This window comes from Anolis sagrei, chromosome 6, assembly GCF_037176765.1.
Source record: "Anolis sagrei isolate rAnoSag1 chromosome 6, rAnoSag1.mat, whole genome shotgun sequence".
Classification (NCBI taxonomy): Eukaryota; Metazoa; Chordata; class Lepidosauria; order Squamata; family Dactyloidae; genus Anolis; species Anolis sagrei.
The window spans coordinates 77,966,910-78,088,805 of record NC_090026.1 but is presented as its reverse complement, the minus strand read 5'-3'; the positions used below and the strand labels follow the sequence as shown (position 1 = coordinate 78,088,805).

The following is a 121,896-nucleotide window of genomic DNA, read 5'->3' as shown; positions in this document are numbered from 1 at the left end:
CCACCGAGAAGGCCCTATCTCTCGTCCCCGCCAGCCGTGCTTGTGAAGCAGGCGGGATCGAGAGCAGGGCCTCCCCGGAAGATCTCAAAGTCCTGGTGGGCTCGTAGGTCGAGATGCGGTCGGAAGATATTTAGCCAGCTGTGCTCCTTCTATTTTTTATCAGTTTTATACTATTTTATGCAATGCTTTTGATTTGAAATAAATTTATTTATTTATTTTTTACTCTTCTCTGAAAGGTCATGCTTTTCTAAAAGGCATGATCTCCAAAAGGTTATGGATTCCGTTTTCCAAAAGGGTTAAGGCTTCTCCCGAGGGATCACGGGAGTCGTAGGCCTCAGAGGATCATGGGAGTTGTAGGCGGACGCCCAGGAGGCTCTCCCCGCGCCATGGCTGCCTGCTTTCCGCTGAGGTAAGGCACCTCGTTCTCCGGCCCTCTCTCTTCCCCTTCCCCTGGAGGCGAGGCGAGGAGAGCTGGGTCCCCCGGGGCTGGCCGGGGAAGAGGCCGGAGGGGCGCCTCGGAAACAGGAGGAAAGCCCACGCCAGAAACTTCCCACTTGTTGCTGCCTCCGCTCCCTGCCTCTCCCTGCCATTCCCCGTCTTCCCCTCTCAGGCAGAGCGGGCCAGACTCCTCCAAACACCCCTCGTTGTGCAGGAAAGGCGTTGCTGGGTCTTCGAGGCGCGTGCCCCCTACAATTGGTGTTTTGGACTCCGTTTCCCAGAATCCCCCGCTGTCCGCCAAACAAGCCGGGGCTTCTGGGAGTTGGAGTCCAAAGCAGCTCGAGGGTCGAAGGAAGCCGTTTCCTCGCCATTTCTCCCCCTGGGATCCCCTCCCTCCTGTGTCTCGGAGTGAAACCTTTCCGAAGTGGATCGGATCTGGTGCGGGTTACTTTTGTTGTTGTTGTGCTCGTGTAAAAACTACAGAGAGGGCGGGGAGGCTTCCTGTCTGGAGCAACCTGTTAGAGGACTTCAGTAAACAACAAGAAAGGGTGGCAGGGCAAGGCAAGGCAAGGCTTTCCCTTGTATGGGCCAAGCAGCCGGTTGGGAGGAAAGATCAAAGCAGATCACCCACAATATCTGATCTGAACGGGATGGTCTACATATAATATAATGATATAGTACATTACATACAATATCGTGGTATAGTACAATATAGTAATATATAATACTGATATTGTAAGGTAGGTAAAAGGTAGTCCCCTGACATTAAGTCCAGTCATGTCTGACTCTGGGGTGTGGTGCTCATCTCCATTTCTAAGCCAAAGAGCCAGCGTTGTCCGTAGACACCTCCAAGGTCATGTGGCCAGCATGACTGCATGGAGCGCCATTACCTTCCCGCCAGAGCAGTACCTATTGATCTACTCACATTTGCATGTTTTCGAACTGCTAGGTTGGCAGAAGCTAGGACTGACAGCGGAAGCTCATGCCGCTCCCCGGAATCAAACCTGCGACCTTTCGATCAACAAGCTCAGCAACTCAGTGCTTTTAACCACTGCGCCACCGGGGGCTCCCACTGATATTGTACTATGCTAATAATATAATATATCTATATAAATAAAAATGTAATGTTCGTTTGTGGGATTAACAGAACTCAAAAACCACTGGACAAATTGACACCAAATTTGACCACAAGACATCTAACAACCCAATGTAGGTCCTTCACTCAAAAAATTGATTTTGTCATTTGGGAGTTGTAGTTGCTGGGATTTATAGTTCACCTACAATCAAAGAGCATTCTGAACTCCGCCAAAGATGGAATTGAACCAATCTTGGGACACAGAACTCCCATGATCAACAGAAAATATTAGAAGAATTTGGTGGGCATTAATCTTGAGTTTGGGAGTTGTAGTTCACCTACATCCAGAGAGCACTTTGGACTCAAACAATGATGGATCTGGACCAAACTTGGCACGAATACTCCATATGCCGAAATGTGCACACAAATGGAGTTTGGGGCAAATAGGCCTTGACATTTGGGAGTTGTAGTTACTGGGATTTATAGTTCACGTACAATCAAAGAGGTTTCTGAGTCCCACCAATGACAGAATTGGGGAAAACTTCCCACACAGAACCCCCATGACCAACAGAAAATACTTAAGGCCATCCAGTCCAACTCCCTTCACCAGGACAAGAAAACATAATCAAAGCCCTCCTGACAAAGAGCCATCTAGTCATAGATATAGATCGATATATATGATTCACACACAGAGAGATATAGTCTCATAGATTTGAAAGGGGCTCCTAAAGAAGGACAATTATATGTTGAATGTTCCAGAGTAGGCAAACCAGACAATCTCCACATCAACACTGACAAAGAAACAGCAAGAAAAACTGCCTACCCACAAGCAGAAAGAAAGTACATACATTAGAAACCAACACTTTCACATTACTTTATTTTCCAGATCACCAGACTGGGCCACAACAACGCATGGCAGGGGACGGCTAGTTGTATGTATATATATCTTGTAAGCCACTCTGAGTCCCCTTTGGGGTGAGAAGGGCGGCATATAAATGTTGTAAGTAAGTAAGTAAGTAAGTAAGTAAATACATAAATAAATAAATAAATATCTAAGGCCCCTTCCACGCTGCTGTATAAAATCCACATTGAACTGGATTATATGGCAGTGTGGGCTCAGATATCCCAGTTTAACACAGATATTGTGGATCATCTGCCTTGATATTCTGGGTTATATGACTATGTGGAAGGGCCCCGAGTCCACACTGCCATATAATCCGGTACAATGTGTGTGTGTGTGTGTGGGGGGGGGGGGTTTATAACTGTGTCGAAGGGGCCTTTGCCTTCTGTAGTTGCAGGAAAACGTTGCCTGCCAGTAGCTCCACTGGGATAAAATGTTCAAGGTCAGGTCTTAATCCCTTTCACTATCAGGGATCAGCCTCTGCAGCCCAATCCCTCTGCTTCTGTAATCGGGAGGAAGGCAGTCTGGGTTCAGTGCGAATCACACTCCCTTGTCAACTGGCCTGGCCTTATGCTGCCTTTGGCCCCTTTCAGTGCAGTTCAAGCCAGCAACTCCCACAAGAGTATGCGAAAGAAAGCTCTAAATGTGCATCAGTACTCTCTAGTTTGTGCCATCCCCACCCAGGCCTCAAGCTGGTTCCAGGATTTCGTATGGAATCATCCTACAAGGGCAACGTCCACAGGGCAACGTCCTTGCAGACGCCCAATTCTCTCACACCAGAAGCAACTTGCAGTTTCTCATGTTGCCCTTGGCACAAAAACTGCTTTGAAACTGGATGTTTTTAAGCAGAGGCTAGATGAACATCTGTTGGGAGTGCTTTGATTGTGTGTTTTTACCCAGCAGGGGGTTGAACTGGATGGCTCTTGGGGTCACTTCCAAATCTAGGATTCAATGATTCTGTAAATCAGACCTGCACAAGCTGCAACCTTCCAAGTGTTTTAGACTTCAGTTCCCAGAATTCCTGACCATCGGACAAGATGGCTATGGCTTCTGCTAGTTGGAAGTCCTCAACAGTTGACTTACTTACTTAGGCTATCCCTCGTTGTCCAAGTAGGATTGTCTTCCAAGATCAGTGTACTGGCGGTGGGTCTGTAGGAGACTGTGGAACCCTATTCTTGATCTGCATGTTCTCCTGCAGTGAGGACATTGGTTTCCAGGTGAAAGGCGATCCTGGTCAGGGTTGGCATGACGCGCCTTTCTCTTGGCACATTTCTCTTTCGCCCTCCATTCATGCCTCTTCAAATTTTATAGCAATATTATATTATATTACAATATAATGGTATAGTGCAATATAGTAATATATAATACTGATATTGTACTATGCTAATAATATAATATATTGTATGAAAATATATATTGTAAGCTGCTCTGAGTCCCCTTCGGGGTGAGAAGGGTGGCATATAAATGCCGTAAATAAATAAATAAATAAATAAGTTTGGTCCAGATCCATCATTGTTTGAGTCCACAGTGCTCTCTGAATGTAGTTGAACTACAACTCCAAAACTCAAGGTCAATGCCCACCAAACCTTTCTAATGTTTTTTGTTGGTAATGGGAGTCCTGTATGCCACGTTCGGTTCAATGCCCTAATTGGTGGAGTTCAGAATGCTCGTTGATTACAGGTGAACTATAAATCCCAAGAACTACAACTCCCAAATGACAAAATCAAAATTTTTTGAGTGAAGGACATACATTGGATTGTTAGGTGTATGCTCTCCAAATTTGGTGTCAATTGGCCCACTGGTTTTTGAGTTATGTTAATCCCACAAATGAACATTACATTTTTATTTATATAGATGCCCAATTTTCTCCTTCCATACTGTTTGTGTTTATTTGTTCTTTTCTCCAATGAGCCCACATCAGAGGCCATATCCCATTCTCCCATTTCATCCTCCCAGTAGCCCTGTAAGCGATTTCATAACTTAAAATGCTAAGTACACCATCTTTTCTACTGTCATTTTGTCCCCGACAACAAATTCATTCCAATGAATTTTCCACTTCAAGATATATTAGAGTTCACCTTCTCTCACCCTTGATCAGGGCTTGTCCAGTTTAAACAGATCTAGAGAGCATTTTACTCTTTTTTTGTCCCGCCTTTCCCCAAATATAGGAACTCAAAGCTACTAACTTTGTTGTTGATATATTATTTACACTTCAGAATAGAATAAGGCAAGTTGGATCTAGATTTTAAGTACCTATAACGCTGTTCCTTTTTGCCAACTTTGTCTTTAGCAGTCATTTTGTTGCGAATAAACTGCTGGTGAATCTAAATGGGTGTTTCAGCCCTTCCACATCACTTGATTTTTTAAAAATTGCTGACAAATAAACATTTCTCACTCTCTTAATCCTACAGGCCTAGTTTAGTACAGAGTAGAGGGTGGAGTTTGCCACTGCTAAAGCCAAATGAGATTGTTGTATATTGTTGTATATGAGAATATAGCTATCCTTGTCCCTGCAGCTGCTTTATGTCTCATGTCTGATATCCAGATGTAAGAACAGCAATTTTGGTGGATGGAAATCACTTGTTTGGCATATAGTTTGATGTAAAAAAACAGCAGCCAAATTTAAGCTAGCACATTTGTGTATGTAGTTAAATTGATTTCATATTTAAAAGTTGCAGAAAAAAAATCCTCTTTATGCTTAGTGTTGCCTCCGCTTTGTTCCAAAACCTTTTTTTTTTGCCCTTATAAAATTTCACATATTTGATGGTTGCAGATGATATATCAAATGTTCTAGGCTCGGAACCCACCAGTGAATTTAATAGTTTACAGAGAAGGTATTCCATTATTTATTGGAGGGCATTTTTAAATACCATTACTAGATATTTCAAAAAATATTTTTTGTTCAGTCAAAATCTACATGTTAAGGTAAAGGTTTCCCCTTGACATTCAGTCTAGTTGTGTCTGACTCTGGGGGGTGGTGCTCATCTCCATTGCTAAGCCAAAGAGCCAGCATTGTCCGTAGACACTTCCTAGGTCATGTGACCAGCATTACTGCATGGAGCACCGTTTACATTCCCGACGGAATCTACTCAACATTTGCATGTTTTTGAACTGGTAGGTTGGTAGAAGCTGGCCTAACAACGGGAGCTCACCCCACTCCCTGGATTTGAACTGCCAACCTTTCAGTCAGCAAGTTCTGCAGCTCTAGCGGTTTAACCTGCTGTGCCACCGGGGGTCCTGTAAATCTGCATGTTACTCCAATGTAAATATGACACATTGTTTAAACTGTAGTTAAGAAGAGAAAAGAAATACATATTGTTTCATATTATTACGTTTAGATGTTCATTGCTATAATTACAGTGTTCCAGGTTTAATTTTGTTCTGTAACTGTTATCATGGCCAAAAATGCATACATAAGAATTTCAGTAATATAATATAGTTAGCTAAAACAAAATTGTAGTGAACTATGGCAAATATTCAAAAATGTACTATTGACTCCTGTATTTTAAAATGTACCGTATTTTTAAAATGTATGCTCTCAATTAGGACAGGGTTTTTTGGGGGGGGGGGGGGTTCGTGTCTGGAGTGACTTGAGAAACTGCAAGTCACTTTCGGTGGGAGAGAATTAGCCGTCTGCAAGGACATGCCCCAGGGGATGCCCAGATGTTTTGATATTTAACCATCCTTTTGGGAGGCTTCTCTCATGTCCCCACATGGGGAAATGGAGCTAATAGAGGGAGCTCATCCACACTCTCCCCGGATTCGAACCTTGGACCTGTCGGTCTTCAGTCCTGTTGGCACAGGGGTTTAACCCATTGTGCCACCGGGGGCTCCACTGGGTGATTTGTGACCTGCATAAATTCCACAGTGTAGATACAGTCTAAGAATACGAACTTGGCAAGAGTCTTGTGACATCTATTATCCAGATTTTTTTTAATCGTGTCAGGAGCGACTTGAGAAACTGCAAGTCGCTTCTGGTATGAGAGAATTGGCCGTCTGCAAGGACATTGCCCAGGGGACGCCCGGATGATTTGATGTTTTTATCATCCTTGTGGGAGGCTTCTCTCATGTCCCCGCATGAGAAGCTGGAGCTGATAGAGGGAGCTCATCCGCCTCTTCCCGGATTCGAACATGCGACCTGTTGGTCTTCAGTCCTGCCGGCACAGGGGTTTAACCCACTGCGTCACCGGGGGCTCCCGGATAAATTTTGGTAATAATTTGTCTTACATTGTATTGTTTATATGTCAACTTTGAGGGCAAATTTGGGAGCCAAAGTTAATGGATTTTGCTTTGACCTTCCTCTCATATTACAAAATACATAAAGGAACATACTTAGGAAGAACTAAAAGAGAAGATATGGATCTATTTATTTGAAAGGTTACAATGGAGGGAGAGAGCTATCCATTGCTTTGCTGATCTTACAGCAAAAGGGATATAAACGAAGGAAAAGAATGAGATGCAAAAGAAAAGGCAATTAAAGCAACCTGTTTGGGACCCAGTAGGAAGGCAGGGAGAAAAAGCAGAAAAAAGGATTCTATCACCATTACATTTTAATTACCCAAACAGGAGAAAGAAAGGTAGCTCTTTCTCCTTCTTTATCTTTTTTTTTTAATTTGGCCTTAGTGCTATTTATGTGACACCCATGAAGATAAGATCAAGTGTAAAGATATATAAGTTGCATGGCAAACAACTATCAAATTAATGTTTTTCAAGTAACCTCTGTGAACCTTTTTGGCTGAAGGGATGAAGTATAAATAGTCTAAATCAGAGCTTTCCATCCTGTGTGTCGTGACATGTTGGCTGCAGTGCGTAGGTGTGTCACGCAAACGTAATGAGAAATCTCTGAGTGTGTGAAGTAAGCAATAAATTGTATATTTTAAATGTATATAAATGAAAGCTTTCATGAGATATGTTGTGTCCCCATTACAGTTTATATATGTGTCCGTATCTCTTATAAGTGGTTGATTTAACAAGCTCTACTCTAAATAAATTAGTGCAAATAATTTTGGAGGCTCTGGTTGGTGGGTTTTGTTCAGGCCAAGGTCCTTTTTTCATAGTCAGCAAACCATCAACGATTTATGCGCATTATGAATCCATTCAGCAAAATGAAAGCATACTCTTACAATGTGACTTCTGAGTAGAAGAGTGACTATATCATATCATTTAACGGGAATGGAGAAATAAGGGATAGAAACCATCAGATAGAAAAATGGGAAGTTTTTAGATCTGTTTTTGTATGTTGGTTTTTGTTTCTGTGAGTAGATGAGTGTTTCGTTTTTGTTTTTCTGTTTTGTTGTTTTTAATTGTTGCCATATTTGATACAGTGTCTTGTGTAGTTTTGAGTTTTACAATATAGCCAATCCTCCACATTCGCTGAGATTTGGGGCATAGAATCCCTGTGAAAATAGTAAAGGTAAAAGTTTCCCCTGATATTAAGTCTAGTCGTGTCCAACACTGGGGGGTGGTGCTCATCTCCATTTCTAAGCTGAAGAGCCGGCATTGTCCATAGACACTTCCAAGATCATGTGACCAGCATAACTGCATAGAGCGCCGTTACATTCCCATAGAAGTGGTACCTATTGATCTAACTCACATTTGCATGTTTTCGAACTGCTAGGTTGGTAGAAGCTGGGTCTAATAGCAGGAGCTCACCCCACTCCCCGGATTTGAACCGCCAACCTTTTGTTTAGCAAGTTCAGTGGCTCAGCGGTTTAACCTGCTGTGCCACCGGGGGTCCTGTGAAAATGAAAAACTGCAAATAAAGGAATGGTGGACTTAGGGCAGTGATTCTCAATCTGTGGGTCCCCAGATGTTTTGGCCTTCAACTCCCAGAAATCCTAACAGCTGGTAAACTGGCTGGGATTTCTGGGAGTTGTAGGGCAAAACACCGGGGACCCACAAGTTGAGAACATTTTAATCCATAAAAAATCAAATCTGCAAAAGTCAATATTGCAAATGTGGAGGGACCACTGTATATCTAAAAAAAAGTGCTTGTGTGTTTTATTTTGGTGTTCTTTTTTAACAAAAATTACTTAAAAATAAAAAGAATATAACTTTTGGAAAAAGATGTTAATATTGGCACAAACATTTTACTTTCAGGTCATGCTTTTGTTGTCTCCCTTCAAAAACTGGGGGCGAACTTTGGTTCGTATGAATAGGTCAGATTTATATCAAGAAAAGAAGGTGAGGTCATGTTTTGTTGGTAATTTTGAAGGTGTAAAAGGGAAAAAACAAGTGGTTTTGAGTTTAATATATCAGGTTTTTTTTTCCTGAGGAGAGTGATGAGCAAGATAAAAACTTCTCATCACTGTGCCAGATAAGATGGATAAGCTATCAGAGGAGTTACAATTCAAGTTCAAGTTAACATTTGATATGAGCACCATGTTTCGAAACATTTGTGCAGACCTTGAAAAATAGTGTTTAGGAGATTCTGGGAGTTATAGACCAATAAAAAAAATTCTAAGTGGGTTGTTGTAGATTTTTTGGGCAGTATGGCCATGTTCTAGAAGCATTCTCTCCTGACGTTTCGCCTGCATCTATGGCAGGCATTCCTCTGTTGGAAACTAGGAAAATTGGGTTTATATATCTGTGGAAAGTCCAGGCTGGGAGAAAGAACTCTTGTCTGTTGGAGTTTGGTGTGAATGTTTCAATTGGCCACCTTGATTAGCATTTGATGGCCTGACAGTTTTCGGTTTGGCTTGTTACTGCCTGGGGGAATCCTTTGTTGAGAGGTGATTAGCTGTTCCTCATTGTTTCTTGCCTGGACATCCCCTGTATTTGAGTTTTGTTCTTTATTTACTGTTATAATTTTAGAGTTTTTTAAAATATTGATAGCCAGATTTTGTTCATTTTCATGTTTTCTTCTTTTCTGTTGAAATTGTCCACATACTTGTGGATTTCAGTGGCATCTCTGTGTGTCCAGACGTGGTGGTTGTTAGAATGGTCCAGCATTTCTGTGTTCTCAGATAATATGCTATGTCCAGGTTGGTTCAGCAGGTGCTCTGCTATGGCTGACTTCTTTGGTTGAATTAGTATGCACTGCCTTTCATGTTCCTTAATTTGTGTTTGGGCACCATGTTTTCCCAAGTAGTTATGCTCTGTTAATTGAAAGTGCATCTACAAAGTGGTATTTCCTGCAATCTGACACCACTTTAACTGCCATGGCTCAATGCTATGGAATCGTGTGAGTTGTAGTTTCGTGAATCACCAGCACGCTTTGACAAAGATGGCTTAAAACCTTGTGAAACTGCAATTCCCAGGATTCCATAACATTTTTTTCTGGTCAGGAGTGGCTTGAGAAACTGCATTCCATAATAACAAGTCATGACAGTTGAAGTGGTGTCAAACTGCATTAATTCTACCATGTAGACATGCATTCATACTCAATTGATTTTTTTTAACTTTGGAGGAACCTTTGAAATAGTTTTCCAGTCTCGAGGGACCCCTGCATTTAAAAAGCATGTTTATTAATAAATATATTTAAAAAAACAAATCACAATATTTTGTGCAAATCTAGGTTTTAAGGGAGCCTTACTGAGAAACCCTAGGCTAGAAGGCTAGCAATGATGACACGTTGCCTAGCTGTGAGCTTTTCTATTATGGCATGATGTTTTTTCACTTTTTGGGCACATTTTCTCTATGAGGTGTCATATTCGTATTCATGCTTTTAGATTGGCATTTACAAATGATCCTGCCAGACCAATGCAGTCCGGTATTGTGACTGGATGACTTTCCCTGATTCTATTCAGGATTCTTGGAGATTTCTGGTGGTCTTCCTGGTCCCAACCAGTCTGAATCCCCCCTTGCTTCTGAAATTGGAGGTTTATATAGAGGAGCATGGTGGTATTTTGTCCCTATTCCATTATGTCTTATTTCATGCCAGTGCTGTGTGACCTACGTGCGAGACATTCCTTGTTTACATGCTTCTCAGCAGTCACATGTCGTCAAGTTGTGATTCTGCAAACAATCCAGCCATGAATAGTTTCACTTCTGACTTTTCTGTGGTTGCTGAGCATAGGCTGCAGATAAACTGAAGGAAGGGATAGACTGACTGAGCCTGACAGAATGAAAATCATATTTATGAGATGACATTGTTATGGTTCTTATTGCCAGTGTCTGGAAACACCTATATGCTGTTGACCTGTTTGGGAAAAATCACTGAGTTATAAAACAGAGACCCAGAATCAAATTGTCATCCAGGCTTTACTATTAGTGATCATAGCATGTATGAGTTCCTGAGCAGTTATGCTTATATACCGCAGGATAATGTTTCAAAAGAGTTACATTCTTTTTTGTGGGAGCTTCTCTTTTGTTGCAGTTTGACAGTAGAACCATACATGGTTGTCTTAGGCTGCGTCTACACATAGAATTAATGTAGTTTGACACCGCTACTATGGTGAATGCTATGGAATCCTGTTATTTATGGTTTGGAGAGACACCAGCACTTTTTGACAGAGAAGGCTAAATATTGTTGTTAATCCATTCAGTGATTTCTGACTCTTCCAGACCTCATTGATCAGTCCATGCCAGAGCTCCCTGTCAGCTGTTGCTACCCCCAGCTCTTTGAAGATCAAGCCAGTCACCTCAAGGATAACATCCATCCATCTTGCCCTTGGTTGGCCCCTGTTCCTTTTTTGCCCAGCATCATTATCTTCTCCAAGCTATCCTGTCTTCTCATTATGTGGCCAAAGTATTTCATCTTTGCATCTAGTTGAGTCGCCTGTGGGCTGAGAAAGGCAGTATACAAATACAGTAACTAAGTAAATAAATAAATGAATAAGTATCTTTCCCTCCAGTGAGCAGTCGGGCATTATGTCCTGGAGTATGGATTGATCTTCTTGCGGTCCAAGGCATTCTCAGAATTTTCCTCCAACACCACAGTTCAAAAGTGTCTATCTTCCTTCACTCAGCCTTCCTTATGGTCCAGCTCTTGCATCTATAGTTTACTATGGAAATACCACTGTTTTACGTATGCGGCACTTCGTTACCAGTGTGATGTCTCTACTCTTTACTATTTTATCAAGATTGGTTATTGCTGTCCTCCCAAGAAGTAAGCGTCTTCTGATTTCCTGGCTGCAGCCTGTGTCTGTAGTAATCTTCGCGCCTAGAAATACGAAGTCAGTTACTGCCTCCGCATTTTCTCCCTCTATTTGCCAGTTATCAATCAGTCTGGTTGCCATCATCTTTTTTTTAATGTTAAATTGCAACCGAACTTTTGCACTTTTCTCGTTCACCTTGGTTACAAGGCTCCTCAGCTCCTCCTTGCTTTATTTATTTATTTATCTATCATATTTCTATCCTGCTTTTCTTGAACCTGAAGGTGACTCAAGGCGGCTTAAAGCCAGGCAGCCATTTGATGCCTTAACAATATACACTTAAAACCACATTTAAAACAGAATTAAAAAGTACATCAATAAGACTTAACAAATTTCAGCTGTCAAAGTGGTATCATCTGCATATCTATGGTTGTTAATTATTCTTCCAGCAATTTTAACTCCTGCCTTGAATTCGTCAAGCTCCGCTCGTCACATTATGTGTTCTGTGTACAAATTGAATAGGTCGGGTGAGAGTATACAGCTTTTCTGTACTCCTTTCCCAATCTTGAACCCGTCTGTTTTTCCATGGTCCGTTCTTACTGTTTCTACTTGGTCATTATACAGATTCCTCAGGAGATAGAAGGTTAAATACCTTTTAAAAATACACCTCTCAGAATTCCATAGCATTGGGTTGTGCCATTTAACTGGTGTCAAATTGCATTAATTCTGCAGTGTAGGTGTACCCTAAGAAGTGTGTTTTTCTTCTGTGTAAGTGAACAAATGATGGCAGTCTGAGCCTGAGTCTGAGCTAATGGAGGGCAGCTTGGCAAGAGGCCTCTACCCCATTCATTATCATTGTTATTGTCATTTATGATTGGCAGCCAGTTCGTCCTTAATTGCACTAAACAATTTGTTACGTTTGCAGACAATGTTTAGTTTTGAATTCATGTAAAATATACACGAATAAGCGAACCAAGAAATGGGCAACATGCTCAGCTGTTTTGTTTTGTGAAGTTAAGCGCTACTTTATTTAAGCTAATTTTATTCCACTGCTCAGCTGAAAAGAGTCCTAGCTTACAAACATCAGAAGTAAGCAACAGATATGAATTTTATTTGTGTTGTCTGACACTATAGAAAAATGTATCATTGCATGTACATTTTATAATCTGGTTTTTAAAACACTGTAGTTTAAAAGGAAATTGAAAGTTAATGGGAACATTCAGCCTCATAAAATTGAAGCGGTGACCTTTTGGATTTATACAACAATGCCTTTATTATAAAAGAAATGTGTGCCAATCGTATCTTCTTTCAGTATCGTGCCTTCAATCTAGGACCATGTACAGGCGTCATCCACTGATCCATATGGGTGACCTTACATTTGCACTACACCTACTAATTACCCAAATCCTATAATTGGCTTAGAGACTGTACTGTAATGATAAAGTGTTGCGTTTCTGTATGTATGAACGTTAAAAAAAAAGCTGCAAGGAAAAATACAGTTTCATTTTCCTTTTGCATTTCAAAACTCCCAATTTTTTGCATTTCAAAAGGAGACAATCCAATTTTAAAGTGGTTTGAGGGATCAAAAATGCCCCGAAACACTAAAACTCTCCAAATACCACTTACCTGCCAAAGACTTGGAATTACTGTCCAAAAATAGTACCTTTTCTGCCTCCTGCATTTCCCAAAGTAATGAGTACTCAGTCTCACCAGTCCTGCTCCAAAATATCAATGTTATTATTACGATCCCAAGTAATGTCTACTCCAGAGTTAAATGGTCACTTTAGTAATGTGCCATTGGAAAACAGAATATGTACAAGGTGAGGCAGCATAACTTCCTTTTTTAAAAATGTGTGCCATTCAGTCGGATGAAAACGTAGCTTTTTGAGCGGATTTGAGTGGCCGGCCCGTTCTCCAGATTTGGCCTCTTGTGATTTTTTTCTATGTGGTTTTTTGAAATCCCGTGTTTCTGCGAACTGTCCAAGCACCCTACAAGATTTGAAGACCAACATCCAGGAAGAAATTGCCAACATAATGCCTGCTATGCTGGCAAGAGTCATGACAAATGCCAGAAATCGGTTTACTCAGTGTATGGAGAATGGGAGACATCACCTACCTAATTTGATCTTCAAAACTACGTAAAACAAAACTTTAGGTATGCGCCTACATTATTAAAAAAATTAAAAAAATCTGATTCATACAATGGGTTTTATTAAGTTTTGAAAAAAGGAAGTTATGCTGCCTCACCCTGTATTTGTAGTGAATATCGGGTGGAAGACATTGTGCCTTATATGTAAAATTGTCCTCTGTATAGTGACTTCAGAGAAAGATTTCTGTAGCCCTTGCTGACAAATGAAAATGGGAACTCTGTTGTAGAATCAGTTCCGTTTTTGTTGAGTGACACCAATGAATATCTCACACATGAAGTGGCCCTTTTTGCTTTGGCTGCAAAAAAAGATTACAAAGAGAGAGCGAGAAAAAATTGCCTTGGAAACTCAAAATACTAATTTGATTTTTAGCAAAATGTGTTTGGAATTATCTGTAATTTACAATGTTTTAATACTTTGTGTGAGTTTAATCATAACCTTGGTTTAGTGTCTTCTGTTCCATATTTACTCTGAACACTGTTCTGGACATTTTACTCCTTTTTTGGCACGTACATGGGCTAGTACAATAAACATATTGATTGATATGATTTACTCTTCTCTGCATCCCAAGAACATTGTTGCTGGACACCATACAACTTGGAGATGGAGACTGCTGAAATGTAAATATTTTCCTCCACTTGGTATATGCCAGGCATGGGCAAACTTTGGCCCTCCAGGTGTTTTGGACTTCAACCCCCACCATTCCTAATAGCCTCAAGCCTTTCCTTTTCCCCCTCAGCTGCTTAAGCTGAATTGTGGGAGTTGACATCCAAAACACCTTGAGAACCCATGCCTGGTATATACCGAGTCACATCTGTGGGACATCTCTGACTGGTCCCACTGTGCCTGGCCATACCTTTTGCTAGAACACCCATAATGGGGTTTGGCAAAGATCCTCAGGATCTCAACAGGGAGAACTTTCCCATCTTGGTTCTCTGAGTGTTCTTGAGTAACCTTTGGATGCTTTAAACTGTGGAACATGTATGAAAATCTAGAAAACAAATTAATTTGTAAATATAAACTCCTTTCTTTTCTGTAGATTTCCAGATGCTGCAAAATACCTGGTCGCCACTGCTAACCAAATGATCACCTACAACATGAACATTATCTTTCAAAGAAGTTGAACAGCACAGACCCTCATTGGCACTTTTATTTGTTGACAATGGCAGGAAATAGTGGAGAAAGTCAGCTGCAGAGGATTATCCGAGATTTACAGGGTAAAAAGACTGCTTAACTCATTCTTGGTGTCCTGATGCGTTCTTCATGCTTTTATCAATTACATTATTCACATTGTTCCTCTTTTAGCCTTTCACAAACAGTACTTTGTATTCTTTTTTTCAAAGATGCCGTCACAGAATTGAACAAAGAATTTACAGAAGCTGGGGAACCAATCACAGATGACTGTGTCAGTTTGCACAAATTTTCCTACAAGCTTGAATATCTTTTGCAGGTAATCAAAAACTAGTATTTACAATTGAATTATGTTTCTTGAGCCTGGTTATCTTTACTGCTTGACATAACTAAAGGTAAAGGTCTTCCCCTAACATTAAATCTAGTTGTGTCCGTCTCTCATCTCCATTTCTAAGCCAAAGAGCCGGCGTTGTCTATAGATGCCTCCAAGGTCCTGTGGCCAGCATGAAAGCATGGAGCGCCGGAGTACAGCATATACAAGGCAAACATTCAATGCCGGGCCACAGATTCACATACAATACATAAACATTTATCAGAATATTAAAATACACCATTTAAAACTGTCCTAGTCATTTCCTATTGCTGCTTTATTGCCCTGTCCTGAAAGCTTGGTCCTGCAGCCAAGTTTTTACCATCCTTCTGAAGGACAGAGAGAGGGGGCCGATCTGATCTCACCAGGAAGGGAGTTCCATAGCTGGGGAGCAATCACCGAGAAGGCCCTGTCTCCCGTTCCCACTAATCGTGCCTGTGACAATGATGGGACGGAAAGCAGGTCCTCCACGGAGGATCTTAATCTCCATGATGGTTCATAGGGGGAGATGCGTTCGGACAGGTAATTTGGGCCAGGGCCGTTTAGGGCTTTATAGGCCAAAGCCAGCACTTTGAATTGTGCCCTGTAGCAAACTGGCAAACAGTGGAGCTGACGTAACATGGGAGTTGTATGCTTCCTGTATGCCGCCCCAGTTATTAACCTGGCTGCCTCTCGTTGGACTATTTGAAGCTTCCGAGCAATCTTCAAAGGCAACCCCCCCGTAGAGAGCGTTGCAGTAGTCTATCGTAGATGTAACGAGAGCGTGGACCATGTTGTTAATATATATTATTAATAACAATGATAATTTTATATAATAATATCTAATAATTTTAATATATTATATTAATAATTAATTCTATTAATTAATTATTAAAGTTCTTTTAAAATGCTGTCACAGCCAAAGAACATTTTATTGAAATAGGAATATTGTGTAGCTTGAATGTGAAAGTGGATCATTTTTATCATAGACATATAGTAAATGCTGTAGCAGATTTCTAAAAACAAACAATTTACAGGGATTCGTCCCCATTCTGCCTTTTTGCTTTGTATTGTGATGAAGAGATTGAAATGGAAATGGTACAGATTCAGATCTCAAGGACTCTCAACAAGTATTGTGTAATACACCAAATGTTTAGGTTTGTACAGGGTGGGTCAATGTTCGTAAAGGGGTTTCAATACTTAGTAATTTGTTTATTTTTTTGTTTTTAATTTACAATACACCATATATAGGAAATAAAATTATATTACATGACATATAAAACTTTTTCAAAACCCATTTTTGTCAGAAAGTTATTAAAACATCAGACTTCTTTGTGACATCAGACCCCCACCCCGTACAGGTAAAACCAGTCTGTAGAATGGAGTGCTGTTCAAGTCAAGTGAATGAAATGGACTTTAGGCCAAATACTTTGTTTTATTTGCTCTGCAGATCATTTTTAGGCCTTTGCTTGGTTGTATACTGGTGGCAATAAAGTCATCTAATAATCGCTTCTCGGCCTTTTGGCTAAGATCAAGTGTAATAATTTGTAGTCTTATCAGTGCAATAATCCTCATTGCTTTGGGACGATGTCACTCTCTTCTTTCATGTTTTTGGTTGCTGGCTTCAGGTTAACACTCTTTCCTTTTCTATTCCTCAGTTTGACCAGAAGGAAAAGTCCAGTTTACTGGGTAACCGGAAAGACTACTGGGATTACTTCTGCGATTGTCTGTCTAAGGTTAAAGGGGCAAATGATGGAATTCGCTTTGTGAAGTCTATTTCAGAAGTAAGTGAAAGCACATCTCTTTGCTATTTCAGTCATGTGCTATAACATTCTGATAGTCTGGATTCAGGATGTCAGTGATAATAGTACAGAAGTCTCATGCACCAAAAACCGTGTTAGTTGGACTGTGTTGCTGTCCCTACTATTAGGTGGAATTAGATGGTTGCCTCAGACATCAACTGCTGAGAGGGTGTAACAAGTTGTTGGAGCAAGAGCTCTGCACTCTGTAAGTTAACATACTTCATTCACATGTGATACAGAAAGTTCTACCATTGCCAGTGTTGAAACAATATGAATTTGCAATTCCACCAGCTTTTCTTTGTGAGTTGAATCAGGCTCCATCTTGATCTTTGGTTTAGAAAAATGTTTTGTACTGACTCTACTCCTTCCTTATGTGAATCCCTCAATTTCTACCAAAAAAAAATCAACTCCCATCATTATGTTGTCAAAGTCTTTCATGGCGAGAATCACTGGGTTGCTGTGAGTTTTCCAGGCTGTATGGCCATATTCTAGAAGCATTCTATTCTGACATTTCACCCACATCTACAACAGGCATCCTCAGAGGTTGTGAGGTCTGTTGGAACATCATTACATCAGATGTGGGGTGCCCAGGTAACTACGTCTTTGATAGTTAATGAACAAAGCATATCACTACCTCTGAAGATGCTTGCCATAGATGCAGACAAAACGTCAGGAGGGAATGCCTCTAGACCAGTGGTTCTCAACCTGGGGTCCCCAGATGTTTTTGGCCTTCAACTCCCAGAAATCCTAACAGCTGGTAAACTGGCTAGGATTTCTGGGAGTTGTAGACCAAAACACCTGGGGACCCACAGGTTGAGAACCACTGTTCTAGACCATGGCCATATAGCCTGAAAAAACCTACAACAACCCAAAGCATATGAGGTTACAAGTTTTGAGTAAAGACAAATTGTATATCCAGGTATGTATCAGCTTGGATATTTAAATATCAATCCAGCCAGTGTTTTGATGCTATAGTACAAAAATATCATTAAAAATGGAAATTGTACCTTTTTTCACCTTTTTTCTGAAAAATGAGAATTGGTTTATACAACACTGCAAAATAATTTTCATTCTGCACTAGTTATAGTAGCCTCAATGACTTGGAAGATTTGTTAATTACTGTTAACGATCGTTTAGTTTCAGTTTCGCTGGCGGATGTCTGCCTGTTTTTGTGTGTGCTTCAGAATTCCTTGAAAATTAGTCTCAGTTGACCTTGAAAAGCCTCTTCCAGTTAGTAGCCAAATAACTACTCTGGATGAATAAAAAAACAATGAGAGGCGTTGATTTTGTATCTTATCTGTCACATAAGACTATCTGAAATGTATCCAACAACTTTGATAGAAAATCCATGCAAGTGGGTTGCTGTGAGTTTTCCAGATTGTATGTCCATGTTCCAGAAGCATTATCTTCTGACTGTTCATCCACATCTATGGCAGGCATCCTCAGAGGTTGAGAGGTAGGTTGGAAACCAGGCAAGTGAGCTTTATATATCTGTGGAATGTCCAGGGTGGGAGCAAGAACTTTTGTCTGCTTGAGGCAAGTGTGAATGTTGCTGTTGGCCGCCTTGTTTAGCATTTAATGGCCTTGCAGCTTCAAAGACTGTCTGGTTGCTGCCTGGGGGAATCAAGGTGGCCAATTGCAACATTCATCCTTGCCTCAAGTAGACAAGAGTTCTTTCTTTCACCCTGGACATTACACAGATATGTAAACCTCACTGGCCAAGTTTCCAATAGATCTCACAACTTCTGAGGATGCCTGCCATTGATGTGGGTGAAATGTCAGGAGAGGATGCTTCTGGAACATGGCCACACATCCTGGAAAACTCACAGTAATGCAGTGAATGATTCCAGCCATGAAAGCCTTCGACAACACATTAATCCATGCAAGCATTTGTGCATGATAATGTGACAAACAAGCAGACAGAAAGTTTATTTTATTTACATAGTTTTGACAGAACTTCCAGAAGTAATGTTTGAACTCCGTTTGTTGAAATCTTTTAAATTATATATCAAACTTACAGAGTACATTGTAAGTTTGAAACAAAAAAGCTGGATGCTGCTCCTAATGGATTACACATAATGTATCTTTTAAGTCAGATCTTTTCAAACTCACCTTCCAAAATTGATGAAAATCCATTGAAAAAAATAGGTGGGGTGCTTCTCTATCTTCCCTAAAGTGAATTTGTTTATACTAGAGATATTATATATTAGGACATGCTAAACATACCCTTCAAATTTTCTTGCAACGTCATAACAAAATCCACTTTCTGTTTATGTAAAGAAAACCAACAAGTCACAGGTTCAGCTGGAAATCAGTAGTTTCTGTGATCACCTGGATGATATTATCTTTCAGTCACTCATAGGAGAATCCCCTTGTCATGTGTGTTGTCAGAAATTCATATATTACAGGTATCCATTGAAGCGTGTGACCAAAGACAGCTGAACTGCTATTATGTAGAAAAAATAATGGTCACGGTTCCATACACCTTTAGTGCAAGGTAAATACATAATGGGATAGTTAAACTGAATCCCATAGTTATATAAGCAGTTTTGCACTGGCCACTGAAGCTTTGAGGTTGTCTTTGGCATAACAGTAGACGAATTCCCGAGCCTTCAAAGCAAAAGAGAGACGTCTGTGTGTGATAAGCTACATTAGGAATGATTTCTACACGGTACCTAAAAAAGCACAACAACTTGCACAAAGCCTTCTACAATGCATAGCTTGCACAATGATTTTCCACTAGTGTAGTGGCCCAATAGGATTTTGGCCTTAAAAAATAAACAATATTACCATCTGCCTTATCTTTCTGTTCTGCTGCTCGTTTTGAACATATGCTCTGCACTGGAGACTTTTACCACTTTCACTCATAATAAACTTCCTTAAGTCATGAGTAATATGGTTAGAACCTCTTTCTCCTTTGAAACACAATTAAAACAAAATAAAGGAAGTTCTTCCAGAAAAGCACATGGTCTTGAAAGTTAGCTGCATTGAGTTTTTGTCAAAATGAATTGTTGCATTGTTGGCAAGGAGTGGGCTAATTACGAATGCCAATGCGCAAGGCAGAGGATCGGTGTTTCTCCATGGGCCTTTTCACACTTCACAGTTATATCACCATGATTCCGTTTTAATTGCCATGGTTCCATACTATGGAACCCTGAGATTTGTAGTTTCTCTGAAGCTTATGGTTTCCTATTATGGTTTCTGTTCTTAAACCGCTTTGAGTCCCGCCAGGGGTGAAAAAGATGGTATATAAATACTGTAAATAAATAAATTATAGGATCCTTCCACACAGTCATATAATCCAGAATATCAAGACAGATTAATCCTCAATATCTGCTTTGAACTGGATTATCTGAGTCCACACTGCCATATAATCCAGTTCAATGTGGATTTTATACAGCTGCGTGGAAGGGGCCATATATAGCTTAACTGTTTTCCAGTGATAGACCAGTTCTCCATGTATTAGCCTACTCTTCTTTTAAAATAAGGTGAAGGTAAAGGTAGTCAATTCGGACTGGGGGGTGGTGCTCATCTCCATTTCTAAGCTGAAGAGCCAGCGTTGTCCGTAGATGCCTCCTAGATCATGTGGCCGGTATGACTGCATGGAGTGTAGTTTTAAAATATTATTAAAATATTTCTTATCTAATAACTGTTTAACATCAGACACAATTAGTTCTGTGTTGCACAGAGTTGGGTGTTCGTAATTCTAAGGAGGCTGTCGAAGTTCTGATCCGGTGTCTGGCCGCTGTGATGATCTGGATGAGGATGAGCAAATTGAAGTTGAATCCAGACAAGACAGAGGTCCTCCTGGTCAGTTGCAAGGCTGAACAGTTTATAGAGTTACAGTCTGTGCTGGATGGGATTACACTCCCCTTGAAGGCACAGGTTCACAGCTTGGGAGTCCTCCTGGATTCATCGCTGAGCCTGGAATCTCAGGTTGCAGTAGTGGCTAGGGGGGCTTTTGCACAATTAAAACTTGTGCACCAGTTTTGCCCATACCTTGAGAATTCAGACTTGGCCATGGTGGTCCATGCTCTCATCACATATAGGTTAGATTACTGCAACACGCTCTTTGTGGGGCTGCCTTTGAAGACTGCTCGGAAGCTTCAAATAGTCTAGCGAGAGGCAGCCAGGTTAAATAACTGGAGTGGCATATAGCGAGCACACAACTCCCATGTTAGGCCAGTTCCACTGGCTCCCAGTTTGCTACCAAGCACAGTTCAAAGTGCTGGCTTTGGCCTATAAAGTCCTAAATGGAGCCGGCCCAATTTACCTGTCTGAACGCATCTCCCCCTATGAATCACCACAGGCCCTGCTCTCGGTCCACCCCCATCACAGGATCGTTTGGGGGGGGGGACAAGAGACAGGGCCTTCTCAGTGATTGCCCCTTGGCTATGGAACTCCCTTCCTAATGAGATCAGGTCAGCCCCCTCCCTCTTGTCCTTCAGAAGGATGATAAAAACTGGGTGTGGGACCGAGCCTTTGGGACTGTGTAATGAGGTGGCGATAGGAACTCTTAGTATGCCAACCAAATTCGATATGGTTGTTGAGACAGTTTTAACTAGAGGATTTTAACATCAAGATAAGTGATTTTAATGTTTCTGTATGTGTATGGTCTAGTATGTTTCGGCATTAAATGTTTGCCATTTATATATTGTGCTCTGCCCTGAGTCCCCTTTGGGGTGAGAAGGGCGGAATATAAATGTTTTAAATAATAAATACTGCCAATAAATACTTGCATATACTGCCAATTTACTTTATTGGATGGTCCCATATTGCAGCAAGAACTGGCACAATGTAGTGATTTGAGTGACTAGGATTTTGGAAGATCCTGTTTAATCACCGGTGACCCTGAGCAAATTAATATCTCACAGTTTTATTAAAAGGCAATGACAAACTTCCTCTGAATAGATCTTGCCAAGAAAACCCTATCATGGGATTTTCAAGTCAAAGGGACATCACAACCCTGACCCCGCAGTGGAACAATGGCCTTCTGTCTATTCTGGTTCACATGGAAAAATCTTCTCCTTTGCCTAATGCTCTTATCATTTCTTCTCAATGACTTCACCCATCTTCATTCACACAAATCTTTCCAATGTGTAGACTCAGTGATGGGCCTGCAGATGGCAGAATATACAAAACTAGAAATCGTTTATTCATTTATTACACTATGCAACAAAATTGAGAAAATGTTCTTTTCCTGGTTTGAAAGTGTTATTTCCTGTGTAATTGTGCGGTACTTACTTTGAAAGTAGCTGTTATACTCCAGAAACCTTGTTATACTCCAGAAACTAGGTTGAACTGGTTGAAACTCATTGAAAAACTATAGCAACATGTGCTGCAGGATGTCCCGCAAAAACAATTTTTTTGCAGTTTAATAAACTTTTCCCATGTTTTTATGATAGAATTAATTAGCAAATGACATTTATAACCCAGGAACAAAATTGTGTTATGAAGTGCTTGTACCTTACTATTTAGACAAAAAGTCTGTCAGGGTTTACTAAAGAATCATTGGCTGTTAGAATTGGAAACAAATTTTGAAATTTATCTAATCTAGCACCTTTAAATTGCAATATTTGTGTCAGCTTCTGCTCATTGTGTCCTCAAGCAAGTGTAAGAGATGAACAGACTATTTACCTTTAGGAAGGTTTTCCTAACATTTATCCAAGATCAGCTTACCTTTCATTTCAGTCCATTGATTCTTGTCTTAGAACAAAAGAAAACACATCTAACTTGTTCTTTTTGCATTGCAACCCTTCTGATACTTTAAGACATTTCCCATGGCTTCCTTAAACTTCTTTTCTGCAGAATGAAAATATTCCGCTCTTTCAGCTGTTCCTCACTGGTTTCTAAGCCTCTCCCTTTCTGGCCACCTTCATCTAGATGAAATTTAGTTTGTCACTATTTTTAAAGTGTAGCACCTGTAACTGGATGAAATATTTCAGCAACTTGTCTTCTGATTTGTTCCTGAAATAGTTCTCTTTCTCAATCTTTTGAATTCCAAAATAGGAAAATAAAGCACAATTCCTTGAAGATTCCTTATCGGCCCTTGCTGTTAATCAGTTGATTTGATTACTTAACGGGATGCTTCAAAGAAGTTAAGAGAGTTGTTTGCAAAGAGTTAAACCTTGTGCACACAAACAGGGGTTATGTTATCATGGTGATACCAGCTTAGGAGAGGATAAGCACTAAGAGCTAGAGCAGTATCGTCGCTCGGAAAATGAGCTAACAAAACGCAAATCCCTCTTTGAGATGTTAGCTCCAGATGAATTAATATCTTAGATGTGTTATCATTGCTCAGTTGTCACGTTTGTAGTAGGGGAATATAGGTTGTGATTTATGGTCACGGAAGAAATCTACAAATACAAGTGTGTTGTGCAATGTTATTGTTAATTTATGAGGTTAATTTTGGCAACCTGATAAAATGCATTCTTCATACAAACTGTTCAGAGTTTGGATAATTGATTTTTGGACAACAGATCGCAGAACCCTACAGTGTGATTATGGTCCATGGTGACTTTGGGAATGTGTCAGATATAGTTACAAGATAACTTTTCTAAGCTATGGTATTATTTCAGATTCTGACTGGTTTGAGATGACAAAGTAGGGACCCCGACTTAATTAAAAAAAATGTAAAGGAGGGGTATGGTGATACTTGAAGTTCATTTGCTCTCTCTTTCACAGAAACAAATGTAAATAGGAAGTGATCGCTCCTCTAATGTGTCATATTTGAACATATTGCCCAAGGGCCTATGTGCCCACATTCAATTCCGCATTCTCCCATCACCCAGCAGCTTACAAATCTGTGAGAGGCACTTCCTACTGTCACATACCAAGAGGAAAGAATAATAATAATAATAATAATAATAATCACACAGTCCTAGACACTTGGGAGGTGTCCGACATGTAATCCAATACAACAGCCAGCAGAGTGTCTGCTGTGGACTCATCTTGTTGTGTTTCAAATAATAATAATAACAATAATAATAATAATAATAACTTTATTTGTAGATCACCCTATCTCCTGGAAGGGACTCAAGGCGGTTTCCAGCATATATGACAAAAATTCAGTGCCAACAAATTACAGTAGAGTCTCGCTTATCCAACATAAATGGGCTGGTAAGATGTTGCATAAGTGAAAATGTTGGATAATAAGGAGGGATTAAGGAAAAATCTATTAAACGTCAAATTACGTTATGCTTATACAAATTAAGCACCAAAACATCAAGTTTTACAACAAATTGACAGAAAAAGCAGTTCAATGCATGGCAACGTTATGTAGTAATTACTGTATTTACAAATTTAGCAGCAAAACATCGCAAAGTATTGAAACAGCTGTGGATCTGGGCGGGAAGCAGACTGCCTTGGATAATACAGAACGTTGGATGAGTGAAATTTGGATAAGAGAGACTCTACATCAAAACAGATCACATCAAACAATATATAAGCGACCTAAATTTAAACCTAATAAACAGAAATAATCAAAGATAGAAACTTAAAATAACCCATACAGACATGAACGCATTATATAAATATAACACTGGGTAAAACATCTAAAAACGAGTAACTCTTTCAGAAAACAACAGGCTGAAATCAATTCCAGTATTTAGACAGGATTTAATATATTTAGGCGAGGGTGTAAGTCGAGATCTGTTAGTCTTCCTCCTCTCCATACGCCAGACAACATAGATGGGTTTTTAGTAACTTTTTGAAGGTGAGGAAAGAGGGAATGGTTTTTAGTTCTTTTGGGGGGGAGTTCCAGAGGCAGGGAGCAATCACAGTGAAGGTCCCTTCTCTAGTTCCCACCAGCCGTGCTTGAGATGGGGAACCAAGAGCAGGGCCTCCTTGCAGATTGCAATGCTCCAGCCAGTTTGTATGGGAACTAATTCAGGCCATAGAGTAACACTAGAGCCCCTTCCACAACTGAATAAAATCCTACATTATCTGCTTTGAACTGAAATATATGGCAGTGTAGATTCAGATAACTCAGTTCAAAGCAAATATTGTGAGATTTTCTGCCTTGATATTCTGGGTTATATGGCTGTGTAAACAAGTCCTAGCTCTCCGCCTGATCAGAAGAGAGAAGTGATAGTACACAAATAAAGTGCTCTTCCTTCACCCCTCCCCCCCCCCCCCCCCCCACCGTGAAATCAGGCAAGCCAGATCTTTATGGTATAAATATTTTCCCCTCTTCACCAGCACATGATAACAGATGGGCTTTGAGAATTTCTCATAGTAGTTTTGGAACAGAGCAGGAGGCTAATTGAATAACCATCTGCATCATGTTCAAAATCAGATTTAGGTATGTTTGTGCTGCACTTATGTATATTTAACTCACTAATCAAATGGCGTGATTATGTCTAGACCCAGGATTATGATTAAACATGCCCAACAAACCAATATTTCTAAGCAACCTTTTAAAGCTCTAGTCTGCAATCAGAGAGAATGAATGCTTTGGCAATTCATGGGATTCCCAAACATAACCAGTATTTCCTTGAAACCATGTCCAGTTTCACCAGAGCAAAGGAGAAAACTGCATGTAGAGTAAGGTGGAGACAGGAATACAAAGGTGCTAACATGTGGTAAATGCATTTATTTGCAGATAACATTATATAACAAAATATGAAAAAATCAGGAGATAATGCTTCTAGAAAATGGCCATATAGTCCGAAAAAGCGACAACAACCCCTCCAAAAAATCTGTTCCTGGTTTGAAAGTGTTATTTCCTATTTAATAGTGAAGTCCTTACTTTGAAACTCCAGAAACTTTGTTTTGTGGCTGCCACAAACTATGTTGAATTGGTTGAGACTCTATGAGTTATTCCTTGAAAAACTATAGCAAAATGTCCTGCTGGATGTCCTGCAAAAACAAAGTTTTTACAGTTTTCCATGTTTTCATAATAGAACCAATTAAGATATTACATTTATAACCCAGGAATAAAAATTGTGTTACATAGTGTAATCCTCTTTCCCTCCATCCTCTCCATAGTATGTCAAAACCTTTTAAGTCTGCTGAAAGGGCTACACCGAATGAGCATCTCCCAATTCCTTACCACCTTATTTTGTCATTTAGCAGGCATTGTTTGTAAATGTTGATTGTTTCTGTTTCATGTATGAATCCCAGCGCAGTCTTTTTAAAATGGCCTGGTGTGAGTGCGGTATAACAGCTGGCCTGATCTATATAACACCAGAAAAGACCGCATCTTGGAAAACTCTGCAAGCCAGGGGATTCTGGGAGTGATGGTGCAAAAAAAAAATACTACCACATTCTGGGGAAAATTATTCGTTTGTCTGTTGATTATTGAGTCATGTGCACAGCCATTAAACTGTACTTTGTGTTTGTTTTTGATTGTTCTCTTTCTCTAGCTCAGAACTTCCCTTGGCAAAGGAAGGGCATTTCTCCGTTACTCCTTAGTGCACCAAAGACTTGCAGATACTTTGCAACAGTGTTTTATGAATACCAAAGTTACAAGGTACTTTTCCTTTATTATTTGTGTGTTTGTTTTCTGCCGTTTGTTAAATTTAAAATGTCATTGTTTTGCTACAGAGTTCTACCAACAAGACTATTCAAAGCAGTCTGTTTTGCTGTGGTGGGTTTCATTAAAACCGCATAACATTTCTAAAATAGACCAGAAAACCATGGTGTAATAGTTCTTTTGCTACCATGCATCATGTTTTGAACCATAAATATGAGCTGCTTTTAATTTCCTTTTTGCATCCCTTTTTTCTTTAGTGACTGGTACTATGCAAGAAGTCCTTTCCTCAACCCCAAAATGAGTTCTGATATCATTGGTCACCTTTACGAATTAACTGAGGTTCAATTTGATTTGGCGTCTAGAGGCTATGACTTAGATTCAGCATGGCCCACATTTGCCAGGTAATACAAGCCGGATAGTGCTGCGACATTAGAAAACTTTCCGTAACCTGTATTGTTATTTATAACATCTTTACTGTGTGTGAGTCAGTGGCTAGATAGGATTTTATTATGAACAGCGTATTGAATTTCAGCATCCTTTCAGTGCACAGTCAGATCAAATCACATTTATTTATTTATTTACTATATTTATATACCGTCCCTCTCAGCCCGCAGGCAACTCGGGGCGGTTCACAGTTGGTACCAAGACCATAAAATACAATTAAAAACATTAAAATATTATAAAACCATAACAAAATTAATAAACATCTTTGAGCCTAAATTACCAATGAATGAAGCTGTCCCAGCTTGCTTCCCTTTTAACTGTCATGGCTTTATCTCTTGTTTAATGAGTGTTTAGAATTCTGCGCAAGAAAACTCTAGCACACTTCCTTAAATTATAATTTCCAGTGTGTACCTTGATCTAATCTTCAGTCTATCTTCTCACAGGACATTGAAAACTATAGAATAGGAAAATGCACTGGAACACATTTACAAAAATTCTAAGTATTTGGCAAACTGCAAATTCAAGAATTTCTTAGGATGTAGTCACGACAATTAAAACTGGTCCATTTTCTGGGTGGAGGCCAAAAGAGGGTGCTAGAAAAAGAGGGATAGTCCATTTTATGTTGGGTGGAGAAGGGTTTGAAGGAGTAAAACTATTGTCCTCTGTTGTCCTGTTATTCCACCCATGTCACCATCATGGAAACAACCCTTGTTTATGAAATGGAAAGTGGGGAGGGGGATTAACCAGTGAAAAAGGGGGAAATTGTTTTCCTCCTTCAACTCCCCCCCCCTGTAAAATGGACTCTCCTCTGTCTAGCACCTCTTTTTGGTCTTCCCCTGGATAATAGAACAGTACGCTGAAAGTAAATACAGGGCGTGTATATGTGTGTGTGTCTAGATAGATAGATAGATAGATAGATAGATAGATAGGTAGGTAGATATAACAGAGTATCATGGATTAAAGTGGAAATATGTCATTCTTCACTGTGATGTTATTTTCTATATATGCCATCTGATTCATTACTGTATACCAAGTTGCTTATTTGTAGCCGTAGGCCTTTAAGTTATCATACATAAATTCACAGAAATGGGTTTGTTCCCATTTGTATGAGTCACAGAGACTGCAAAGAGTAATATGTGATGATTGAAATATAAACAAGTTGCCCATGGAAACTGTCGATGTTTCAGTCACCATATATCTGTATTTCAGTCAACACAAATGACCAAAAAGCATCATTTTAAATATAAAATGAAGCTATAGCACACAATTTCAGCGAGTTCAATTTTCTATTTTATTAATAGTGAACAGATATGCTTTTTAGTACACACATGCTTTACAATTAATGCAGATATAGATTCATTTTGCAACAAGATAGTTATTATGAATTCCTTTTTTTATTGTTAGGAGAACATTATCTTCTCTTGGCTCCTCAGCTTACTTGTGGAAACCACCAAGCCGCACTTCGAGTATGAGCAGCTTAGTGAGCAACTATCTGCAGGTAATTGTGTTAACAAAGCAGTGTGTTTCCTCATAAGCAAAAGCATGGGTTCTCTTCAAAGTCCTCATTGTTATGAACCATAACAATTAGGTTTTTTTTCATGTCAGGAGCGACTTGAGGGTAGAATTGCAGTAGAACTCACAGTCTGTTCTTTATCTGGATTGTCACCTGAGCATTTGATTATCTGAACTTATTGCGTGTTTCCTGTTTTCTTAGCACTATAATCTTAAACAAACAACTGTCTTGTTTGTCTGGTTTATCCAGATGTTGTAAGAGTTTTCTAGTGGCTTATATATAATACAAGTTTCTCTTGTACAATAATCTGAGATAGAGACAAAAAAGGAGGCAGCAATTTTACTAATTTTGCTTTCATTTTTCTCTTGTTCTTTCTAGGCACAAGAGATTCCTTCTAGTCCCAATGGGAACAATTTTTTAAATATTGAACCCCTTGAGGGCCTAGATGAGTTGCACACAGAGCTTGACCAGGCAGAGCTGCGGCAAAAGGAACTGCAGGATCGGATCCATCATCTGGAAAAGGAGAACCAGACACTTCAGGCAGCTGTCAGCTTTGAGCAACAGCAAGCACAGGCCGAAAGGGAGAACAGTGGCCGGATCAAAGAGGAGAACATCAGGCTCACAAAAATGCTTGAAGAGCTGGAGAAACAACGAGAGATCTCCTACTGTACTCAGGGTACTGTGCAGGACCTGCAGAAATGTTTGCAGGTGTTAGAACTGAATGCTGCTGAGAAGCAAAGAGAATACTCTGCAAAGCTTGAGGAACTGGAGGCCAGCAAAAGGGACTCTGACTCTAAGCTACTTCTCTTGAATCAAGAACTGGAAAGCAGCAGATCTTTAGTAGCCATGAAGGATGTCTGCATTAGTGAACTCATGGCCAATCTGAAATCAGAAGAGCAGAAGAACGAGGAGCTCATAGCCAAGACCCTCCTGAATGAAAAGGGACAACAAGCCAATCAGTATGAATCTGCACTGAAGTTTGAGGAGTTGCGGAAGAAGGTCCATACAGTAGAACAGGAGAAGGTTGATGCCTGGAAGCTAAATGACAAACATCTTTCTCTGCTTAAAGTTACAGAAGAGGAACTGCATCTGAAAGAAGATGCTCAGAAGGAGCTTGAACTGAAGTTGGAAAACCTCACCATCAGCTGTAAAGAAGAATCTGAAAAACTGAGTCTTAAACTGGAAACCATGGCAACTGAAAGAGCTGTTCTTGAGAAAGAGCTAGTAGCAAAAGGCAAGGAGGCAGCTGATCTTCAAATCCAATTGAAAGATTCTTTGGAATGTGTAAAATCATTGGGGGGAAAACTTGAGGAGGAAAGGGAAGAGAAGGTGGAACTTGAGAGGTCATTCAGCCATAAAAAAACAATAATGGAACAAGAAGTTAAAAACACAATGGATCAGCTTGTGTTGCTGGAAATTAAATTATCAGAACTAAGTCAGAGAGTTAAAAGCTTAGAGGAACAAAAAACAGAACTTGTTTCTGAAAGAGACTCTCTCAGAAAAAAATTAGAAAGAATGGAGCAACAGGCAGTCGAGCAGAGCTCTTCATTGAGAAATACCACTGAAAGATATGAGAAGCTCAAGTCCCAGAATGCAAAGCTGCAACAAACCAATCAGAAATTAGAAGAAAAGTGGAGAGCACTGGAAGCGTCTAAATCTTGTTTAGAAGCTGAGGTTGCCAAGTTGAGAGCTTCCGAGAAACAACTCCAAAATCAAATAGATGATGCTGTAGTGTCTGTGGATGAAAAGGAGAAGAAGCTCCGAGAAGAAAACAAGCTTCTGGATGAAAACCTGCAGAATGCCACAAGGCAAAACCAAGTTCTGGAAGAGAAGATGAATACTTTGCAGGTTGACTATCAAGAATTGAAACAGAGTGAAGACACCATGAAGGAGTCCTTAAGTGTACTTGAAACCAAGCTCCAGAGCACCAAAGAGCATTGCTTGCAAATGGAAAATAATGTGTCTTCTTTGAGGAAGAATGAAGAATCTTTGAAGGCACTGCTTGGAGAGAAAGATGAGGCATTGCAGTGCCTGGAGAGTCAGTGCAGGCAGCTTCAAGGAGAAGTTGAGAGGTGCAGAAAAGAAGTGAAAACTCTAGAAGCAGAAAAAGCAGATATTGAAAAAACGTGTCTCCATCAAACGAAGGTGATTGAATCCATTAGTTCTGAAAAGACATCTGTAGAGAAAGCCCAGTTGGAACAGGCAGCCTGTCAAGAGAGAAAAGAAAAAGATCTGGCTTCCAGATTGGCTCTTTCTGAAGAACAGCTGCATATCAACCAGGCAGAGGTTGCTAGGCTTCAAGAGCAAATGATGGACCTTCAGGCTAAGTTTCAACAAACTGTTGCAGAGAAGGAGAAACTGCAAGGCAAGCTGGATATCCATAAGACAGTCCTAAATGAGCATAAGTCCCTGGCCCAGCAGCTGAAGGAGCAGAATGAAGCCCTCAACAGGAACCATGTGCAGGAACTGCTTCAGTGTCAGGAGCAGGAGGAAGGGCTGAAAAAAGAGAGAGATCAGAAAGTCCACCAGAAGGCTGAAATGGAAAAGAGTGTTCTGTGCCTCACAGATGAATTGTCCAGGGTCAAGCAGTGTTTGGAGATGGTTAACATGGAAAATATGGAAATCAAGGATCTTCTCCATAGGACCAACACTGAAATGGCTGAGCTTGGCATTCAGATTTGCACTCTGACATCTGAGAAGGCAGAAGCAGAAGAAAAGCTGTCCCAGCTCATGGAAGAACTGAGTGCTACCAAAGAAAAGGCAGCTAAAGATCAAGAAGAGCTTCAGAATGCGCTCTCAAGGCTCACTCAGGAAAAAGAAGGCCTGCAAGAGAAACTGGAGGATTCTGAGATTTGCGCTTCCACTGTACCTGACCTGCGGACTCAGCTAGAGACAGCAGAGCGACAGGCACAGAGTCTGCAAGAGTTCAGCAAAGAGGAGCTATCTGCAGTCAAGTTTCAGCTGAGTACAGAAATTATAAACTATCAAACCAAATTTAAGGTAATGTGAACAACAGGTGATGTTGAAATAAGACCGGGATTCTGTACACCAGGGATAGTCAACCCCCAAATTGCACATTTGCCATCACAGCTTGAAACGTCACTTTTTGAGATTATAATTCCCAGAATTTTCTAGTCAACCTGACCAGACTATTCTTGACATTTGCTTGACATTACTCTGGGAACTGAAAGTACATTTTTTCTCTAGATATGTTGGACCTTTGTGTTGAGCATGAATTAGACATGGCTCTTCAGCTGATTGGGGCTCCAACTCCCAGAATTCCTGACCATTGAACAAGATGGCTTCTGGAAGTTGGAGGCCCAAACAGCTGAAAGGCTGCAGTTTGAGGATGCCTGTGATCTATTCATATTCCTGCCTTCTCTCTCTGCTAAAATGGATTTATAGACACTTAGCTTTGCTTCATTAATTCTTGGATTCCCATCTGGACTTCTGATAGTAATACAGATATCACAAAGAGCTAGTTGGCTGTATCACACCCTTTGTTTTCACCCCTTGTCCCACTGTGCACTATTTACAGCAATACTAAACTTAGCTTTTTTCTCAGTTTTCCTATGTCCTTTCTTTTCCCAATCTTAATAGTGTGTTTGTTGTTGTTACCTGATGTCAGCAAATGAATCATGTAATGAATAGTGTCTCTTTTTCAACAATACCAATGTGTGTTTGATATCTCCTGCCAGGCTGTCAGTGAAGAATGTGAACACTTACAACGGGAGCTTGAAAAGAGGAAGCAGCAAGTATATATTGCAGAAGAAGCACTCAAAGACATGCAGGTAGGTTGTATATATGGTTGGGACAAACCACTCTTTTTTTTTTTTTTTTAATATTTTTTATTGAATTTTCACCATTATTAACATAAAAAGAAAGAATAATAACGTGATCATACACTAATAACCCACCACCACACATATAAAACCCCAGAACACCCAAAACACAAAAGAAGAAAAATTAAAAAAAAAACAATGAACATCCTACTCTACACCCTAGTGTGACTTCCTTTCTTCTTACTTTCCTCTAATATATTTTCCATTTCCTCCTTTTCTTCTTTTCTTTATTTCCAATATCACTGGTTAATATACTAACAAGGAGGATTTTATACATTTCTTTCCCACTCTCTCATTTAAGTTGCTTTTAACCATTCTCTCTTTTCAATATATTCTTCAACAGGGTTCCAGTCTGTTTGTTTCATCCCTTGTCCATTACATTGTCTTAGCCAATATGTTAATTCGTCCATATCTTTAATATCCATGATTTTTTTAATCCAGTCCGTTTTTTGAGGGATTTTCTCCTGTTTCCACACTTTGGCTAATACCATTCTCGCTGCTGTAATTAAAAAGGTAAATAGCTTTTCAATATTCTTATCATTGAATATGTCCGAATCAAACATACCCAGTAGATACATTTCTGGCCTAAACGGAAATTCCTTTTTTAATATTATTTTACATTCTTTATGTATCATTTTCCAATATTCATTGATTTTTCCACATGACCACCAAAGGTGGTAGAATGTGCCTTCTTGGCTTTTACATTTCCAACACTTATTGTCAATCTGTTTATTCATAATATTCAATTTTTGAGGAGTCATGTACCACCTATGTAGCATCTTCAACCAGTTTTCCTGGAGGTCCGATGCATAGGTGTATTTCAGCCTCTTTGTCCATATAACTTCCCATTCTTCAAGTCGGATTACCCTTCCAATGTTTTTGGCCCATCGTATCATAGAGTCTTTTATAACTTCTCTTTCTGTTGCCCATTCTAGCAACTTTTTATAAATTTTTGTAATTATCTTTTTTCCCCCTTTCTGTATTTTATCCCAAAAGTCTTCTTTAGTTCCGAATCCCTTTTCTTTATCTTGTTTGAATACTTCCTGCACTTGTCTATAATGCAGCCATGAAACATTTTTAAATTTACTTCTGATTTCTTCCTGTGGTTTCAACACATACATGTCTCCTCTTTTAATTAACAAATCACTATAAGTCGGCCAATGTGTCCAACCTAGAAGTCGTCTTTGATTTGCTTCTAGGGGCGAAACCCATTGAGGAGTTTTCTCAAAAAGATAGCTTTTATAATGCTCCCAAGTTTTCAGCAATGATGACCTAATGAAATGATTCCCAAAGTTCTTTTCTTTGTGCTTTCCTTCATACCAAATGTATGAATGCCACCCTTTTCTTAGATCGAAACCTTCTAACGTTAAAATTTTTATATTAACCAATTTACTCCATTCTAGGATCCACATTAGAGCGGCTGCTTCATAGTATAATTTCAAGTTGGGTAAACCAAATCCTCCCTTTTCCTTCGCCGTATTCATAATTGTTGCATTGATTCTAGGTTTTTTGTTTTTCCAAACAAATTTCGTGATATTACTATTCCATTCTTTAAAATAGTTATTATTCCTTATAATTGGCAAATTTTGAAAAAGATATAACATTCTAGGCAGAATATTCATTTTGACCGCTGCAATTCTCCCCAGCATTGATAGGTTCAGTTTTTCCCAATTTAACATTTCTTTTTTAATCTCTTTCCATTTACTTATATAATTATTTTCAAATAGTTGGAGATTTCTAGCTGTTACCCATATCCCTAGGTATTTGATTTTGGGTACTACCTTTATTCCCGCTATTTCTTCTAAAAATTTTTGATTTGCCCGTGTAATATTCTTCGTGAGTAGCATTGTTTTTGATTTATTTATTTTTAGGCCTGCTACTTCTCCGTATTCTTCCAATTTATTTATCCACTTTGTAACACTTTCTCTCGGGTTTTCAATTATCCCTATGAGGTCGTCGGCAAACGCCCTGATCTTATATTCTTGTTTGTCCAGTTTTATACCGTTCAAAGTATCATCCTTTCTAATATCCTTTAATAAGATTTCCAAAGTAAATATAAATATCAGGGGTGACAGGGGGCATCCCTGTCTTGTCCCTTTTTCAATTTTTATGTCTTCTGTCAAAGTTCCATTAATTAACAATTTTGCGTTTTGACCCTCATAAATTGCTTCAATAGCATTCTGGAAATGGAAACCAATGTCTATCTCCCGGCATAAGAGTTTGAAAAAGTCCCAGTTCATATTATCGAACGCTTTCTCAGCGTCGACAGTTAATAATGCCATTTTCTTTTGGTGATGCGTTTCATAATATTCTAAGGCATCTATAACAGTTCTGACATTATCCTTTATGTTCCTATTCGGAAGGAAACCACTTTGCTCCTCTCCAATCCAGTCTTTTAAGAAGTCTTTAAATCTATTGGCTAGTATACTTGTGAAAATTTTATAATCTGAGTTCAATAATGAAATGGGCCTATAATTTTTCATTTCCTCCTTTGCGGTTCCCTCCTTATGAATCAAGATGATGTCTGCCTCCTTCCATGAGTTTGGGATCTCCTGATTTTCCAAGGCATTATTTAGTACTTTTTGTAGAGGTATTAAGATTTCTTCTTGCATTGTCTTGTAGAAACAAGCGGAATATCCGTCAGGTCCCGGAGCTTTATTGTTTTTTAAATTTTGAATAGCTTTCTTAATTTCGTCCAATGTGATTGGTTTATTCAATTTTTCCCTTTGTTCTTCTGAGATACGATCTAGTTTTTGTTTATTCAAATATTGCATAATTTTCTCCTTATCTATGTCCCCCTTGGTGTAGAGGTCTTGATAAAATTTACTAAATTCTCTCAATATCTCTTTTTCATTAGTTAATGCCTTTTCACCTAATCTTATTCTATTTATTATTTGAGTTTGTTTCTTTTTTCTTAGTTTTCTTGCCAGCCACCTCCCTACCTTGTTTGCATTTTCAAAAGAAGTTTGTTTAATAAACTTCAGTTGCTTTGCCAATTCTTCTATCTCTAAATTATATTTCTTTTTCTTGAGTACTTCCAACTCTTTATTAATTTCTTTATTCTCTGGATCATTTTTTAACTCCCTTTCTTTTCTACTAATTTCTTCTTTCAATTCATTCATTTTCGAGTTTTTAATTCTGTTTCTTATCGTATTATGCTGAATGAGGTGCCCCCTCATAACCGCTTTATAAGCGTCCCAAACTGTTGTTATCTTAGTATCTTCATTGTCATTTATTTCGAAATATTCTCTCGATTTCTCCTTGTATTTATCTATATCTCCTTGTGCTTTTAGTAGGTTTTCGTTAAGCTTCCATCTTCTACTTGGTTTCCTATAATTAATGTTCATTATGATCGGGGGACAAACCACTCTTTGAAGTATTGGAGTCAACATGTATTTGCATTCTGGTCGATCTGACACATGGGCTGAATATCTACTAGCTCTTTTTGTGTGGCTTAAGATACATTCTGTGTCTCTGCAACATAAAGTTGTAGGCTATGTACATGTTGCATATATGTGTGAGCTTGGGTTTTTTAAACTCTCCGTTATGAGTTGCTGTCATTCTCCTTCTCTCTCCATGAATCCTTTTCTCTCCATGGTGCCATTAAATTGACAAGCTGTAGTTTGAGCCATCCCCAATGATAGGATATTATCTGTGTGCTGTCATTTAATCCCACAGATTAATTAGACTCACCAAAGTGACTTACCCCTAAGGGCCCTTCTAGGCCCTATATCCCAGGATCTGATCCAAGGTTTTTTGCTTATCCCAATTTATCTGGCAGTGCAGACTCATATAATCCAGGTTAAAACAGAAAACCTGGAATCAGATCCTGGGACATAGGGCCTGTCTGGAAGGGGCCCAAGTTGCAAAAAAACATGTAAAAACATGTTATTAAATATTTTAAATACATAAACACACACACAAATGAAATATAGAAGATATCTCTCAACAACACAAAGCATGGCAAGACATAGGTAAAAGTAAAGGCTTCACCTGACATTAAGTCTAGTCATGTCTGACACTGGGGGTTGGTGCGCATCTCTATTTCTAAGCCAAAGAGCTGGTGTTGTCCGTAGACACCTCCAAGATCATGTGGACAGCACGACTGCAAGGAGCGCCATTACCTTCCCGCTGGAGGGGTAACTATTGATCTACTCATATTTGCATGCTTTCGAACTGCTAGGTTAGCACAAGCTAGGGCAAACAGCGAGAGCTTCCCGGATTTGAACCACAACCTTTTGGTTAGCAAATTCTGCAGCTCCACAGTTTAACCCACTGTGCCACCAGGGAGCCCTACAGCAAGATATTAAAAATAATAAATAAATAAATACTAGCAATGCTGTCTAACATAAACCTAACCTGATCTACCCACTACTAGGCAAATCCACCTGTACTCACCCTCAGCCCATCCCCACTTACATACCTTACTCAGATTTGTCAAGAAAACAGCATATAGCGAGTTGACATGCTCCAGATTGCATGTTTTTGAATGTTGCGATGCTTGGAAGCCATTCCAGGAAGCATACAATACATGAATGCAAAGTCTAATATAAAATGTATTCATTCATACATATTTTTTTTCAAGAAAACGTGGTTTAAAATAACAACAAATCTTAGTATCATTGTTTTTTAATGATAAAAGGCAACAGTTTCCTTGTAATAATTAGAATGAAAGAAAAATAGCCTTAATAATAATAATAATAATAATAATATACAAAATAAAATACTATTTGTCCCAGTAAAAACTCAATTGTAATTCATGCAATAACTTCACAGTGGTCTTCAAATTAGTGGACTTTTTAGCCTTAGTTGAGTCATCTATATATATAAAATCTGAAGTGGCGTCGTATGAGGAAGCAAAACTCAAAAAACCCCCAACAGAAATTAACCAAAATTCCCATGCACATACCTCAACCCACTAGGTACAAACAAACCCAATCAAAATCAAAAACAACACAACACCACACTCACAAAACGGCAAAACAACTGAGCATGCGCATTGGCACCCAGCCGCAAGTTCCCTGGCACGCGCAAATGGCCTGGCGGCCAACGTTCCCTCTGCGCAAGCCACGCCCCCATCCTCACGCCGCGCCGCTTCCCGCCCTGTCCAAACCATCGCAACTCACCCTCCTTACCCTGCTCACGCCGCCACACACTCACGCCGGTAAGACACGCCCCCTCCCTCCCTCCCTGTCTCACTCTTTCCCTCCTCCCACCCTCCGCCGGTAAGACATGCCCCCTCCCTTCGCCGCGGCGGGCCCAAGCACACTCACGCCGGTAAGACACGCCCCCTTCCTTTCCCCCCACCCCTTCCCTCCCTGACTCACTCCTCCCCGTCGCAAACACACACACACACACAACGCTCCTTCACTCCTCCCCCCGCCGCCCACACACACCTTCCGCCACACACACACACATTCACGCCAGTAAGACATGCCCCCTTCCTTCCGGCACACACGCACACACCCTCATCCCCCCCCGCGCGGCACACACACACACAGGCTCCCTCCCAACCTGTTGGGAAAGCAGCAGCAATGGCAGCAGCAACGGAGCATCCACGCAAGGAAGAAGGGGAGGGGGAGGAGGAAGGTCCACGGTGCTTGAATGAAGGACCTTCCTTCTCTCCCTCCCTTCCCTTCTTTCCTCCCTTTCTTTCCTTTTCTTCCTTCCTTCTTCCTTTCCTTCTTTCCCTCCTTCCCTTTCTTCCTGTCCATCCTTCCTTTCCTTCTTTTCCTCCCTCCCTCCCTTTCCTCCTTCTTTCTCTTGCTTCATTTCCTTCCCTCCCTCCTTTCTTCCCCTCCTTCCTTCCTTCTCCTCCTTCCCTCCCTCCCCTTTTCCTTTCTTCCTGTCCCTCCTTCCTTCTTCCTTTCCTTCTTTTCCTCCCTCCTTTCCCTTTCTTCATTTCCTTCCCCTTCATTTCCATCCCTCCCTCCTTTCTTCCCCTCCTTCCTAACTCCTTCCTTAGATCTCCTCCCTCCCCTTTTCCTTTCTTCCTGTCCCTCCTTCCTTCTTCCTTTCCTTCTTTTCCTCCCTCCTTTCCCTTTCTTCATTTCCTTCCCCTTCATTTCCATCCCTCCCTCCTTTCTTCCCCTCCTTCCTAACTCCTTCCTTAGATCTCCTCCCTCCCCTTTTCCTTTCTTCCTGTCCCTCCTTCCTTCTTCCTTTCCTTCTTTTCCTCCCTCCTTTCCCTTTCTTCATTTCCTTCCCCTTCATTTCCATCCCTCCCTCCTTTCTTCCCCTCCTTCCTAACTCCTGCCTTAGATCTCCTCCCTCCCCTTTTCCTTTCTGCCTGTCCCTCCTTCCTTCTTCCTTTCCTTCTTTTCCTCCCTCCTTTTCCTCCTTTCCCTTTCTTCATTTCCTTCCCCTTCATTTCCTTCCCTCCCTCCTTTCTTCACCCCCCTCCTTTCTTTCCCTCCTTCTTCCCTCCCTTCCTGTCCCTCCTTTTTCCCTTCCTTCCCTTCTTTCCCTCCCTCGCTTTTTCCTTCCTTCCTGTCCCTCCTTCCTTCTTCATTTCCTTCTTTTCCTCCCTCCCTTTCCTCCTTCTTTCCCTTTCATTTCCTTCCACCCTTATTTCCTTCCCTCCCTCCTTTCTTCATCCCCCTCCTTCCTTCCACCTTCCTTCTCCTCCCTCCCTTCATGTCCCTCCTTTTTTCCCCTTCCTTCCCTTCTTTTCCCCCTCCTTTTTTCCTTCCTTCCTGTCCCTCCTTCCTTTCCTCCTTCTTTCCCATTCTTCATTTCCTTCCCCTTCATTTCCTTATTAAATGGAAGGGACAGTCAAGAAGTAATGAGAGGAGGGAAAAAGGGAAGGAAGAAAGGAGAGAAGCAGGGAGGAAAGAAAGAGGTAGAGATGGAAGAAAGATGAGACATAGGGAAAGAAAAAGAAGAAAGGAAGGAAAGAGAGAAAGAAGGAGAGAAAGAGGGAGGGAAGGTTGGCCACAGCAACGCGTGGCCGGGCACAGCTAGTTGTATATACATTTGTTAGATCTTTCTTGCCACCTTGTGTCCGGAATGGTGAATTGCATGGTTTGATTTAGCAATTTAAAAAGTGAAAAGATAATAATAATAATAGTAATAAAAAGAAAACATCATATAATTTATCCTGTGGTCTATTTTAAATCATGTCGAATGTCAGGCGGTGTTTGCACTTTAGTCATTTAACTATCTAGGATATATTTTTTGTGCAGTTATGTTTTATTGATGCAATTATGCTGTCTTTAAGTATCTGTATTTTTATAACTTTAATTTTCTTTACTAATAAGTTTATTAATGTCTATTTTACATTCTTGATGTTATGTGATTTTAATTATGGCACTGAATGTTTGCCTTTTTGTATATATATAAACTGCCCTGAGTCCCTTCAGGGAGAGAGGGCGGTCTAGAAATAAAGTATTATTATTATTATTATTATTATACTTGTTAATTCTGGCAGCCATTTATGGGAGATCTGGAAAAGCGTTTTGGAAATATCTACAGCTACAAATACACTTTTATGTAACACTGCAGGACCTCACTTGGGATTTTCTTTAATATCATCCAAAAAAGCTCCAAAACTCTAAATTGTCCCCGTGACCACATTTCTTCCAAAATTGTATATAAAACCTTTGTTTGTAGTTCTTTTCTTATATTCTCTCTCTCTTTTAAAAACTTTTGTTAGGCCGCTAAAAGAGACCTGTCCACAAAACTGGATCTTGCCACTGATTCGATAACTGAGTGCAAAGCAGCCCTGCAAAAAAAAGATGAAGAGTTAGCTCAACTTCAAGAAGATCTGAAAAGGTTAGAATTTTGCTTACATTGGCTTTTCCATATTAATATTTGTCTTTTGAACCTGTAAGGAAGCCTAACATAGTTAGCTTTAATCACGACTTTGATCCAGTACGGCTTTATTTACATCTCTATTCTGCAATTACACTTTGGAAGTGAATAATGAGTCATTGATTGTGGTGTGCCTTCAAGTCATTTCTGACTTATAAAGACCCTATCATGTAGTTTTCTTGGCAAGATTCCTTCAAAAGAGATTTGCCATTGCCTTCCTCTGAAGCTGAGAAAAAAGCGGATTTCCTTGGCTGAGCAGGGATTTGAATCTCAGCTCCAGAGTCATACTCCAATGTTTTCAACCACTACACCATGCTGGCTCTCCTTGTTGGCCGTAGATTGCAGCAAACCAGAAAATGAGCATAAGCTTCAAATTAATGTTAAAAAGTGAGAGAAGAGGTTAAATTTAGCCTTCCTTTAGGAGCCAGAAAAGAGAGTACCGTTTATGCTCAAATTTAAGCTGACCCAAATATAAGCCGAGACACCTAATTTTACCACAAAAAGTGGGAAAATGCATTGACTCAAGTATTAGCTGAGGGTGGGAAATGCAACAGCTACTGGTAAATTTCAAAATAAAAATAGATACCAATACAATTACATTAATGGAGGCAGGTTAAATGTTTTTGAATATTTACATAAAACTGTAATTTAGGATAAGACTGTCCAGCTCTGATTAAACCATATAGTAAAATAATAAATGTAATAATAATAAATAGAGGAAAATAATAAATGTAATAATAATAAATAGAATAAAATAGGGAACCACTGACCGCATAGGGAAGCTGATGCGGAAACAACATACAAACTATCTACAGTCCCACCAAGAAAATCCAACAAATGATGCGTTCAGTAAAGGACAAGAGGGATCCTCTCACATCTGCAGGAGTCTACCGTATACCATGCAGCTGTGGACAAGTCTACATAGGGACCACCAAACGCAGCATTGCCCAAACACGAATCAAGGAACATGAAAGGCACTGCAGACTAATTCAAGCAGAGAAGTCAGCCATAGCAGAGCACCTGATGACCCAACCTGGACACAGCATTTTATTTGAGAACACAGAAATGCTGCAGCATTCAACCACCATGTCAGACTACACAGAGAAGCCATTGAAATCCACAAGCATGTGGACAATTTCAACAGAAAGGAAGAAACCATGAAAATGAACAAAATCTGGCTACCAGTTTTAAAAAACTTTAAAATTACAACAGCAAAACAACAGAGGAAACAAACAAGGACATGTAATCACCACTCAACAAAAGATTGCCCCAGGCACTGCCAGGCCATCAAATGCTAATCAAGGTGGTCAGTTGAAACATTCACACCTAGCTCCAACAGACAAGAGTCCTTTGTCCCACCCTGGTCATTCCACAGATATATAAACCCTTTTTCCTAGTTCCAACAGACCTCACTACCTCTGAGGATGCCTGTCATAGATGCAGGCGAAACATCAGGAGAGAATGCCTCTAGAACATGGCCATATAGCCCGAAAAAACCTACAGCAACCAAATAAAATAAATGTAATATAATAATAATAGAGTAAAATAATGTAAATGTTATGATAATAAATAGAGTAAAATAATAAATGTAATAAAAATAATAATAACAAGAGTAAAATAATAAATAACTTTGACTCAAGTATAAGCTGAGGGGGGCTTTTCAGCCTTAAAAGGGGCTGAAAACCCCGGCTTATACTTGAGTATATATGGTAGCATCTGCAACCACTCACAGATCCCTATCTTCTATTTGGTAGTCCAATTTCCATAAAGTTCTCTGTTTTACATTTATCAGCAATTTAAAAACAGTGGGATGTTGTGTGGTTTCCGGGCTATATGGCCGTGTTCTCGCAACATTTTCTTTTGATGTTTCGCCTTCATCTGTGGGTGGCATCTTCAGAAGATCTTCTGAAGATGCCAGCCACAGATGCAGGCAAAATGTTAGAAAATGCTGCTAGAACATGGCCATAAAGCCCAGAAAGCACACAACACCCCAGTCATTCCAGCTGTGAAAGCGTTGGACAATAAATGGAAAAAAATAATCTGTATGACATTTAAAAAAAGAGAAGTCAGCAATTAAGTGGTGGTTTGACCCCATTGTTTAACAAAAAATAAAATTCCATCTGTCTTGAAAATTGGGAACTAGAATCGGTTTTGTAGTATAGCTGTGCTGTGCAGGAAAAATGTTATAAATAGGACTAATTGAGATAAACTTGGATGTCCAAAAAGATAAGAGGCTTCTAATATGTCTTTCAACAGGGCACAGCAGGATGTCTGCAGAGCAAATGAGCAAATTCAGTACTGTAGCGATAACCTCAACAAGATGAAATCAGACCGTGACAGCAATGAGAAGAAGTTACTAGCTGAAATAGATGACCTCACAAGAACAAAGCAGTTCCTGGAAGAACGGTTGATTGAGCTTCTTAGGTTGGTTTCATATATGTTCTGTCATAAAATGGGAACTGTATTTTTATCTCTGGAATCGCCTATTGAATAACTTAAATCTGTGTTTCAGGACAAGCTTAAGCTCTTTGTTGGGTTTACTCTCTAATACATCTGTTTATATTTACCCTTCAAATGGTTAATTTTGTGAAATTCACTGAGATGTTTCACCTAATGCAAGGGTGGTCTTCTTCTTTTGTTGTGGGGACAAATTTGGTCATTTTCCCCAACGGGCCAGGGGAAAATGTATGATATTTTATTTTTAAAAAAACAACAGAAGCAACTGGAAGTTCAGTTCTAGTTTTGTGGGGAAAAACACACACCAAACCAAAAACACGTGTTTGCATACACATATTTATTTATTTATTTACTATCTTTATACCCTGCCCTTCTCAACCCCAAAGGGGACTGAAGGCAGCTCTATTCAGTGCCTTAAAACAACATACAATTAAAATAAACATTTAAATTAAAACGAATACACATTAAAACATTTAAAAAAATACATTCACTGTTAAAACCACGCCATCCACAATCGTAATCTGTGGCCATTCCAGTAGTCATTGCACATATTCCATATCCATCTATGGCACTACAATTCTCTGAAAGCTTGATCCCAAAGCTACGTTTTCACTTTGCTTCTGAAGGCCAGGAGGGAAGGGGCTAATCTAAAATCACTGAGGAGGGAGCTCCACAGCCAAGGGTCCACCACTAAGAAGGCCCTGTCTCGTCTCCACCAATCGTGCCTGTGAAGGAGACGGGATCAAGAGCAGGACCTCCCTAGAAAATCTTAATCTCCGAGATGGAGATGGAGATATGTATACTTGTAAGGAAGGCTCTGGTCTTTGCTATAAAGAAAAATAAACACTCTTGAAAGTTTTTAGGAACTTTAGTACTTCTTTTTGGAATCAAATTATTTGGTAGGGCAGAGAGATCCTGGGTGCCACTGCAGGTTGCCTGTCTCTGCTTTAATGCCACTCAGGAAGTGAGATGTTGTTCAGGGATGGTGTGTGCCTCCTTCAACTCACAGTGGTCTAATCTCATATCCAATGCATTCCCTTGCATACTGGACTATAGCAAGATCAGGCAAGATAGGAGACAACAATGATCTTCTTACACTGGGAGTGAGATGTCCACGGAGGCAGCCTGTGCTGCTCTTGCTAAGATGGTAGCAAAAGTTTTAAAAAAGTTTTGCATAAACACTAAAGTTACTTTCATGCTGCCATCATGCTGACATTGGACTTGACCCCTATTCTAATGGTGGCGTGTAACCAAAACAGGCCTATTCTACATCTTTATACAAACCAATTGGATTGGATTGCAACCTCTGCACAGCTCTAATATTAGGCTATCACCAAACTTGTAAACTTTATTTCTCTTTCTTGCTGAAACGTTTTGTTTTTTTTAAAAAAAATCTGCAAACCCGGGGCCTCTTTGTTTTAACGTGTTCTGAAACCACAAAGGATTCTCTGCATTGTCACCTATTTCTTTGCAGCGGTGTCGCAGCACGCTTGTTAACTAAACAACTTTGCCACATATTGACAGCTTGAAGTGCACTTGTTAGGACTTGTGGTTTGTGGGCCACATTTGACATTTAAAATTGTAAATAGTTTTTTTCTGTAATCATGTTGACCTAGCACAAAATATATCTGTCCATGCATTTATAAATAATTCTTCCATCTGTACATATGAGTGTATTGCTCATTGGCTGTACTTGCTGGAAGAGCCTCATAGTTGGTAGTCTGAACTGTTTTTCCCTGAGTTCTTTTTGTACCTTACTCTTCGCTTGCAAAAATTTGCATGTCAGCACAAGCAAGGCAGCCCTTCTCCCTTTAGCTCAGAATCAAAACATGCTTGGATTGTGTGTCTAGCAAACGTTTCCCAGTACCCATATGAATACAAAGATATATAATTGCATGTGACAATTATGAACTGTTTGGATCTAAATTCCAATTGTTCACCTTGATTTTCATAGTGATTTTTTCAAACTTGAAGGGTTCCCTGCTTATTTAATTGTGTAAGGTAAAGGTAAAGGTTTCCCCTTGACATTTGGTCTAGTCGAGTCCAACTCTGGAGGGTGGTGCTCATCTCAGTTTCTATGCTGAAGAGATGGCATTGTTTGTAGACAACTCTAAGGTCATGTGGCCAACTTGACTGCATGGAGTACTGTTACCTATTGATCTACTCATATTTGCGTGTTTTCGAACTGCTAGTCAGCAAATTCTGCAGTTTAGTGATTCAACCCGCTGTGCCACTGTGGCCCCCACTGGGTATTGCTAATTGGGTATAGCATTATTTATTGCATGCTGAATCAGGACACAAGCACTACGATAGGTTTATAAGCACTAGCGTGATCAGAATGGGCATAAGATTATGGGAGATGTAGTCCCCAAATGTAACTTTTCAAATTCCTGCCTGCATGTGTCCCTGAATCCATATAATGGAGGGATGGAAAAAGGCTGGATCAATGGGCTACATGAAACTTCATGACCGTTTTGCAGCCCCTGAAGATGCAACAAAAATCAGGAAATAATTGGTTGGAAAGAGAAGAAAATCACGGAAACCACCGCAAAAAATTCACCTCTTTGCCTCCCACTGCCCTTAGCCCACCTCATCTCCTACAAGCTGGGGGGAAATCTGAACTTTGGTCAAATTCCAGAACTGGAGGGAATGTGGCTTATATTCTGTTTGTTTTGGGAGTGCTGATGAGCCTTCAAGAGAGGCATATGGTGAAAAATGCACCCTTTTCATAATTACCAGTCCCATTTGGAAGACAATCATACTCGGCCACGAGTGATGGCCTATGATGATGGCCCATCCCACTACAATGTGTGTTAGTCTATGTCCTGCCCATTGTAATGGAACTTAAAAATCTCAAGTAGACAAGATGTAGATGGATCTATGAACAGAATGTTTTATCAGGTCCATGTGTGTATTTTTAGCTGTGAAAACAATTGTTGAACTGGGTTTTGAAAAAATACCACTGGAAGAATCATAGAGATGGAGAAGACTACAAGGGCCATCCTTTCCATCTCCGTCCCAGGCAGGAAAACACAATAAAAGCACTTGTAACAGATGGCGATCCACCCACTATTTAAAAACCTCCAGAGACAGACACTCCACCACATGGTTAGCATGGCATGGTTATCATGGCATGTCTTAACCTTCTCCATGCTAAACATACTCTTCATAGAGCTTGGTTTCCAGGCCTTTTGCCATTTTAGTGGCACTCCTTTGGACATATTTCAAGTTGTTTATATTCTTTTTGAATTGTGACACCCAGAACTGTATCCAGTATTCAAGATTATACCTGACCAAAGCAGAATAGGGTGACACTATTATTTCTATATATATACTCCAGGCCTGCACTTCCTGTGGCCCTCCAGGTGTTTGGAATTCAGACTCCCAGAAGCCATAGTCAACTTGTCCAATGGTCAGGAATTCTGGGAGCTGAAGTCCAAAACACACGGAGAGCTGCAGGTTATACAGGCTTGATATAGACACTGTATGTGTATTGATGCAACCTAGAATTGCATTGACTTTTTAAAACTTTTCTTCCCCTTTTTACTTTATTTCTTCATTTCTTTACGACATTTATATGCCGCCCTTGTCACCCCGAAGGGGACTCGGAGCGGCTTCCAAGGTATATATTACATACAATATATTATATTATTAGCATAGTACAATATCAGCATTAAACATTACTATATTGCACCATACCACTATATCGTAATATTATTAGTAATATTATGTGTAATATAAATATACAATTATAATATCATATTATTATTATTATTATATTGCATTACATTATAATATTATGAATTATAATCACTCATAAAGCTTACTCATAAAGCTCCAGGTACTGGAGTTGCAGCTGCTATCTTCTCTTCCAACAAAGTCTGACTCACATCCTCTCAATAGTTGTCCTGTTCCCACTCCAGACCATTTCTCTCCCACCCCCAATTCATTTTTCGCCCCATTTCCTGAAGCTCTTTGCACCACAGGGAGAAATATAGAAGCAAATATATGTGTGCACATATTTTTTGTTCTCTAGGACAAACGGCCTACCTCTAGTGTGGGAATTAGACTTGGAAAATGACACTGATGGAAAGAGTTATATGACAGTGACATTAACACAGGGGGGACCCCTGCAAACTCACCTTTTATAATATCAATTCAAAGACATCAAGTTGTTCCTTATCATTGCATTTGAAAGGGACAAAGATGCCCTGTGGCAGAAGTCAGATGCTCTGGAATTCCAGCAAAAACTCACTGCAGAACAAAGATGGCTTGGTGATGCAGAAGTAAGCAGCTGCCTAGACTGCCAAAAAGAATTTGGCTGGATGAATCGTCGACACCATTGCAGGTCAGTCCGACTTGAGAAAGGTTTGCGAGCAGTAATGTTTGGTGAAACAATGCAGCAAGCAAGATGTTAGGTATTACAATTTCCCTAGAGGCATTTGTAAATAGTGTTGATATATAGCTCTAAAATGTCCTATCAAACTTCTAAAACATCTAATATAGCCACAGCAACAGTCTATGTTATAGCCTAGAAAGGGCTTAGAGGTAAGAGATGCTTCCTTGCCATTGCCTGTCCTCAAAGGGAAAGAAGAAGAGGCAGTATCTGTTGGACAAAGGCCAGGAAACTGTTTTGTTATTCTTTTACATGGAAAGTGATATGTACATTGATGGTGCTATAGATAATGCTGTCGATCATATGACCTGAAGGTTGGCCACGAGGTGTGATTTGGCAGCTGCAGCAGCAATAATAATAATAATAATAATAATAATACTTTATTTATACTCCGCCACCATCTCCCCAAGGGACTCGGAGCGGCTTACATGAGGCCAAGCCCAACAACAACATATCAATAAAAACAACAGGGAATAAGCAAAATAAACAATACAATTAATATAACTAACACATAGACAGTAACACACAAGGATTTAAAAACTTATGGCCAGGCCAGATGTAATAGTTAAAACTTTAAAATAAATGCTGGACATGAACAGAGGGTGTATCTAGTAGGAAAGTTTTAAACAAAATGTAAAGAACACCCCAATTGGTAATTAAAGTGCTTCTCAGGATATTTGCAGGGAATTATTTCCTTTATTCAGGGAAGGCACAGTGGAACAGCCACGTTTTCAGGCTCCTCCTAAAGACTGCCAATGTGGGGGCTTGTCTGATGTCCTTAGGGAGTGAGTTCCAGAGTCTGGGGGTCACCATAGAGAAGGCCCTCTCCCTTGTCCCCACCAATCGCACCTGCGAAGGAGGTGGAAGCGAGAGCAGGGCCTCTCCAGATGATTGAAGAGATCGCGTGGGTTCGTATACAGAAATGTGGTCACGCAGGTAGGCAGGTCCCAAACCGTTCAGGGCTTTGTAGGTAAGAACCTGCACCTTGATTTGGGATCGGAAAATGAACGGCAGCCAATGAAGCTCCTTAAACAGGAGGGTTGACCTCTCATGCACATAATTGTTGTGGTATGTGTCAGAGCAGGGACCAGCCATGTTGATGAATCCAGAAATCTTCAAGGTACTACAGGTTAGCTCATAGCATACTATTAGTTTACATTCTCAGTCTAAAGTATTTTAAGAACTTGTCTTGTATTGGGTTTTATACTTCAACCCTGACTCTCACCCTATTCAATCCATAGGCGCCTATAGCTTCTATGCCATTTATAAGCAACTGTGGCCACCCGTAGTTCTTGTGGCTTCTGTGCCACCCATAAGCACAGGAAATGAAATTGAGAACATGAAAAGTTGAGGAAAAGGACAGAAAGGCAATTTGGATGGTCTGATTTTTTAAGACATCTGTGTAAATGGTCAGAATGGCAAAATATGTCACTAGCACGTAGATAAGAAAACGAGGTTAGGTCACACATCTTTTAAGGGGTATTTATTAACACACATTAGGAACTTGTGGTGTTACTCAGATTCCTGGATGTTTGAATGACCTCTGCACTAGCACATCCCAACTTTCTTACTATTTTTTCCAATAAGTGTTTATTTTGTAATTATGGTGAGCATGCAATACCATCATAAAATACCTTGTGTTGAGATGATGAAACCTTCAGATTATTTAATTAATTGAATAAAAGGTTCAAGTCAAAGGCCTTAATTAACTAAAAAGGCTTTAACTGATTCACAGACTTAAGTACGGTAAAGCTTTGTACAGTTTGTATCACCAAGCATTAGCCTGATCATAGATCCCAGTAGAATTTTTTTCAGTGGTATCAATTTGGAAGTGTGTGTGTGTTGGGCTTGCTTTATGAGTGCTATTGTGTGGAAAACAAAATAAATTATTAGTCTTTTAAAAATGTTTACATTTAATGTGAGTGCTTCTAGAGAATATATAATCTTGTAGTGATCTTACCTTATTGATGGGAGGGAAGTTTCAGATGCAGTTTCAGATGCGGTCATCTTGATCAGAGAAACAGTTTGGTTTAGTGGTTTGAGTGCTGACCTAGGACAGGAAACCAGGATTCAAATCTCTACCAAGACATGGAAACCCATTGGTTGTCTTTGTCCCTTCTGAATAACACTATGTAACATGATTCTTGTTCCTGGATTATAAATGTCATTTCCTAATGGGTTTTATGATTTAAAAAAACATGGAAAAAGTTTATTAAACTGCAAAAAACTTTGTTTTGTGGTCTACACAAAAGATTAAAAATGGTATATGAAAGGTTAAAATATCACATTGAAAGGTTAAGCATGTGATCTGCAAAAATGAAGTTTCTGGAGTATAACAACTACTTTTAAAGTAAGTACCATATATACTCGAGTATAAGAAGACCCAAATATAACCCGAGAAATGTAATTTTACTACAAAAAACTGGTAAAACTTATTGACTCAAGTATAAGCCAAGGGTGGGAAATGCAGCAATTACTGATAAGTTTCAAAAATAAAAAATAGATACCAATAAAATTACATTAATTGAGGTATCAGTAGGTTAAATGTATTCGAATATTTACCATATTTCAAAACAACAACAACAACAACAACAACAACAACAACAGTAAACTAATTCTGTAAGTGAAAAAGGAGGGTAAAAGAAAACAATATAGTATCAACAATAACTTAATAATAGTAATAATAATAATAATAATTATTATTATTATTATTATTATTATTATTATTATTATTTATGTGTACCCCACCCTATCTCCCCAGGTTTCACAGGCCTGCCTGAAATGAAGGTACTCATTTTTAGAGCCTTTATCCACGCATATTTATTGCTACTTTGAGCAGAATTTTTGTAAAACCAATAGGCTGTAATTGCCCATTCAAAGCCAGATTACTCTGAAATATTTTGTATTTCAACATAAATAACTCACAACCAAACATTCATTGCATTTCCTTGGCTACTGTGAGGAATTCAGGTGAAATCAGAGGGATAAAAAGACCGAAAGAGGGTGGCAGATGATGTTATTGCCCCTGTTAATCCAATGATCCAAACACTTTAAACTTGATAGTCTTGTTTCCACTGGAATACTTGTAGCACAAAAGAAACCACCTCTGGAAACAACTGTAGTTTAATGTGTTTTCCCCCTGCTTATCAGAATGGGAAACTAGATCTGTACATTGCCCCTGTCAAGTGAGTCTTTCTGCATGTTGAATATAATGCTTTCAAATGCTTTCATTTTCAAATTTCATAGGGAACTGTTTCTTCCATTTTTATATATGAATTTTCTAGATTGTGTGGACGCATCTTCTGCTACTACTGTTGCAACAACTATGCTATGTCAAAACAGACAGGCAAGAAAGAACGCTGCTGCCGATCTTGCTTTAAAAAAGCAAGTGACTCTGGATCAAATGTTACCCAAGAAGAACCAACATCAAGTTTGCTGGCTTCACCATTGTCCTTGGTCCATAGAGTTATAGGTAGGCCCTTTCAATACATAAACAAAATACATTTATCCTGGAAATGTCCAATGGGCTTTGGAAAACCTTCTCTTAAATGCCACCTTTGCATCTGCTCACATTGCTCAATATAGTAGGACTTCTTAGTTCACCCTGGAAGAAATACAAAATAACATTGGACGTATGCTGTGGCGACTGCTGTATGATGGGTTGCTTTTTTCATGTCAGGAGTGTCTTGAAGAACTGTAAGCTCTGGTGTGAGAGAATTGGCTGTCTGCAAGGACATTGCTCAGGGGATGCCCAGATGTTTTACCATCCTATGGGAGGCTTCTCTCATGTACCCGCATGAGAAGCTGGAGCTGACAAACAGGAAGTCACTTTGCTCCCCGGATTCGAACCCAACCTTTTGGTCAGCAGTCCTGCTGGCACAAGGGTTTTAACCCATTACGCCACTGGGGACTCCTTGTATGATGGTGACTTCCCAAAAGAACTGCCTTTATACTGCTCCTTGAAGTTATTTTTAAAATTCTTATTCAAATTATGTAATGCAATAGGCTCAATAATACGCGGACCACCAGTGGAGGCAGCTTATGCAACATACTCCATTATTATTATTATTATTATTATTATTATTATTAATAATAATAATAATAATAAATTTTATTTCTACCCTGCCATTGTCTTCCCTGAAGGGACTTGGGTGGCTAACAAAATAAACAATACATAAATCTAAAACGATAAAACCATAAAATTACAATCATGCACATACATAATTACAATACAAAACATTAAAAAAATTATAAAACACAGTCATAGCTGCGAATAATAACAGGTTGTTTCTAATTGACACATACCCAGTGCTGAAATGATGCCAACAGTAAGCCCTCAGACTAACCCTTAAAAATGTACATAAGATCAAAGGCTTATGTAAAAAGCCATGTTTTTAAACTATTTCCCAAGTATTACTATCATTCTTCCTCAAATTTCCCAGGCTCTCCTATCATTTCCGGTAGGGATGTGTGCTCTCAGATTCTTGACTGCCCAACTTGTTTAGCAAGTTGTCAGAAAACTGGTGGTGCCAGAAAGGAATGCACCTGTTACAATAACCTGTGTTTTAAAATGTGATTTTACACAGTTTTCTAATCTAATTTTAAATAACTGCTTCATTGGGAAGTTGTCCTTCCTCTCCCAGGGCTCTTGTGCCCCACTTTGTGCTGGTAATAAAGTTTTGTATTGTATTATTGTATTGAGTGCACATGTGCAGAATAATCCTTAAAATTGTTTCCTGTCCCAGCAAGGTAAATAGGGAAATGGAGTTAGATCCTCTCCTTTCCCCCTAGCAATATAGATCAGGCATGTGGGCGCTTTAGCCTCACTTTCATCCCAGAAAATCTGCTCAAGATCACTGGATTCTTACTTAAGTGTAAAGCTGCCTTGAAATCCCATTCCTGGGAGAAACGCAGAATATATATTGGATAGGTGAATGAATAATTGTCATGTTCCAGGGCTCTCCTGATATCAAGGGCTGAGGTTTATCAAACAAACACAAAATGGGCCAAGACCACATTTCCTTGAATGGAAAACTAAAAGCCTTAAGTCTTTCAAAGATCAAGATGCAGAGAATACTACAGAGCCAGGTCAGGAGCAATAAATAAACAGTAACCAAGTTTGGACTCCAGTAGTCAGGTGCCAGGAATTTACTTATCAGATTTCATAAAATAAGTCCAAGGGTACACACCGAAATTCAAGTCCATGAATCAAGTCAGGAGGTCAGGCCAGAAATTAGAGACCAGAACAGGATTACAAGGCTCAAGGACAGAGTCCAGGATTCAGGATCCAACAAGAACAAGGTCAGGGCCCTAAATTCTAACCCGGGGCAGTACAGCCAAGATCCAAGACATGATTATGAAGGTACAACATTATCTGCTACCCAAGAGCTATCTCTTCCAGACCCCTTTTATCCAGAAATCTTAGCTACTGTTCATTTGAGCAAGCCTTTACAGATCATCACAGAAGCCTGTGAGGCTTTCCTTGGAGAAGAGATCAGATCCACCGTTTCCTAGCCCCAGTAACAGCCGAACCATACCACGCAACTATTGTCCATGACACCAATCCATAAATCCCTTCTCACAGCCGCGGTAAAATCCAGAGAAGTAGTGTGCTGCAGCCAAAAAAAAAAAGGGGGGGGGGGCGAGGAAGAAACTTCTGGTAGCTTGCGGACTGACTGATTTGTTTTGATAGTTGTGAACCATGAGTGCAGAGGTTGCATGGAGATAAGGTGCCCTCTTTGGGAAAGTCCCAGTTAGATTCATGAGTGTGTGGAAACTGATGCTTGATAATGTGTCGTTTTTTATGTAGGATAGATTCTGGTTCATCAACATTCAGGTCATATTACATCTGATATTCTTTAAAGTGTCAGAAGAGAGCCAGAATAATGTAGTGGTTTGAGGGTTGCACTATAACTCTGAAGACCAAGAATTAAATCCCTGCTCACCCATGAAAACCCACAAGGTGATCTTCGACAGGTCACACTCTCTCAGCCTAAGAGAAAAGCAAAGGCAACCCCCCTCTGAACAATTCTTGCCAAGAAAACCCCATTATAGGTTTGCCCTTAAGGTCACTGTAAGTCATAAATGACTTGAAGGCACATAACAAACAAACAAAAGTAAAACAAGGCAACTTTCTTGCTTAAATGCAGTCCACTAAAGTGTTCCATACCTGTACGTTCCATAGATGTGAACCAAGGGTGACTCTCTAAATGTTCTTTGTTTAACACTCCCAACATTTTCCCTTTTGATATGCTGGCTAGGAATAAATGGGAGGTACAGTCTGAAAAAATCTGGAGTCTTGCATTTTGTCAATTCCTGTGGAAAACCTATGTGGTTTTGTACATTCGGGTCCCTTCCCTTTCCTTTGAGACTTTAGTGATGTAGCTTGTATATAGTTGATCTTCATGTGCATAAAAACTTTTAGAATCTCTAAATTCTCATTCATATGTATGCTTCATTCAAAGACAGGCTGTATCGCAGGAATTGTAGAAATAAGTAGAGGGCAGAGGGAGACAGTTGGAAGCTAGAAATAAAGTATATAATCTTCCAGTTCCCAAAAGGATTTCTGCCTCATGGAATGATGTAATGTTTCCTAAATGCTTTGTGATGGTATAACAAATGCTTAATTTTTTAAAAAGTTATTCCTTTTGTGCACCTGATGGCAAACCTTTGGAATACCCAAAGATTAGTATAAGAGGAATCTGTCTGAGTTCAGGCCACACTATGTATGTTCAGTGGAAAGATCCTTTGTCTTGTATACACTATTATAACTTCATTTTGCATCTTCTTTTTTTCTGGCACAGTTACAAGTGAAGCCTCTAAACCCACAGACGATGCAGTGTTTGATATAATCACAGATGAGGAAGTGGGCCAAATACAGGAGAGCGACAACAAAAGCCAAACTGAAGAAGCATCTCTGGACCGTAGCATTACTGATCTGTGAGTACATTGTTCACAGATAGAATTAGAATCACAAATCTTTCACACACTAATTTCTCTGGTGTCAAACTTATGTACAGTTAACCCACTGCATTGGCTGGATTTTTAGGCGCAGGACACCTGTGAATGTGAAAAACTGCAAATAAAAAATCACCCGAGAAAACATTTCTCTAGAAGTCTCCTGGACCTCCAGCACAACTCTATGGTCCACTTTGGCTAAAGGTTGACCATAGAATTGCTCTACTCTGCTTAGAGATTTCTCAAGATATCTTCTCTGTAGGAATCTCTAGGTCCTCTAGTACAGCTCTGTGGTCAAATTTTGCCAGAAATTGGCCAAAGAATCACACTTGTGGACCTAGAGATTCCTAGAAATAATATTTTAATCAAATCCGTGGATAATCAAATCCACAAAAGTAAGCCCTGCAAACGTGAAAGGTCAACTCTATAGTTGTAGCAGATGCTTCCTTCTCTAACCTGGTGCCTTCTAGGCATGTGGATTGGCATCTCCCGTAATCCCTAATCATCATAGTCATGGGATCCCTGTGTACCAGGCTAGAGAGAACTATTCTAAAAGAACATCAGGATATTGAAACATTATGAGGCTCACAGTAGGATCTCTTATTTTGCCCACACGTTGATTCTTTGTTGTTGTTGTTGTTGTTGTTGTGAAGGGTCATTCCCCACGCACACCTTCCTGCCACCAGCCAGATTGAAAATGGGAAGTGAAACAAAGTAACTGCTTTAAAGTGGAGGAATGGGAGATATTTTTAGGAAAGAATTGGGGGTGGAGGAATTTATGTTCCCATTCCACCTCCCAGTCTATTTATGTACATTCTGCCCCCTACATTTTCTGTTATGCTAATAGGCTCCGGCAGCAGGAATTTGTTGGAGTGAATATAATTTTTTTAAATAAGAATTTGAATGAGAAAAAAAAGAAAGGAAATCAAGTTTTTTTCCTGGCCATTTGGGATGAAATAGATATGTATGCATACTGTCCTCAAAAAAAGTTAGGGCAGTGCTACTTCTTTCTTTTAATTGTTAATTCATTGATTCTCTTCATCAAAGAATATAGAAGTCAACACATGGAACAATTCATTTTGTCCATCGCCATTTGGATTAAAATGATCAACACATTTGGTGCCTCAAATGTTCAGCCTGTTTCTCTGTATATTTGACCCGCTGATTCCAAAAATGGTACTAGTTTTGCCCCAACGGCTCTAGTTTTTGAGATACAGAACATACGCAATATGCTAGCCTTTATCTGCTTGCCCATAAAAAATCATGATAACCATATCTAAAAATCTAGAGCTTATGCGGTCTATGCAGAGCAATTTTTTGAATCATCCTGGAATAACCACAGCAACAGGTCTAAAAACCAAAACAGCAAGAATTTTCTTTTGGTTGGGCTGTGTCATGAAACAAAGGAAGAGACTCTTTGTTTGGTTTTGACTCAGTCTTTTGAAGCTAGGATGCCTGTCTTCAGGCATCTCCTTCTTTACCTTAAGATAGCTATCAGCTAGCCTTGTGCAAGTGCCCCACCAACTGAGATGCGGTCATCTTAATTATAAAATGCTCTCTTGGAAAGTATAACCAAGTCCCTATGCTGTCCTCTTTCTCCAGACAAAAATAATTATGTTTTTCTAAGGCTTAGGGTGTTTTTCTACATTGTTGTGCTGGCTATGATTCATTGCTTTTTTAATGAAAGGTGGTTTGAAAACCAAATTGTATTCCTCCTTCTCAATTTTACTGTAAACTTTCCTGGAAATTTGTATCTATATTGTGTGTTTGTGTGTGTGCCAACGTATGTATGTATATTTGTACTACAAAGTTTCCCATATGGCTTGATGGAACTGGACCAAACTTGGCACATATAGTTTTTATTATCCAACCTAAAATAATTTGGTGTTTGAATAAAAAAAATCCTGTTTTGGGGAGAGCCCCCCCCCCCCAAATAAAAATAAAATGTATATAGCACTCAGATTCAACCACTAGGGGGAAGTGTATAGATAGAAAGGATTAGCCACTTGCAGACAAAATGCAGTATAAGGTCTCCCATGAGACAGCCCTGACAGCCACAGTCGAGACATGTACCCCATAAGGAAGTAAGCAATTTAATAAAGATTTGTGTTTTGAAAGGGTTGTGTGTGTGTGTGTGTGTGTGCCTGCGCCTTGCTCCGAGGCTGACAGACTATGACTCCTAGGCAGACTGTTCAGCCAACTGCCTGCCTGACTGCTGTGGTAACCATGCTGAACGTGGTTGAAAGCTGAAGTCTACTTTAGTTTGTGGAGACAGGAAAACATCACCTTGAAGCATTTTTCAGGCAGAAATTAATAGAAAATTTATGGGTAGGCCTTAATAGTTTGGCCATATGTAGTGATTATCAAATATTGTTCTTCTTTGACTTCTTTATTGGAGTATCTGATGAGCCAACGCTTCATACTTGAAATAGAAGACATAAGGCAGGATGCAACACTGGACTTCTGCTACCAGACCAACAGAATCCTCTCCCCATCTACTCAAAGTCTGGGGAACCCTCTGAAGCCATTTTCCTGGCAGTTGTGTAGGCTTTGGGTAGAAGGGGAAGGGAGCAAAATTCTGTTACAGCTCATGTTGGCTTTAGATCCCTGTCAATATGTTTTCACATCCACTCCTACTTATGGTGATGTCTTGGGAAGATTTATTCAAAGGAGGCTTGTCATTGCTTCATCTAAGGCTAAGAGTTTTTGACTTGCCTAATGTTGGTTAGTGGGTTTAGGCGGCTGAGCTGTTATCTAAACCTTGGTCTCCTGGTTATAGTAGTATCTAGTTAGATCACAACTCCATGTCAGTCTATTCAGGTCCATAGGTATATATGATAATCATGTATGACATAAACATCCCTTTGCCCTAGATTTCTGAAAGTTATTGCTAACTTTCAGAGTGCTGGTTTTAATCTATAAATCCCTATACGGTTCCAGCCCAGTTTACCTGTCCGAATGTATTCTCCCGTATGAACCATCAAGGACATTAAGATCTTCAGGAGAGGCCCTGGTCTTGGTCCCACCACCTTCGCAAGTGTGTTTGGTGGGAACGAGAGACAGGGCCTTCTTTGTGGTGGCCCCTCAACTATGGAACTCTCTCCCGAGCGAGATTAGATCTGCCCCTCCCTCTTGTCCTTCAGGAGGCTAGTGAAATCCTGGTTATGGAATGAAGCATTCCGAGAATAATGGCTGAGACTGGTTACAGACCAAAGTGAGTGACCACATATGCAAACTGAGTTGAACATGATTTTACCTTGGCGATTTGGTATATATGTATTTCACCTATATGTATTTTAATCTTGTATTGTTGTATGATGTTTTAACTTGTGTTAATAGCACTGAATCCTTGCTGTAAGCCGGTCTGAGTCCCTCTATGGAGGTGAGAAGATCGGAATAGAAAAGTTTTAAATAAATAAATAAACAATAAACTGAACTAGAAAACATTGCAGCAATAGTATAAATATTAGTCAGAGTAAGGCAGCATTGCATGTTTTCTTGGAAGAATGAACTTAGATATATAAACAAGAGGATCATGAACTTAGCTGAATGAATGAGAGAGAAATGATTTGCTTTTTTTGTGCCTGAATATTCAAAGTTTAATGTCTTTTTTAATTATACTGCTATAAAAGGCAAGTTAAAACATTTTTGCAAACTCTTTATCTATAAAGAGTTATAGATAGTCCTCCCTTGGAAGGTTATTTGTACCATCTCCATTCTGAGAATACATGTCCATGAACTGCCAGGCCTGAACTCTGTAACACTGCTGTATAAGTGAGTGGAAATCAGTCTTTTCTCAGACTTCTATAGCATTAGACATAGCCTACAATAAAGTTTTGTAGAAATTCCTTGCAGAGAAGGAACTTCTATCATTCTTATAAACTAAAGATATCTTGAGAAGATGCAAACACATGTCTTCAAATTACCTTCTACAAGCACATGGCATTTACTTTCGAGAGCAATCAGGGTGCCTAGAAATAAACAGTGCTGAAGACATTGACGAATACTGTCCAAGATGCTCTTACAATTGATACATGCTTGTTTCCTCCATGTTATGTGTGTCAGTACAGGTTTTTGAGATATCCTCTTCAGTTGTTTGTCCTTGCTTTGTGATCTGTTGTTTAATGCATCCAAATTTTTTAAGAATTTTTGCCAAGTTCTTCCGAAACTTCACACCAATAAAGAAATAGAGAATAGGATTAAGACAACCGTGGAAATAGGCAATTGCTTCGGTTATGACCAAGCCGTAGTCAAAACTGAAATCCATAGCAACACGCTGGTCCACAACACGGATGATTTTCAAAATGTTGTAGGGGGTCTGCGTCAGAATGAATGTCACCACAATCGCAAATATTATTTGCAAGGATTTGTGTTTGTGGAAGCCCCTTGCTTTGAATAAAGTGTTCGCAATGATAGAGTAGAAAACAACCATGACCACTATGGGAAGGAAGAATCCAAGAGCCATCTGTATTATTTCTGTGAACTTGTGTGTGTCTTCTGAAGGATAACTTGAGTGACATACCTTTTTGCCATAAGAGGCTTCAGTACTAAATATAAATTGCGGCATAGCAAATGCCAGAGAAATCACCCAAACTAAAATGCAGGCTGTAGTACCCCAGATTCTTCTTTTGGCTTGGCTGACATGAGCTTTAGTAGCTTGGACAACCGCAAAATACCTGTCAATCGTTATGCAAGTAAGGGTGAGCATGGACCCATACAGATTCATTGCGTACAGGCCTCTGATGAGTTTACATGGTAAAGTGTGAAAGATCCATTCGTCAGCTGCCATATAAGCCCAGAATGGCAGTGTACAAAGAAAGCACAGGTCAGCAATAGCCAAGCTCACTAAAAAGATGTCACTTAGCACCTTCACTTTCTCATAGAAAATCAGAACTATAAGAACCAAAGAGTTCCCTGATATCCCAATGATACATGTAACTGAATACATGCAAACTAAGAAGATTTTGTTAAACTGTAGGAACATTTCACGTTTGTTCTTGTCCTGCTCAGCTGTCATGCTGAGATATTCATAATAATCCTCATCCTCGGTCTCCATGAGCTTCCTTTCTTCAATACCTGCAATCACATACATTTGAAAATTACCTTACATTTGTTAAGTTTCTCATATAGTTGTAAATCAAATTCTAGCAATCCCCACTTGGTGTCACCTTCTTGCCATTATGGGGTAGGTGCCAAACAATGTTGTGAAATATTCTCACATTGGACTTTATTGGGTTTTTATTTTGCCCCAAACCATAGTTCCTTTCAATCCCTTTTAAGGACAAAAGTAATAAAAAGTCACTTTTTCTGTTTCTGAATCATATCACTGGATATTAAACATGATAACAGTCAACAAACCTTTGAGAGTATTGCGCCTTGAAAAATGGGAGCTGTACTTCACGAGCTAACTCCACAGTCCTTTAGATTTTTCAAGAGTTGATGTCTTCTGGACCCTGAAAGAAAGTAGTGCCTTTCAAACTGGGGCCCCTTCCACACAGCTGTATAAAATCCACATTGAACTGAATTGTATGACAGTGTGGACTCAGATAATCCAGTTCAAAGCAGATATTGTGGAGTATCTGTCTTGATATTCTGGGGCAGCAGCCAAAGTTATATGGTTGTGTGGAAGGGCCCTGAGTTGCAATCTGAAGTCTTAGGCTCCTTCTACACTGTCATATAAAATCCAGATTATCTGCTTTGGCACTGTAGACTTACATAATCCAATTCAAAGCAGATAAAGTGGATTATCTGATTTGATAATCTGGATTTTATGGTAGTGTAGAAGGGGCCTTAGAGAGCAGGGATGAGGAACGTGTGACCCTCCAGCTGTTATTGGACTGCATCTTCCATCATCTCCTTGCTGGTGCTGGTTAGCACCAATGGGAGATGCAGTCTAGCAACACCTGGGGACACATGCATTTTCTTCTTGAGCAATGTCTGAGTTAGCCCTTTTACCAAAATAGTTTCACACCATTATTATTTTCATACAATGGTAATGAGTCTTCAATCATCATTTTCGATGAAGGCTCCTTCGACACTGCCATATAAAATCCAGACTATCTGATTTGAACTGGATTATATGATAGTGTAGACTCATATCATCCAGTTCAAAGCAGATAAGAGGTTAAACCCTCCAGATGTACACTCTAAACTGTCTGTCCCTTCTCCCCTTCCAGTCTTCTTAGTGGGAATTTTTCACTAAAGGAAAAAAAATGTTTGACTTACCTTTGGATGGAAGCTGATGCTCATGCAAAAGACTGTAATGTTCCTTTGTGGGATTAATATAACTCAAAAACCACTGGACGAATTGACACCAACTTTGACCATAATACACCTATCAGGCCAACAAGTGACCATCACTCATAAAAACACTGAAAAACACAGCAGAAGGGACTTAAAAGCAAAAAGACGCTGCAGTACATGCACAAAAACAACTCGCCCTGGCAAACAAAACATGATAGCATATCCACACACTCTTTCAGACTACAGCTCCTAGCATCCCCTAGACCAGGCCCTTTAGGAGAGGAGGATGACCCAAACGCACTGCTTCCAAGCTGCAAACTTTCTTCTTCTTGGATCTCTTTGAGAACATCCCAGTTCCTGCATATTTCCAATTTCCTATTCCTGGACTGCAACTCTCAACAATCCTCCAGACAGATAGATTAGATAGCGGTAGGTAGGTAGGTAGGTAGGTAGGTAGGTAGATTGATCAGGAGGACTGCTGGGAGTTACAGTCTTCTAAGTGGCTCCCAATTAGTTTGATTCTTTTTATTTGCATTCTTCAGTATTTGTGATAATTTGTCCATATTCATATATTTAGTCAACGAATTTACAGAAGGAAAACTCAATTCAAAACTGTCCCTCTGCGGATTGAACCGGAAGAAATCTAAACCCCTTTTCTTTTTCCCCTTATCCTTCCACATCCCTCTCCTTTACCCCCCTCTCTCTATCCCAATCTATTCACCCTCTCCTCAAACACTGCTCCTCTAATTCTTTCCTAGTTTCCTACTTTTCTCTCCCCAACCTTATTGTTCCCCCTCTTTCATTGTAATTTGAAAATAGTAGACAATAAAGATGATTAATAAAAAAAAAGAGAAGGAAGGAAGGAGAGAATGAAAGAAAAAAAAAAGAAGGAAGGAAGGAAGGGGGGAGGGAAGGAAGTGAGAAAGAAAGGAGGAGAGAAACCAGGAGGAAAGGTTGGCCACAGCAGTGCATGGCGGGTACAGCTAGTGTGTCTGTATGTATTATGTATGTGTATGTCTATCTATCTATCTCTTATATATGTCTTAGCCCCACTTCAGGTTTGAAGTGACTTGAAGGCATGCAACAAATACAACAACAACAAGTAAACAAACTTGGGGGGGGGGGGAACCTGCAAACCAAATAGCAGGAGAAAAAAAAACATCTGGGTATGTTTATTTCAAGGCATCTCCCCTCCATCATTGCCATTGTCCCTTCTTTGTCTCCCTTTCAATGTGGGGCATAAAGTAGGCAGTCACTGTGGGGGTAACTGTCTGCAAAGGGTGGCTTGCACAGCCCTCCACAGAAGCAGCCAGGTCCAAATGCCTGGATCTCTAGGGTCCCTCCTCAAACCAGGCATTGGGGGCAGGACTCTGGAAAACAGATGGTACTGCTGCCCCAGCTGTCCAGAGCAAGGCTTTTAGGGGCTGTCCAACTCTGAAAAGCAGTATTGCTGTTGTTTTTCTGCTATGAACATGCTGCAGCAGAAAAACAACAAGAGCATCTTTACAGAACTTGCCATGACTCAGCTCTGGAAAAGTGGATTGAACACTTTTCAGCTGCAGCATTTGACATAGTCAAAAAGCAACCTTCTCCAGAATGTCAGCAGGGAGGCCTCCTATGAAGAGCAATTCACCAAATCTCATGCTGTACCATCTCAAGCAGTCATCTTGCTCTTTCTGGTGTCAAGGCTAGTCACACATTGCTCACAGTGCCAAATTATAGACAGTGTGAAAGACAACTTCATAAGTTAATAAACTCTCTTTCATTAGGCGTTTTTAAGCAAAGGCTATATGGTTATATCTTGGGAATAGTATAAGACAGTTGGCCCTCTGTATCCATATATTCAAGTATCCATGGTTTAAAAACATTCCACCCACCCAAAATCCAAAAGGCAAACATGGATTTTGCTATTTTATATAAGGGATAGTATTTTACTAAGTCTTCGTATATAATGGCATTTGAGTATTTGTGAATTTTGGTAAATTTTAGGGTTGAAATCAAAACCCAGCAGATACCAAGGACCCACTGTACTGGATTTCCTCCATTAATAGCATTTGGACTTGACTACCCTTGAGGCAGTGGCCACTGGTTGCTTCTATGTCACTGTGGCAGTTAATCTACTCTAGGTTTTATACCAAACTATTAACAGAGCTATACAAAGTTCTAAAAATTAGTTCTGAGCCTTGAATTTCTCCAAAATTTGCACTAAAATCTAGAGCTGATTCACTGTTCTAGTGATACGGAAGCAACCATCACTACTTTGAGATACTTTCTAGCCAAGGAACTATACTAGGCTTTGTTGATCCATTTTTTCCATTGAAATTATTTTGATCATGTCACCTGCATCACTACTCAAAATTTAAAAGGGTTTGAAGATTAATGACAGTAGTGAGAGACATAGTCATAGCAGGATGAGAGGTAAACTTTTTTCTGTATCATAGAACAGAGAAATAAGTGAGAAAACGGCACTTCATTGGAAATGCCTTTGTAAAAGGAAAGATCATGCTTCTTTGAAAGCTGTATCAGAATCATGAAAGGTAGAATATAAAGGATGTTGTTCTGCTGAAAAATTAAATGCATCCTTCTTTCAATCAAATTGATTTTTCAACACTTGTCCTTTTGAAAAGTTGATTATTTTTTTAATCGGAGACATCTATTATAATATAGGTTTGCAGAAATAAGAGATTGTCCCTTACCTTTCCTTGGTAAAGTGTTGTCTGCTCAGTGTCAAACACAACTTGGTGATTGCGTTATTGGTGCTGAAGCATATTTATGAGAGTTATCAATGGTTTCCTGTTGCTGATGAAGCACATACCCACAGAACCCCTTCTACGACAGGATTCTTAAGTAGAGCAGGGCAACTCTGAAAACCTCTCTCTCTGTTAAACTCTGTATACATATACCTCCTTGTGCATACACAAAATAATATTCCAAATATGACAAATGCAGATACCTAATAATTGCATCAATATAAAATAGCTAGATTGCAAATAAAATAGAAATGCAAGGTTTGTTTAAATTAAAAAGATCATGTTGAGTTCCAGTGGCAACTTATCCAACACTAATCTTGGGAAAACAAGAGGCATTTTGAGAAAGAGGACCACAGTTGAATAAAAGTTCTTTTTGGTAACCTGAGTCACCTGGGTATGGAGTGGAGGCAAGCCATTCTTGTCACATGCAGCGGCTGTGGGATGTTCGTCTTCTTGACAGAACACCTAGTAGTAACAACAACAAAACTTTATTTATATTCCGCCCTTCTCACCCCAAAGGGTACTCAGGGCAGATCGCAGTATACATACACGGCAAATGTTCAATGTATAGACAATACACAGACAGAACAGAAAGAGGTGCCATGGAAGGTTGGGCTCAAGTCCAAGGGGTGCTGTTGCTCCATCCTCTATGACGAAGAGCTGTCAGGACTTCCTCCTTCCTTTTGGTCGCCCAACATTTTCTGATCTTCTTTCTATATGGCGTCGTAAAATACCTAACAACATTGAAGTCATTCAAGGCCAAAAGTGGGTTGAGGAGTCCGGCCTCCTTGAACCAGAAACCTTTTTCGGGAAGATCATACTTTGCCCACTTGAGAAGAAACGCAGTACCTAATTTCTCGAATCACAGCTAAAGCTGATTCTGAATTGCTTAGATAAACAATGAGCTAGGCTGACAGTTGGCAGCTCACATCAACCCGGGGATTTGAGCTTGCAACCTTTTGGTTGATAGATCTTATAATTGCTGATGATTTACCAGCTGTGCTAAACATCTGCAACAAATACAAACTGCTCACTTTAATGAAAGAGAGGATCCAGCAACTCAAGATCCAGATCGAGACACTTAAGGATATTAGGAATTCGAGTTTTTCTTAGCTACAGCTTGGCAGATTATTCTAGATACGCAACCACATCATTTCAGGGAGGCTTCTCTCAGGCTGGATCTATACTGCGATACAATCCAATTTCCAAATCTATATTATTTGCTTTGCACTGGATTATATGAGTCTACACTGCCATATAATTGAGTTCAAAGCAGATAATCTGCATTCAGGAACAAGATTATATGGCAGCGTAGATTGGGTCTCAGTTGGGGTAAAGTTCCAGCCTCTATCTCTGCACTCCACCGGTGATCGTTCGCCACAGTCATGGCAATGGGATCACAAGGAGCATGGCTTGCAGACATTTGTGGTTATTCCCTGAGCTTGCTTTAATCCAAGGAGCTCATTTTTGCTGGTCCAAAGTTATTTAGAACAGTGATCAGCATCCCCCCGCTGCAGCAGATAACTCAAAGGAGAGCATTGCAAACTGTCATATCCATCCCAGAGATCCCCCAGATAACATGCATATTCACTTCATCCGGAAGACTTCTTATACCCCTCCAATATTATTTTGTGGCTCATTATCCATGTAATATTTGCATTAGGAACAATTTGCATTAGGGATAAAATCAACCTCTGTACATGGCATTCATTGACCTTGGAAAGGCATTTGACACAGTGTATTGCAGTGCTCTCTGGACCATCCTCCAAAAAATTGGGTGCCCTAACAAATTTGTGAACATCCTACAGCTCCGACATGATGCCAACAGTCTTGGACAGCAGTGGCTCCCAAAATGACCCATTTAAAGTGGAATCAAGTGTCAAACAGGGATGTGTTATTGCCCCATCCTTATTTTCCATCTTCATTGCTATGATACTTTATCTTGCTGATGGGAAGCTTTCCACTGGAGTGGAAGTCATCTATCAGACAGATGGCAAGCTATTTAACCTCAGCAGACAGAAAGCCAAAACCAAGGTTACAACAACATCTGTTATAGAACTCCAATATGCTGATGATAACATTGTCTGTGCGCATTCAGAAGACCTACACATCACACTAAACACTTTCACAGAAGCATATGGGAAGCTCAGCCTGTTATTGAACATTGAGAAAACCAAAGTGCTCTTCCAGCAGTCACCAGCCAATCCCTCTCTAATGCCAGAAATACAGTTTAATGATGTAACATTAGAAAATGTTGACCATTTCCGCTACCTTGGCAACCACCTCTCCACAAAAGTAAACATTGACACTGAAATACAACACCTCCTGAGCTGCGAGTGCAGTATTTTTCTGAACGAAACACAGTGTGTTTGAGGACCAGGACACCCATAGTGATACCAAGGGCTTGTTTATAAAACTATTGTCCTCCCAACCCTGCTATACGCTTGCGAGACGTGGACTATCTACAGATGTCACATGCAACCCTTGGAACGATTCCATCAACGTTGCCTTCGAAAAATCCTGCAAATCTCTTGGGAATACAAGTGGACAAATGCCAGCTTGCTGGAAGAAGCAAAGACCACCAGTATTGAAGCGATTGTCCTCCGCCATCAACTCTGCTGGACCAGCCACATTGTCCAGATGCCCAACCACTGTCTCCCAAAGCAATTGCTCTACTTTGAACTCAAAAACAGAAAACGGAATGTTGGTGGACAAGAAAAGAGAATGTTGGTGGACAAGAAAAGATGGGCTCAAAGCCAACCTTAAAAACTCTGGCATAGACACTGAGAACTGGGAAACTCTGGCTCTTGAGTTCTCCAGCTGGAGGTCATCTGTGACTAGCAGTGCTGTAGCATTTGAAGAGGCACAAATGGAGGGCGAAAGAGAGAAACATGTGGAGAGGAAGGCACATCAAGCCAACCCCGACCGGGGCCACCATAGGACTCCACAGTCACCTACATAACCACCACTAGTACACCGATCTAAGAAGACAATCCTACTCGGACAATGAGGGATCGCCTAAGGAAGGAGGAACCTTGCTGTCTTAATAGCTCAAGGAGCTTGGCATTTTTTGTCCCCAGTAGAGGGGCAGAGGGAGTAACCAGGCTGTTAAGAAAGATGATCTGATTCGTCAGTACTGCAAAGTCTCGGTTCTTTTGCACTGGTAATCTAACTGAATTATTCCATTTACATATCCAAACAGAGATTCAAAAGACTGAATGCTCCTCTACAGAATACTTTTCCCAGGATACAAAAAAACAGTTTATTGAGGAGAAGAATTCTTAGCAGTGAGTTATGTATTTAATTATGCAAGCCCTTTGCAGAGATCTGAAGCAATCCCGCCCAGACAGAGGTTTACCACTTCAGTGACAATTCAGTACACCGCAGCAGTGACCTACTTTTTCATTTGTGAGCTGCTTTTTTTTTTAAATACCATATAGATAGATAGATTCCTGTGATGAAATATATTAAGGTTGCTTGTTTTTTTAAAAAAAAAGTCTGCAAAACCTCACAAAGGATGAGTATTTCTGGAATTTTAGTAAATTTTAAAATTTACAACTTGTATCTAATTTAACAACTATATTTACAAAATATATGAGAAAGCTAGAAATATATTCAGATGTCTAGAATGTCCTTCTCAATGTTCATTTCCCAAAAGCTGTCAATAAGGACAACATGAATGCTTCTCTAGTCATTGCAGAGCATTGGGTTCATAGAGTTGAAAAATGTTCATATACTAATTTCAGGTCTCAAATGTTTTCTATATTTTTATTGATGTAATTTACATTTTGCCTCCTTTCCAGCATAAGACCCAAGACAATTTACTATATAATATATATTTTTTAGAAAATGCAATTAAAACTATATCTTGTCAGAAAGTTAAATAATGTTGTTGTATGCCTTCAAGTCATTTTCCAATCTGTAATGACTCTATTGCCGGGTTTTCTTGGCAAGGTGTGCTTCCCCCAAAGGCTTTATTTATTTATCGTGTCAGGAGCAGACCAAACAGTTGTGTAGCATTTTTTAACAAACAAACAAACAAAACACGAAGTTTGCAAGCTTGGTAGTTGATTAAATGTCCTTTGACCAGTAGCTGGCCACTTGGAGTGCTTCTGGTGTTGCTGTAAGAAGGTCCTCCATTGTGCATGTGGCAGGGCTCAGGTTGCATTGCAGCAGGTGGTCAGTGGTTTGCTTTTCTCCACACTCACATGTCTTGGATTTCAGTTTGTAGCCCCATTTCTTAAGGTTGGGTCTACATCTCGTGGTGCCAGAATGCAGTCTTTTTAGCACCTTCCAAGTCGCCCAGTTTTCTGTGTGCCCAGGGGGGAGTCTCTCATTTGGTATCAGCCATTGATTGAGGTTCTGGGTTTGAGCCTGCCACTTTTGGACTCTCGCTTGCTGAGGTGTTCCAGCGAGTGTCTCTGTAGATCTTAGAAAACTATTTCTTGATTTAAGTCATTGACGTGCTGGCTGATATCCAAACAGGGGATGAGCTGGAGATGTCACTGCCTTGGTCCTTTCACTATTGGCTGCTACTTCCCAAAGATCACCCCCAAAGGCTGAGCGAATGTGAAAGCCTGGGAGAAAGGCTGAGAGAATGTGACTTGCCTAAGTGGGTTTCCATGGCAAAGTGAGGATTTGAACCCTGGTCTCCAGAGCCCTAGACCAGCTTTCAAAACATCATACCATACTGGCTCTCTAAATAACATTAAATTGCATTAATATACAGTATAAACCTTGTATCCATGAGTGCTACCTACTGTGGAAACAGGAAATTGGATAATAGTAAACCCCTATTGAAATACAGTAAGTGACTCCAGCTGGAAGTTACTTTAGAGTTGCCCTGAAGAATCACAATTGGTTGCAGTTTCTCAGTTTTCTTCTGCAGCATATTTTTTTTTATTTCACACACTATTATTTGGTCCAGATTACAGCTGGATAAATCGTTTTCCCATATTCGTTTTAAATTTTATTTCTCAAGAAATTTGCAACTTTTACCAAAAATGAATCCAACTCACTGTTCCTCCAGTTCAGTAGTTCCCAACCTTTGGTTCTCCAGGTGTTTTGAACTTCAGCTCCTACAATTCCTTACACCTGTTAAAATGGGTAGGATTTCTGGTGGTTCTCAACCTGTGGATCCCCAGGTGTTTTGGCCTACAACTCCCAGAAATCCCAGCCAGTTAACCAGCTGTTAGGATTTCTGGGAGTTGAAGGCCAAAACATCTGGGGACCCACAGGTTGAGAACCACTGAGAGGACCAAAGTTTGGGAACCACTGCTCTAGAAGCAAGTGTCAAACTGTATTAGTACAGTTAGTTCATTTTGTTTGCATGAACCCTTTGCAATTTTAACAAGTCCAACACTTGTCATAAATATGGAGTATTGATTCCATCATAATACTGATACTAAAAAATTATGTATAAAATTATATATACTAAAACCAGAAAGCCTTGGCAAGTACATAAAACATCTGGGTGTGTGCATTTTAAAAGATTTCACTGTAGCCCTATTGCATAGCAGTTCAGTTCTTCAGAGCATTAATAGTTCTTCAGAGCATTTTGACTATTGCATTTGTAAGACAGGTTTCCTCCAATAAGTTCATGGAGGAGCAGATTGCAATCTTCCTTCCCGTCTTGTTTCAAACAGCCTTTGAAGGCAGGCCAGGAGGAGAAAATGATCAACCCAAAGTCTTCCAGATAAGTTTTTAGCTGGGGGGGGGGGGGGGGTAGAACTCAAATCTCCAAAGTCCCAGTCAACTATTTTAAGTTATACCACACTATATTTCTGGGCGAAATACACCATGTATACTTACCTGCCTTATAACTATTAATGATGGGAGATAACTCACACAGATACACACACACAAAGACACAACCTTGTTTCTGCTCCACATGCAGGGGTGCACACCAGAGAAATATAATGCCAGGCTTTTTGGAGGTAATACCTCAGTGATCTACTGCCATCTAGTGACATCTAGCCATCTTCTTTATAAAGTAAAATTACCAATAAGAATAATTTACATTGCTGCGTGCTGCTACAAACTTTAAAACATTCTAAAAAGTCCCACTTCTGCCTTACAGATGGAGTGCAAACATTTTAAATAATCAAATTAATGAATAATGTAATGTAAAAAATTTGATTTTGTGGTAGAAAGCAATGTTGTACAATCTTGCATCCCTGTTAGATGTAGATGACTTTTTAAAATGATCTGTTGTTTAAATGTATCATACATTTGTTTTGCGGGTCATGGCAAAGTATAAACATACATATATGTGTGTGTTTGTGTGTGTGTGTATATATATCAATCAATCAATCAAGAATGGGCATTCCTGGAAACTTTTAGGAAGATATTGAATGATGGTCTTCTTTCTCTCTGTCCCAGAAACAGCACAATTAGTTCCTTAACGTTTGATGAGTCCGATGACTTGCAAATGACCCAAGACGTGGAAATATGCTTGCTGAAGTCTGGAGAACTGATGTAAGCAAAACCTATTTTTTGGTCTGTCATTCTTAAAAATTAAAAACATAAACATAACCACTCAGAAGTAATTTCCATTGAGTTTAAAGGTATATATGTGAACAAAGCTCCACTGGATTTTTGAAGCCATTGCTTTTAGGCAATTGATGAAAAATTGGATCCAAACCCAAGCTGAAAACCAAATATTAACTATTTTCATGTTCTTTTCATTTTCAAAATGTTGCTTTGTTTGGTATAGGTTGAGTATTCCTTATCTAAATTGCTTCAGACCAGAAGTGTTTTGGATTTCAGATGTTAGAACATCTATATTTGTGTATATGTCCATGATAAGACATCTCGGAGATGGGACCCAACTCTAAACATGAAATTTATTTATTTCTCATACACTCCTTTATGTAATTTTAATACCACATTTTTAATAATTTTGGAGCCCCCTGTGGCACAGTGGGTTAAATCCCTGTGCTGGCAGGACTGAAGATCGATAGGTCGCAGGTTCGAATCCGGGGAGAGGCGGATGAGCTCCCTCTATCAACTCTAGCTCTTCATGCGGGGACATGAGAGAAGCCTCCCACAAGGATGATAAAAACATCAAATCATCCGGGTGTCCCCTGGGCAACATCCTTGCAGACGGCCAATTCTCACACACCAGAAGTGACTTGCAGTTTCTTAAGTTGCTTCTGACATGACCAAAAATAATTTTATGTATGAAAAAAAATGTGTGTACCATCCAGAAACTAAGAGGTGTCACTGTCTTAGCCATCCATGTGGACAATTTTGGATATCGGAATATATTATATATCGGATGATGGGGAATACTTGATTAGGGATTATTCCACATTAAGTGTGGGAAAATAATATGATATTCAGAACATTGCTAATTTCAGATAAGAAAAAATGTTTCCAGGTTATGCAAAAGTCATGCTACACAAAGAATTTTGGAACTGATCTCTCATGCAATTTCCTTTGCAACAAGAAAGCATGGCCCTTCCTGCTCCATTAGGAAGAATCACATACTCCCAGCAGCCTCTTGGAAGCATCAATTGGCTTGTGAATGAAATGTTTTCTTGTGCTTATGTGCCCCATCAATCAAATGTGTCTGTTGTCATGCTCTCATGCACTCTTCTCCCTGTCTCTCACCTTCTGTGTCCTTCCCCCAGGCTAAAGCTGCCACTCACCGTGGAGGACATTTTCAAGTTTGGAGAATCTAACAGAGAATTATTCATTAAGTCAAACACTTACAGCACTATTCCTATCACTGTGATAGAAACTGGCCTTACAATAAGCTGGGTGTTTTCCTCAGAACCAAAGAGCATTTCATTCAGTGTCGTGTACCAGGAATCAGAAGAAGCGCCGCTGGATCAAAGTAAAGTAAGACAACTGGGTCAAGGGTTTTTTTTTTCCTCTGCTGAACTAACTTTGGCATTGCTCTTAGCATTTTAAGAAACAAAATTCATTCAGATATGATGAATAGTCTTTTTCTTTGCTATCAAAGTCTCCAAAGTTCTTAGTAGGAAGGGATATTAGAGACAGCTATTATGTTGTATAAGTTATAGAGCTGCGCCATAAAACTTCATTGGGATTAGTATAGTGTCTAGTCAGTGGTTCCCAACCTTTCAGCCTCCAAGTGTTTTGGATTTCAGTTCCCACAGTTCCTAACAGCTGGTAAACAGCTGAGTAGGATTTCTGAAAGTTGAAGTCCAAAACACCTGGAGGCCCAAAGGTTGGGAACCACTGAATAGATCAAGGGAAGTCATGGTGCCTCTCTATTCTGTTTTGGTTAGACCTCACGTGGAATACTGTGTCCAATTCTGGGCATCACAGTTCAAAAGAGATATTGACAAGCTGGAAGTTGTCCGGGGCGGGGGCGGGGGCGGGGGCGGGGGGGGGAGCAAATAAAGTGATGAAAGATCCAAAGACTATGCCCTATGAGGAGCATTTTAAAGAATTGGGCATGCAAAAGAAAAGGTTGAGAGGAGACCTGATAGCCATGTATAAATATATGAAAGGATGCTATAAGGAAAAGGGAGCAAGGCTGTTTTCTGTTGCCCTGGAAACTAGGACTCAGAGCAATGGGTTCAAATTACAGGAAATGAGATTCCACCTGAACATTAGGAAGAAACTTCCTGAATGTAAATGCTATTTAGCAGTGGAAATCTCTGCCTTGGAGTGTGGTGGAAGCTCCTTCCTTGGATACTTTTAAATAGAGGCTAGATGGCCATCCAGCAGGAATAATTTGATTGTGCTTTTCCTGCATGGCAGGGGGTTAGACTAGATGCATAATTGATTGTTTTTAACTGTTATAATTGTTTAATTGCTGTTTATATATGTTTATCTGTATTATTGTGTAGGCATTGAATTGTGCCTTTTGTAAGCCACCCTGAGTCCCCTCTCGGGGGTTGAGAAGGGCGGGGTAGAAGTACGTGAAATAAATAAATAAATAATGACCCATGTGGTCTCTTCCAACTCTATGATTATATGATTATCACTCTTATTCAACCTAGCCTATCTCAGACGGCTGTAATGTGAGAGTTAAATAGAGGATGAACTCCATATACATCTCTGTGACTCGTTGAAGATTATTATTATTCCGCTCTATCTCCCCGAAGGGATTCAGAGTGGATTCCAAATATAAAAGGCAAACATGCAGTGCCCAAATACAACAACAATACATCCATGCTAACAAAATTTAAACAACCCAACATATAAACAGGAATTATGATGTAACAACTAAAATTAAATAAAAAACACATCTGTTGTAACAGACATAAGACAAAACATGAAACATCTAATAGAAACAACAATTTCATAGTTTCTTGAGGTAAACAGATTAATCATTGCTCAAGATATCTATTGAGCTGGTGGGGTGATCTTATGATCTTGGTTTATCCTATCACACTGCATTTTTTGCTATGCTAAATTTTCAAAAAACTGTCAATAGTGTGAGAAGTACCGTAGTTGTATTTTTCTGAAAATTGTCTCATCATCTTTGATTTTTTTGAAAACACACACACATTTTTTTAAAAAGCAGTGTTTCAGTTTCTCCTACTTAGTTGGGAAAACTTTCTCCCCATGAGTTGCATTGAACAGTGTTTATGAGACCTCTGCTGGTGATTGCTTTCCACTGCATGAAAAGGAAGGACTGGAGGAATCTTCTTAAATTAAATGGTATTCAGAAGGAAAAAGTGAAAACACTAGATATGTTGAAGTCTTTGGAAATATTTGAAGAACCTCATTGCATCCTAGTTTTGTTTGTTACACTTGTTTTTGGCGTTCAATGCAATTCTGTGTTTATTTATTCAGAAAGCTTCACTCTGTTCACTGAGTCTACCATGCAGGATCTCAGTTTCTACATTCCTGAGATTAAGTGGCATTGGGGTAGATCTGAAGAACCAGGAGATTTCCAAGTATTGATGAACTATTCATTCCCCACCTTGGTTAGGCTAGGAAAGGGCAATGCTGACTAAATCTGCATCTACAGTATGGAATTAAAGCAATTCGGCACCACTTTAACTGCCATGACTCAATGCTGTGGAATCCTAGGATTTAGTGAGGCACCAGCACTCTTTGGCACAGAAGACTAAAGACCCTATAACAATACAACTCTCAGGATTCCTTAGCATAGAGCAATGGCAGTTAAAGTGGAATCAAACTGTATTATTTCTATAGTATAGGTGCATCATTAATCTGATGGCAGATGCAATCCAGCAACATTTGAAGGGTCACATGTTGCTTCTTGCTGGATTAAAAAAAGTTGCTTTGGTACTGCAGATAGTGGCAATTATTTTTTAGGAAGAAATGTATTCACACTTAGCTCTACTGTATCTTTTGCAGGTTCTTATTCCTATGACTCGCTGCAACTCTCATAAGGAAACTATACGTGGGAAGGTGAAAGTCAGAAATCCTGGGATATACATCCTAATATTTGACAACACTTTCTCAAGGTTGGTGTATTTGGAGTGGGTGAGGAAGGAGGCCCAGATGCAACACACAACAAGCTCAGGGAGCTGCCTTGATCAAAATTCCTAGTTTAACACTTGGCCACCTAACTATGAAATAAGTGACATTTTATCCTTTGTAGAATATCAAATAAGCTGTCGTATCTGAATAGATGTTTTAAACTTATTCCTTCTGAGGCTTTGCATTCAGACATTGCATACACATTTGTTTTCCCTTTCACGAAAAGATTGTACATTAAAATTGTAACTCAATCTAAAGGAGAATGTATTTTAAAAACTAAAGGATGCTGTCTTTGCTGGGTGCCCTAAGCACATGTTGACATTGTTACTAACCTTCAAGTCAACTCCAGTTTATAGTGACCCTATTGAAGGGTTTTCTTGGTGAGTTTTTTTCAGTGAAAGTTTGCCATTGCCTTTCTCAGATAGTTCCTCTTCCAAGTCGTGACAAGATGTGACCCTAATTAGCTTCTGAGATCAGACACACTGTAGTACCTTTGGGAGGTTTAGTTTTTCATTAATTGCTCTTGATGTTTTAGCAGCAGCTGTTCAGTTTTGAAGGAGCTGGGGTATGATTTTAATTAGAGGATGATGTTTTGGAAAATCTCATACACAGCTTGGAAAAGGGCTTTTTAGACTATGGCTCCTAGTATCATCCAGCTAGCATGGACATTGGGAGATTCTGGGAATGATAGTATAAAAACGATGTTTACAAGCTGTGATTGTACCCTGTAAGTCAAAAGTTAAAACAGGTAATTAAATAAATATGCTCATACATGAAAATAAACTCCCTTGCAGTTAATAAGGTTTATTTCTAAACTAGCTCGGGTACCTGGCATTGTCTGGGTTATTTGAAAAAGTCAATTTTTAATTGTACATAATTAATAAGGTTGTGGGTGAACTACAACTCACATTATGCCCTGAAAAACTCCACCAGTACTTAAAGTTCGTTTGTGTTGGGCAAGTTTGCTCCAGATGCATCATTGGTGGGGTGGAGTTCAGTATGCTCTCTGGCTGTAGGGTAAACTACAACTCCCAATAAGGTGAGTCAGTCCCCTCAAACCCTTGCAGTAAAAGGTTAAGTTGGTCATGAGGGTTCTGTGTACCAAGTTTGGTCCAGGTCCATCATCGGTGGAGGTCACAGTTTTTCTTGTTGTGGATGAACTCCAAGTCCCAGAAAGGAAGGTCAGTTCCCCCCAAACCCCTCCAGTAATCAAATGTTGGCATATCAGATATGCGTGCCATGTTTGGTTCAGATCCATTGTTGTTTAGGTTCACAGTGCTCTCTGGATGTAGGCGAACTACAATTCCTCCAAATCAAGGTGAATTTCCTCCAAAGACCTCCAGTTTTATTTTTGCTGGTCATGGTGGCTCTGTGTGCCAAGTCTGGTTCAATTCCATCTTTGGTGGAGTTCACAATTCTCATTGAACTATACATCCCAGTATCTACAACTCCAAAATGTGGAGGCCGTGACAGACTTTGTATTTCTAGGCGCAAAGATTACTGCAGATGCAGACTGTGGCCAGGAAATCAGAAGACGCTTACTTCTTGGGAGGAGAGCAATGTCCAGTCTCGATAAAATAGTAAAGAGTAGAGACATCAGACTGGCAACAAAGATCTGCCTAGTCAAAGCCATGGTATTCCCTGTAGTCACCTACGGATGTGAGAGCTGGACCTTAGGGAAGGCTGAGCGAAGGAAGATAGATGCTTTTGAACTGTGGTGTTGGAGGAAAGTTCTGAGAGTGCCTTGGACTGCGAGAAGATCCAACCAGTCCATCCTCCAGGAAATAAAGCCCGACTACTCACTGGAGGGAAGGATACTAGAGACAAAGTTGAAGTACTTTGGCCACATCATGAGGAGAAAGCAAAGCCTAGAGAAGACAATGATGCTGGGGAAAGTGGAAGGCAAAAGGAAGAGGGGCCGACCAAGGGCAAGATGGATGGATGGCATCCTTGAAGTGACTGGACTGACCTTGAAGGAGCTGGGGGTGGTGACGGCTAACAGGGAGCTCTGGCGTGGACTGGTCCATGAGGTCACGAAGAGTCGGAGATGACTGAACGAATGAACAACAACAACAAACAACTCCAAAATCTCCTGGACAATTCCCCTCCAACCCCATCAGTATTCAAATTTTGGCATATTGGGTATGCATGCCAAGTTTGGTCCAGATCCATCATTGTTTGGGTTAATAGTGTGCTCTGGATGTAGGTGAACTGCAACTGTTATAAATCCCTCCAAAGACATCCAGTATTTTTTGTTGGTCATGGGGGTTCTGCAGGCCAAGCTAGTTCCAGGTACATCGTTGGTGGAGTCACAGTCCTCTTAGTTTGCAGGTGAATTATACATCCTAGTACCTACAACTCCTATAAAGCATGGTGAATTCTCCCCAAACCTCCCTAGTATGTTCAGTTGCAGATTAATTCCTCTGCTGTGTGCCACAGAAAATAATGGGAAAGGGTTATGGGAGGTGCAGTGGGAAGGGTCATGCAAATTCCACACCAATGGAGAGAGTAAGAAACACTGGGATGTCTGTGGTGGAGGAAAAACAGAAAATCTAGGATGAAATTGTCCCTGTATGAAAGCCTTCACTTGGGTGGTGGGCAGTATGCTGTTTGTGGTGCTCACTATAACCTGCAATGTCATTGGAGGAAAGGCCTTTGGTGTCTCTTGAGTGTTTGTGGCTGTAGCTGTTTGTGGAGACAGGAGCCTGTCTGTGTAAGTGGACACTCCAGCCACATATACACATACATATTTTCACTTTTGTTATGTGTATAGATATGCAAACGATATTGTTTGAATGCTACTGCTCCTAATAGAGAGGAAGTTCAGTAATATAACAGTTCAGTTGCGACTTTGATTTCAATGCAATCTATATGCAGCTCATTTGTTCAGTATTAATTTACTGCTTCAACTCAAGTGTTGTTTCTTCTCTTGTTGTTTCCCTACAGGTTTATCTCAAAGAAAGTATTTTTTCACTTAGCTGCTCAACGCCCAATCATCTACGATGGAAGTGATTTTCCATAGCCTTGAATATGTGTAATATTTATATACTGTATTTTTCCAAATTATATTTTTTAAAAACACTACTATTTATATATTCAAGAGACCACTAAAATTACAGATGTGTCGGAAGCCCTCTTAGGGTTATGCAATAATTTTTTAAACCACTTAACATGAAGGCACTTATAAAAAAGAAGTTAATTTTTATAGGAACACTAATGATTCTGGACTGTGTGCCAATCATTTATAAGCCATTTTGTTTATCTGAAATAAACAAAAAATAACTATGCATTGCTGCATTTGATGCACACAAAAAAGGCGCACAATCCAGATATACCTTTTCAAAGGGCTAAGAAATATGCAGTTTGCTTTTGATTTGCTGGGTTGGAAGTTGTATATAAAGACGTTAAAGTAGTATTGGTTCTGTGAAATGCTGCAAAAAGGATGGAATTCAAATTCAGCTCTGCAAAATCAGAAGGTATTTTTAACAAGGTTCAGTCTAGACATGCTCCACATTTAGGAAGGTGACAGTCAAACTCCAGCCAATTTGCATCGCACAAGAGTTTTGCAGAGCGATTCTTCATGCCTTTCTGCTCCTCAAGCACATATATTGCTGTGTGATCACAACTAAACATTGCGTAAAAGTGGCTTTGGGTCAGGTTACATAGCTTCAGATACATATCACAGCATACTAGCGTTTATTTGTTCTCAATGTGAAAATTCCCAGTTCTTGTCAGTTCCAATCCCTTGGATCCCATTGTGGGAGAAAAGTGAGGCATAAATTGCATAAATAAATACATACATGTGATGCAAAGCACAACTTGCTTGGCAAGTGAAACCTAAATGCTTGGTGTGCTGTAAAAACAACAGAATATCAGTGTGGACTGATAATTTTGTTATAATTTTGTTTTATATTTTCACAATTTCATAATGTAGCAAACTGTATCCAATACTGGTGCTTCAATTGGCCCTGGTAGCAGAATAATCTTATAGTGTTTAATGTATTGTCCAAGGCTTTCATGGCTGGAATCACTGCATTGTTGTAGGTTTTTTCGGGCTATATGGCCATGTATGTCTCTAGAACATGGCCATATAGCCCGAAAAAACCTACAACACACTTATAGTGTTTGTTTTTAGGATGGCCCCAATTTTTTGCTTTGAAGAGCTGCTCAGAATGAGGCCTAAATTTGACTAGTTCCAAAACTGGCAAATTGATGGCTGTTTGCACATCTCCTTTTTAGCCTAAAGACATGGTTTAATGAATGGGGTAAATTGACACTAAGTTGGTTCATGCAGCCTGTTTACTCCCCCCATGGCAAAAATGGGTAAACAAACCAGAAAGAGAAAACCTTACATAACAGCAAAACCTGGGATTAAGTCAACTGCATCCAGATAAACCAGGATTCGCAAAGTCAGTTTTCAATTCTAACTTGTTTGTCACAGTTGATCATACTGTGGACATGATGCAGAGCTTTTTTCTGGTTTGTTCATCTGCTGTGACCAAGCACGTGGAAATGAGCAGATTCTGTGTATCACCCATTTCTCATTCATATCATGGTTTCCTAACAGCTACTTTAACAGACCACTCGTTTAATTGTAAACACAAAGTGTGTCTTTCTCTTAAATATTTTAATTCCGTGTGAATAAGGCAGTTTTACTCTTTAGAATGATTAAATTACAAGGTAAGCTATTTTTAAAACAAGATTTTCATAGGAATACTAATGATTCTGGACTGTGTGCCAATCATTGATAAGCCATTTAGTTTATCTAAACTATACAAAAATATATCTATGCAATGCTGCATTTGGTGCAAATTTTCTAGCAAGGAGACTGATCTATGATAGAGGAAGGAGAAACATCCTTCTGTTCCTTTGATAAAAAGGTGCTACGTTGTGTGGGGAGCGGAAATTACAGTATGACTGAACTGCAACTCACTTTTTACCATTTATAATCCTTTTCACAGACAATGGCATTTCTTTGTATGCTTCATACCTCTACAGACTTATTCTAATCAAAGCTATGTGACATAGTTAGTTGCATGATATTGCCATGCATTATTATTATGCAGATTTTGGTGGTGGCTATACCAGCACAAGGCTCCTGTAATATACTGAATACTTGTATTCAGAGATGTATGGATTGACTGATACATTTAAGAAGATATTGCGGACTATAACATAGAGATCCCATCTGTGGTAGCTTCTAATTTGTGCATTTGCCACTGAATTATTTAATGGTGTTGTTATTGAAGTGCCAGAAGTGTCTTTTATTTTGAACTGAACTGCAATAAGAATTTCAACGTTAGAAGCTGAAACAGAGTTTTCCATGGAATGTGCAATAAATATCTAAAGGACTTTGGACTGAAATCCTCATAATATCATAGCTCTGACTTGCCAGTCGACGTTGCTGTGATTTGGGGTATGGATTTCTAATTTTGCAGAGGTGTGTGTGTTTCACAATTCAGGTTGATGCGACTTTTATCAATCCCAATTTATGGTTTTAAATATACATAGTTGAACGGGTGAACAGGATGCCTGGATCCTTTTATTTGTCTGTATTTTATCTTAAAGCTTTGATTTCATCTTATTTACTTTTTTAAAAGGGTTAGATCCAGAAAATGATAATGCGGGATGCTTCTCTGGATCCAACACAAAGAATTGACTCTAAAAACTATAAACTATTAAATGGGAAGATTTACTAACCAGCCTTATTGTCAGAAATACAGTGTCACAATTTTGGTCTCATGCTGTATCTGCATCCACAATTCTAATGGCATTTTATTTCATTTTGCTCACATAGCCATACCGATTTTATGTTCTCCCAGAACTAATCTGCTATTGCTTGAGAATTATATTTTTAAAAATCTTATACCATTATTAGTCACTTTCATTTTGATGACAGGAAATGGAAATAGTACCTGTAAGTGGTAGATCACTAAATTATATGTTCACAGTTATTATTACTAACAGGGTTTTTTGAGGCAGGGGGGAATCTACAATAAGGATATCATGCAAGGAGTTCTATTGTAACAGATTCTAGGATAGGTACAACAAGTATATTTCTGGAGTAGCCACAGAACTCAGTTTCTTCAGACCTATTCCAGAATTACAGGAGAGGTGGGTAGTAGATGGCCTGGAACATGGTTGAGTTTTGCTGTGTCCAGCATCTCATGTGCCTGGATGTCTTGAGCGCATCAAGTTTTAGAGGTGCTACCTTTCTTTTGGCATTTTTAAGGCTATGCAGTACAGTAAACAAGCTCTACTACAACTTGAGAACTAATATAGTGGTTTGAACATTGAATTAGGATTCTGGAGAGCAGGATTTGATTCCCCATTCAGCAATGGAAATTTGTTGGGTGGCCTTTGGTGAGACACACTCTCTGTCCTAAAAAATCCCATGATAGGGTTACTTAGTGTCACCACGTGTCAGAGGTGACTTGAAGCACACAAAAAACAGTACAATTTAGTGAAGGCTTTCAGGCTCTATTAGCGTCTCCTTCAAAAAACACTGAGGTTTCTGCTATTCTGAGTAACAATATCAGTCAGGCTCTGCAAGCTTCAAAAGACTGAGTAGGCAGCAATGCTGGAACCTTGAGAACATGAGAAGAAGCCCATTTGGAATTCTGCAGTTCGTTCTCTCTAGAGTTTTGAAAGAGAACAATGAAGTCATTAACTGCACTATCAAAATCTGTTTAATGAAGCTATTAATTCTGTTTATTGCTAGTCTGAACATATCCAAAGACAGAGTTTTGGCATATTGTTTTTCTTGAATTACTGCTTCCAAGCTCTTCCAGCCAGGCTGGCTGGAGGATTCATACAACCAAGGTATGAAAAGTAACTTTTCTAGGATCTCTCCAAACTTTATAAACAAAGCAGAAAGTGAATAATACAACTAAAAATACAGAAGGAAGACTATCTCTCAAAAAACAATGCATTCCCAGTGTTGTTACTATTATGTGCCTTCAAGCCACTTCTGAGTTATGGTGACTCTCAAGCAAACCTATCATGAGATTTCCTTGGCAAGATTTGTACACGAAAGGTAGAGGAAGGAAACCTCTCATGTCCAAATCTTGCCAAGGCAGAGTGTATATGACTTGCCTGAGGTCACCCAGCATGTTTCCATGGCCAAGCTGGGATTTAGTCCCTGATCTCCAGAGTTGTTGTCCTACCACTCATACCACTACATCATGCTGACTCAGTATACAGGACAAAAAAAATTATTGTGAAACTCAAAGCTGATCAAATGTTGATGGTTCAGCATAGTTTATTTCATTGGTCTGAAGTTAGTCAATGATGAGTAGTAGCATGTTGACCCAATTACCAGATGTTTCAACTCCAGTGTAGAGCCTTAACAATATTTCAAAGCCATTATCTACTAGAGTACGTTAAAAGGACAGTGCTCATCCCACTGCAGGGATGGGAGATGTGTTGCCACTGGAATACAACTCCCATCATCTTTCACAATTGGCTGGTTTGTGTGGACTCAATGGGACCTAGAGTCCAAGGGTATCTTGATGGCCACACATTCCCAGACATGTCATCATTTTCCAAATCCTGCTAATAATGAATCATATCTTGTTGATTCACATATTTCTTTAAATCTGTTGCTAAAAAAGGACAGAATCCTATGCAAACCATCAAGAAGTAAGTCCCACTGAACAGAGTAGGGTCACTCTAGATGTATCTTATCCTTTCAGATATGTCCGTGTCTGAACAGAAGAGAGTTCCAGGCAGACAGGCAGAATTCTAGTTTTGAAATGGCATTTTTTTCTGCATAAAGAATGTTACTTTGGTTTTCTTCTGCTTCCAAATTTGACAAAGTTCTTTTCTAGTAGTTTCTACTGAAAGTTGGATTCACTAAGCTGAAAACTGTTGATATGCAAAAATAACAGTGATGAGCTTGATTTTAAAAAAGCAACACAATTTTGGAGTTGAACTTCTATTTTTTAGTTGGATCTCAGTTTGGTTTCATTAACCCTTTAAAAAGTTAGAAATTTTGCAACTGTCAAAATAGATTACCTGGTATAAAGATATAGAACTCCACCTGATCGAATGCAGAGGACATAATCACTCATGTATATGTTAAATATGTACATTTGTATGGATGCAGATGGCTTTTGTACTGGAATATTTCTGGATGCTTTTATACTCAGGAACTAATTAAAAGTGTCTATCATTTAAAGTGACTGTATTGTTTTATTTTAAAAATGGAAACAAATTGTTCAATTGATTAGTTTGTAAGGTTTCTAGATCCTGAGTTTGAGGAGTGGAGCCCAAATGGTAAAGGGTGGGACTTGCTGAGATGCAACACGGGTTGGTGATGTTTGTTGGGCCAGAGGATATAACATGGCCAGCAAATAGCAAGGATGCCAAAGGTTCGAATCCAGTAGAGCAGCAGCCTAGGACCTGAGCAAGGGGCAACAACTCAAATAAAAATAATTTGCACTCTTTTATGCTTTCATCTAAGTATCCCAAGATATGAGCCAAAATCCTTAGAGAGTGGAAATGTGTAGCCTTAGTCACTTAGAAGGGTTCATGTGGCATGAGAGGTGTGTAGTATATGGCCTGGAAACACAGGAAACAGTGGTGAAGTTGAAATGGCCACAACACTATTGGTTACAGCTGGTAGAGCTCTGGGTGCAGCAAAGGGCATGGGTCCAAGCATTGGGTGATCTGCCTGTTCACAATGGACCTCCACACCCAGCCAACACTGGGATCCACGAGTAGAAGTCACTGTGAATTTCCCATTGTCTCTATGGGCAAGGTAGAAGTGATGAACCTGCGCAGAATTTCTCAACCCTCAAGATCCTTCAAGAAGATACCCAAAGTGAAGAAATTGGGTGCAAATTTTACTTTCCCAAAAAAAATCCACCCTAAACACTGTGACAAGCATAACACCTTCACCCAACAAAACCACAGCCTCATTCCTACATACCTCCAGAACTTCTTCAAGTCAAGAAAAGGAGGATGGGAAAGATTGTCAAGGGAAGACTGGGCTGTGTCTTAGCTGGAGAGTCCTTATATGCTTCCATGGTAGGACCGAAGAGAAATCTCTGCTTCTCCATCTCTGCTGGAGTGCTTCATCTCCAGCCAATCAAGTGCCAGTTGGCTGGCCATTCTACTTGTTTGTGAAAAAACACATATTCTGTTGACAATCCAATGGTGCACTTTTGCTGGATGACATAGCTTCCACAGAAAGGGTCATCACCCCCTCCTTGTAAGTTCATCTACTACTAAAAACAGTCAAAATGCTAGGTAGTTTCCCACTGGAAACAATGTTGGTCACTGTAGAAGGTTGGAGTAGGAAAGAAAGTCCAACTTCCAGTGATATTGAATGCACTGTTGGATCTTGGCCACTTTTCTAATTCTAAACTGTTCAAATATGATCTAGCAAAGACTTCAGAAATTCTGCAGTTCTGATATCACTTTTAAAGTGCATTATTTGAATTATGGAAGATCCAGGTCCTCTTAGGTATAGTTTCAGAGGGCTGAAAAGCTTTTAAGGGGATGGAAGTTTTCGGTGAGTTACCATCCATCCCTACCCAATCTGTCCTTGAGACTTCATGCACTTTTCAGGGTTTGTGAGGCATTTACCTATTCATTCTCAATCTCACTTAGAATCATAGAGTTGGAAAAGACCACGAGGGTCATCCAGTCCAACCTCCTGCCAGGCAGAGACACACACTCAAAGAACTCTTAACACAAGGGTCCTCAAACTAAGACCCAGGAGTTGAATTGTGGTTCCAGAACTGGTCACAGCATTCTATCTGAGGTCTGACCAAAGCAGAATACAGTGGGACTGTGGATTCCCCCTATCTAGACACTACTTCTGTTATGCAGTCTAGAATCGCATTGGATTTCTTAGTGATGAGAATTTTTTAAAAGTGACTCATCTACCAATGATTAAAACATTCTCACCAATCTATAAGAAAATGTTCATTAGCCTCAGAAGCCTCAAGAAGCCAAATCATCTGCTTTTGTCTCTCTTTTAAGACAGAGATCTAGAGGTGAAGCAGTAATAATGAAAGTGATTTGCAGAAGTCAGAGGTTTTTTTGAAGGATGTTTCAAGTTTTTCCCACGTAAATTGTCACATAAAGAATCATAATAAGGCTGAAATCTTTCCACAAAGTTCAAGAGAAGTTCATGGCCAGGGGATGGCCTTTCAAGTACATATTTTTTGTGCCAAAATTTTAAGCATACCAAATGGCATAGAGAAAATTAGATTCCTGTCTCCAAAGGACAAGGCTATTTGACATCTGGATATCTTTGAGGCATGTACATTATGCCTTCTCAAAAAGCAGCAGCATCTAGGCATCTAGAAGACGTTTTCTTCATAAAAGGTGAGTTGGAAAGAGAATGGTGGAACTGATCACTGCTCTTTTTATTTAAAGTAGTTGGCATAAACTCAGTCTTATAGAAATTGGTTAGATTTAAACAAATAATGCTGTGGTCTTATGTCCATTTACCAACAAGTAAGCACTACTTCAGGTGAAATTCACCATATTTCTGTGTGGACATGTATAGGTTTGTATTGTATAATATTCACCTGGCTTAAAGCCCCATTGACTTAGATTATATAGGTAACTGGAGTCTAATAAAAACCAATGGATCTGGTCTAAGCATGATCCAGGGCTCATCTATACCTACCACAAATCCTGGGCCAGTCCAGAAGCAGAAGAAGTATTCAGACAATCGGCCTCTGACCCACAGCCTGGTCCAGCCTAGCCGAAACCTATTCAACCCAGCTGACCTATCATCCTTACCTTTTCTGTCACCCTGTCACTGTGGCTGATGGCTACAGAGCTCTGGGGAGCTCCTGGCCCTTGGTGGGCACCTTGGCTAGCATCAGAAAATCAGGGGAAAAGGGGTGACTGGGGATGGCTATGAGCTCTCACCAAGTGATTTTTTTGTTGTCAGGAGCAACTTGAGAAACTGGATGAGGGCAATATATTCCTCATCCATCCTTTCCTCATGAAAATGGCACAGCCAGCCCATGTGGACAGCAGACCAGTTCACATTGGAGGTGGTCTGCTGTCCACAAACTGCCCAAAGTGCAGGTCTGCTCTGGAATATTGGCTGAATTTGCTTAACACAGGGCCAAAACTGCCCAGCCGGTTTTATCCTGTGTTAAGGCCCTGGACAAGAAAAACCTCTGGCCCACCTCGGGTTTTAGAGCTAAAATAGAAAAGTCCTCAGTCAAGATTCAATGAAGTACTTTTATATGTAATCATTCAGAATCATGGATAGACCCATTAATATGAATGCACTTATTATTAGTCAATGATTATGCTGGTTCCCTTGAAGTACATTAAAGAGGCATTTGATTGGAAAGCAAAATGTTTGTTGAATTATTGTTTAATTGTCATGCAGCCCAGAATTGATAAAATGTTATTAGAACCAATATTATTTATTAAAATATTTCAAAATCATGCAGAACAAAAATAAGAAAATTGTTACAAATTTGTAGCTACGACGGACGCAACGATTGATGAGACAACTGAATAATTTCTTAATACCTTATTTGAAATGGATTATATACGTAAGCACATGCATTTGCCCTTTTTTATTTTTCAGTGAGATTTCCTTGAAGTTTTCAAAATCCTTCAATGGCCATTTTTTCCACTTCAAAACCTATAGCATAGGTTATGAACCTACTATATTTTTCTGTGTCCTGGCTAATTACAAAGCTGCATAGTATCACAATCACATTTTTTTCCTGGAGAAGTTGGGTTTTTTCAAAATCATTTTGCTTTTGAGAATTCTTGCCTTCATTTAAATTACTGTTTCAATTATATAATTGGGCACATTAGTAACATCAGGCTAGGAATGCTGAGGGATTGTGGGTGTTGCAGTCACCAAAAGGACTTTTTCCAATGTCTATATCAGACATGACACCACATAGTCTAAAAAGCCTAGTTTTGGGATCCTGATTTGCAGATATTTGGAAAATTAAATTTGGGACATGTCCGATATAAGACAACCAAGACACTGAGAAAAATTTAGATGAAAATTCAACCACTCATCCACTATAAAATGTACTGCCTTTTTACGTTTTTCAAAAAAGCTGTACCATCTGTAACTGGTGGGACAACGAGGATTGATTCTTGGGGTTGAAGCCCAGTGACAGCTCAAAAACGGGCATGCTAGAGAATCAACACGATTAATGTTTCCCTCATGTGTGTGTGTATTGTTGGTCCAGTTGGCCAGGTATGTCCTGCAGCTGCAATCAAATTATTTTGACTTTTCATCCCTTTCCCACAACAAAATGCTGCTTACTCCCATATTCTGAGATGCAGAAGCAAACTCTATTTCATTTCCACTGTTGTGTAGGTGGTGCAATTTAAAAGAATTTAAAATGTTAAATTGAATCAATACAGCATTTCCCTCTTTTTGAAATCAGTCTTGGCTAATGTTTATCAGGGGTTCTGCTTGTATTTTAGAATAGAATGACAGTTGTGGAGAAGAAGAAAAATTAATTTGGGACGATGCAGCAGTTAGAAGGTCTATTATAACTGACAGAAACATTACTTGTGTGTTTCACAACTTACCTAATGCCCACGGCTTTTTAAAAGGGAGCACATATAAGATTATTTTGTGTCTACATCCCTACCATTTGAGTAGAACATGTGCAGGTTTAAGATCATGTGAGAATATGTCATATATTAAATTCATTCCCTTGCTGCAAATCTTTTCTAAACTTTCCCATGTAAGGTTTTTATCTATATACTAGCCATCCCCTGTCATGCATTGCTGTGGTCCAGTCTGTGTATATGTGTTTTATGTGTATATATATGCGCATGTGTGTATATATATATTTGTGTATATGTATATATGTGTGTGTTAGTGTGTTAGTGTATATATGTGGTTTTGTGCATGAGTTGTAATGTATTTTTTGTTTTTTGGCTTTAAAGTCTCTTCTGCTGTGTTTTTCAGTGTTATGAGTGATGGTGACTTGTTGGCCTGATAGGTGTATTGCTTCCAAATTTGGTGTCAATTCGTCCAGTGGTTTTTGAGTTATGTTAATCCCACAAATGAACATTACATTTTTATTTATATAGATATAGATATATATCTCCACAACAGTTTCATTTGTTCCACACAAAATGTGGTTGAAATGTTGCTCCTTTATTTTATATATTTCTTATTCTCTTCACAGTTAAATATTAATAATAAACTCTCAAAACAATGCACAGAAGAAAAATGTCAAATAGAGCCCTTGGAGATAACGTATATAAAATGTTCTACAGATGCTACATAACTCCAGACCTCCTAGCCAAAATGGACAATTCACAAACAGGTTCCTGTTGGAGGTGCAAAAGAAAGAAAGGGACTTTCTTTCACATATGGTGGTCGTGTGAACTGGTGCAGAAAAGAATAATAATTGGAAAAGAATAATAATTGGAAAAGAATAATAAAGGAAACAAATAAAATGATCTACAACAAAGTAAAAAAGAACCCAGGGATGTGCCTATTAGGGATATTCAGAGATAGCTTAGAACAACCAGAGAGAGAAATTTGTTTGTACAGCTTTGCGGCTGCATGCATTACAATTGCCAAAGATTGGAAAGGGGAGAAAACATTAAGCATCAAAGATTGGAAGGATAAACTGTGGGATTATGCACAGATGGCTAAGATTTCTAGCAATTTGAAATATGAAAATAATGAAATATTTGAAAGAAACTGGAAGCTGGCCTTAGCATACTTGACGGGAGAGCTAAAGAAATAAAAACAAGAGGAATTTATTGTATTAGTATAGAGGGTTAAATAAATTGTGCATAAATCCTGCGTGGATTAGTGACGGAAGTCAAGGTGGTGGGCAGCACTGGGGGTGGGTGGAGGGGTAACTGTATGGAGGGTTGTTTGTGTATGTGTGTTTGTTTGTGCAGGTGTATATATGGTTGGTGTATTATTTTTTTGAAATAATTTTTTTAAAAAAAAAAAGAAAAAAAATAGAGCCCTTGGCATGCCTGGCTTCTCTGGAATATGACAGAACTCAGCTTAGACTTAAGAGAAATGGAAGTAGCAATCTTATACTCATTCACCTTCAAATAAACATGATTGAACTCACGTTCCAGCAAACAGTTTTGTGATCTCACATCCTCTGAGGATGCCTGCTATAGATATAGGTGAAATGTCAGGAATGCTTCTGCAACACGGCCATACAGCTGGAAAACTCACAACAACCCAGTTTTGTGGCATCTTAAATACTAGTGAGTTTTGTTTTTACCTTAAGCTTTCATGGACAAAATACCTCTACCGTCCAGGTGAAGTTTTCAATCTTTGTTGGGCTTACTAAAACAGACTGGGACAGCCATTTTACTGCAATCATCACCATCCCTTATCTATAGAGTGTTTACATATTGTATGTAACTGTACACACACAAAACACACATGACACACACAGAGTCACACACATGTAACTCTAAACAAAAGCTCACATATATTTAAAAAAACAAAAGGAGGGAAAATAGAAGTGTACAAATTGGAGAAAAAATAAAACAAAAGACTAGACTAACGCTGATCTAAGAGTAAGTCCTATTAAATTAAATGGGATTTATTTTGGAGCAGACACATAGAGGGTTGTGAAATTAACAAGCCCAATAACTGAACTAAAATAGGATTAAAATTGAAAATGTAGAGGGCAACTCTAAAAGAAATGTATATTTTTTAAAAAAATCTTTAAATGAAACAAAAGGCTACCAAAATCAAAGTGTCCTGTGGACAGATAAAGACGTCTCCAAAAGACTGGTTAAGAGTGAAGAATTTTAATATGGGGTTGTCATGAAAGAGTTTTTAATTTTTGTTTCCCCAAACAATGCACTGCTAGACCATTGAGAGTCATGTCCTTGGCTATCTGTGCGTTGTTCAAATGTCTTCATGCATTTCAGTGTTTCGAAAAGGGTTTTGCGGAATCTCTGCCCGGCAAAAACGTAGAGGAAGGGGTTCAGGCAGCTGTGAAGAAAAGCTATGGACTGTGTTAGCTGGAATCCGATAGCAATGCGATCCAACATTTTGCAGTCTTTTATGATTGGAGCATAAAGAACCATGGTTTTCACCATCAGAATGCTATTGTAAGGGACCTGAGAGAGAAGAAAAACTAAGATAATAATAGTAATAATCTTGAATGGTTTATGCTTGGGGGTCCTTTTGGCTCTAAGAAGTGTGTGGATTATACAGGTATAGCAGACAACTATCACAACAAGTGGAAGGAGAAATCCTATAGCAATTTTCAATGAGAGACCAGTGACTTTGATACTTCTGTTAACAGTAGGGGGATAAATCATTTTGCAAACAGTGATATTACTAGACTGCTCGGTTTGACTATAGATTATTTCTGGGATGCACAGAGCAACTGCCACCAACCACACTCCAAAGCAAATCAGTTTGTGGTGCGTAAGCCTTTTTTGTCTTGAATGCCGAGCCCTCGTTGATCGAACGACCACAGTGTATCTGTCAAAACTGATGAGCATTAGGAATAACATGCAGCTGTACAAGTTGATCTTATACATGCTATTTACAGTTTTGCACATGAAAGTGTTAAAATACCATCCATCCTGAGCTGCGATTGCCCAGAAAGGAAGAGTGAAGAGAAAGAGAAGATCAGCAATTGCCAAATGGATCAGATATCTGTCAGTTAGGTTCTTCTTGCCCTTGTATCTCCAGTAGACCAGGACGACAAAGGCATTACTTATAGTTCCCACAAAGAACACACACCAAAAAAAGGTTGGCAAGAAAGTTTTCGCAAGTAGCTTGACCTGACTCATGTCGCAGAAGAGGTCCAAATGTCTGGAGGCATTTTTTTCTGACAGCGAAGCATTTACTCGAGGCCAGGTGCTCAGGACCATCTGCAAAACACCAACAAATCAAGATTACCCTCTAGAAACATTTGCATAAGACATGGTTTTTGTCTTTCATAAACATAACAGGACAGGAGCCAAGGTTTTGTTTTGGGTTTTTTTTGTCGTGTCAGGAGTGACTTGAGAGACTGCAAGTCGCTTCTGGTGTGAGAGAATTGGCTGTCTGCAAGGACGTTGCCCACGGGACGCCTGGATGAGTTGATGTTTATCATCCTTGTGGGAGGCTTCTCTCATGTCCCCGCCTGAGGAGCTGGAGTTGATAGAGGGAGCTCATCTGCCTCTCCCCGGATTCGAACCTGCGACCTGTCGGTCTTCAGTCCCGCTGGCACAGGAGTTTAACCCACTGGGCCACCGGGGGCTCCAGGAGCTGAACTGCTGAAGATTGGCAGTTCAAATCCGTGAGATGGGGTGAGCTCCCATCTGTTAGCTCCAGCTTCCCTTGCAAGGACATGAGAGAAACCTCCCACAGGATGGTAAAACATTTGTGCATCCCCTGAGCAACATCCTTGCAGTTGGCCAATTCTCTCACACCAGAAGCGACTCGCAGTTTCTCAAGTCACTTCTGACATGATTAAATAAATAAATAAACAAACAAACAAATAAATAAACATAACACACTTCCGAAAACTAGAACTGGAGAATGAAGTAATCTTCTTGATCATAGTAGATGCATTGATATGAGCATTACATATGAATAAACTTACCTCATTAGCTATTTTATCATCCATCTAATCCTTTTTAAAAAAAAGAAATCAATACATTATTATGAAAAATGGCTGAGCTGTTGTCGTTTAGATGGTTTATACCAGGGGTGTCAAACTCATTTTCATGCAGGGCCACATCAGCCTTATGGTTGCCTTCAAGAGGGTGTTTTTAACCTGATTTTCCTGCTTCTTGGCAGGAGGTTGGACTGGATGATCCACAAGGTCTCTTCCAATTCTTATTCTATGATTCATTGAATCCATCGACAAAGAATCCATGGATCCAGAGGGACAGCTATATTTTTTTCTGGAGGGTCACATAAAATGACATGGCAAGCAGGATTTGACACATGTGGTTTACAATGAAGGGCTGATCTTCCATATTTCCAGTCACTGTGCCTTCAAAACATATCTCCATTTCCTCCTCCTAAGTATATGTACTATTTTAGTAAATCTGAGGAGTTTAATGTCTGTATATCTGGACATACATTATTCTCCAGATAATGATCTGGAAGTTGAAACTAACCAATGACTGTATGAATGATCAAGATCTACATATTTATACTCACTGTGATAGTCAGCTTCTTTTGACCTCAAGTCTTCTGTTAGTTGTGATGAACTTGCTGCAATTTTTCTGCAAAAAAATATTATTTTTGCATAGTTATTTCAAATCAAACAATGTCTTAGATTTAACCCTGCTGCCTACCAGTGCAATTCCATTTATGTGTGGGGAGGCGGGGTGTCATAGGGTCCTTTAGATATTTTTAGGATTCGAACTCTAAATCAACACAACCAGTAGTCAGAAACGTTGTCAGGTGTAGTTCAGCAAAAATGTATAAATTGCATATCTACAGGAAAACAATAAATATAGTAGTTATCATTTCTACAAACTAAACCCTAGGATCTGCAGTTTCATGAAACTGAAATACTATTGAAGTGCTCAGTCCATCACAAAGGGATGGATTTCTGAGAACAAAACGAGAAATGCTAGCAAGATTTAACTAAGCCAGCCTTGGGAAATAACACCAGAAGTTCATAAACCCTACTTTAGAATGATCATTAGAAACTATAAATCTCCAAATTACTCACTGTTGCAAATTAAATCCAAGCAGAGAAGAATTCTCAGCTTTTCATCAACTTCCACCATTATTCATTATTCATAGCATACAAGACAACAAGAGTTGTTGCTTTCTCAAGAGATTTTGATTCCCATCACCCTAATTCTTTGAATTATTTTTCCAGGCTCTGTTAGATTAAAATTGACCATCCCAACCACACTTGAGTGCACTGTATATATTTTACATACTTGATATTATGCATCTGAAGCTTATACTATGGTGAATTTGACAATCTTAAAAATAGCATAGGCTTACACTTTACATCTACACTTGATGGCTTTTAAAAGAATATGCATGCAATGTGTGGCCTTTAACTCAAGAAAAGTATTAAAAGGTAATTGAAGCTATATCCATTCACTTGTGAGTGAGCCCTAATATGCATAGAATTACACTATGAGTTATTAGAAAATAATTTTGCCTATGCTAATCTTTATCTAACTCTAGTAAGCATATACAAATAGCTGTTTTAAAAGTAATTTCCCACAACTCTATATTTCAGTCAATTTATTAAGCATTTTCACAAAAAGAAGTGAAACATATCTTCTATACTACCGTTCCATAGCATCAGAACAAAGATTGGGTTTTGTTTTTTTCAAAATTACCATTATGTATGAAGTAACTCGATTTCTGGTTTGTTTTGGTGTGTGCTAAATAGTCAATGTCATCTGTTATTAATATGCTGATCCTCTTTATGTCTGAAATTCTACATTTCTTTATTTCAGGCTGCCCAGTTGCAATTCATAAACCACTTGAGCTGATACATTTGCAATTGATTTACCGTCATTCATATCAATAGCATTATAAAGTCATTGTACATATGGGCAATTTGACACAAGTATTTAGGACTTATATACCAATCACATTTTCAATTATCAAGCCATTGGTGTCTATTTCAATCCATAATACAGGATGCTTTCCAGACTAGAGATTTCTGTGATATAATTGTAGCATATTTTTAAATAGTACATCCAGTTCAAAGTCTATTGTCAATAGTACACTCTGCCCCATCAAACCAGACTACAATTTGGCTCAGATGAAAACATACCGTATATACTTGAGTATAAGCCGACCCGAATATAAGCCAAGGCACCTAATTTTATCACAAAAAACTGGGAAAACGTATTGACTCGAGTATAAGCTGAGGGTGGGAAATGCATCCACTATGGGTCAATTTCAAAATAAAAATAGATACCAATAAAATTACATTAATTGAGGTATCAATAGGCTAAATGTTTCTGAATATTTACATAAAACTGTAATTTAAGATAAGACTGTCCAACTCTTATTGAACCATTATTCTAACCTCCTTCAATGTAAATGTACTTATTATTAAAATAATAAATATAATATAAATAATAGAGTAAAATAATGAAAATGCAATAAAAACAGTAATAATAGAGTAAAATAATAAATGTAGTAATAATAGGGTAATATACTGTAAATGTAATAATAATAATAATAATAATAATAATAATAAAATAATAAATGTAATAATAATAGGGTAAAATACTGTAAATATAATAATACAGCAAAATAATAAATAGAATAATAATATAGCAACATAATGTAAATATTATAATAATAGAGTAAAATAATACATGTAATAAAATAATACTAATAACAGAGTAAAAGAATAAATAACCTTGACTCGAGTATAAGCTGAGGGGAGCTTTTTCAGCCTAAAAAAGGGGCTGAAAAACTAGGCTTATATTCGAGTATATACAGTATTTGTTTTTATGATTGTGGTGAGATTGCTGTAATTTCTCCACTGATTCTAGAATTGAAAACATTGTTTCACTCTTACTAATTCCAACTTGAAAAGTGAACATGGAGCACATTTTGCCTGGGTAAATTTCTGATAAGGTGGTGATCATAAATGGTTGGATTTTTTTGGGTTTTATTGCTGTACGTATTGCCTAGATGTAAAAACCCACCAAACATAGTGGGATTTGCTTTTTAATATGCTATTTAAAAACAGATAAAGAGGGAAGGTAAAGTGGTACTCATATTCCAGAGTGTTTATTTGATAGGGCTAAATCCAATTATTTGACCCAGTCAGAATGGATCTAATAAATCAATGAGACTAATGCAGTGGTTCTCAACCTGTGGGTCTCCAAATGTTTTGGCCTCCAACTCCCAGAAATCCTAACAGCTGATAAACTGAATGGGATTTCTTTGAGTTGTAGGCCAAAACACCTGGGGACCCACAGGTTGAGAATCACTGAACTCATGAGTCCAATAATCCCACTCTATGTGGGACTAATGTTTGGATTTACCCCATGGAAATCTTTCCTGCAGGTTCTGGTCTTAAAAGAACAATGGATAGAAAAATACAGAACATCACATTTGAATATAGACAAAGCTACCAAGTGGTAGAAGATACTCACCAGTGAGTGATCTTAACAGGTTGGTCCTGTACACTTTTGCTTTTGATGAAGAGTTTAATAAAAGTGTATAGTGGTCAGTTGTCCCTCAACGGCTCTTCAGTATAGGTCTGTGGCTGGTCCTTTTATCACTTACTTGGGTGAGTCACATTTTGAGTGTTGTGGTAAACCACAGCTCACAAGTTCCTGTTCTCTTCTTCATTTCAAGAGAGTGCCCCAGAGCAGTTTATTCCATTTGAGTTTAGAAATGCAAGAAATTGGGTACACCTGTAAAGTTGTTGTTGTTGTTGTTCCTGCTGCTATGGTTAAACATTGCTTAAACCACCCAGGTTTCCCCAAAACTCAAAGTTATTTACACGTTAAGGTACAATCCAGTAAAACATTTTTACAAACAATATTAAAACAGAAGTAACCTACCACCGACAATTTAAAACATAGTTAAAAATGATAAAAAGTAATTTATAAGAATAGAAAAACAGTAAGAATAGTGCATCATGTTATGCTTAAGCGGAATTTAGTCTGGTCCAATGCATGTTGTTGTTGTTGTTCATTCGTTCAGTCGTCTCCGACTCTTCGTGACCTCATGGACCAGCCCACGCCAGAGCTCCCTGTCGGCCGTCACCACCCCCAGCTCCTTCAAGGTCAGTCCAGTCACTTCAAGGATGCCATCCATCCATCTTGCCCTAGGTCAGCCCCTCTTCCTTTTGCCTTCCACTTTCCCCAGCATTTTCTTATTAATTATGAAGGCTACTCCATTCAATGCATAAGGCACAATAACTTTGCACAAAGGCAAGAGGAGAAAGAACAGAAAATTTCACTCTTGTCAGTAGTCAAAAAAACACAAACTTGCAGTGTTGCATACAAAATAAACAGTGCAACAAACTTACATAGTCCTTGTAAGAATTACAGAATGCAAAGAGCATGGCTTCTTCATCTTCCTTCAAATGAGCAGCGCAAATGGTTGAGCAAAATGCTGTGAGCATAAGCTCCTCAGAGCAAAAGCTGAACTGTATTCTAAAACACACACAGTTATACCCCACCGAGTGTGGCTCAAACTTACTAGCTGACCTAGATTAGCAGCTGCACATAATGATTAACAGTATAAGGTCTTCTTTAACACACACACTTGGTGTTGATCCTTTTACAACTACTGTGACACATCACTCTCCTAACAATGTGTGCTTTTCTTTAAAAAAAAACAACCTTCTATTTTCAAAGGCTTATCTGAAGATATATCAAAGATAATCCTTCTGTTAATAAATACAAACATCAATAACAAAGTGCAAAATGCTTGAGAAGACTAGCTGGGGAATACCGAGCTCTTTTCAGACGTTTATGGGCTACACTTCCCATTAGCCACAATGATGGGTATTGGGAGTTATGGCACATGGCATCTGGATAGCCATATGTTCCCCATTCCAGCTTGGAATCTTTGCAAAGCCCTTTCATCAAACCAAAACCACCAGCAGGGATTTCACATAAAAACAGATAATGCGCCATGGTCATTTTATGTGACATGGATGGGGAAAGCTTCCATTAAATGCTTCCATACAATAAAATCTCTGATGTGAAGACATGTTCCTGAGTTTCCAAGAACTGCATGGCAATTAGGTGAGAATACCTTGGCCAAGGCACCAATAACTGTCTCAAACTATACTATTTCTGTGCATTGTTGAAGGCTTTTGTGGCCAGAATCACTCTGGCCATGAAACTAGGCAAGTGAGGTTTTTGTATCTGTAGAATTTCCACCCTGAAGTTCACAGATATAAAAACCTCACTAGCCTAGTTTCCAACAGACCTCACAACCTCTGAGGATGCCTGCCATAAATGTGGTGAAACGCCAGGAGATAATGCTTCTGGAACATGGCCATACAGCCCGGAAAACTCACAGCAACCCAGTACACTATTTCTTCCATGGGAAGACCTCCTAGGTACCAAAGGATGTATTCTTTCTCTCAGTGTGTGGAGAGAGCCCACCTTTGGAGGAAGCCCACCTAAAAGATGCTGCCCAGTTCTGAATCTGGGTTTAAAAAGAACTATCCAAGGTGCTGAATATGTTTTGGGGGATAAGGTTCAGCAATTCGGGTAGTGCCTTCCAAGTTTAAACTTCAAGTTATTTCAGCACTTGAGACAGAAGCCTCCGTAGTGAACCCTTCCCTTTCAACACAGTTATAACACAAGCAGGGGCGGCTCAACCCATTACGCAAAGTAAGCATTTGCAGTATAGTTGATTTTGCCCAGGGGCACTCTTGAGGCGCTCTTAGGGGGAAATAGACCTTGACATATGCGAGTTGTAGTTACTGGGATGTATAGTTCACCTACAATCAAAGAGCATTCTGAACTCCACCAATGATGGAATTAAACCAAATATGGCACACTAAACTCCCACAACAAACAGAAAATATATATCAGTGATTGGTTGGGGGGGGGGACCAAAATACTGTTTGTTTACCGTTGAAAATTACCTAGGGCCGCCTCTGAACACAAGGGATTGAATCCAGATGCAATCATGGGCATGGCATATGTATTGAAATCAATAGTTTTCTAATAAATGTGATTAAGCATGGATGGAATCAGACCCAACAATAATAAATCTGCTGCCTGAGGCAGGTGCCAAAGTCAAATGCTAATTCAGTGATTGGCTTTTAAACAGCTTTTAAAAGCTATTGTCTTTTAAACAGAGGATGGATGACCATCTGTTGGGAGTGCTTTGATTGTGCTTTTCCTGCATGGCAGATGGCCCTTGTGGTCTCTTCCAACTCTATTATTCTATGATTCTATGTTCCTGTTGGTAATTTTCTCTAGCAAAGATGAATCTCATGTTTTATCCATACCAGGAATACGGGCATGCTAGTGGTGGCTACCAGGTAGACTACTCCCCAGGCATTTGTGTACATATTCCACCATTACTGCTCATTGGCCAGGATGATTGTAACTGGGCGTGTGAAAAGTCCAGCATCATTGAGCCAGCCACAAATTCCCCATCCATGATGTTGACCCTTATGCTCATCCAGGAAAGCTAGGAAAGGAAAGGTAATGATATACACAAACACAGTGCCCATGCCTAAGTTTGTTGGGATCCAGCTTTCTTAGAAGAAAGGCATTTATCTTTATTGAGATGCAATTGTAATTGCCTGAAAGGACAGAAATCAAATGCTATTGGATGCAAAACTTGCAGATGTGACTTTTTGGACTACAACCTCCAGAACCTTCTGGTTAGCATGTTTGAGTAAATATACCCCTCCAAGGATCCCATGGGCATATTCAGAGATTCTTGATTAATAGCAATTCCATCATCCACTATGTTTTCCCTGTATTTCTGAATACATGTCTATAAATTAAAATATTCCTGAAGTGAATAAAATGATACCAGGCAAGTGAATGTGTACAGGTTGCACTTCAGGATGGGACTGCAGTTGAACTGAGCTGCAAAGCAACATAACTTCCATGTAAATGGCAGAGTATATTTACTACACTGCTAATTTATCGTTAAAAAGAATTTGAAGCAGAATTGAAGTCCTCTCTCTTCCAGAAGATTTAGGGTCCTTCTACATTGCCATATAATCCAGATTATCAAAACAGATAATCCACATTATCTGCTTTGAACTGGATTATATGAGTGTGCACTGCCATGTAATCCAGTTCAAATCTGATAATCTGGATTTGATACAGCAGTGTAGAAGAGGCCTTAATAAATTTTAAACTATAAATTTAAATTTGCTTTGTATGGGTAGGTCTGTTTTTTAATATATGGAATTTAATAGTTTTATGTGTTTATGTGTGTTTTAACTATGTTACACCCCACCTCAATGAAATAATAATAATAATAATAATAATAATAATAATAATAATAATAATAATCCTCTAGGACTTCCGGATTCAGACAGACAGAGTTTTGGAGCATAATACTCCTGACCTCACAATGGTGTTAAAAAACAAAGTATGGATCGTTGATGTTGCAATCCCAGGTGACAGCAGAATTGAAGAGAAAGAACTGGAAAACTGACACAATATGAGGATTTAAAAATCGAACTGCAAAGACTCTGGCACAAACCAGTAAAGTTGGTCCCAGTGGTGATCAGCACACTGGGTGCAGTGCCTAAAGACCTTGGCCTGCACTTAAATACAATAGGCACTGACAAAATAACCGTTTGCCAGCTGCAGAAGGCCACCTTACTGGGATCTGCACGCATTATTTGTCAATACATCACACAGTCCTAGACACTTGGGAAGTGTCCGATGTGTGATCCAATTCAACAGCCATCAGAGAGTCTGCTGTGGACTCATCTTGTTGTGTTTCAAATAATAATAATAATAATAATAATAATAATAATAATAATAATAGGCAATTGACATCTAATTGTAGAAAAGCATAATATGTGGGTGATTTGTCATGTGCATTAATTGAAGTCTAAGATTCCAGAATGATCAATAATGTGTTTGAAAATTACAGTAACTTCTCAAAATGCCAAAAATAGGGGGGAAACGCAGTGTGTTCAGGGTGTGGCAGAATTGAGAAATGGGGGGGGGGGGGGACTTCAACTACTGCAGCTGCTGTTGTTATTTTATGGCAGGCCTTATATAGGCAAGAAAAACAAAGGGGGAAACTTACCCCTCCCATGGCTCTTATATTTCAACTTGTCAAATCAAGGCAGAAAGGTGACAACGCAGGAAACGGCTTTGATGTGGGATTAAACAGGGGTAAACACAAATAACCCTTGATGAAGGGAAGTTGGATGAAGGGAAGGCTTTGCAATGTCTTTTTGTTGCCTTTTTATTCCCCAAATAATGCATATCAATAATGAACAGGATTTCTGTTGCCAGAATGACACCATTAACCAAGCGAGGCAGCAGTAGGAATGGGGACAAGATAGAAATACAATGGAAATTTATGGGAGAAGCTTGCCCCAAAAAAGCTTGAATGAAGCAAACAAGGGAATGTGCACACAACTCCCTCCCCCCCCCCAAAAAAATGCATCTACACTGGAGAGTTAATGCAGTTTGGCAACACTTTGTGGCTCAAGACTATGGAATCACAGGAGCTAGTTTTATAAAGTCTTTAGCTAAAGAATGCTGGTGTCTCACCAAACCCTATCATACAATAAAAGCAGTGTAAAAGCATTGGTTCTGAAATGTAGATGTACCCTAGATAAGCATGGCCAATGGTCATGTAACTTGTTAAGACGGGGGGGGGGGGGGGGAGAGAGAAAATACACAGAAGAATAAAATGGATAGAATGGGTGGTGCAGCAGAATAACTGGAACCCTGACCAGGAGCATTTAGTTGCAGGTTCTGTTGTGCTATTTATTTAATCATTATAATGCCCTAATATCGCCATTAGGCAATTAAAAGCCATAACTTCTACTTCAGGTCCCTCCTGCTTTAGGTGAAAGAAAATGAATTATGGGTTGGAAATACTGGCATCAGATACAAAACAAGCAAACACGTGATTCCGTACAGATGGTTTCAATGCAAATTTCAGTTCAGATCGGAACCCCCGGTGGTGCAGTGGGTTAAACCCCTGTGCCGGCAGGACTGAAGACCGACAGGTTGCAGGTTTGAATCCGGGGAGAGGTGGATGAGCTCCAGCTCCTCATACGGGGACATGAGAGAAGCCTCCCACAAGGATGATAAAACATCAAATCATCCGGGCGTGTCCTGGGCAACGTCCTTGCAGATGGCCAATTCTCTCACACCAGAAGTGACTTGCAGATTCTCAAGTCTTTCCTGACACAACAACAAAAAAGTTCAGATCACAAGAACTTATTTTGATTACGGCAAAGAACTCGAAACAACATGTTTTCGAGGAGATCTATTGTATAAAAAGTAATATGTAGTTTTAAAAGCACAAATCCACTACAAGTTGTGGTACACAAAACACAAAGGTAAATATATTCTTTCAGCTAATATAATGCAATATTGAACAAATAACTATTTACAATTTTATATAGTGTGGCATACAGCAGTATATAATGAATTACAAACTTGGTTTACACAGTGATTATACAACTGTAGCAAAAGTCTTTCTTGGTGTAAAGCCAACTTCTCTATAGGGCATGAAGTCCCTTACTCTAGAGAAGGATACTCTTGAGTGAGGTTTTCAGTTTCTTATAAGAAGATACCCACATTTCTCTTGAGGGCATAAAATCCTTTACTTTAGAGAAAGTTACTCTTGAGTAAGTTTTGAGTTTCTTGTATGAAGATATCCACGACCGGTTTCGACTAAAGTCTTCCTCAGGTGGAGAATTGTAGAGAGTAATGAAGTGGACATCAAGTTCATCACAATAACAATGCTTCCTCGGATGTTTCATACAGTGAGACAGTGGATCTACAGCAGTGGTTCTCAACCTTCCTAATGCCGTGACCGCTTAATACAATCCCTCATGTGGTGGTGACCCCAACCATAATATTGTTTTCATTGCTACTTCATAACAGTCATTTTACTACAGTTATAAGTCATAATGTAAATATCTGATATGCAGGATGCATTTTCATTCACTGGACCAAACTGGGCACAAATACCCAATACACCCAAATGTGAATGGTAGTGGGGTTGGGCGAGGATTGATTTTGTAATTTGGGAGTTGTAGTTGCTGGGATTTATAGTTCACTTATAATCAAAGAGCATTCTGAACTCCACCAGCAATGGATTTGAACCAAACTTGGCTCCCATGACCAATGGAAAACACTGGAAGGGTTTGATGGGCATTGACCTTGAGTTTGGAAGTTGTAGTTCACCTATATCCAGAGAGCACTGTGGACTCATGCAGTGGTGGATCTGGACCAAACCTGGCACGAATACTCAATATGCCCAAATGTGAACACTAGTGGAGTCTGGGGAAAATAGATCTTGACATTTGGGAGTTGTAGTTGCTGGGATTTACAGTTCATTACAATCAAAGAACATTCTGAACTCCACCAATGATAGAATTGGCTCAAACTTCCCACATGGAATCCCCATGACCATCAGAAAATACTGTTTTTTCTTATTGTCTTTGGCGACCCCTCTGACACCCCCTCGTGACCCCCTCAGGGGTCCCGACCCCCAGGTTGAGAAATACTGATCTACAGGGAATATACACAAGTGGCTAGAACATTAGAGAGTAATGCGCTGGCCTTTTATGCCCAACGGAACCCTAGTTGTTGGGCCTCTTTTGTGTTCCTTTCCTCTTTGGCGAGAGAGAGAGAGAGAGAGAGAGAGAGGCGGGGCTCTCTGGCCTTAGCCAATCATATGACAGCTAGACTAACGCCTTTGATTGCCTCCTTCCAGAGCCTCCAGTCTTTCACCCCGCTGAAGCAACAGAGGAAAGGGGAAACGGCGTCGAAAGCAACCACGAAGTATAGTCTTGGAATGATATTTCTCAACTCTTTGGCCTTCTGGATAGAGCCGCGCGCCGCTCTCAAACCCGGCGTCCGTTAGCTTCCCTGCCGCACCCGAACCCGACTGCCTTTTGTTTCCGGTCACACAAACGCTCGTCTCGACCAATGGGGCTTCAAAGGAGGCGCTCGCGAGGCTTCTGTTTCCTCACCATGGCAACCGCCGCCCTGTAAATCCCTCGGCTCTTCTCTCCGGGCCGCCGGCGGTTCGTTATGGTGAGTTACGGCCGCGTCGCCCCCCTTCGGGCCTCCTCTCGAATAGTCTTCACTGGGCCAGGCTCCTCTTAGCGCCTCAGGCTTCCCCAGAGAGATGGTAGGGCGCCTCTGTACTTTAGAGAGGGCGCCTTCGCCTTCTGAAGTAGGCCGGACTCCTTTGGAGTGTTACTCTTCCTCCCTCTAAGACTCCCCACCCCTCACCCCGCTTGGATTACAAACCCCATCATCCCTAGTTAGCAGAGAGGGGCCCCTAGGTCCGCAAGAGGTTTTAGCATCATTTGGGGAGTGCGCCCTTCGTGTTACACACTATTCATAGAGGAGGACAGTCTTTTCATTGTAGAGACTATGTTGTCGAAGGCATTCATGACCAGATTCACTGGGTTGCTGTATGTCCATGTTCCAGAAGCATTCTCTCCTGACGTTTCACCCACATCTATGGCAGGCATCCTTAGAGGTTGTGAGGTCTGTTGGAAGCTAGACAAGTGGAGTTTATGTATCTGTGGAATGTCCAGGGTGGAGAAAGAACTCTTGTCTGTTTGAGGCAGGTGTGAATGTTGCAATTGGCCACCTTGATTAGCATTGAATGGCCTTGCAGCTTCACATTTATTTGTTTATTTATTTGGGGTGCTTCTACCCCGCCCTTCTCAACCCCCTAGGAGGGGACTCAGGGCGGCTTACAAAAGGCACAGTTCGATGCCCGACAGTTCACAAAATACAATGTACAAATTACAATAAAGTGTCAACAGTTATGACTAGTTAAAACAATCAAAAACAATACAGTAGCAGCAATAAAATCATCTTGTGGTCAATGTTCGCCAATTCATAAATCCATAATCCATCCAGCATTGTCATTGTCCTTTCCTATGCTGGTCGTCATTGTCTTTTGTCCATCTGCCAGCTTACCCGAAGGCCTGATCCCACATCCAGGTTTTTAACTTCCTTCTGAAAGAGAGGAGGGATGTTGATGACCTAATTTCCCCGGGGAGTGCATTCCACAGGCGAGGGGCCACCACCAAGAAGGCCCTGTCCCTCGTCCCTGCCAGCCTCACTTGTGATACAGGCGAGGCCGAGAGCAGGGCCTCACCAGAAGATCTTAAACTCCAAGGTGGGACGTAGAAGGAGATACGTTCGGACAGGTACGCTGGGCCTGGCTTTGAAATCTAAACTCAGAAATCAGGACATTAAATAAAGAACAACACCCAGAAAATGGGAATTCCAGACAGGAAAAAAATCAGGGCAGTTAACACCTCCCATCAAAGGATTCTCCCAGGCAGCATCCACCAAGGCTTTGAAGCTGCAAGGCTGTTCAGTGCTAATCAAATGGCCAATTTCAACATTCACACTTGCCTTAAGCAGACAAGAGTTCTTTCTCCCACCTTGACATGATTCCACGGATATATCAACCCCACTTGCCTAGTTTCCAACAGACTCCACAACTGCTGAGCATAGGATTATTGTTAGCCAATATTAATGTATGTGCTTAGTGCACACCCCTATTACACACACTCTTCTTTTTTTCCTTTCCTCTTTCTTATGTCTTTCCCTATTGTCTTTATTTTTATATTTTAAAAACCCCAATGTAGTATTTTCTGTTTCAGTTAGTAAACATCCCATATAGGAATCTTGGGATGAATATCAAGCATGAATCACTGAATGTTCTAGTTTTCCTATTTGCTTCTCAAAAGTACTTGAAGCCATGAGATAGTACACAGAATCATTCTGACTGAAAATTTAGTTAGTACAGTAGGGTTATCCAACCTTCACTCATCCAACATTCTGTATTATCCAACGCAGTCAGCCTCCCTCCCTGATCCACAGCTGTTTCAATACATTGCAGTGTTTTGGTGCTTAATTTTGTAAATACAGTAATTACTGCATCATGTTACTGTGTATCAAATTGCTTTTTCTGTTGATTTGTTGTAAAACATGATGTTTTGGTGCTTAATTTGTAAAATCATAATGTAATTTGACATTTAACAGGCTTTTTCTTAATCCCTCCTTATTATCCAACATTTTCGCTTATCCAACATTTTGCCAGCCCTCTTATGTTGGATAAGTGAGACTCTACTGCATAGTGGAAATTGCAGTTATGTGATGTGGTCCAAAAAGACAGCTTGTATCTGTTTATAATAATGTTTATATAATTGTTGACATTTTTTTTTAAACTGCTAGTATAATTTTCTGATTTCATTCATAATAATCATCATCATTAAACAGAAGACTAAAAGTCTTGATTGTAAAACTGTGCTTTTATGTTTTGTTTTATTTTGCCCAGGCGGAGCTGGGACTCAATGAACACCATCAGAATGAGATCATCAGCTACATGCGATTTGCACGCTCCAAGCGTGGTCTGCGCCTAAAGACAGTGGACTCCTGTTTTCAGGACCTTAAGGAAAGCAGGTATTATAGTAAAATAACATGAAGACAAGCTCAAAGGGTCCAAAAGTAGCACTCATTCTAAAGGCAGAATGGGACACTGTCAGATCACGATAATTATTTGTTCTGTTTCTACACAAGTAGGGGCAAGACAGATGTAACCCTTGTGATTTGGAAGCAATCTCACTTCTTGCAATCCAGTGCTTTATGTTTTGTTTGCAAGTAAACATATATGTGATGCTTTAAAAAATATGGAAGCCAACTTCACCAAACCATAGAGTATCTGACATACAAATTAGCATTTGATTAATCTAATACGTATATGAAGGAACTTCTCTTTCTATATTACATCTGTCTTCACTCACTAGGGTATCAAGGACTGATTCAGTATTACTTCCCATTGTGCCCACAATTGAAGTGAGAATCTTCAGAACTGATGGAGGAGTGGGACTAGGGAGGGGAGGAGGAGAGAACTGGAATTATAAATTTTAATTCCCGTATATCACTAAATGTCAAATTCAGTAAGTGCTAAAAAAAAACCAGCAGGAAAGAAAATCAGTAACTATTAAAAAACCAGCAGGAATGAAAATACACTTCTCTTTTCAGGCTCTCTACTCCTCTCCCCTCTCAGGCTTTCCCCGACTTCTTCCTAACCTCTTCTTGCACTTCCCCCATGCTCTTCCCTTTGCACATGTATGCAGCTGAACTCTTTTACCCCACCAGGACAGGCACTTTTTGTGTAGGTTAAATACAATTGTGGCTTAGAGATAGATATTTGGAGTTTGTTCACTTTCATAAGAGTCCAGCACCCATAATCTGTGTGAAAACGGAGGGCCAACTGTAAACAGGAATATTTTAGTTTTTGGTTTGCTGTATGGATATTTTGGTTTGTCAGTGTGGATGTTCTAGTAACCTGTGCATTTGTAAATTAAGGTTGGTGGAAGACACATTCACTATTGATGAAGTTACAGATATACTGGATGGCTTACAGACCGTGGTACACAGTGAAGTGGAATCTGAGCTTATTAACACAGCATACACCAATGTATTGCTTCTGCGCCAAATTTTTTCCCAAGCAGAGAAGTGGTATCTTAAACTGCAAACTGACATTTCAGAGTTGGAAAATAGGTAAGATTTTAAAATGTACCATTATTAGTCAGCGTTTCCCAATATGTATCAGGGATGCTATAAAACTAGTTTAATAAATGTTGATTTCTGCTGTTCACAACATTTTTATGAGAATTTCCACCGACTTCAACCAAAGTAGCCTCAAATAAGTGTGTTTTGGATTTCAGTCTTGTTTCTAAATATTTTATTACCTAGAAAAGTAATTGCATCTGTATTTATAAAGAGATTTTTCCATATAACCTGCCTTGATACAATTTTTTGCTTTATAACTACAAGACTAATTCTTCTATTTTATTGCCTTCATTGCTCAGTGGAATTTAGACTATAGTTTGGTGTCCAAAAGGATAATTGAGTGATTTTTTTCTGCTCTTTTTCTAGGAATTTGTTAGAGCAAGTTGCAGAGTTTGAAAAGTCAGAATTTACATCTTCAAATAAGAAAGTATGTATCTCTGCTAATGTAGTAAAATTCATTATGAAAAACCTACTTGTATTTATAATCCTAAATTTAAGAGAAAAGATAACTATTTAAAAAGTTATTATTCCTAAGCAATAAGTTCTTGCTTAATTAAAATAATGTTGTTTGTTAGTTTTAAAAAACATTTCTATCCTTTTTTTAAAAAACCAAAATGTTTTATAGAATAGGTTATGAATATAAGAAATAAGACAGTTCTTGGAATAAGTTTTACAAATTATAAGATATGACATGACCTGTCATTATGAGAGAGTGCTCTGGAGTTGGATAGGCTATCTCATTCATTCAGAGATCTTGAACTAGGGAGAAAGCAGCTCTGATGTGAGTGATTTGTTTTATGTCTTGAAGTTCAGTCCGCTGAATAAGAAAGTCTGTGAGGAAAGGATAAAGCAGTGTGAGATGGTTCTACTTATAACAGAAATAGATAAGCCTTCATTATGACCTGCAGGATGGAAGCTATAAGAAGGAAGGCCATAGACGGCTTGTAGGCTTTATTAGAAGAGGCTGGGGCAGTTAGCTGAGGCAGAAGATCTTCAGGGTTCTTTTTGAATTCAAAGGCGCCTGGAGAGGAGGCTTTGTGCTTGTAAATCCATTTACCTTTATCCGATACCTTTAGAGTTGCTGTTCTGGAATGTAGGCCATTTCTTCATTCTCGAGAAACCCTCCTCTTCTTTGATTACTGTGGCATAGAAGATAAATGGGAGGAGAACTTTCAGCGCCATCCACAAAATATAGGAACATTGCTTTGAACTGTAGTTACATATTAGCAATCTTTCTGAGAAATAATTGCCATGATGGGTTTAATTATGTATCTTCTCTGAGACTAAGTCTCATTGACTTTGCTTCTAGAGTGAACACGTGTGTGTGTGTGGGGGGGGGGGTCTACAGCATATCTTAAAAAGAAAATATTTGAATATGTTCTTGTAACCTTTTAATGCTTTTATTAAAATTTTCAGCCCAATCCAGAACTGGTTAAGCCTAAACTTACTCCATTGCATGATGGAGCATCAGAACTCCTGCAGAAGGTATATGTTGTGATAGTTATGTTTTCTGATTGTTAATTAAACCAATACGTTACATGTTATTTGAACCTTAATTGTTGGAAATAGCAACTTTCCTCAAGCCTCCACTAGTTATTTGTTTTTCTATAATTCAGATTGCTTGCTGTATTGTATATGTGTGTATTGGTATGCAGTTTTCCTTAATTCTGTGTTGTGGGAGGCGCTGCAGACCATGTGATCAGAACTGGGACTGTTCAGGTCTCAGACACTATTTTAGAAACAGTATGTTTTCAGACACTAATAGAAGTAGAAACTATTGGACTTTCAGACTAGACAGAGACACTCTAGACTCTCAGAACAGAGAGATGCTTGAGACCAGTGGTTCTCAACCTGTGGCTCCCCAGGTGTTTTGACCGACAACTCCCAGAAATCCCAATCAGTTTACTAGCTGTACAGGTTGAGAATCACTGCTTTAGACTATGGGCTGTTAAGATTATAAGAAAGTTGTCCTATGTTACCTGCACAGAGAAACTACTTCAAATTCTATCTGTAACTGGACTGATTTGCAATGTACCTGTGTGATGAATACATGAAGTTTGTGCGTAAACCAACTATGTTACCTTATTTTTGTCTCTTGAGAACATGATTTAAACCAGTAGTTCTCAACCTATGGGCCCCCAGGTTTGGCCTACAACTTCCAGAAATCCCAGCCAGTTTACCAATTATTAGGATTTCTGGAAGTTGAAAGCCAAAACATATAGGGACCCATAGGTTGAGAACTACTGATTTAAACCAGGATGTTTTAAGGGAAAGTAGATTTTTTTTGGCAACTGAAATGTATGTATGTATGTATGTATGTATGTTTTGCACTATTCTGATCAAGATAACCAGTAAGCTAGATATTTCTGCAGACCAGATATTTAGTGATAGAATACAACAATAAATGTCTTAATGTTCCATAGGAAATTGCAAGACTCCAAGAAGAAAATGAAAAATTGAGGAGCAGATTAAAGACAATAGAAGTGCAGGTAATTTAGTTTAAATTTTGTTATATGTACACCAGAAGTTCAGAAGTTCTATTTCTATACTAAAATACATTCTGATTTAAATGTTCAAATTTCTTGCAGGCTACCAGTGCACTGGATGAAAAATCAAAGTTGGAGAAAGCTCTCCGAGAGCTTGAGATTGTTCAAGGAGATCATAAGGTAAAATTATTTGGTTTACTCCAATAAACTAGGGAGAAAGTTGCCTAACATTTTCAGTATCATTTCATTTAAATATTATTGAATTACACCAGGTAATTTTAGGTTGGTTCAACTAGGCTTGGGGAAAAGTTGACTAATATTTACAACACGATTTCAGTTGCATATAGTTGAATTAATTATTCCAGGTAATTTCAGTACTTTTTTCAGAGAAAAAAAGTTTTCTAATGGATCTAATTTATTTGCACAGTGTATATTTGGTATGTGGTAAATTTGGTTAAATTTGTATGAATTTCAAAAATCAAATTTGTAGGAAAATATACGCCAAAATACAACAGACAAAACAATGAATTCTTATAAATTTTCAGTTTTTTTAATTCAAATTTCTTTTGCTTTTGCTTTTGCTTTCCAACATGATTTATGGTATGTATTCTTCAATACAAAAAATATAGTGTGTGTGATTTATCCTTTTTAGCAGCAATTGTTGAGTTAAGGCAACTAATGTTCAGACAACATTATTTTCAGTAATGAAAATACAAGACTTATTCTTTGTCATACTGAATAATATGTTGTTTTCTGCAACATATTTAATATGTTTTTAGAGCTATTTAAAGCATAAGTATTCCTAGCAAGGGAGAAAATGGAAGCTGTTCCATTTCCACCTTATACATAAAGGATCCAAATATTGTCTTAACTGCTTTTTATAGTAAAGATCACAGCGAACTTTAAATTATATGTTTAACCAACTCCCTTGCAAAGTTTTTTTCCTGATATTTTCATTGTACAGGTTATCAGGAATTCTTAAATCTGAAATACTCCGAAATCAGGACTTGTCCACATTATTGGCTGAGATAATGACACCTTCTCTTTCTGATAATTCAGTGTGTGCACATTTTGTTTCATGTATTAATTTATTTTTAAAAATTCATAGAATATGTTCAGGCTATGTGTATAAGATGTACATGAAACATAAATGAATTTTGTTTAGATTTGAGTCCTGTTTCAAAGATACTTCTACACACACACACACACACAAGTATAGGTCTTCCAGAATGTGAAACAAATCTGAAATCAAAAACACTTTTGGTCCAAGCATTTTGAGTAAGGAATGTTCAACCTATATATATATATTATATCTGGAATCGTCAAGTTTTAAAGGAATGTGAATGAATGTGTAGGTGTTTATTTTTAGTACCATATTAATGTATTTATTTACTTTCCGTTTTTTTCAGTTAAACCCTACACAGGATCTTTGTGAACTAGAAAGCAATATGGCTGATTTGAAGTACAAATTAGAAAAGACTTTGCATGATAGTACTGCAAGCCAAAAATCCCTGGAAGAGAATCTGGTTTCAACAAAGCATGACCTGCTTAAGGTTCAGGACCAGCTGGCTATGGCTGAAAAGGTATGTTTTCTTCTGTTACAAAGCTGTCATGTTCTTCTGGTAACATGATAGTAGGTAAAATATATGAACTTGATCTGAAGAAGAATATAGAAGATAGTATTAAATTGCTGAAGCTGATTTTATTGTATACTGAACTGAGGTATTTAGCTATAGGGCAGAATATAAACAAAGAAAAATAGCATATGTAATTTACATTATAGAAGAAACGTTGATATATTTCATTTTATGATGATAATAATAATAATAATAATAATAATAATCTTTATTTATATCCCACCCCATCTCCCCCCCAAGGGACTTGGGGTGGCTCACAACATAAATAATACAATAAAATACAATACAACAAACTACATAAAGTAGTTTATACATTACTTATTCTTTGTTAATTATAAACAAAGAATACCTACAGTGGTTTTGATAGGAAAAAGTTTTTCTTTAGATTTGGATTTTGTTAACAGTTCTCATATAATGGTTGAAGTTCTAAGAATTTTGGGCCAAAATATAATGGCTTCGATTTATGCCTGCCTCTACCATCAATTGTGAGCGTCATACAACTGTTTCACTGCTGTGGTGTCAAATGTGGAGATCTTCTAGATATCTTTCTGGTTCTTATCTGAAACATTTGTCTAAATCAGTTTTGCACAACTTATGATCTTCCCAGTGTTTGGTACTCCAGTTCCCATAAGCCCTAGCCAGCTTATCCCATGGTTATGAATTATGGGAGCCAAAGTCCAAAACAGCCAGAGGGCCACAGTTTGTGTAGACGTTGTCTAAATCCAACTACAGGACACCACTATACTTGAATCACTTCTCTCAAGACAGAATTCAAGTTTTCCAATAACCCTTATGAAATGTTATGGAAGGCACAAATATCTATACTTGCCTATGTCAACATAAGCCATAAAGAGTGTGCTGTGACTTTCTTCTGGGAAGACCTGTAAGATTATGCTGTCAATCTCATTTTCCTCATGTGCATTCATTGGATTACTGTTGCATATTAAGTACTGATATAAATTCCCAGTAATCATTTAAAGTGAATGTAAGATAATTACACAATAATTACAAGTGTGTGATTTACGTGTTATGCACTTGCTACTGAATAATCATGTTTTGAATAGTTTCAAAATGAAGAACTTTAAGCTTTGGCTTAACTTTTGTAAAAAAAAACTAAGTAGATACATTGATGATTCTAAATAAATAGGAACTGGAAAAGAAGTTCCAGCAAACAGCTGCCTATCGCAACATGAAAGAGATTCTGTCCAAGAAGAATGACCAGATCAAGGAGCTAAGAAAGAAGCTTTCGAAGTAAGTTGTGGTCTTCCATTTATGCTTTCAGCTTTGCAAGACAATGTGCAATTTAAAAACTGAGACTCATTTTTTATTCTTTTTTTTTCAATGGCAGGACCTCATCCTATACTGCAAACAACACTTTTATGCATTTTTAAAAGCATTAAGAGGTTGCTAAAATTAGCTGCAATTTTAGAAACTTCTTTGTACAGAACTAGATGTTTGCATCCCAGCCCCAAGATTGTGACATTCATTCTGATAACTGTCATTTAGGATCTGTAAACATATATTCAATAAGTAAATTGAATTGTGAATAGTACATTCTTCAATTTCAGGGTTTCTGGCAAGCTGAATAAAACTCTTGACAGGATTTCTGGATGGTTTGAGTGCAAGTCTTCTCTAGTTCCATTTCATTGATATTAAAGTCATACTGGAATGGAAAATGTTTAAAAAATGATTTGAATTATTAGAATTTAAAATGTTCTGCTTGAACTAAGTTGTATTCAAGAGTGGAATAAATGTATCCTGATTGCTTATTAGTTCATACACTATAGTTAAGTGACAACATGTCTTTTAAAATAACATTTTATATGTTTATTTCAAGTAACATATTGTTTTGCCATCATATATTAATCTGTTTTTATCCATTTTTTTAAACAGATATGAACCAGATGATTAATATGAGAAAACACTGGCCACGTCAAGGCACTGCCATATTGGATAAGCAGACAATTGAGAAAATAAGGGATCTATTTTTGAATATGTTGCAAGTTACACTTTTCAAGAAGTTTGTTTCTAATTTTCTTTTTCTCTCTTTTTGGGGATGTATATTTACTGTAATGAAGTCATAGCAGAATTGACAACAAAGAAAAGGGCATAGTCTTATTTCTGTATTTCAAGCCTTTTTTGAATAGTTATTACTCTGTCTTGCCTATGAACACAGAGTACCTATAGTAGAAAATATTCTTATTTTAAACAAAGGATAAATTTTTCATTCCTTACATATTTGTAAGATGCAGGCCCAAAGAATCTATTCCATGCAATCTACATGTGTCCTAAATGTGGTTTTATTTTTACAAATGTAGTAGCAGCAGGAGAAAAAAGCTGGTTTTGTACAGTAATAACAGAAACCATTAACTCCTCAATTTCCAATAAAGTTTCATCACCAAGAGAAAAGGCAAGTGTTGGTCCTCATTTGTTAATTCATTAGTAAATACATGGAAACAAAATTTATTGTGTTAACTGGAAGTATTTAATTGTGTCCATAAGATCTCTACAATATAAATCACACATTAACAGTATGTCAATTACTAAGTGAAACTAAAGAAAATAACTGTATAAAAGGATTTATAGAAGACGTCCCTGTGGAGAGAGCACTTCATTTGTCTAAGCTGCTTCACTTACAAACCAGTTACAAAATATTCCTGTATTTATTCTTTTAGCCTTTTTTTTCTACTAGCCATTAATATATTTTCAGTGTTTTTATGAAATGTGTTACCAAGATTTTACAGCATTTTGTGAAAGTTCCTGCTTTGGGTTTATGGTGCCTTTATGTGAAATATAACTGGACACGTTTCTCTGTCACTTAGATAATTTTGTATTTTAATGAATAGAAAATTATACCTTGATTTTTTGTTGCAAAATTCATATTATTTTAGGTAAATCCAAAATAGTATAGCATTGTATTGCGCAATGTGAAAAGTTCATAGGTACAGATAAAAGAAGCGAAGGTTGTACGTATTTGTCAGTATGGAAGAAAAAAGTATCTGTGGAGCAAGAGCGATCGTACATTTCTCCTCCATTGTTGGGAGTTCAAATAGGTCAGCAGTAGAGAGATTCCAACTAATGGGCAACATGCACCTTGTAGCAGTACAGTCCAGGTCGTTTTGAAGCTCTTCAAAGTCTAGGGAATGTTATTTGTACATGAAAGACTCCTGGCTTATATCAGGCTGCCACAGTCAACTAATCACAGCTGTTAGCTGGCAACTTCTCCAAAGTTCATGACAGGTTAATTAGTGACACCTATTTTGAACTTTCATCAAAGTTTATGAATATTTTTACAAAAGCATCAACCTTCCACCCTAGACAGATAAAAGGTGTATCGCACATTCCAAGGCTGTACTGTCCTAAAGGAATATGTACATATTTGTACATAAAAGGGGCCTTTGAAGGAAACCGTAGGCTGATGCGGCCCTAGGTGAAAATGAGTTTGACACCACTGTTCTAGAATTTGTTATACAGCAGAAAGGGGAAGACAAACATTATAAACTTGAAGAAAGCTGATTTCAGTAAACTTAGGGAAAACTGAGTGTAATCCCATGGTCAGGAATACTAAGAGAAGGGACATGTACAAAAATGAAAAAAAGGAGAAATCACCAAAGAGGAATTCAAATGACTAGCTAGCATATTTATGGAAAAAGTCAGAAAACTCAAAGTGCAGAATGAGCTCAGACTTGCTAGAGAGGTTAAAAACAATAAAAAGGGTTGGGGTTTTTTTTGTTATGTCTGTAGCAAAAATAAAAACAAGGAAATGGAAGGGCCAACACATACAGGTGATGGCAAAATATTAATAGGGGACGGAGAAAAGGCACAACTGGTGAACAGCTTTGTTACCTCAGTCTTCTCTCAAAAGGTTAACAGTGCTCAATTTGGGGAGGATGGTTCAGAATATGCAATTGGGGAAATGCAGCACAGAATAGGTAAAGAGGCAGTACAAGAATATCTAGCTAATCTAAATGAATTCAAGTCTCCAGGGCCAGATGAATTCCTTCCAAGAGTATTAAAAGAACTGGCAGAAGTAATTTCAGAACTACTCACAATCATCTTTGAGAATTTTTGGAGAACAAGTTCCACCAGACTAAAGGAAGGCAAATGTTATCCCCACCTTCAAAGAGGGCAGGGGAGAACCCCATCAACTACTGCCTATTCAGCCTTACATCCATACCAGGAAATATTCTAGAGCAGTTCATTAAACAATCTGTAAGCTTTTAGAAAGGAATGCCATATTCATAACAAGATCGGCGATGAAGGGAATGCTGTGGATCTAGCACATCTTGATTTCAGTAAGACCTTTGACAAGGTCCCTTGTGATACTCTCACAAAGTTGCTAGTAAAATGTAGGCTAAACAATGTGACAGTAAAGTGGATTAGGAATTGAATGACAGGCTGAACACCAGTGATTCCTACTCTTGCTAGAGAGAAGTAGCACTGGGTTCTATCCTGGCTCCGGGTTAGTCAACATCTTTATCAATTACTTGGAATATGATAGCAAGTTAAGAGGGGTAACCTATACCCCAGAGGACAGGATTAGAATTCAATATGATTTCAACAGTTTAGAGAACTAGGTCATATCTAACAAAATGTGTTTTTGCAAGGGGAAGTATAGGGGATGAAATGTACACAGATGTTGGATAAGTGACACCTGACTTAACAGAATATGAGAAAGGGATCTAGGTCATAAGACCAAAGCTGAACATGTGTCAACAATGTGATGCAGCAGTTAAAAAAGCCAATGTGATTCTAAGCATCAATTGAAGTGTTGAGATCAAGGCAAGTAACAGTACCATTCTATTCTACTTTGGTCAAACATAACATGAAACGTTCTGTCCAGTTCTGGGCACCACAACTCAAGAATAATATTGACAAGCTGGAATGTGTTCAGAGAAGGGCAACCAAAATGATCAAAGGTTTGGAAGTCAGGTCCTATCAGGAGCAGCTGAGAGATCTGGCTATGTTTATTCTAGAGAAGGGGAGGAGACACTATAACCATGTTTAAATATTTGGAGGGATGTCATATTGAAGATGGAGCAAGCTTGTTTTCTGCTGCTTCAGAGATTAGGACGTGGAGCAATGTAATCAAATTCCTGGAAAAGAGATTCCTCCTAAATATTAGGAAGACCTTCATTGCAGTAAGAGCTGTTGGCAAGTGGAATACATTGCTTCAGAAGTCCCCTTCTCTTGAGGTTTTTAAAACAGACTGGATGGCCATTTTTTAGGAGTGCTTTCATTGTATATTACTGTATGGCAGGGGACTAGACTGAATGGCCTCTGTGTCTTCCAACTCCGTGAGTCTATAACTCACAGGAGAGGATGATTCCCTCTCCTGTGATTCTATATATGCTTGTCTTCTTGAAAACATACCCTTGATAAATTCAGACTTACATCATTTGGAGTAACTCCAATGATGTTGATGTGGATATTGTCTTCACTTCCTTTGAGTTCTTTGAGTACAGAAGCATAAATTGTGATCTAAATTGATACATCAGTGGCTACAAGATAAGCTAACATAAATGACTACCTCTTGTATCCTGCTCAAATGTCCAAAACTAACTAGTGGAGCAACTGATTCATCAGCAGCTCCGAGCCCCAGGGGAGTGGCAGCATATAAATTTGAATTATAAATAAATAAATAAATAGTGCATCTGGTCATCTGTTCCACACAGTTTTAATCCAATCCACCATGACTTCTAAATCCATCCAACTCTTTACCTGTACTCATGCATGAACCCCACAGAGAAATTGTACTTCCTTAGGCATTGTTTTCCTTTTGAAAATAATGTAAGGTGGTAACTTCCATCAGCTGTAATGGAAAGCATTATGGTGCAAGTTCTCATGGTGACAAGGTATTACCCTTTTGGTGCAATCATACTGTTGCGGGACATATCAAAAGAACACAGCAGTCTGCTCAGCATTACCAATTTGAGAAAGGGGGAATGGCCTTGTGCATGCACAAGATACATTGATGAAAGATTTCCACCTTCTTTGGGAGGATGGTTGGATGCCGTAGTCTGACAACAACTTAAGGGTCTCACAATTCCTGTCTCTATTCTAAAATAATATGGGAGTTCAACGTAATGGGAAGGTACCAGATTGGAGAATCCTATTCTAAATATATATCTTCACACTTCCAATAGTCATATGACAACTTCAGAAATCAAGATTTGAAAAAAAGATATCAAATCTTTTGGGGCCACCTAGTGACTAAACATACAATCTAAATTGTGTGGGTTTTTTTTTTTATTCTTTTGCTTGGATAGTTATTTCAAGTGTAATAAAGTCTATATATTTTTCAGAAACATTTTAATGGGGTTACTTTACAAGTAGCCAGTGTGGTGTTGTGCTTTAACTATAACTGGAGATCAGGATTCGATTTCTTGCTCAGCCATGGAAACCCTCCTGGGTGACCATGGGTGGATCACAGACTCTCAGCCCCAGAAAACTGACAGGGTTACATTAGGGTCGCTGTAAGTTAGGAATGGCTTTAAAGCACACAACAACACATTTCCAAATGTGCATAGGATGGTTCTGTAAATGAAAAACTAGACAACTCTCCTCAAATTCCTATGGCTCTCAGTTTAGCATCAGACATTAAACCAGGGTGGACAAAGTGTTGTCTGCAGTCAACATGCTGTCCAGTTTTGCACTCCTCCAGGGTTTTCACATGGGTAAAGGAGTCGCTTAGGCATAAAACTCACAACTAACTAAAAAGCAATAACTAGGTACTTTAATATCCAGAAGGTCAACAAATGGCAAAAAATACAAAATATGGATATATTTGATAATATAATTAATATTAATTAAAAAGTAACAAGAAGAAAACAAGTAAAACACATGCAGATTAAAAGTGTACTGTATAGTCCAGGGGTCCTCAAACTTTTTAAACAGAGGGTCGGTCAAAGTCCCTCAAACTGTTGGGGGCGGATTATAATTTGAAAAAAGCATGAATGAATACCTATGCACACTGCACATATCTTATTTGTAGTGCAAAAAACACTTTAAAACAATACAATAATTAAAATGAAGAACAATTTTAACAAATATAAACTTATTAGTATTTTGGTGGGAAGTGAGGGCCTGATGAGATAGGATTGTTGTTGTGTGCGTTCAAGTCGTTTCAGACTTAGGTTGAGCCTGAGCGAGGGCCGGGTAAATGATCTTGGAGGGCTGTATCTGGCCCTCGGGCCTTAGTTTGAGGACCCCTGGTATAGTCTCTATCTTTTTGGGTGCATGAGGTGTTAAAAGTATTATGTTTGCATATTGAAGGTAACTCCTACTTTTTCAATTTGTTACATTCTCTTTTTCCTGAACTGAAACTGTTTTTACCCTCATAATTTGAGATCTTTTTTCTATGGTGAAACAATGTTTTCTTTCCAAAGTTTGTTTAGATACTCATGTTTATAAGAAAAAAAACTACTTTTCCTGGAAGTCCTATCAAAGGGATCAAACAATAGATGTGCTCAAACGTTATTAAGATTACGCTTGGTTTCAAAGGCATCTTGTAAAGCCCTGACCAAATAGGTTTTAACCTGCTTTCTCTGGGGCTTTGGCTTTTAAAAAAAAGTAAAGAAGGAAAATCCCATCATTTGGTATAGACATAGGCTTTTAAAACTGCGGCACCATACTATTGACTGAAATTCAGCTTGTGGTCTTCTATGACTCCTAGATCCCTGTCATGTGGACTGCTGTCAAACCAGGTGCCACCCATCCTATATCTGTGCATTTCTGCCTAAGTGTCGTATCTTGCCTTTCTCCCTGCTGAAATTCATTTTGTCCGTTCTGATCAGCACTCCAATGTGTTAAGGTCATTTTGAATTATGGTCCTGTCCTCTGGGCTTTTAGCCATCCCTCCGATTGCAGTTGTTCAAATTAGGACATACAGTTTGGGATTTATTTATTTATTTGTTTGTTTATCGTGTCATCAGCAACCAGACATTTGTATTACATTTTTAACACAAACAAACAAACAGACAAAACACAGAATTTGCAAGCTTGGTAGTTGATTGAATGTCCTTTGACCAGTAGCTGGCCACTTGGTGGGCCTCTGGTGTTGCCACAAGGAGGTCCTCCATTGTGCATGTAGCAGGGCTCACGTTGCATTGCAGCAGGTGGTCTGTGGTTTGCTCTTCTCCACACTTGCATGTCGTGGATTCCACTTTGTGGCCCCATTTCTTAAGATTGGCTCTGCATCTTGTGGTGCCAGAGCACAGTCTGTTCAGAGCCTTCCAAGTCACCCAGTTTTCTGCGTGTCCAGGGGGGAGTCTCTCATTTGGTATCAGCCATTGATTGAGGTTCTGGGTTTGAGCCTGCCACTTTTGGACTCTCGCTTGCTGGGGTGTTCCAGTGAGTGTCTCTGTAAATCTTTGGGATGAGTTCTAGAGTTAACATCCCAAAATATTTGCCAACAGTAATTTTACACATGTACTGAAACCATTTATTTTCAGCCACATACAAAAGCTAATAAAACTGGCATGGGGTCCCACTAAATGTTATTAAACAGTGTTTTTTATTTTCCAATATGGGGAATTTTTCACATAACACTTTTTAGATACAAATGGTTTCAAGGATGTAGCCCCATCTAACGCAGTTTCAAATGCAGATTAACTGCATTGAACTGGATTATATGGCAGAGTAGATCCATATAATCCAAGTCAATGTAGGGGTTTTTTTTTGTCATGTCAGGAGCAACTTGAGAAACTGCAAGTCACTTCTGGTGTGAGAGAATTGGCCGTCTGGAAGGACGTTGCCCAGGGGACGGCTGGATGATTTTTGATGTTTTTATCATCCTTTTGGGAGGCTTCTCTCATGTCCCCGCATGAGGAGCTGGAGCTGATAGAGGGAGCTCATCTGCCCCCCCCCCCCCCCGGATTCGAACCTGCGACCTGTCGGTCTTCAGTCCTGCCGGCACAGGGGTTTAACCCACTGTGCCACTAGGGGCTCCACAGTCAATGTAGTTGAATTCAGTTGGATCATTATAATGCAGTCCAAACTGCATTATATGGCAGGGTGGATGGGGCCTGAGTCACTATACATGTACAGTCAGATTTGCAACCATAGATTCCAGCATCCACAGCTTTCAAATAATCCCTCCAAAAGCAGCAAATTGATAATGCTTTTTAATATAAGGAATACCATTTTACTCTGCCACTGAATATAATGGGACTTGACTATCCGAATATCTTGGTATCCACAGGGTGTCCTGGAACCCAAATCCAGCAGATACTATGGGCTAACCATATAAACATACAGACTCCAAGACCAAACTACAGCCTGAAATAATAAAGTATTCCAGAAAAGTGACTCTCATTATTGAATCTCAGCAAGAAGGTAGTCCCTCTGCTGAATGGGAAAAAACCCCCCATCAGATATAGATTTTAAGATAAGGGTTTCCAATAATATACCTTCAGTAACATGTACATTTCCTTTCTAAATGAAAGGGAGATTTTATAAGGCAACATGTTACCTAAGCTAACATGTTTATTAGCTTATCTCATCTAATCCTGTCTATCCAAAATTACCAGGCCACCTTCCTAATCTGGTGGTTTGTTTGGTTTGCCTCTTCTCCCTAGTAAATTATCAGATATGGGTTTCACATGGATCAAGCGGTAGGATCTTCTTGACTGTTGTACCCTGAAATACTTTAGTTCTTGTTAGAGGGGGTGAATTTTGGGCTGAGTTTTCAAGGTCTCCTCACCCCCTTCCAAATCCCTCCCATCGTGGAACAAAAAAGTCAGCCACATCATTTTTTTGTTCCTGTATGTTGTCCAAAAGCTTCATTTTAGATCATCAGAGTGTTCTGTGTAGTGTACAATCTGTTAATACATAAAACACAACACACTGGATCAATTAATAAGTGTAAAAACATAATCTATATATATAAATTTGTTAGGGGCATCCAACGAGGAAACAAAACTCAAAAACCCCCCAACGAAACTTAACCAAAATTCCCATGCCCATAACACAACCCACAAGGTACAAACATATCTACTCAAAATGAAAAACAACACAACAACACACTCACAAAACGGCAAAACAACAAAACTCAAAAAAACCCCAACGAAACTTAACCAAAATCCCCGTGCCCATTACACAACCCACAAGGTACAAACATATCTACTCAAAGAAAAGAGATACAGCAGAAGAGAAAGAAAAAGGGGGAAGGAAGGAAAGAGATAGAGAAAGAAGAGGAGTAGGAAAGATGGGAGGGAAGGAAGGAAGGAAGGAGGGAGGGAGGGAGGGAGGGAAAGAAGGAGAGAAAGAGGGAAGATTGGCCACAGCAACACGTGGCGGGTAAAGGTTGTTATTTCTATTATTATTATGCTATTGTTCCTCTGAGACCCTTTTAGGGGGAATGGGAGAGGTGTCAAGTCCCGGAGGCAATGCATTGCATTATTGTTATTGTTATGATGGCGGTGAAATAAAAGGAAATAAAAAGAGAAAGAAGGAAGCAAACAGGGAGGGAAGAAAGGCAAAGGAAGAAAGGGGGAGGGAATGAAGGAAAGAGAGAAGGATGAAACCAAGTAGTGAAAGAAGGAAAGAAAGAAAGAGGTAGAGAAGGAAGAAAGGAGAGAAAGGGGGAGGAAAAGGGGGAAGGAATAGGTAGGGACCTCTCTTTCATAATAGTCCAGATATCTACCTCAACTTTGCTAAGTTTTACTATAGGCCACAGCAACGCGTGGCAGGGCACAGCTAGTAAATATATATATTTAAACTGACAAAAAGTAAGAACTGTGTTCAGCATAAAACAAATTAAACACAAAAGGTGTGTATGATATAAAATTAGGGCATTGGCAATGAGACAGTCCCCCCACTCTCTCTCTCACACACACACACTTTTGCAAGCATCCACCTCTTATAATTTGGCACATGCATTGGGAGAAAGGACTGGGCAGTGTATATGGGAGGAGAAACTCCCTTCAGGTAAGCTGGTTCCAAGACATTAAACTAACTCTATTGAATCAAAACTGGCAGAAACCAAAGAGTATGAAGAAACTGGAGATGCAAAAGGAGTCAGTTGAGAGCCCCTCCCTCTCTCACCAACTGACATTCTGGTGGCCATTGAGTGGGAGGGAGCCATCCACAAGACACAATGCCATTGGTTTCTATGCAACCGTGTTTGAGAGCCCCTCCCTCCCTCTATCACCAACTGACATTCTGGTAGCAACTGACTCAACTGCTGTGAAGCTGGATGAAGGCTGCAACAGATGAGAGACCACCAATTATTGTGGTACCCACGCCTTTGGATTGGAGCCTCTTTCTGCGAAGACGTGTGTTGGTTGCTGTGCACCGATCACCAGACAAAAAAAATCCTCGCAAGGGTGTCAAACCAAAGCCAACAAAAGTCCCATGGCTATCAGTGAGTAGAGACAGCAGGACTGTGAACTTTGGCAGCCTCTATACATTCACCGGTCCATGGGTAGAGGATATGGATTCAGTCATTGTAACCCACCACCAGGGCTTAGCTTTGGAAGACTATCCCACTCATGATTACAACTCAGAAAAGAGGGAATCAAGAGAAAGGAGAACACAATGAACAGTATTTGAAGAATATTCCTGATTTTAAAATGTGTAGAAATATATTGTGGCCTATAATGACTCCTCATTAAAACTCAGTGTTTTAGAGAGATGCTCTGTTTTCTTTTTCAATTCAAAGCATCTTGCATTTTCATCAAAAATTCACAGCTCCAAACTGGGACATGTGTGGCCAAGCGACATATGACTGCAACTAAGAAGACAAAAGATACTAAGGAGGAGGAGGATAGAAGCTAGGAAAGGCAGCAGTGTTTTCTATTTGCTTGAGTTTCTGGGAAAAGCAGTATTCTTTCCCTCCTTTCCTACCAGCGCCCTCGAGTTCAGTGACTTTGAACTCTCTTTGCAGCAATTGAAGTAAGATTATCAAGGAAGTGAGAAGAGGAAAGAGAAAGCAACTAAAAGCAACTAAAGAGAAAGACCATTTTGAAAGCAACTAAGAAAAAACCCAAGGATGACAGAAGGTTAAATAGGACCATCCCAGCCAAATCCAGACAGTTCATGTGTATGATTTTGGGCCCCAGGAATGAACCTTAAATCTCTAAATGGCTAGCACTTCAGTTGAACACTTCAGGAGCCCCTGGTGGCGCAGTGGCTTAAACCCCTGTGCCGGCAGGATAAAGACCGACATGTCGCAGGTTCGAATCTGGGGAGAGAACGGATGAGCTCCCTTCTATCAGCTCCAGCTCCTCATGCAGGGACATGAGAGAAGCCTACCACAAGGATGGTAAAAACATCAAAACATCCGGGCGTCCCCTGGGCAATGTCCTTACAGACGGCCAATTCTCTCACACCAGAAGCAACTTGCAGCTCAAGTCGCTCCTGACACGACAAAAAAAAAAAGTTGACCATCTATAGCCACTGATTTTGCATCTCTGGATTCAATTATCTACTACTTGAAAATGATTTTGTCATTTTATATCACATTTTAAGCACCTCTTCTGAATGTTGTAAAGTTCTGAAATGTCACCATTTACCTAATTCTCAGATTATTTCCAGGAAGAACACAAACCAAGGGCAGCGTCTCATGTTTTCAAGTTACAGATCACTTGTTCATGAAGGCAGTTTTGAGGTGAAGCTTGAAAACAACACACTTAGTCTTGTGGCTTGCCAGACTTTTTTCAGGAGTAAGGACAATTTTTGGGTGGGGAGGATATTGCTTAGTGGAAATTCACTGTTTTTTCCATGAAAAATTAATTTAATATGTAAGATCACTATTTGCATTGGATAATTGTGAATCTTGCAAAGTTTTGTCGCTATTCTGAAAAAAGGAGATAGTCATGAAGCAGTTGTTTCCATATCTGACAAGAAACTGTATTCATTGTCAGTTGTCTCCAGAGCATTTATTACTGTAGCACATTCGTTCTGTATTTAACTTAAACAGCAAACAAACCTTGCAAAATTGGGAGCGTTCTGTCGCGCGCTGGGCCTGTAAATAATTGCCTTTAAATAGGATGTGAGACTTGAGCCCAGCGGGAAGCCAGGGCCCCCCGAAGAGAAGTTCTCAGAGGTTTTCCACCACAAATGATCTTTAGATGGCTTGTGAAGTATAACAAAGCCCTTTATTAATGAACAATCAAACAGAAACTTCTCTTGTCTTCAGTAAAGTTAAGCAAATGATTCCAGGCTTTTATGCAACTGGTGGCTTCCTAATCTTGTCCACGAAGGACAGGCAATTGTCTTCAATAACTGATTCTTTACTTTAAAGGAAAATCCCTTTTTAACTTCTCCCAGGCTGACTGTAATCTAATCCTTACTGATGTGGGCTCCGCTACTGGGTTGAACTGCGTCTCGAAGCACTGAGTGGACCTACCAGTAAGGGCTTGGATATACTCCAGTTGGAGTTCTTTGATCTTCCAAACTGTTC

General features: G+C 39.3%; 4 protein-coding genes and 1 pseudogene across 7 annotated transcripts; 3 read left to right on the top strand and 2 right to left on the bottom strand.

Moving 5' to 3' along the window:
• Nucleotides 1–320: 320 nt before the first annotated feature.
• Nucleotides 321–81,380, top strand: FYCO1 (FYVE and coiled-coil domain autophagy adaptor 1). Of its 2 annotated transcripts, none has more exons than XM_060781796.2 (18): nt 321–409; nt 14,636–14,813; nt 14,940–15,046; nt 16,735–16,860; nt 26,244–26,350; nt 26,611–26,754; nt 28,202–28,295; nt 28,689–31,310; nt 32,009–32,101; nt 39,807–39,925; nt 42,221–42,388; nt 46,620–46,769; nt 50,102–50,289; nt 53,621–53,756; nt 69,149–69,244; nt 70,402–70,612; nt 73,076–73,185; nt 76,148–81,380. In XM_060781796.2, exons 2-18 carry the CDS (start codon nt 14,759–14,761, stop codon nt 76,221–76,223), a joined length of 4,602 nt encoding a protein of 1,533 aa, XP_060637779.2. In that variant the 5' UTR covers nt 321–409; nt 14,636–14,758; the 3' UTR covers nt 76,224–81,380. The 2 variants fall into 2 exon arrangements, with proteins under 2 accessions (XP_060637779.2, XP_060637777.2); XM_060781794.2 differs by lacking the exon at nt 321–409 and adding an exon at nt 764–876.
• LOC132779839 (U2 spliceosomal RNA) lies at nt 16,582–16,755 on the top strand (annotated as a pseudogene).
• Nucleotides 57,796–62,782, bottom strand: CXCR6 (C-X-C motif chemokine receptor 6). The gene is made up of 3 exons (XM_067470208.1): nt 62,714–62,782; nt 59,133–59,227; nt 57,796–58,850 (listed from the first exon to the last, which is right to left on the bottom strand). Exon 3 carries the CDS (start codon nt 58,828–58,830, stop codon nt 57,796–57,798), a length of 1,035 nt encoding a protein of 344 aa, XP_067326309.1. The 5' UTR covers nt 58,831–58,850; nt 59,133–59,227; nt 62,714–62,782.
• Nucleotides 81,381–87,964: 6,584 nt separating the features above from the next.
• CCR9 (C-C motif chemokine receptor 9) lies at nt 87,965–89,784 on the bottom strand. The gene is made up of 2 exons (XM_067470567.1): nt 89,761–89,784; nt 87,965–89,044 (listed from the first exon to the last, which is right to left on the bottom strand). Exons 1-2 carry the CDS (start codon nt 89,782–89,784, stop codon nt 87,965–87,967), a joined length of 1,104 nt encoding a protein of 367 aa, XP_067326668.1.
• Nucleotides 89,785–100,525: 10,741 nt separating this feature from the next.
• On the top strand, nt 100,526–110,905 carry LZTFL1 (leucine zipper transcription factor like 1). Of its 3 annotated transcripts, none has more exons than XM_060781793.2 (10): nt 100,526–100,852; nt 103,128–103,252; nt 104,162–104,356; nt 104,735–104,795; nt 105,785–105,853; nt 106,792–106,857; nt 106,957–107,034; nt 108,279–108,437; nt 109,639–109,742; nt 110,385–110,905. In XM_060781793.2, exons 1-10 carry the CDS (start codon nt 100,850–100,852, stop codon nt 110,401–110,403), a joined length of 879 nt encoding a protein of 292 aa, XP_060637776.2. In that variant the 5' UTR covers nt 100,526–100,849; the 3' UTR covers nt 110,404–110,905. The 3 variants fall into 3 exon arrangements, with proteins under 3 accessions (XP_060637776.2, XP_060637774.2, XP_060637775.2); XM_060781791.2 differs by having other exon boundaries at nt 100,528–100,852; nt 108,264–108,437; XM_060781792.2 differs by lacking the exon at nt 100,526–100,852 and adding an exon at nt 100,870–100,949 and having other exon boundaries at nt 108,264–108,437.
• Nucleotides 110,906–121,896: the final 10,991 nt, after the last annotated feature.

Excerpts from the sequence above, each read along its gene's own strand:
- CCR9 (XM_067470567.1), bottom strand. The coding sequence starts at position 89,784 with ATGGATGATAAAATAGCTAATGAG. Across the intron at positions 89,045-89,760 it reads ATGATAAAATAGCTAATGAG|ATGGTCCTGAGCACCTGGCC; the intron begins GTAAGTTTATTC and ends GGTGTTTTGCAG.
- FYCO1 (XM_060781796.2), top strand. The coding sequence starts at position 14,759 with ATGGCAGGAAATAGTGGAGAAAGTCAGCTGCAGAGGATTATCCGAGAT. Across the intron at positions 42,389-46,619 it reads CGGTTGATTGAGCTTCTTAG|GGACAAAGATGCCCTGTGGC; the intron begins GTTGGTTTCATA and ends TGCATTTGAAAG. Across the intron at positions 46,770-50,101 it reads AATCGTCGACACCATTGCAG|ATTGTGTGGACGCATCTTCT; the intron begins GTCAGTCCGACT and ends TGAATTTTCTAG.
- CXCR6 (XM_067470208.1), bottom strand. The coding sequence starts at position 58,830 with ATGGAGACCGAGGATGAGGATTATTATGAATATCTCAGCATGACAGCT.
- LZTFL1 (XM_060781791.2), top strand. Across the intron at positions 106,858-106,956 it reads TAAAGACAATAGAAGTGCAG|GCTACCAGTGCACTGGATGA; the intron begins GTAATTTAGTTT and ends AATTTCTTGCAG. Across the intron at positions 108,438-109,638 it reads AGCTGGCTATGGCTGAAAAG|GAACTGGAAAAGAAGTTCCA; the intron begins GTATGTTTTCTT and ends CTAAATAAATAG.